General features: G+C 51.2%; 3 protein-coding genes across 5 annotated transcripts; 1 reads left to right on the forward strand and 2 right to left on the reverse strand.

The window, feature by feature from the left end:
- Positions 1-18,043: 18,043 nt before the first annotated feature.
- Positions 18,044-95,943, reverse strand: LOC125711867 (cytoplasmic dynein 2 heavy chain 1). Its single transcript, XM_048981273.1, is given in 95 exon segments — positions 18,044-18,450; positions 19,644-19,760; positions 20,945-21,026; positions 21,136-21,245; positions 24,292-24,381; positions 25,804-26,013; positions 26,737-26,853; positions 33,565-33,591; positions 33,593-33,648; positions 33,651-33,669; positions 33,890-34,008; positions 34,011-34,059; positions 34,061-34,083; positions 34,667-34,742; positions 36,147-36,302; positions 36,387-36,497; positions 38,649-38,774; positions 39,398-39,558; positions 48,366-48,438; positions 48,680-48,811; positions 49,661-49,738; positions 49,859-49,909; positions 50,235-50,300; positions 56,382-56,471; positions 57,352-57,495; positions 59,187-59,321; positions 59,399-59,518; positions 60,039-60,202; positions 61,514-61,637; positions 61,757-61,855; positions 62,327-62,347; positions 63,025-63,134; positions 63,349-63,490; positions 65,420-65,546; positions 65,925-66,011; positions 66,482-66,603; positions 66,716-66,839; positions 67,134-67,294; positions 67,390-67,503; positions 68,680-68,817; positions 69,101-69,255; positions 69,625-69,703; positions 70,350-70,492; positions 70,684-70,797; positions 70,888-70,996; positions 71,092-71,340; positions 71,430-71,560; positions 71,686-71,853; positions 71,954-72,056; positions 72,702-72,846; positions 73,013-73,164; positions 73,315-73,561; positions 74,341-74,600; positions 74,689-74,844; positions 74,983-75,112; positions 75,194-75,401; positions 76,173-76,437; positions 76,764-76,963; positions 77,265-77,380; positions 77,811-78,034; positions 78,121-78,303; positions 78,568-78,750; positions 79,081-79,286; positions 79,550-79,679; positions 80,550-80,663; positions 80,754-80,866; positions 81,517-81,634; positions 82,616-82,748; positions 82,841-83,223; positions 85,606-85,776; positions 85,918-86,032; positions 86,107-86,262; positions 86,370-86,575; positions 86,878-87,027; positions 87,285-87,412; positions 87,750-87,865; positions 88,529-88,656; positions 89,264-89,492; positions 89,764-89,903; positions 90,157-90,255; positions 90,365-90,529; positions 90,696-90,791; positions 90,878-91,073; positions 91,754-91,929; positions 92,046-92,170; positions 92,259-92,370; positions 92,581-92,694; positions 92,838-92,972; positions 93,109-93,341; positions 93,562-93,706; positions 93,786-93,904; positions 94,412-94,550; positions 94,653-94,823; positions 94,972-95,195; positions 95,777-95,943. Coding segments are annotated over 94 exon segments (12,909 nt in total). The 5' UTR covers positions 95,170-95,195; positions 95,777-95,943; the 3' UTR covers positions 18,044-18,291.
- Positions 95,944-98,513: 2,570 nt separating this feature from the next.
- Positions 98,514-104,710, forward strand: LOC125712113 (T-lymphocyte activation antigen CD80). 3 transcript variants are annotated; one of them, XM_048981774.1, is made up of 8 exons: positions 98,514-98,857; positions 99,750-99,781; positions 100,904-100,950; positions 101,491-101,808; positions 101,919-102,179; positions 102,841-102,972; positions 103,070-103,133; positions 103,597-104,710. In XM_048981774.1, coding segments are annotated over exons 2-8 (849 nt in total). In that variant the 5' UTR covers positions 98,514-98,857; positions 99,750-99,755; the 3' UTR covers positions 103,598-104,710. The 3 variants fall into 3 exon arrangements, with proteins under 3 accessions (XP_048837731.1, XP_048837734.1, XP_048837733.1); XM_048981777.1 differs by having other exon boundaries at positions 98,517-98,857; positions 103,070-103,096; XM_048981776.1 differs by lacking the exon at positions 98,514-98,857 and having other exon boundaries at positions 98,864-99,781.
- Positions 104,711-105,850: 1,140 nt separating this feature from the next.
- On the reverse strand, positions 105,851-108,847 carry fzd4 (frizzled class receptor 4). Its single transcript, XM_048981990.1, has 2 exons — positions 108,265-108,847; positions 105,851-107,613 (listed from the first exon to the last, which is right to left on the reverse strand). The coding sequence occupies exons 1-2, from the start codon at positions 108,517-108,519 to the stop codon at positions 106,282-106,284; spliced, it is 1,587 nt and encodes a 528-aa protein (XP_048837947.1). The 5' UTR covers positions 108,520-108,847; the 3' UTR covers positions 105,851-106,281.
- Positions 108,848-142,839: the final 33,992 nt, after the last annotated feature.

A 142,839-nucleotide genomic window follows, 5' to 3' on the forward strand; every position in this document is an offset into this window, starting at 1 on the left:
AATTTTGAAGCGTGAGGCTGTGGGTTAATTTCATGGCATCTAATAGCCCAAAGATGACGTAGGGAGGGATTCACATGGGGTGGGGGGGGGAGATCATTTACTTACCCTCCCCTCACTGACCCAGAGATTAACGGGCCAGTTTAATCAATATCTTTAATTGATTAAACTGATTGACGAATAAACATCAACAATAAAAACAAAAAGAAAGAAGCTGAAGAATCGGCTGCATATTTACAAACATCCGATACACTGGCAGTGACTCAAAATACAAATAAGACAGATACTGCATGCAGATGATAGACACTGCATGCAGATGATAGACACTGCATGCAGATGATAGACACTGCATGCAGATGATAGACACTGCATGGAGATGATAGACACTGCATGGAGATGATAGACACTGCATGCAGATGGCTGCAGAAGCTCCATTCAGGTAAATACTGACATGGAAGGTGCAGAGAGACTCAGACAGACAGGTGCCTCCCAGCACACGTGCCGCCTCAATGCAGGACGAGCAGAAAGTCCACCGATTCACATGAAACGGCTGATTCAGTGCCGTGGGAACCAGATGGAAAGAGGATTGTGTCCCAAACAGAATGCGCCCCTTCAAAGGGCACCATGCGCATGTGTGTCCACACACAGTCAACAGCCAGAAATCAAACTTTCCAGTAACAATTCAAATTCAGGTTGTCTAAAACCCCTCTCACACTACAAACACATAATAATTACAATATAAAAGAAATACATATATTGTGAGGTATTCATAGTATTAAGCAATTTAAAATTCCATTACAAGACATCTGACGTTGCCTAGGAAACCTGATGATTCATATCGACATTCTGCAGTTAAAAGTGTAAAGGTACAGGGTCCGGCTCAGTGGGTTCGGACGCTGTGCCTGTGATTGGAAGCTCTCTGGCTTAAGCTCCCAGGCCTGGCAGAGTGATGTCACCCTGCAGAGTGATGTCACCACTGGGCCCCTGAGCGAAGCCCTTAACCCCCAATTGCTCCCAGGACCACCTGACCCTGCTTCCTCACCCTGTCACTTTGGATAAATGTATCTGCTCAGTGCTGTTGCTAAGCCTTATCCACAAACCGACTGGATCCACACGCCGCATTTATGCCCCCCATGCAGAGAGACATTTGGTCCTGGCATCAAGCTGATCGATCACTTCCCACACCCCCTGAACAACCTATTACACAGACATATAGTCACCCTGGGGACTCAGCTCACACCTGACCAAAATACGCCCCCATTTATCTACTAACGCCCTTCTGTTTTTAGGGGGGAGGGGTGTCCTTTAATGTTTCCCTTTAATGAGCATGCTCCTGGACACACTCATGTCTGAGACTGGGGGGGGGGAGGGGGGGGGACATCAGTCACGCTGTCACCCAACATGCCACAGTTCGTCTATGGGACGAAGTCATCACCACATGCATATGGAATTAGTCTGTCAATGTGGCTCTGTGCAGCTATTCTCTGCCGTACACAGTGTGTACAAACAATTAGTCAAAAAGACGTCAGGCGTCGGCAAACAATAACACGTGTCACGCACAGCGAATATTCCCGGCCTGTGTGAACGGAACAGGAAACATCAACACTGCGTCACGCGCTTTAAAAGAAGAGCCAACAGTTAAAGCGAGGGCCCGACATGGTGTCTGCCTGCCTCTGGGGGGCCTCGCGCCAGCCAGGAGAGGTGGGGGCCATCTCTCTGGGAGTCTCTCACCAGATAATCGCAGGGGATCAAAGCTGTGCTTCTGCCGGGAGTGTTAAAAGCGAACGTTTTAAAAACACCCAGGAGACAAGCATGCAGAAGCGCAGTGGGTCAAAAAACGCTTTGCTGTCAGACGAGAGGTAACTGCCGTGGTGTACGGCTCCGCATTTCGGCTGTCAAATATTCAGCAATCCCAGCCTCCCCTGGGATTTTACAGGCAAGCTTCAGAATTACATGACTTGCCTTTTCACAATGAACATCAGGTTCTAAAAGGATACAGGAGCAGACCATAGTGAGTGTGGATGAGATGAGGTTGTCCCACTGGAGAATGAGAGACATGCGGCTCACCATGGGTTGCCGGCGGTTTGGACGTTGCTCAAGGGCCCAAAAGTGAAATCATGCCAAGGGAATTTGAACCGGGCAACTTTCTGATCACAGTCATAGCATCCGAGCCCAGCGATGCTCATGTTTACCCGGAGGTGGGCAGTAAGGAAGGGTGGACTCAGCCCCATTGCATCCTGGGATGGGAGGTGTGTCCTGAAATGACAGCAACATGCAAACGGGTCGCAGCTCGACTCCTTTGAGGGCCATCTGGACCCTGCACTCTGAGGTTTGAGACCACAGCCAAGTAAAGGGTGCATCATCATATTATTAAAGTCATTAAACTGTTGACAAAGATAGGGTGGGGAGAAAAAAACTATATGTTATTACACCCAGACTGTTTCTGTTTCTCTTCAACCAGCTATAAGGGGGGGGGGGTTGAGAAGTTCAGGCAGGAAATAAAGAATTACACCATAATGAGTGAGGGGGGGACTCTGCAGTCAGCCCCTGCCCATCACCTACGCATGGAATCTCTCCTTGTCGGCTCCACCCATTGATTGTGTATGTAGTCTCCCCCCATCAGCCCCGCCCATCATCTGTGTGTGTAGTCTCTGCCCATCGGCCCCACGCATTGCTTGTGTATGGAGTCTCTCTTTGTCTGTCCTGCAGATCACCTGTGTATGTAGTTTCTCCCTATCAGCCCTGTGCATTGCTTGTGTGTGGAGTCTCTCCCCATTGGCCCCGCCTAATACCTGTGTGTGGGGTCTCTTCCCGTCTACCCCGCCTAATACCTGTGTGTGGGGTCGCTTCCCGTCTACCCCGCCTAATACCTGTGTGTGGGGTCGCTTCCCGTCTACCCCACCTAATACCTGTGTGTGGGGTCGCTTCCCGTCTACCCCGCCTAATACCTGTGTGTGGGGTCGCTTCCCGTCTACCCCGCCTAATACCTGTGTGTGGGGTCGCTTCCCGTCTACCCCACCTAATACCTGTGTGTGAGGTCTCTTCCCGTCTACCCCGCCTAATACCTGTGTGTGGGGTCTCTTCCCGTCTACCCCGCCTAATACCTGTGTGTGGGGTCTCTTCCCGTCTACCCCGCCTAATACCTGTGTGTGGGGTCTCTTCCCGTCTACCCCGCCTAATACCTGTGTGTGGGGTCGCTTCCCGTCTACCCCGCCTAATACCTGTGTGTGGGGTCTCTTCCCGTCTACCCCGCCTAATACCTGTGTGTGGGGTCTCTTCCCGTCTACCCCGCCTAATACCTGTGTGTGGGGTCTCTTCCCGTCTACCCCGCCTAATACCTGTGTGTGGGGTCGCTTCCCGTCTACCCCACCTAATACCTGTGTGTGGGGTCTCTTCCCGTCTACCCCGCCTAATACCTGTGTGTGGGGTCGCTTCCCGTCTACCCCACCTAATACCTGTGTGTGGGGTCGCTTCCCGTCTACCCCACCTAATACCTGTGTGTGGGGTCGCTTCCCGTCTACCCCACCTAATACCTGTGTGTGGGGTCTCTTCCCGTCTACCCCGCCTAATACCTGTGTGTGGGGTCGCTTCCCGTCTACCCCGCCTAATACCTGTGTGTGGGGTCTCTTCCCGTCTACCCCGCCTAATACCTGTGTGTGGGGTCTCTTCCCGTCTACCCCGCCTAATACCTGTGTGTGGGGTCTCTTCCCATCAGCTCCGATTAATAGCAGGTGATGAATCCTTGGGAAAAATAAAGGGGGTGGAAACTGATCTTCCTATTGGAATGGAGAGAAAGCAGCCCTTACAGCTGGTACACTAATATGTGGGGGGAGGTGGACATTTTTAAAAATACATCTGTATTTATTCTCACTTGGTTTGTGAGATTTTCACAGAAACTATCATGTTACGATGAGTAATCAGTGATCAGTCCGATTCACCAAAGATCTGGCAGAGTAATCAGTGATCTGTCGGATTTATCAGTGATCTGGTAGAGTAATCAGCGATGGGCTGGCCCCCCATCCTGGGTTGTTCCCTGCCTTGTGCCCACTGCTTCCGGGATAGGCTCCGGACCCCCCGCGACCCAGTAGGATAAGTGGTTTGTAAAATGGATGGATGGATGGATGAATGAATAACTATGTATGAAAATGTGACAAAAATGTCAGGAAGAGAGGAATTTGAAACAGCTCCAATCAGCAGTGTTAAATGCAGTTATGCATGATTGCATAATGTTGATTTAACCATCTTCAAACACATAAACCATGCGGTTGTTTCTGAAATCCATCTGTAAACACTCTGCCTCTGCTAGGCCTGGGCAAATATTATCTGGTGGCCCCTCCCTTAGGATGGATGTAAATGTACAGGAATATAATATGTTTTTGAAAATAAGGTCAGAGTACCGTACACTGCTGTGTGATCCCTGGACAGTATGATGGTACGAAAAACCAGAACCAACCAAGCCTGGTCTGCGCCAGTCAGCTTTAGCCATATAGATAAACTGTGGATAAATTTCACATTTGATGAAATAGTGCAAGGGGTGTGGAGCTACGATGACGGGACCAACACCGACAACCTGAAAGGCAATGAAATGAGCAGAAAAAAAAATTGAGTTTTCATTTAATGTGCTTGAAAAGTTCACTGTTCTGTACTGAACTAGGTGTGGAAATGAGCACAACCCAGTTGAATTTCACTAGTCCAACACTTGTTAACGTCTTTGAAATAGGACACGTGAGTTTGATTTAAGTTCTATGTACTGGTGTTTCCTCTTGTAATATGAAGGAAGATGTGTTGTATGTAACTATTTTGCTTGAGACAAAATGTTAGTTTCATTTATATTTTATTTCGAGATAAAGTTCAGAAAGCCATTTTACAATTAGTGGAATGTTTCATATTACAACAGTTAAATCTGTGTCCTTAAGGCTGCATATATCCAAACCTGAATTGTCAGGCCATAATAAAAGCTTTACATGCGCTGCCTTCGGCAGTCTGGTGCAGACAGAGACAGACCAGTCTGTGTGTGAATCTGCACAGAAATTTAACCGAAATCTCCAAAGAAAAGTGAAAATGATGCATTAAACTGTTACTAAACCTGTTAGTTTAATAGACTGGTACAATAAATATCCTGTAAAATTAGTCAACTAAAACAAGATGAAAACAAAACCAAAAAAATGACTAAAATTAAATTGCATTTTCATCATAAGACTGAAACTAAATGAAAATATGCTATCAAAATTAACAGTGGTAGGGGTCCGCTCCCCGTCGGCCCTGCCCATCTCCTGCATGTTGGGTCAGGACGGGAAGGAGCAGGTGATGAATCCTTGGGAAAAATAAAGGGGGTGGAAACTGATCTTCCTATTGGAATGGAGAGAAAGCAGCCCTTACAGCTGGTACACTAATATGTGGGGGGAGGTGGAAATTTTTATTCTCACCTGGTTTGTGAGATTTTCACAGAAACCATCATGTTACGATGAGTAATCAGTGATCTGTCCGATTAATCAGTGATCTGGCAGAGTAATCAGTGATCTGTCCGATTCACCAATGATCTGGCAGAGTAATCAGCGATCTGTCTGATTAATCAGTGATCTGGCAGAGTAATCAGTGATCTGTCGGATTTATCAGTGATCTGGTAGAGTAATCAGCGATCTGAGATCAGACTGTGATTAGGCCCACAAAGGGTGATTTCTCTACCTGCAACCCCTGGCCCACCATCACAGGGGGGAAGCAGAATGTCTCAGAAGGACAAGTGGCAGCTCAGGATGAGGCGCCATCCAACACGCAGGGGCGGACGCTGGTGCCCAGAGGAGTAAGGGGAGATGGGAGGGGCCAGTGGGGCGCAGTGAGCCTGACTCCACTGCAGTCTGGTAGAGGCAGACAAGGCAAAGAAAGAGAGGATTCGCAGAGTGACTTAGATATGAGCTGATCACAGGTGGCTGTCTGTGCTGGTTGCTGGGTGGCGGCACGAGGTGTCACAGGGAATTTTCACAGGGAATTTTCACAGGGGGTTTTCACAGGGGATTTTCACAGGGAATTTTCACAGGGAATTTTCACAGGGAATTTTCACAGGGAATTTTCATAGGGGGTTTTCACAGGGAATTTTCACAGGGAATTTTCACAGGGGGTTTTCACAGGGGATTTTCACAGGGGATTTTCACAGGGGATTTTCACAGGGAATTTTCATAGGGGGTTTTCACAGGGGATTTTCACAGGGGATTTTCACAGGGGGTTTTCACAGGGGATTTTCACAGGGGGTTTTCACAGGGGGTTTTCACAGGGAATTTTCACAGGGGATTTTCACAGGGGATTTTCACAGGGGGTTTTCACAGGGGATTTTCACAGGGGGTTTTCACAGGGAATTTTCACAGGGGATTTTCACAGGGGATTTTCACAGGGAATTTTCACAGGGGATTTTCACAGGGGGTTTTCACAGGGGATTTTCACAGGGGATTTTCACAGGGGATTTTCACAGGGGGTTTTCACAGGGGGTTTTCACAGTGTCTGACACAGCTCTCATATTTATTCACCGCGCCACCTTTCTACACAGACCCTCCTCAGCATTGTCCGCTTTCTTCCCGTTTTATGATTCTGTGTCTTGCTGATTTACGATAATACAAACTTTTATTTGTCTGCTGATGCTATTAAATGGCAATTTAAATGGAAAAAGGAAAGTAAAGATTCTATTTCCTGGCGATTATGATCATGGCCTTTACATGCCCTGGAGACACCCCCCCCCCCCCCCACACACACACACACACACACACACACACACACACACACACACACACACACACACACACACACACACATACACACGCCCTACCAAGTTCAGTACGGTCCTACCCAGTCTGGCAACACCCATCCAGCAAACTCAGACCTCCTTAGCCCCACCCACCTCAACCACCTTACATGACCCTGCCTCTGCTGCCTCACAGTCACATGTACTTGCCGTTACCATTGCAGAGTAACAGTAACTGGCTCAGGGAGGCTCAGGAACATACTGCGGCCTCTGCGCCCCCCCCCCAGACAGCTTGGGGGGAGCTGGGCCTTGCCCACGCCTTGCTGCCTCTCTTACCCCCAGGGTACGAGTGAGCTTTGTGTCAGCTTTCATTACCCACACATTTTCCATCTGCTCTTCACCCTCCACGGCCTATAATTCCCAGGACTCTGCTGCCCTGTAGCGAAGCCTTTTTCCGCTGGGCTGAGTCCTGCCCCTACGGGTCTGTTCTTGGCCTGGGGGGAGTGTGGACCAGGTGAGCTGCCTGATTAAATATAGGTAGTTTTTTAAATGATTACTTACCCTGACTAATAAATCAACACCATATATATGTGCATAACCCATTCTTTCTCATGATCAAGTGTGCTGATGTTAGGGGCTCAATGGCAGAGGGAAAGCCATGTGCCTAAGAAGGCCTGCAGGGGGCATAGCGGTAATGGACACAGACTCGTACTCAGATTCCAATAAAAGTGCTGGTTATTGCTAATGCAGGGCTTTCTCTCCCTCCTCCCTCCAGGGCTTTCTCATCCTCTCTCCCACTTTTTCTCTTGCTCCCTCAGTCTCTCTTGCTTTCTCTCACACTCCCTCATTCTTTCTCCCGCTCCCTCGCTCTCTCGCTCTGTCTGTTTCTCACCCTCTCTTTTGCATTCTCTCACACTCCCTTGTTCTCTCTCTCTCCCTCTTTCTCTCCCATTCCCTGGCTCTCTCTTTCTCACTCTCTCTATTGTTTTCTCTGTCACACTCCCTCATTCTTTCCCTTCCCCTTTCCCTGCCTCTCTGCGTGCAGGAGGGCAACTTGTCCTATTCCTCCTTCCTGTTTTTCTGCCCTGTGTGTCCCGCCTCCAACTCCAGTCAGTGGGTTCCTGGGCCACAACGTTCCTCTGGGGTAAGAATTCCTGGCATGTGGCTGTAAGCGCTGGGCTGTGTTGTAGATCGTCCTTACAGATGCCTCAGCTGACATTGCAAGCATCCGCAGAGCAGGACAGTAAGCTCACTCACGCAGCATAGCATGGCGGGGGGGGGGGGGGGGGGGGGGGGGACAGGCTCTGCAGGAGGGTATCTCTGCTGGCCGGAGAGGGGTAGAGTGGCTCACACTAAGATGGGGTAGCTTCCAACCAGTCACACAAAATGAACTGTGCTTGCCACTTCAGTGTGGCTTTATTTACCTTCATTAAGATTCAGGTCTCTTCACAGCCCAGCCACAGCCACCCCCCCCCCCCCAGCTTAAACCATTAACTCGAGAACTAATTAGTCACACAGCCACGGCTGAGAAGACACTCCTGACCCTCGCTGTCTTCCTGTACCTGGCCTGGTGGGTTTTATACATCATGCAGTCAGTCTTATAATATATTTACATGGTTAAACACCATCTCTGAAATGTCAGAAGAGTAAATCTCCACTGTGAAAATTTCATCGGTGAGCATATATGACGGCTAATGCTAAACAAACAGTCTGCTAATGTCAACAGGTCCTGGACGTTTGTAAAACAAGGCAAACACACACACACACACACACACATTCTGGCAGACAGGGAGGTAAGCTAGCGTCACCTTTCAGCACGTCCGTGAGCTCAAAGGGTGTTCAATGCTGAGGTTGGTCCCCCCCCCCCCCCCCCCCCCGAATCCGAGGGATGCCCGACCAGGGGCCATAACACATCACAGCACATTAGACAGACAAGCTGGGAATTCCATTATTGTGTCAGTATATCTGAGTGGCGAGACCCCACCCCCACCAACAGCCACAGACACCCAGGACATTTTTCCATGGCTCCAGCTCAAAGACCCTCAGTATTTATCTACAGGCTCAGGATCCCAGGGCTGAACTGATAGGTTGATACAAACCTCTGGATGTCAATTAGCTGAGGGGATCTGACAGCAGACGGCCTGCAAGGTGAAGAACGGGAGCCGCCGGCTGATAATCGAATGGTAGAAAATTGTTAGCTTTTTTCTTTTATTCTTGGTGACTTCATCAAAAGCAAAATAATTGAAAGCGATGAAGAACATTCAATCCATCCATCTTCAATGACAGCTTATTTAATTATGGCTTGTGTGATGCATACACTGTGTGGGAATCAGGAGGGGAACCCCCAGCACAGGATGGGCACATCTCACCTCACTTCCTCACACCTTCTATCATACCTCCCCCCACTTCCTTACAAACCATCCCTTACACCTCCTCACACACCACACAAACTCCACACCTCCTCACAAACCATCCCTCACACTTCCCACACCATCTGACACACTATATACCTCACACCTGCCCACACCTCCTCACAGACCTTTGCTCAGCCCCTCCCCACACCTCCTGAGACACCTTCTATCACACCTCCCCACATCTCCTGGAACCCAATGGCCAGTCTGCATCCTTAGACCCAACATTCCGTGAGGAGCTCACAGACAACCTCAGCTCAGAGAACAACACGTAACAAGTGACGGCACATCATGAGACACGTTTCATATGTTAACTGTGAAATGATCAGAGACACAGCCCGAGATGGACCTACGCTAGGCAGGGAGCTCACTCAACATTGGCATTGTTATTTTTTATATTAGCGATAATTATAACGCTCCATTGAGGTGCAGAAAGGAGTTATATTTAAAACTGGGAGGGGGACACAGTGTGCAGATGAAGGCGATGATACGTGTTTGGCATGATAATGTAGAACTATACAAGTTATTTCTTCTAGAAATTCCTCACATAGCTAATGATCTTCTCTTGTTGGAGGACAGAAGTGGATCGTCTGAGGCGGCCGGACTGTTTCTACATTCTGCTGTTTTTTTCTGCCTCTATAGACACTAAAGAATCGTTTAGCACTAGAGCCTTTGCCTGTGGCCTCACCTCCTGCGTGAAATCTCAGTCCATCATGACTGTACAGCCGGTGACGCGCCGATCTCCAAATGCATCCTGGCAGCACGGGCGCTGCACTGCCGCAGCTGGAGGAGAGCGAATAACACACGGGGAATTAAAAGGGCCGAGCGCTCGGACTACCGGGAGACCACGGCATGCCTCACGAGCTGCGATGCGCTGCGGAACACTACCACTGAAAAAGAGAAATACCTTGTGAATAAAAAATGCAGCCACAAGCAAGGATGAAAGTACAAGAGAATGAAATCAGACCAGGATGCAGCTTAAAGTAACAGAGACAGTGGCATTGCTCCCTCAGTGCAGAGGCCTGGCTCATCAGTATCCCAGTCCAGTGCCACAAGACCCACATGGCTCTGATGTTTGGCTTGTAAGACAAGGCCTACATGGATCTAAAGCAGGGTTCAGTGGGTCTGCACCGGTAAACCGTGAGCATCAATGTGAATAATTAGTCCTCTGTCAACAGACCCTGCTCCATAATTGCAAATTTACACACAATCTGGTGTCCTTTGAATTACGGCATTAATTAGCGAATAGTATGCAAAGGGTACTGCGTGTGACTCACGGCAGTAAAAACACATGCGTCCAGAGGCACTCATCGCATTAAACCGAGGCTGACCTTTCGCTGAGGGAGGTGTGTGGTTTGACTTCAGGCCAGCCAAAACCTCCGCATGCACCGCATGGGTCTGAAAAGGCACCTCGCTGTACAACACATGCACTCCATAGAAACTGCAACTTTCTCTTCCGACGACAAGCTCGTTGAAAAAAAGGGGGGAGGTAAATGAAATCAGCTGTTTCCCACTCCTCCACACTGCGGCCCTTCTGTTGCTAAGAGACCCGGCGATAATCTTACAGAACATGGAGGGTCCAACAGGGCAGTTTCCCGAACTGAAATGCGTCACTCACACCTACGGGAGGAATGACATCGCCGACTTGCAGGCTCATTCCCTTAAATGCTACACCCCCGCATTTTGAGGAGGTGCATTTTCATGTTTTCTTGAAAACAAACATTGAAGCGCAAGCAGATCCAAGCCGAACCCTGGCCATCTCCGTGGCGAAACATCCAGATATCAGCTGGTCTGGACTGGTACAAACTGCATGAATCACAGGTGCATTTACCAGCAGAGCTTTCCAAGAATGTGAAATCCTGCAAGGAATTTCCGCCCGGCTGCCTGGACGGCGTGGGGTTGCAGGGAGGGGTCGCGGGGTGAGGTCAGGGCCGGCCCACCCAGAGCAGCAGGCAGGACGCTGCACAGGCTTCCTGTTTTCACCTCGTTCACATGAACTGGGGGACGCTCCTCAGAGGAGGTCTTTCACCTCCTCCTGAAAAATATTTTGTTGAGCCAGAGTTTTTTTGGTGAGCAGGTGACTCTCACGTTCTTGCTGTTGGCTCAGCTGCCGGGAAAAGGCAGAGAGGCTGGAGGGGAAGACCCACGTCTGTCTGCCGTCGTGGCGGTGGGATTAAGGAGGCGCCTTCAGTGGGATAAAGACCCAGGGAGCAGAGTCGGAGCAAGGGGTCGGGGGAATGTCAAATAATTAAACAGATCAGGCTGAACGAGATGAAGTTCACGGAGTGGAGGCCGCAGAAGATTGGGAGCCTGAGGCGGCGGCCGACGCCATGACAGCACTGGTGCTGCGGGGATGCTGTCATCCATTCTGCGGAACGTTCTGAGGAGAGCACAGTGGGCGACACGGTTGCTCCTCACAGGAGAACCGATAATGTCACACAAATTACATCCGTTTTACATTTTCACCTCAATGAATAAGTCAGTCCTTTTTCAAAGGCCGTAATTTCGCAATTTATAATCTTCTTTTTTCTTATAGAACCACACATGGAACATTAATGTGGCGGACTCACCAGGCAAGTGACGCGGTGACGCTGGCAGGAGCGCTCGGGCCCTCCCACGTGTGGCGCCAGTGTGGCGTGCCCGCTGTTTGCCAGGCCGGCGTGGCATTTGGCATCCTTGGCATGCTGTCCCGATGGGGTAGCACCGTCCCTGCGGCTCGAATCCTACCTGGTGGCAAAATGTTAATCTCTTAAAAGGCATCACATGAAGCAATTAAATAATCTGCTTTGCACAAAGCCATTCAATTAGTCTCCATGACAACGGGGGAGGGGGGGGGGGGTGCTCATCATCCAAACGCCAACCGCCGCGTCTCAAGCTCCTTTCAGACACGACACCGAGTGCTGCACCATTTCATGGTCACAAACGTTTTAAATTAAAACTTCCACGTCAATTGGCTCCAGGCTTTGCACTGTTCCAGCTTCCGTCTTCTTTATCCACCATACGATTCGCTTTAATATACATTATGGACAAGCTAATAGAATTCAGAGGGTCTATTTAATTCATTTTGGGAGCTTCCATTATGAAGCAGATAATTTAATATCCATTTGAGGGTGACAGGCGCCCTCGGACTGAGCAGGACGAGCTCAGGAAGGTGTGATGTCTGTGAGGCTCCGAGTCGTCTGTCTGATGTGCTGAGAGCTCCACAGATTGATCCAGATCCTTCTTCCCGCCAACAAGGACATGGAGCTACACGCCGAGAAGAATTGACCTACACACTTGAGTTAGTGGCCTTCTCTTGAGGAAGATGTGCTGGAGATTGAGGTTGGGTTAGCCGTTAGTTACGTTAGCTGTTACTTGGATTCAGACTTAGTTTATCAAGCATAGTGCCATCAACTTAGGAAATTGGAGAAAATGTGAAGGAACTGCATACTCACTCACTCACTCACTCACTCACTCACTCACTCACTCACTCACTCACTCACTCACTCACTCACTCACTCACTCACTCACTCACTCACTCACTCACTCACTCACTCACTCACTCACTCACTCACTCACTCACTCACTCACTAAAAAGTGGCGCCATGAGAGATCAGCCGACACAGTGTCAGCCAGAATCCAATTCTACTCCACTCCATGAGGTTTTCGCCATACTCTGTTCAGGGTCTCCATGACAACAGCACAAGACAAGCCCTCCTGATAAGTGGACTGAAGTTGCCACAGTGATCAGAGGAGCAACGGGACTGCGATGGTCATGGTGGGAAAGGCAGGAGGGCCTGACGTGGCTCCACTGCACCGCGAAGACGACTGCTAAGACTGCAGAAAAAATCAGCATCACGGACTGACCTGTATAGTGGAGCACTGCTGCGGCCCTCACTGAGCTTTCAGCTAGGCCCTTAAAACTCTCCAGTGAAAATTCCTGCTGACTACCCTGCGCAGTGGAGCACTACTGCGGCCCTGACTGAGCTTTCAGCTAGGCCCTTAAAACTCTCCAGTGAAAATGCCTGCTGACTACCCTGCGCAGTGGAGAACTACTGCGGCCCTGACTGAGCTTTCAGCTAGGCCCTTAAAACTCTCCAGTGAAAATGCCTGCTGACTACCCTGCGCAGTGGAGAACTACTGCGGCCCTGACTGAGCTTTCAGCTAGGCCCTTAAAATTCTCCAGTGAAAATGCCTGCTGACTAGCCTGTGCAGTGGAGAACTACTGCGGCCCTGACTGAGCTTTCAGCTAGGCCCTTAAAACTCTCCAGTGAAAATGCCTGCTGACTACCCTGCGCAGTGGAGAACTACTGCGGCCCTGACTGAGCTTTCAGCTAGGCCCTTAAAATTCTCCAGTGAAAATGCCTGCTGACTAGCCTGTGCAGTGGAGCACTGCTGCGGCCCTCACTGAGCTTTTAGTTTGGCCCTTAAAATTCTCCGGTGAAAATGCCTGCTGACTGATGTGAAGGCTTGGGGGTGGGGGGCTTCTAGAAAAAGGAATAAATGAAATGCTCCCCCCCCGTGTCCCTGTGAGAGATAAAAATCAGAAACCAGAGGCAAGAAAAAAAACCACCGACATCAGCAATGCTAAACAAAGTGTTGGCGGGTTACAAAATACACTGTCAACAGGAGAGAAGGCTCTGAGGAGAGAGGGCTGAGGAGGAGGAGGAGGAGCGCCACAGCTGGAGACGAACAGGAAGGAGGCGCTTGAAACGCCGCAGACGCGCAGGCCTGGCTGCTGACAGCCGCTCTTTAAAGCGAGACAGTGGTGTGATTCCCAAGCCTTCCCAGTCATTCCATGGATGCTTTATTCCACCACAGCTCATCTGCCAACGCACGCTCAGCTGAATCCGGCCGGCTGTGAGGAACATAAACACGAGCCGTGTTTTCAGAGGCGCTACGTTCCCGGCTTGTGTGGGACTCCCGTTATTTCCATCTCCACTGAAGGACACTTTTTCAGCATGAACATTAATGAAAATCTCTCAGCTTGTTGTAGCTTTCAGGTGGGGCTCCCTGCTCTGTTCTGCTGGCCCCGTCCAGTCATACATAGCAGTCTCCTTTATTCGCCTTTCGTACTTCACACGCCGCGAAGGGCCCCAGTAATTGGCAAAGCCAGGAAAGATTGACACTGACCTCCTTGGTCTCCTGCACTCTCGGGCTGAATCCTCACTTGCTCCACAAACTGCTCCTGACAGCCTGAAATTACCTGCCAGCCATCTCCTGTATTTGAGTGCTTCTGTCTCTGCAGTTATCACCGGGCACAGGCCAGCACCCTGGCGATCTTCCGTGCAGGTCCGACGTCCCAATTCGGGAGAGCGAGAAACTGACACTCTTCAAATAACTTACAGGTTGAACCTCCTGTTAAGGCAAACTAGGCTGAACTGGGCAAATAACCGGTCCAGTCATGTGCTTAGGCAACACTGTGCAATTAGAATCTTCCAGGATCCTTCTGCGGTCAACCTTCTGCTCCGTCCAATCACCTCTTATCTTCACCAAGATTCAGCAATGGACACGCACTATCAGTGCTTATAACGCTCCCGGTAATTTCACAGCAGGCAACCAAATTCTGTCATGCCATCTGGATTCGTCCTAGGAGGAAAGACGTTACTTGTTGATCTACTGGTACACAGACCGAGTAGGTATGCTCTGAAGAGATGACAAGGCCGGCCCTGATGAAAGAAGCAAGCTGAAGCCCAGCATCTCCAGGCCTTGCTGTCAGCTGGAGATGCTGTTGATGTGTCTATTATGGCTGACAGCTGCCCTTTTCCTTTGAGTGTATCATCCTAAGTGGCCTGACAGGAGAGACGGACCGTAACCAACAGTGACTTCAAAACAAATGTTTGTGTGAGAGCAGCCCATCATAGGGTCTAGAGAGCAATTAAGGTGCAGTAACACAACACCAAGCACTTTGTTACCTGCATCCGACAGAAGAGTCCAAAGGTCTCTCATCAATGGCCATACAGTAGGCAAGACCCTAACACACTTCATCAGCTGCCTTGAGACCATAACAAACCTTATCGGAGATCGTGAGCAGTCAACAGTAAAGCGAACGGTATCTTAATCTCTAAAGGGAATAAAACAAAACAGGAATTAAAGAGAAACACAAAAGCTCTCCCGCTAGACATGAGGATGTCTCTCGTAGCCCAGGTTCTGGGCTTTATTCTTCATTTGATAGAGGATAATCTCAAATCCTGTTGGCGAGGTGAGATAAAAGGCAAAAGCATGACATGTATGCAAAAGCCCCTGCTGTCTGGGGCAGACTGCAGAACATCGCTGAATTATTCAGCGCTCAGAGCACGACGACTGAGACCACGGCTCTGAAAGCGAGGCACCGGTGCATTTAAAAAAACGTAATAAACCAGAGTGGCAAACAAGTTTGCCCGTATCCTTGCTTATTTAATACAGTACAAGTATACATTTCTACGGTTTCCAATTCTAGTAACCACTGAGTCCAAAATAGGCCACTGATGCACAGGGATGAAAGTCATCTCCTTACTGGGTGGAGGACACTGGTGTGACTATAATTCAGTCTGGCACACTGTGATTTGAGGTTTCTTGGAAACCATAAAGTACAACGCAGTGTGACGCGTCAGCTTCCCTCCAAAACAAATTAGGAGGCAAATGTTTAGGCTGCAGCTCCCCAGGGTAGGAGTGCGCGCTGTAAAATGAGAAGACAGGTGTCGATAGCAGCACTCCTGCTTCCCAGACAGTGCTTTATGCATCTTGCAGCACTTAGAAATTGAGGTTTGTGAGCTACTGTGCCTTCTCAAGCCTTCAGCATGTTCACTGGAGCTCACTGAACGTGTGCAAGTCCTCTGGGGTGACGATGCGACTGGCAAAGGAGCTAGTTAGCTTAACTAGCCTGCTAGTCGCAATCCTCACTGGAGGGAGGTTAGTGGCTGCGGATGTGGGCTCCAGATGAAACCAAATCCACAAAGCAAACACTCTAAGAGTCATAATCGCCTCCACCAGGAATCACCAGGCTTTCTTAACGTAAACAATCTCCTGGCCAAGCTACTCTCAAAGAAAGCAGCTGCAACGTCAGAAAGGAGGCCAGGATATTATGGAGTCGTTCGCATTGGCAGCACTGCAGTAACCCCGTTACTCCTTGATGTACTTTCCAGCAACTTTGCCCCGTTACAGCCTAATTTAAACCCTGAGATTGCATTACCTCATTAAACCCTAACCCGCATCCCGGTTTTCTATTTCGGTACGGTAGGGCTTATGTTGCTTGACATGTATAATGCATTTAGAGCCAGATCAATAACCCCAATGGATACCCTTGACTGGCAACATGTTTTTCATGCTAATTTCCAGCACTTGACTTTGGTGTCACATAATGCAGAGTGTGTTACAAGCACAATCCATTACTCATCAGAACTCCTCCCGCAAAGCCAATGGGATGATTACCACACTTGGCAGCGGCTTGTCACACGGAAATTATGTGACCCACTGAAAAATCCATTACTAGATGTCTAATAACAGATAGGATGGGTGGGCCCTTGTATGTTTCTGGCCGATATGAAGAGCATGATGCATTTGCCTGAAAGATGCCCATTTGTCAGGCTGCTCCCACTGTCTTTGCAGCTGCGGTCGTCTCCTCCCATCTGTACTGAATTTGTTCACACCCTTGCAAAGCCTCAGACTTCATCCAGAACATGGTAGCCCAGATCCGTGACGCTGCATGCAGAATATACCTAAACTACATGTTAGCCTGAGTCCACAGCACCACCTCCAGAGCATACTAGCCCGTGCCTATGAAACCGCATCAAGTCCAGGTTAGCCCAGGCCCAAGGAACCACATCCAGAACACCCCAGCCTGGGCCTGTGATACCACATCCAGAGCACGCTAGACCAGGCCCATGATATCACACCCTGTGCATATGAGCTTGGCCATATAATGGTCCCATACTTACCGAGTTAAGCCCACCATCACATGGCTGAAGCACAAAGCAGGCAGAGACGCTAAAGAGTGCAGCCACAGTGCCCAGAGGGGATGAGCCCCCAGCCTGGTGATGCTCTGCCCCGCTTTCCCAAGGAATGATTATTGCCCCGGTCGCTGACAGGCACTATCAGATGCTAGACGTCGGTGCAGGAAGCTCGTATCCGGCTGTCAGGATGTCATTCAGCTCTGCGGCAGTGCATTTCCTTCTATAAATATAATGCTAAAGTGGATAATCTTCTCTCAGTTATAAGTAAGAATGTGCATTAAGATGCAAGGCGTGAGGCACGGCTGACCACACCCTGGAGCACAGGGATGCTCTCCACAGGAGGGCGCTGTGTGAACTGTAGGCCCCCACCTGGCCCCCGGGACGATGTCACAGTGTTCATGCAGTAGACTGGTCACTTAGGAGAATAACAGCGGGAATGCCTTCCTGCATCACAGCGCGACACTGTGTGTTCTGGGAACACACAGCGCCCCCCACAGGAGGCAAAATGAAATTAGATAAGATATAGACAGACAGAGAGAAACTTTATTGTCCCCATAGGGAAATTTGACTTGGACTCAATCAGCAGGCAAGTCAGCACCCCCTCAAAAGTTGGCACACTAGCAGGCCGCCTATATCGCCTATAGGATCGAGTAGCTCTGAAGGAATCGTACTGCACCAGCATGGGGTTTTCTGCTGAGGGACAGGATGAAGCTGCAGGCTTTCAAACTGCGCCCCCTTGGTGCCACACCCAGAAACCTCCAGGACAGACGCTGCTGCTGCTGCTGCCGGCAAGGAACACAGTAAGAGACCCTCTGGTACCTTCTGGGACACAGATCTGATGAAAGCTGACATTAATGCTTATTCATTCAGCAGACGCTTCGTATGAAGCGAGGTAGCAGCGTGGTGAGTTTGGGGTCCGTATGCAGCCAACCCACACAGCTACACACGCAAACCTCTTCGGCATTAGGGACTGACCCAGGAAATCAAACTGCTGCTTCTTGCTTTTGGAAATATTTATTGGAAACTTAATTAAAATGAAAAGAATCACAAAATACATTGAAAACTCTTCATATTTATAGTGTTAGATCAGTAACATTCAGGAGCTGCATTATAAATATTTGCACTGACAGATGAGTATGTGGTCCTGATGCACTCACTGCATACTCACACAGCCTGCCTGCCTGCCTGCCACTGGTCTAGCGGGAGTTTGGGCGCTCCCATTGGCTGCCTGGAAGCCCCGCCCTCACTGCTGCGTGAGGAAGAGGGCGGCCCCCGTCTGGATCCAGCGGTCAGGGCTGCCTGCGCAGGGCAGCTGGATGCTGGTGACGACACGCGTACGCTCAGCGCTGGCATACAGGGGCAGAGAGATGCTCTCCTCCGGGCTGAAGCAGGCGCTGGCACTCTGTGGGACAGGAACAAAGGTCAGGGTGGGGGTGCCCAAAACTGGAGGCCCTTGTTGGACCCTCAAGGGGGGGCTGCTTATCCAGATGGCTGAACAAACAAATTGGTTAATAAGCAAAGTAAAAGAGATGCATGATAAACCCTCTGTGAAAGCGTGAGAGTAAATAACGAGTAAATAAATAGCTGTTACAGCATCATCATCACGTTATTAATCTTAATTGCACTGGCTGTTCTAATAGCAGTAGCTGAATCAGCCATGCTGGCTCGCCTTTCTTCTCCCGGGCCGTGCTGCGACCGTCCCCATCTCCGCTCCATCTGCCTTCGCTTTCCCAGGGACCATCATCGAGGAGCCTCATTATCCTGAGCTGATGGCTACATCAAATGCAAGACGGCACCCCGCACAACAGCGCCGCTCTGCTGGAAGTCAGCGGTAAAGCGGTTTAGGAGTTAAAGGAGCGGCAGGTGCGGCGGGGCGGGGCGAGCTGGCGGTCCCAGGGAGCGTGCATTCACAAGCATTCCGTGAAAAAGTGTGAAAGCGAGAGCAAGGCGTGGCCTTGGGGGGAAACACGGCAGCGTGACAATGGAGAGGAGCTGTGTCCTGTAGCTCTTCTCCGGATTTGCCCCTGGGTATCAGGATTCTCCTCATCCGCCTAAAACACCTGCTTTTCTCTCAAACAAAAGGCAAACGGCGCCCTTCTCCCCCAGAGGCTCCGTTATTGTTTCCTCCTGTGATCCGGGGGAGGGGGGTCTTTCACCCTGGTCGTCCCCAAACGGCTTTAAGCCTTTACTTCCAGCATGAAATGAATCGGAGAAGAGCTCCGGATGAAGCATTCCAGGACAGAGGGAGTGAGAGGCCGGGTCTGGCATTCCGCAGCAAAGCCGCCATTCCAGACGGGCGAGTCGACATTTCCAGATTGCGTTATCCACAGAGTCCTTCACAGTTCGGAGGATCCAAATAACGTAGTGCCTTCCTTCCACACTCCTAATGGAGCTGAGCTGGCAGCTGGCATTATCGTAGTCGCCACGGTGATTCAAATGCCCCCCCCCCCACCCACTAACCCTGACCCGGAGTCAACCGGCACCCGGCACGGTGCGGAGGTAGAATGCTGGGATGTTCGGGGAAGATAAGGCCCTGTGTGTGTGTGTGTGTGTGTGTGTGTGTGTGTGTGTTTGGGGGGGGGGGGGGGGGCGTACCTGCGGAATCCAGGCCATGCAGCAGGATGGCACTGCCGACTCGCTGGGGGAGTCATGCTGGTTCTCGCTCAGCTGCGTCCCGTCGAAACTGCAGCCCTCCAGCTTCAATCCATCCACCTGTGGGGTGGGGGGGCGGATTGCTTAAAAAAACTTGCTAAAATGACTGTGGGGGGGGGGGGGGTGCAATGAGATGCTCTAGACCACATGTGTCAGAAGTTTACGGCGAAAGCTGCCCCAGTTTTAGCCCAGACTTTACTGCCCACCATGACTGATCATTTTGATACTTCAGTCACAGTACTTGCTGTTTCTGATGCAATCAGGGTCTACTGAGGACACACCGTCTCAAACATGCGGATCATGGCCCTCAGGGGGCTCAGCTGGATGAGGTCAGGCAAAGACGCCCACAGGCGAGGGACCGAGGGACCGACAGTGCGTCTCTACGACAGTCCCGGGACGGGAACAGTGTGTAACCATGGAAACGCAGCCCTTACTCCCTTCCTGTCCGGGTGTGGGGGGGTCAGGGCAGGGGAAGACCTACCCCTCAACGAGAAGCTTCTGTGACAGAGACGGAGGAAAAGCCCAGCATGCCGGCCTCTCCGAGTGCGTTTGCACGACCATTTGTGTGCGTGCTGCTTTGTGAAGGCAATTGGGGGGGGGGGGGGGGGGGGGGTCAAGGAAGGAAGGAAAAGTGTCAAGCGAACGACGTGCCTGAGAGTGCAGGCTGCGGTGTTCTAAGGTCCCCATCTCATGAATGGCTACATTCACGCTCATACGCCTGGGGGGTCGTATCAGTATCACTTCACACGCCTCCCGTCAATGCGACACAAATGAAGGATTGACGACGTGTAGTAATAAAACCAGCAGACAGATGAAATATGACCTTCCTGCTCTGTGAAACACTGCCGACACCGTTGAAGTTCTGAAAAAGATGGATAAACATGCCTCCCGTCTTGGAGGATGTATATAGCGTGCGAGATCATCCAGGATGGTGCCGTGGGGAGCGAGGGAACGTGCTGGAATGATGTCGCTGGAGGGCTTTGCTCCCGACACTACTGAAAACTACCCCACCAATGACACCACTGCAGTCCTGGCTTCCCTTGGTGGGCCCTCGCCACACCGAGGAGGAAGGGTGCCCTAAAATGGCCCAGCCCCCCACCGGCGGTCAACAAGACCCTCTTAGCTGCCCGTGGACAGTGTGAGGGGGAAGAGAGTCTAGGCACAGAACCGCGGTGCATGGAGTGAGCTCCTGATTAACCACGTCAGGCCCACAGGGGACAGTGTGCATCGGGATTCGGCGATACCTTCACTTGCAGGTTAGCCCCTGGAATCCGGCTCTTCCATGATGTTACGAACTTCAGGCTGTCCATAGAGCAGCCCAGGGCCCTGCGTGCGGAGACGGCAGTGTTTACGCGTGGAGGAACATGCACACGTGTCTGTCACGGTTACACATGCTATGGCAGAATAAGGTGTGGGTGGAGGGGGGGGGCGGTACCTAGCGGTCTCCTGCCGCAGCGCGTTTAGGAAGGTGTCGGGGTGGAGGAGCTCCGAAAGGTCCAGGGTATCCATCGTGAGGGTCTGTCTCTCCGCCCTCTGCACCCAGGCCTGTGTTGCGTGACGTGGCAGAGACCCAATCAGACCAGTGAGGCACGCATACGCACACAGGCGCACACAGGCACACGTACGCACACAGGCACACATACGCACACAGGCACATGTATGTACTCACGCAAACATACACACACACACATGCAGGCACGACGCTGGCTTATCTCCCTCAAAGTCACCCCACACTGCCGATGCGCTTGCAGGGCTGGAGGGCTGCAAACACGCTGTCAGGACAGAGATGACAGGGCTGCACGTGCCCCCCGCCGCTCTGCATCGCTGGCCACGCGCCGACGCCAAATGAGTGATGTGAAGGTGCATTCCCAGCAGCTCCACGAGATCCCAGTATGGACAGGCTTTTGATTTCCAGTACATACTGGGCCTCTTCCAGCCATGTCCAACCCAAACATGTGCATATCTGTCTTAAATTCCAGTGCTAAAAAAAATTTCTTCATATAAAATCTCAACAGATTTATGCTATAAATTGTACGGAAGAGGGTTGGGACCACCAAGAAAATATTAATTGACTTTTTTCTCAGAATTCTGACTTTAGAAAAAAAAGAATTCTGAGATCAAAATCAGAATTCTGAGAAAAAAAAAGTCAGAATTCAAATAATATTTTCGTGGCCGTAATCCTCTTCCGTACAATTGTCACCTTCTCAATTTTCCTGATTTTTGTGTTCTGATTAGTTGAACAGTATGTGTGGTGTTTGCACATGTATACAGCTCTGGAAAAAGAAATAGACCATTCTATATTTTTAAAAGATCAGCATTTTCAAATCCCGAATTAATTGTGGTTCTGCTGGCAGAAGGCTGCTTCCAGGCTCAAAATTTCTAAGAACAACGTGAAGCAGGAGACATTAACTAAAAATTCCCTCAAATTTACTGATCCCAGATCAGCCCATGGTGTAGTACGGCCAGACGAGGCGTTTCCATCCCAGCAGCAGATAAGGCAGCTAAACCCAGCCTGAGGACCAAACGGACTGGCGCAGGAGATGGAGCAGGCGGCTCGGACATCGGTAAGCGGTTTCAGTCCAGCGGTGGGGGGGGGGGGGGGCGTCATCGGAGAGAGAATGAGGGGTCAGACAGCACCGACCCGTCAGAAAAATCACTCCGACATACGGAGGAACAAACCTACCCTGGTGGCCCAATTAGAGAGGGACCAGCCGCTCTCACAAGCAGGACCAGCGGCTGCAGGACCAGAGGCTGCAGAACCTCCAGCTCCCCCCACTGGAGGGAAACTTCTTTTTCAGTCCGAAAAGCAAAATCATGGACTCTACTAAACAAGTGGCTAAATTAAGAATGATGATGAAGTGCCTGGTCAGCATCTAGGGGCTCTTAAAGGACCGAGATGAGCTCTGGTGCAGCGCGTGGTCAAACCTTAATCTGCGTAATGCTGAGGAAAGGCGGAGATTAGGGGACGTGGAACCGGCCCCATAAAGGCTTCCGCCGCCTGGTTATGGTAGAGATGTTTCTGCAAACTGACAGCAGCCTGTTGTACCTGGTGATGCTGAAAGAGACCCCCAGGTCAGATACTACAAAAAAAGATCCAGCCTTGTGCTTTTACAACATGCCCTGCTGCTACTGTTAAAAAAAAAAAAAAGGATGGATTGTTTTGGTTATGTAGATGTTTCTATCTCCACTTTAACCAGATCTCTTCAACTATCATGAAGCTTCCAAAAGATGGTGTGTATATTGCTGGGGCAAGAAGGCCAGCGCTCAGTGGCAGAACTGGGGGGGCAGAACTGGGGGGGCAGAACTGGGGGGGCAGCCATGGCAGAGCTACACAGACAGGACAGTGACAGAGCCGATACACTGAACCTGAGCTACTGGCAGTGTGGACTCTGGCGTTTATAGAGGGCCCTCTTCTCTGAGACAGGCAAACAGGAAGGAGCGCATTCCCTGCTGCGGCCCCGGCGAGACAGTAAATGCGGCAAATGCACCTGCTGCTCCCACCAGCACCAGGACAAGGACACGTCAGAACGGAGAGGGGCGGCGCTCATCCTTCCTTTACGCCGCACCCGGGTTTGCTGTGGACTCGGGAGACGGTGACACACCTCAGGAAGTGACTTGAGTGGGGACGAGTAAAAGGGTGCGGATTCACACGGATGCAGCCGGCACTGCGCCACTGCAAAGTGGTGCCAGCTACAGAAGGGGGGGCTGCTGTTGTTCCATCAGCTTCCCCTGGGTTTCTACCGAAACCTTTTTAGCAGGATGGAAAAACGGCGCGCGGCACGGCGCAACACAGCGTGTGACACAGCGTAACACAGCGCACGGTAGGGCGTAACACAGCGCACGGTAGGGCGTAACACAGCGCACGGTAGGGCGTAACACAGCGCACGGTAGAGCGTAACACAGCGCACGGTAGGGCGTAACACAGCGCACGGTAGGGCGTAACACAGCGCACGGTAGGGCGTAACACAGCGCACGGTAGGGCGTAACACAGCGCACGGTAGGGCGTAACACAGCGCACGGTAGGGCGTAACACAGCGCACGGTAGGGCGTAACACAGCGGGCTTGCCTGACAGCAAGGACTCCTGAAAAGCGCTTTTAATGTAGTGTCACACATACAACCCAGTAATGTGCTTCCTTCTTCGAAATCCTGAAGCTGCATGCCTCCTTCACTAATAAGTATAACACTGCATTTCCTGCGACATGCTCATGGAAAGCGCATATTTCGGTAAGTGTTTATTTTCCAGGGAATGCAAAGCAGTAATTCCCCTTATGAACAATCGCCAAGAATGAGTCATGCACGGCACACAGAGACACTCCAGGTCAGCACTCCTAATGCTATAATCCCTTTTAAGGCTGTTGCATTGATTTCTTATTAGCATGTCTTACCAGGCCTGTGGCGTGGCATAAAACGCTAACAAAAGGTGGTAAGAACAATATTTCAGAAACGTTCCGTAAAAAGCTCACAGGTGGTTTAGTTTAACAATAAAGGTGTCGAGGGTGGAGCCCCACATCGGATCTTACAGCATGCCCCACTGAGTTGGTGTAGCTGACTCCTCCCCATGAAAGGTGCAGGTCGCATGGGTGCATTTACCTGTATGGCCAGTGCACGGCTCACCACGGCCCTCAGGTACTGCATGGGGTCCTCCGGCCCCTCCCATTTGCTCTGCCAGCTCTGGGGGCACTGTGGGGGGTGTAGAGGGGTGCAGAGGCAAGGTCAGGGAGCTCAGTTGACACACAAGGATCCAGAGTGGTGCCCACCTCCGGTATTCAGAGTCAGGAGACACAAGCACAGAAACAACTCAAACTGCAGAGGATTGTGGGAATTTTGTTCTTTGTTCGTTATTAAAGAAATCTTCTGCAGTCACTGAAACGAACTGTTAAGAAAGCAGTCTTTCAGGACATCGTTCTCTACCAAGTCCACAGCATTGGGTGGGGACCAGGATGCTGCCACCTTCAGGTGGCAACCCTGAACTGCAAGCATGCAGGGAGTGGGAGGGGCCTGACTGTTACCCCCTGTAGCTCTCTCCTTGGTCCCTCCTCTCAGGATCAGGGTGTTCTGTTCCGCCTGATCAAAACGCTGTCTGACATTAAGAAACTAATTTCTCCTGACTTAGCTTGAAGCGTTTAAAAGCCACATCCATTCAGTCTTTGTGTCACTTGGCAGGAAATGAAACCAAGGACAAGTCAGAGACAGCCCCACCCCCCCACCCCCTCACCCCCTGTCTGGCGTCACAGAAAAAATAAAGCCATGAAGGGTGATTATGTGGCCATGACGGCCCAGGCTGGCACGATGCCACATCAGCAGTGCTGACAGCCCAGAGACGAGGCCGCACTGCCGTCCACACTCTCATTTACGAGCCGCCTGCATTAACGAGTAACTAATTGGTGCTTTGTGTGAAGGAGAGCCGGGCGCCAGGCGGGATGGGACTGCGGTAGGAGTCGGGGCCGGAACGCGTGTGCAGTTAATCGGCACCTCAGCCATGCCGCGCAGGACAGTGGGGACCCATTTGGGCACGTCATGGTCTCCACCAGGCTCTGCGATCAGAGAAATTAGTCAAATATTGCAGACTAGACGGAGCAGATGGACTGATAAAGGGCACAGCCTGACTAGGGCCAAGATTACACGTCAATCGCTGTGCTGACTTCCTGTTACCACGCTGTGACTGAAACCGTGATTATATGCCCATCAGGCACAGACACAAACATAAATAGGCCGACAGACAGATAAAAGCACAGACAGGCACAGATGCAGAAAAATAGACAGGCCCAGAGATTAACAGCGACAGACAGACAACAGACAGAGACATAGAGACAGACACAAAGACAGACAGACAGAGAGGCACAGACAGAGAGAGAAACTCAGAAACAGAGAGATACACAGACACAGCATGAGACAGGCACAGACTGACAGACAGAGACAGACGCAGAGACAAACAATGGGCACAGACAGACACAAAAGGAGAGAGAGGGACAGAGAGATAGACAGACACAGACACAGGTAAGCAAAAAGGAGAGACAGAGATACACAGAGACAGCGAGAGACAGACACACACAGAGACAGGCACAGACAAAGAGAGGCACAGACGGAGAGAGAGGGCGGCACCTCCTGGTTGAGTAGCGCCGTTGCCAGCTTCTGCACATGGGCCGTCAGCAGGGAGGTGCCGCGGATCACCCTGCTGAGTGCTGCCAGCGACTGATGGATGCTCTGGACCAGGCGGATGGCATTGAACTGCTCGAGGACAATGAAGGACAGCACTGGGGACCCCTGGCTCTCACTCGGTGGCGCTACCTTCTGGTGGATGAGGGACGAGCCCTAGAAAAACAGGGGAAATTTCATTTTGTCACTCACAGCAAAAACAAAATGTTCAGAAGGCTGCAGAAATGATGAAATTGCCAAGAATGCCAGTCCAGCAGCACTTAAAGGAGAATGGAGAGCCAAAAGCAGAGACCCGCAGGCGTGCCTGGCAGATGGTTCCATGGCGTGGTCTCAGAACCCTCAGGGGAAAGGACTAGAAACAGAGGCACAGAGGAAATGGCCGGAACCAGGCCCACTAAGAGAGGAACCGGGTCCATCACGTCTCACCTGTGAGGCAAGCCTACCAAACATCACTTCAACCAACATAAACACAAAGCCATCGAATACATAGTTTTTACAACTACTTTCACAGTGTGGTCAAGTCACTCAGTGATGTCATGACATCATCAAGCCATGTGACGTTAATCTGGCCTCCTCATTGGATGCTAGATGTAAGCACTGTTCCAGCCCAGCAAGCCCCACTTCCCTTCCTGTCCCTTCACAGATGTATGCTACCTAAGTGAGGTCTCCCTGTCAGAGCAGTCCACCTTCCTGACTGGGATCTCATGTTACTAAGAGCACCAGTGGCTGAAAGCCGGAGGCTGGGAGATTGCTGCCGCACTGTCGATTTCAGCAGCGTGACCGTGACCTACCACCCGGGGGAAGTCAGGCAGCGAGCACAGAGTGAGGAGAAGAGTGACATGGCGTGGAGGGAGCACCCGGCACACAGCGCAGGCTCACCTGGTTCAGCTTCTTCCACAGGTTCAGCACAGGGGACAGGCTGTTGGACCACAGCTCCCGATCGAACTTGGAGCCAGCCGTTACGGAGCGGCTGAGAACTCGGAGCTGGGAAATGACCTGCGGGAAGAGGAGAGCGACGTGTGGATCACAGGGGCGATTAAGGCCCTAAGGTCAAAGAGCTGGCCGTCAGTCGTAGCATTCACGGTGAAGGACGGATGCAGCGGCACTGAAATCCCCAAATCACACTGCACAGACCATATCACACACCGGCGCACCCGGCCTGCTGCTGTCACACTCCATGGGCGGAGCCTCCCACTCTCTTCAGTTTAGTTTTGATTGATTGTCTTTCTCTCGTGTGCAAACGCAGAGGTTCATTTCCTACCTTCCTCTGACAAATCGCTCTCCTTTTCTGTGGCCCAACCTTCCAACAACACGATTTTTCAGCCTTGGATGGTGGGGGGTGGAACTGACGTGATTCTGATTTAAGGCCCCCCTTTAGTGTGGAGTGTGGGTAAAGAGGTGGCCTTATACAAAAGGATGCCTTAACCGAATGGGGGGAGGGGGAGCAGACGGTTGTTTAGTCATGTAAAAAGTTGAGGAGTAACTGTGAGATGAACAGGCTTCCAAGGAATTGAATGGAAATTAATTTTCATGCAGCAAATAAGGTGCAGTAGGGCAGGCAGTATGGGGGGGGGGGGGGGGCAAACCGAACTGCATTCTCTTCATACCCAATCAGACGGGCTGTCGGGCACCTGCAGCTGGGGGGGAGGGGAAAGCCGAACTACATTCTGTGTATACCCAATCATGCTGTCTGCAATTAAAAAATAAAAACATCAAACCCCAAGGAAGCAGAGCATGATGGGATGTGTGCCCTGCCTTCCCTTGCGGAGCCTCCAGCTGCTAGCATGGTGTGCTTGGATGGAGTCCTGGCCCGAATACTGAACTGATGTCCCCGCACGGCATCCCGCATTAAGGCGGCGGCGTAATAAATCACCCCTAAAGGCCGAAGGCATTCTTCTGTCACCTGGATGACACAGCTGCCATCGCGTCCTGCATCCGCCGCTTCCAAGGCATCCAAACAGACCCCTGACGCACAAAATGACTTGGGGGGGGAGGGGGGTGAAATTAAGCCTGGCCGTATCAGCGCTAGGAGCCCGGGTGTCTTTACTTCAGCCTGACAAGTGAGTCTGCGGAGAGCGTAAGTGATGTAGAGAGATTATTCACGAAATTAATTCACGGCTGGAGGCGAAGGGGCAGACCTGCTGGGGGTGGGGGGAGGGTAGGCGCTTTGTCAGGCCTAGAGAGAGCTCTGGGGGGGGGGGGGGGGGGGGCTGCAGCACAGGCGATGTATCATCCCACACAACCAAATTCTAATTACGTTCCAGACCACCAATCCGGCCCTGGCTCCCCCCTGACCAGCAGCGTTTCATGTCTGCCCGGTAAATCAGAAGCGGGCTGAGGATTTATGAGCAAACGTTCCTGCTGCTCACGGTACTGGTTCAACGGGTCACTGCGTCAGTCCGTGAAGGGAGCCTGGCTCCATGTCCCACTGCGCGTTTTCGTAACTTGAAGGGTGCCCCCTGCAGGTCGATCCATGAAAGGCTGAATATCACAGCGTCGCAGTAACACACAGTTATAACCACTACTGCATTACAATACATGATTATCATCATCCCAAGCACCTGCAATAAAGTGATGACAGCTATCTCACTGCAGCCATCCAGGGTACAACAGCACTGCCCTTTCACTTGAGGGCTTAACTTAGCCCCGTATGTAACCAACTTGGAACTGCTGCCTTACTTCCTGAGACTGTTATTTAAAGTGTCACTGGGCCCAGAGAACATCTTTCAGGCCTGGCTCCTGTTTCAGCATGATCAGGAGTAGTGAGCGAGCGAAGCCTCTTCATAGAGGAATCCCAAGGCTTCGCATGTTCCCGCAAAGATCACAGACGCACATCAGTGATGACATGCCCATAGTCGCTACTGCAGCCCTGGTAATACGGCCAATAAATCATTCTCACGGAAACAGATCTGATTCATAGGATAATTAAAGTATAGGATGTGATTCGAGCTGTGAGCAATTCGGAACTCTGAATGTGTCTCCCGAGGGACGGGTTCAGGCAGACCTGTGAGGGCGGAGTCACAGACCATGGGGGCGGAGTCACAGACCATGGGGGCGGAGTCACAGACCATGGGGGCGGAGTCACACCAAAAAGCACTGGGCTCTGAAAAGCAGTGTACACCTCGAAGGCTGACGGTGAATGATGTGCACACATGGCAATGAAACTCAAACCTGTCTTAAACCACTATGCCCCCGTGTGACCAAAAGAGGTACAACAAGCTGTCTGCTTGTGGAAATGCTCTACAGTATATAAAATAAGAGAGAAGCCTAAGAGGGGGCGCTGCATTTCACGGAGACTGGGAAGCTCTAAGGATTCCAGTTAATAAGCCCCTGGCTGCCTCAGGGGGCTGTGAAGGTGGCGGAGGAGCAGTAATCAGCCAGTTTCAGACCGTGTCCCATAGATCTTGTAAAAAGGGCTGGTGAATGGAGGTGCCCAGTGAGAGCGGCAGCGGGCCGACGGGCTGCGGCATTGATCCAGGTGACTTCCACAGCCTCAGAGAGCCCCACACTCCCCGTCTGACACAAACACCCGAGTAAAACCACTTTCTCGTTCATTACAGTAAACACATATATTTTCTATAGCTCAACCTGTCCACCAGGCGGCACTCTCCTGGTGTCCTGCACACACACGGGGGGGGGGGCGGGGGCATGGAATCTCTGTCACATCATACTTCTTAGTAATTCACCCAGCATTCAGGGTGATTATGTATCTTAGATGGGATAGTTAAAAGGCAAGGGAAGAAACATTTGTTTGAAAAATTCAGATTCCTTGATCATCTGAACAGCGACTGACACCAGCTGCCCTGGATGTCGGCTTCCGCCCAGTCGAGTGGTTATTAAGTGCTGACCCCCCTGCTCCCCAGTATTAAGGGAGGACCCCCGCCATCCGTCTCTCTCGCATTTCCTGAGTCATTGCGGTAATGCAGAGTGACCCCTTTTAGATCCTCTCCCATGTCCCTAAGCCCTCGTCTCACTGATAGGTGTCACCTGCTAATGTCTGCATCACGGCCACAGGTAGGCGTGTGGAAGTTGCGACATGCATGCAAAGCGGAGGACCAGAGTGACGTGTTTTTCTGATTGGACGCACTGAAATGCTGCCGGGCCGCGAGCCCCCCGGGATCCACGCGTAATGCGAGAGCAGTGATCTGCAGGCACACAGCTTTCTGCCGCACTCAGGGAGCTGTTTGGGGGCAGAGGGGCAACATGCCTGGGGTATGACTTTGCCTTGAGAGGGCCGGACAGAACAAGCCGGATGCAAATGGGTATCGTCAGCATACATGCAGCATGTACTCCTCCACAATCCGGTCGACATGGTAACCAAGCCAGCCATCCAACGCTGAGAATCCTGTTTCATCCCGTGTGCCGATAGGGCCACCTCATGGAACAGCAAGATGGGAGGATGACAAAGAAAAAGAAGCTCAGCTATCGCGTTGTCAAGCCCCACGTCCTTTGACCCGCAGAGGGACACACTGTTGAGTGACTGGAGGTACCACGGCCGCTCTGGTGAAACTGGGGGCTGTGAAAAGCGTGAAATGTGCCACTTTCAGTGTAAGTGGCCTCAGCATGGGCGGCAGGGGACCTGGCCCAGCCTGAAGCACAGGTCAAGTGCAAATTCTAATGCGACGTGAGATGGGCCATTTGTCAAGGGGAAATTTTCACATTGGAGGAGTGATGTTAAGTGAAGCCCCCCCCCCCCCCCAGCTGAATACTCATGAGGATGCGCTGCAGTGTGTGCTTACAGCGCTTAACAGTGCAAGCCTCTCACTTCTTACAAAGTGATATTTAAGTAAAAGGTCTGGAATGAAAATCTTTCATTCTGAAACTGTTAACCTTCAACATCTGACTGCAAATTCCGGAAATGATTCCCAGACAGTGTACAAGGGTATCGACGTGCGCCGATCTGAGAGCAGTCCTCCTGGGTGAGGCTGGGGACACTGCGAGAGTGTCACTGGGTCATGCTGAGATTCGTCTATGAACCAGTAAGGCACAACAAAGGAACTGTGGCCAGTGACATGTCTGACTCTGGTGCCGAAACAATCGTCCCCACGGTCGTGTTCGGGTCGCTGGCTGAAATGGAGGACACTGGAAGGTCACATGTGATCACAGCAGTTTCCTCAGGCAAGGTGGCTACATGTGCACAAAGAGCACAGGGCGGTGTTTGTCTACTGCAGAGCTCCGACTAGCTCTCCCTTCCCCCCCCCCCCCCACCAACCCCCAGGTACAGGTCTGCCTGTCTAAGAAGCACAGCATCCTAATTGGTCCCCCGTGGCATCATCACAGGAGGGCTCCGATTCCCAACTCTGCATAAATTGACCGGACCGCATCCTTGCTAAATAAGCGCCTTTGACGGTCCCCTGGGGGGAATGCAAGGTGGGAGACAAGGCGGGAGACAAGGCGGGAGACAAGGCGGGACGCAAGGCGGGAGACAAGGCGGGAGACAAGGCGGGAGACAAGGCGGGACGCAAGGCGGGAGACAAGGCGGGACGCAAGGCGGGACGCAAGGCGGGAGACAAGGCGGGACGCAAGGCGGGAGACAAGGCGGGACGCAAGGCGGGACGCAAGGCGGGAGACAAGGCGGGACGCAAGGCGGGACGCAAGGCGGGAGACAAGGCGGGACGCAAGGCGGGACGCAAGGCGGGAGACAAGGCGGGACGCAAGGCGGGAGACAAGGTTGGACGCAAGGCGGGAGACAAGGCGGGACGCAAGGCGGGAGACAAGGCTGGGAGACAAGGCGGGAGACAAGGCGGGAGGCAAGGCTGGGAGACAAGGCGGGACGCAAGGCGGGAGACAAGGCTGGGAGACAAGGCGGGACGCAAGGCGGGAGACAAGGCGGGAGACAAGGCGGGACGCAAGGCGGGAGACAAGGCGGGACGCAAGGCGGGAGACAAGGTTGGACGCAAGGCGGGACGCAAGGCGGGAGACAAGGCGGGACGCAAGGCGGGACGCAAGGCGGGACGCAAGGCGGGAGACAAGGCGGGAGAGACAAGGCGGGACGCAAGGCGGGACGCAAGGCGGGACGCAAGGCGGGACGCAAGGCGGGAGACAAGGCGGGACGCAAGGCGGGACGCAAGGCGGGAGACAAGGCGGGACGCAAGGCGGGACGCAAGGCGGGAGACAAGGCGGGACGCAAGGCGGGAGACAAGGTTGGACGCAAGGCGGGAGACAAGGCGGGACGCAAGGCGGGGAGACAAGGCTGGGAGACAAGGCGGGACGCAAGGCGGGAGACAAGGCTGGGAGACAAGGCGGGACGCAAGGCGGGGAGACAAGGCGGGAGACAAGGCGGGACGCAAGGCGGGACGCAAGGCGGGACGCAAGGCGGGAGACAAGGCGGGAGACCAAGGCGGGAGACAAGGCGGGACGCAAGGCGGGAGACAAGGCGGGACGCAAGGCGGGACGCAAGGCGGGAGACAAGGCGGGAGACAAGGCGGGACGCAAGGCGGGAGACAAGGTTGGACGCAAGGCGGGACGCAAGGCGGGAGACAAGGCTGGGAGACAAGGCTGGGAGACAAGGCGGGACGCAAGGCTGGGAGACAAGGCGGGACGCAAGGCGGGACGCTAGCCAATACAAACGTCTCCTCACAGGTCAGTAATTAGCAAAGCGCGTGGCTCCCCACTCCCAGGCCCACGTTGGACCCGAGGCTTTGCCATGCCTTATTTCCCATTGCAGTTCACCATGCCGCCGGGGGACACTCTGGATAAAGGGCGGGGGGTGTTTTCTTCCTCTGTTCCTCTGGGATAGATGGAAAAGACAAACTGACTTAATACTGCAGCTCTTATATAAACCATAGCACACTGGGGGCCGGTCCGGCTGTGCCAGCCCCTCCCTAAAGTGGTTGCACACCTTTCTGCTCCTTCCGGAAAAGATGAATCACTACAGCACACAAAATAATGACCCAAATGTAGGCAGGGGAACCTTCTAGTACTGACAATACGATGATAGCATCTGCCGACGTTACAGGAAACAAGGCAGTTTGAAAACTGGAAACAGATCTTTCCACAATGTGAAAAGGAGTTACTTTTATCCGCCGGTCTAATTTTAAACATACATTTAGTAATTAATTAGTGCTGATAAAGTCTAATTGGGATGCTTGTAGTTCTCTGCCCCCTAGAGTAAAACAACACCCTTGGTCTTTGGTGCATGGGACACGATGAGCGGAACGCTGCCTATGCTGCATGCTGCATGCTGCACGGTCATGCGCCGAGCTCTGCAGGTGCTGCACACAGCCTGCTAAACGTAAAACCCCAGCCCACACGGGGGCTTTAAAATAAGGCGATGTTGTGCGAGGGAAACGTTCAATGAAAGCAAGTCCTACTGAAAATGTCACCACTGTTATTTTAGCATTAAAAATGTCTGGCTGCGTATAACAGAGGACTTGTGTGGCCGGTGAGATGAGTGAGAGATGGCGCTCCCACAGCTGCCTGAGCGACTTGCACGGCTTTGAAGGGAGTGGGACAAACATGCCTCAGGTCACGACCTACAGGAAACAGCTGTGTCCCCCCCCCACCCCGGTCAGCACTGCCTTCCCGCTCCAAATGCAGTGTTATGGCAGCTCAGCGATCGCATGGAATGCAGGACTCAGCTCCTTACATCCTGCTACCTCTCCAATCCGTGAGCTGCTCGAGAGATTTAACCTGGGCCAAGTGAATGCCAGCGGGGCGGGCAGGGGGACCGCGGGCGAGGCGATCACATGATCGCACTCCACCTACCTGGGAGCTGCAGATGCGCTGAGCCGATGCGCTCAATGTTGGCCGGCAGGCCGAAGAACGCAGGCCGGTCGTCCTCGGGGAGGTCTTGATGGCACCTCGGTAATCCTGAAATTGGGCACCGGGTCACATGAGGCTCATTCCGCTTGGCCAAAGACCCACGGAGGAGTCACACCCGTGTACGAAGAAGCTGACATGCTGATATGTTTTTAGTCATAAAGTCATTTTTATTAACTGAATGCAAATCCTAGCCCTCCTGGGTCAAAGTGACTTGAGTGGTTGGCTTTCTGGAGAAGGATTCTTCAAACTGCTAACCAGGCCGACCCACCTGGACACTGCAGGTGCTGGGCAGGCTGATCTGCGCTGGGAAGGCTGCTGCTGCCTTAGAGCCGAGGCGGGCGCTGAAGAACTGCTCCAGGTAAGAGCGTAGGACACGCTGGTCGTACGGTTGTCGACGAGGCCGCCGTAGACGGCGTTCTCCAGAATCCCTCGTACAAAACTCCCACTGGACGTCTTTGGCTCCTGCAGTCAGGGATCACAGGGGTTGCAGTTCCACACAACTCACCACTAGGAGCGTACTTAGAAATTATAAGCCAACAGGGTCCATCATCCATCCATCTAATCACACAGCAAGATGAGCCGGATATTTAGGAGGAAAAGGCCTGAATGGAGGCTTCACTGCCCGCCTGCTTTCATTCAGCTCAATAACAAAAGGGGGCAATGCGGAACTGTCCGGAAGCTAAACTGAGAAAGTGGTTTAAAACGCCTGGGAATTCATCCAGGCCACAGCATGAAAACAAGAAAGCCACAGTGGACATCTGTGTTCTACGGGTGCAAATTCCAGGCCACTTGGAGGAAAGGAAAGGGAAGCAGGCTGGGGAGCTGGGTGCCACAGCTGGCTGACATGATGCCCCCCCACCAGCAGGGGACGCCGGTCTGTGACTCCGGAGGACCAGAGTGAAACAAACCCAGGTCCCACCACCACTGCTGACCATTTCTGTAGGGATGTGAGCCACTGGACAGCTTCACAGAGACTGCAGCAAATGTTAATGTTAAACTAAGCAGGTTTAATGTTAAATAAGCTCGGCTTAGCCCCTGCCATTACCTTCGAAAAGCCTGTCGATGATCTCGAACCCGGCGCGTAGATCAGACAAAGAGAATTCGTAGAATTTTGTCCAGCCCTAGAAGGAGAGGAATTTCTTTGTTTACGCAGGTTTACCAAATATACAGGCTGGGCTCAGAACACACAGTGACAGGCTGTCCAGCCTGACAGACACACCCCCTTGGAAGCGTAAACGCAGAGCGCAATCACAGCACGGCACCAGCAGCCGCGGATGTGGAATATGATGCGACAGAGTTACAGCCTGGCACAGCACCTCCACATCCCCTAAGAACAGGATGAAGAGCGGCCATATTCCCCCACCAAGCCCTGCCTCCCCGCTCCGGGCGGCAATGCACTCACCATGCAAATCCTCAGACAAATGAGTTTCTAAATTATTACAATAAGAAATTCCAAGTGAATCCCCCCCCCCACCCTTTACTTAGCGCCTGACACCTGGCTATCAGTCAGGTGCTAACCCGCTACGGTGGCATAACGGCAGCAAGTGGGAGGTGCATTAACATCAGGCCAGGAAGGATGAGACCCCTGCAAACAGCAACCCGTAAATGAAACATTTAGACCAAGCGCTTATGTTGCTCCTGGATCCCTCCTGAGCTCATAGTGATGGATTGGGGGGTAAATATTACCCAGGAACTGGCTGCATTCTCAGTCTGATGGTTAGGGGGGTGGAATCCCACTGTGGGGGCGGTATTAAGGAGTCAGGTTTTAATGGATGAATGTGTGATGATACCTAGAAGGAAATTATCTACATTCTGTACCTTACAAACCTAGTAATAATAATCATAATAATAATAATATGTGAGAAAGAGCCAGCTGGTTCCTGTTTAGAGAGCCTGGTATCTAGTGGGAGATCATCGATAAGATGCTCAGTAATTAAGGTCTGACTGCACTCCTGTAAAAATACACTCCTAACCTTCACCAAGCGAATGCTGCCAACATCAATTTAACAAAAGAGATAACTGCTAATTAATTAAGCGGGCTCACTCAGAGCCTGGCAATTTAATTAAGTGTTATATCTGAAACACATCTAAATAATGGCTGGGTATAACTGCTGCACGGGTGGCCCGGTAGACGTGGTCTCACGCCTCCCCTCTTACAGAGGCCACATCATAAGCACAGTAGAATCCAAGCGACACTATTGGCCAGTGCGGCTGGTATTAATATGACTCTGACCATGTGACCTGCCCATGAAGTACCAGTCAATAAAGCTTTGTTTCTCTTGGAGACTTGCAGGCACAGCCACCTTTCAGCGGATCTCCCTGGCTCCACCCACCTCAGACCCTCCCCCTACCTCATCCACCAGCTATTACAGCCTGTTTAATTGGCCATGAAAGGACAGGGATGGAGCTTCGCTGCAGACGGCTTCCTCTCTAATGTGCTCTAATGAAACCTGCACCTCTGATGAACATAAATGATTACAGCAATGGCGGCCACACACAGGTAGGCAGCAGATAACGGGTGGTACCTGGGGGATGTAGTTTCGGCGCTCCTGGCACACGGCGTGGAACCAGGCGAGGCCGAAGAGAGTCTGAGCTCGCACCACCGAGCCCCCCTTACTGATCTGCTCTGGGCTCCACGACTCGTAAGTCCTCATGAGGTTCTTCTTCAAGCCGGGGGGGGCCTGGGGGGGGGAAGCCAACATCGTGGAGAAGGCAGCCACAGTTCATGGTAGCGAGCCCCTCTTAGCCAGACCGCCGGTCCGTACCTCGTACGTGACCTTCAGGCTGCTCTGCAGCAGGATGGGGGAGAACCTGGCGTGCACTTCAGCTGTGAGCCACAGGCGGAACCCGGCTTTGGGTCGAAGAACGTTGAGCTCCTGAGGAACCAACACAAAAGTTGTGTATAAGCATCCAGACGTGGGGTGGTGGGGGGGCATTTCACCCCTACACATTCTGCATATTCCTCACCACATCCCAGAACATCAACCCAAAAACTCAAGAGTTGAGAGAAAGGAAGAGAGACCACCTGCCTGAATCTTCCTAACGTGGGACTAAGTGGCCATTTTCCCATGATCCTCTAGAGCAGGACAGCTTTGATATTCATGAGCGCCATCACTGTAGGTGTGCTGAAGTCAGTGCAGGCCCCACGTGTGAAGAACTCAAACCAACTACTGAGCGTGTCAGCACATTTTTAATTAGCTTCCATTTGGAATAAAAAAATATACACCAATCATCAAGGGCGGGAAGTATAAAGATGCCCGTAGGCCCCAGGAAACCATCATCACCCACACGCAGGAACCGTGACACCTCTCCAACCTGCCCCACACCCAGCTCAGGTCTTTAAAGACCACCTCGTCCGAGAGACCCCCCCCGCCCCCCCTGAAGCTGCCGATCATTGCTAAGCATTTGTGCCTGATAATGACATCGTTCTGAATTCTCTGGAGAGAGATGCAGATTGAGAGAGCGGTCGAAGAGAAAGAGTCACCAAGAGGAGGGGAATCCCAGACAGAGGATCTCTCTCACACACACACAGACACACACAGACACACACACACAGGGTTGTATGTATATCTTTTGGGGGGGACTGTTCATTTATTTCTATGGGAAAACTCACAGATTTTTATACAACAGAGTTTCCCTTTGAGGGGACTGAAAAATGTCCCCACAAGGTCAGAGGGCTCTTTTCCACTGCACCAGGTACCGTACTTTCGGTACTTCCATAAAGTACCAAAAGTACGGTACTTTTGTTTCGGTTTTCCACTGGCGCAAAAACTGGTACCAGTGCCAAATGACATCATCAGTGACTGACCCTGACTGACATCATCACAAAGCGCGGTGCGGTATTTCTTTAACTGAATTCAAACACGGAAGACGTGCTGGGACTGGTGTTGTTGATTCTTATAATTAGAAGCTCAGTCAACCAGCTTTTTGCGATTGTTCGGTGTTTCGCTTGAGCCCCATTTCTTCCAAGCCGCTTGCTATTACGGCAAATACTTTTTTATCCATCCAAATCCCGCTGGATCTGTTCATCCGACCATATGGCGATTAAAGCCTGTGTTTGTCCATCCTTCCATTTTACTTTATTTATATTTTTGTTTCTACTGCTTTTTATCTCATTTCTCGCTGTTCACTGTGTTTCAAAAGATGCCGGTTTTTGGCCTTTCAGCAGCACCAAAGCACCACAGTAGCAGCCCAGCTGGTTTTGTACTTTCGGTACTGGAACTTTCGAGCGGAAGTCAATGGAAAAGTGAAAATGCCGAAAGTACCGTACTTTGTGCGGTGGAAAAGCTGCCAGAATGACAGGTCTTATCACATTGTGGGGACCATCTAATACTGCACACACGGGCCAGAGTGTCCTGAGTTTGGGTGCATGGTGAAGATTCCGATCACAGGGAGAAAGACACTGAGGCCGGGCTGAAATTAACAAGGTTCTGTGGCATAAACATAGGAACCAACATGAGGCTGCTCGTCAAAGGCAATAAAGCTTAGTGGAACTGGGAGTACAGCCAGGGGTTGGAGCCACAAAAGGGGGGGGGGGGGGGGGGGGGGGGGCGCTCAAAAAAAAAAAAATAATCACTTTCTGGGTAAAAGTGGCCTGAACCAGCTGATTCTTGTCATGTGGCCTGCAGCCGGGCTCTGGTGGAGGATGTCATGCCAGTCAGAGGCGCATTGATCGGACTGGCGTTAGCAAGCCTCTGCCTGGACATTCGCCGCAAATAACGCGGATGAGGTTTGTGGGTACAGAGGCTCTGTGAGGAAGCGCAAGGAGGAAACCTGGAATAAATTTCCATCTACTGCCTGGTTGACAGTGGATGCAATTAAAGCTAAATAGGGAATGAAATCAGTGGCTCGAGACGGCAGATTTCCGCAGGCAGACCTGCCTATCCCCTCTGTGGAGGAGGAGAAAGCGGAAAGCAGGCTTCCCACAGACACAGCTACCCCACGGCCTCAAAGCCGCTAAACCTTGGGCAGGTAGGAATATCAGGTCACCCATCAACACAGGTGCTACACCAAGCCAAAATGCCCACCTTCTCCAGTAGGGGGAGCCAGGCGGTGACGAGGTGCAAGTTCTTGAGACACAACCACTCTCCATTACGAGCGCACTCCTTGAGGGTCTGGACAGCGACGTCGGCCTGGCCCTGACCCATAGCCAGCTGGAGGAAGGGAGGGCGGGGGGGGGAACACAGCGAGAGGGTTACAGATGCGCACAGTAAAAAGGAGGACAGGCAGATAATGAGATGCAGAGAGGTCAAATTTCAACTTCCATCCTGCCGTGCTGCGAGGAGAGCACATCTGGATGTGAGCCTCCAGTTTACACAGGAGGAGCCTCACTGTCAGCATGTGAGACATCGAGGCCCCATGCACTCATGTGGGCAGGCGTTAGATCCGGAATCATCGTGCCGCTTAACAGCCAATGACACGCTGATTAAAAGCCAGGGTGTCTGGCAGGACTTATCGCTGTCATCTCTGCTTAATATGCTCCTGTCACTGTCTGACCTCAGCTCTCTGATACGCCGTCTGGATGTCTGCATGGAGGTCAGATTAAGAGCACCTTCTAAAGCCATTATCACTGCGCCTTCATTAAGCTTGGAGCCAACGTCCTATTGGGCTGCCTCAAGCCAGCTGTTACTAGGGCTCTGCTTGTACCTGTATCTTACCTTATTTGTTCAAAGAAAACACACATGCGGGGAAATGAGCTGTTCTGGGTACAGATTTAATAATAAGGAAATAAATGCAGAAATGTGCCACTGCGCGAAGGGCCAGTGGCAGGCCACACCTCATGGTAGCTGTCGCGGCCCACCGTCTCCCCAGCCAGCTCCAGCAGTTCCTGGGATGGGTCAGCTCCCGGCGAGATAATTATGAGGACGGGCTCCATCTCCAGGGTCTCCTGATACAGACGCTTCAGATTCAGCGGTGGCAGGGAGAGTTCCGTCATGCCTGTGCAGCAGAGGGCGTCACTGAGGTCGAGAGCCAAAGAGAGGGACAGCAGGCAGCACCAAACAACGCAGGAAGCAGTGGAAAGGCAGGAGTCCTGCACAAAGCAGGCTTTAATCGTAACCCCGCTGATGGAGACCCTCACAGACAGAACACATCCACTAGGGGTGAAGCAACTCTCCAAATCCACAGTTCACAGCAGTCCTCCATTTTTTCACAGTTTTCTTATATCTGGGTTTTTTGTCATCTTTTGGGAGGGAGAGTGGAGGTGGAGGTTTCAGGTCCAGAGAGTACAAAATCCAGACCAAGATTTAGTTTCAACCAACTAGTTGAGTATAAAGAGTCAGTCGCAAAGTACTCAACTGGTTGGCTGAAACGAAATCTTGGTCTCGATTTGTACTCTCTGGACCCGAAAGCTCCTCCCCTTGTTATCCGTACATGCCCTGCTGACCTCAGTGGTGGGATGTCTTCTGATATGGGCTGCGTGCCTGCAGCCTCACCTCCCGGCTACACAGACTTTTTAAAAAAAAAAACCTTGGAGAAGTTGTGTGAATTTTGTCTATGACACAAGTGCCATCCCATTACTCCACTAGAAAAATGTCCCCACACTGCACACATGGATGCGTCCCGGGGGCCTGCAGTCTCAGGGATATTATCCATCTTGAGCTAATGAAACCATCATAGCTTTTACCGCAGGAGTGAATGTCACGTGACAAAACACAATAGGTATAATGTACAATATTGACAAAATATAAAGAATCTTGCCCTTACTTTACACAGAATACAAGTTTTAGGATTTACATGTGATACAGTACTAATTGTAAAAAATGAGTTTTGAAACATTAATAAAATGATGGAATGATGTGTGAGTGTGCCCTTTGATGGGCTAGCCCCCCGTCCTGGGTTGTTCCCTGCCTCATGCCCATTGCTTCCGGGATAGGCTCCGGACCCCCCGCGATAAGCGGTTTGGACAATGGATGGATGGATGGATGGATGGTGAAGCAATGAGAACCCAACAGGCTCTGGAACAGACACGAGAACGTTTGTATAGCAATATTGGTCTCGGTTTCAGAAGTTAAACCATTTTCATCTACTGTGAGCTTTGAATAATGATGTTCATAAACCCTGACCAGAAGCTCTGGAGAGACACATACCTACAATCCTGTTTTAACAAAAACTGGTTGGCTGTGTAAAATGTAAATAAAAACCAAATGCAGTGATCTACAAATCACATAAACCCATTTTAATTGACAATAGAACAAAGACAGCATATAATATGCTGAAACTGAGAAATTCTATTGTTTTATGAGAAATATATACTCAAATTGAATTTGATGCCAGCAATATATGTTTCAATAATGTTGGGACAGGGGCAACAAAAGACTGGATAAGTTGTCCAAGGCTAAAACAAAACACTTACCTGAATCTCTCACAACTAATTAGGTTAATTAGCAACAGGTCAGTCAGATGATTGGGTATAAAAAGAGCCTCCCAGAGAGGCAGAGTCTCTGTGCAGTGAAGATGGGGAGAGGTTCACCACTCTATGCAGTGAAGATGGGGAGAGGTTCACCACTCTATGCAGTGACGATGGGGAGAGGTTCACCACTCTATGCAGTGACGATGGGGAGAGGTTCACCACTCTATGCAGTGACGATGGGGAGAGGTTCACCACTCTGTGCAGTGACGATGGGGAGAGGTTCACCACTCTGTGCAGTGACGATGGGGAGAGGTTCACCACTCTGTGCAGTGACGATGGGGAGAGGTTCACCACTCTGTGCAGTGAAGATGGGGAGAGGTTCACCACTCTGTGCAGTGAAGATGGGGAGAGGTTCACCACTCTATGCAGTGAAGATGGGGAGAGGTTCACCACTCTGTACAGTGAAGATGGGGAGAGGTTCACCACTCTGTGAAAGACTGTGTGGGCAAATAGTGCAACAATTTAAGAATAATGTTCCTCAATGTAATATTGCCAAGAATTTGGAAATTCCATCATCTTTGGGCCATAATTTCATTAAAAGATTCAGAGAACCTGGGGAAGTCACTGTGGACAAGGGACAAGGCCAGCTAGCCATGATGTTCAGGTCCTCAAGTGGCACTGCATTAAAAACAGACGTGGTTCTATAGTGAAAATCACTGTGGGCAAGGGACAAGGCTGGCTAGCCGTGATGTTCAGGTCCTCAGGTGGCACTGCATTAAAAACAGACGCGGTTCTATAGTGAAAATCACTGTGGGCAAAGGACAAGGCTGGCTAGCCGTGATGTTCAGGTCCTCGAGTGGCACTGCATTAAAAACAGACATGATTCTATAGTGAAAATCACTGTGGACAAGGGACACGGCCAGCTAGCCGTGATGTTCAGGTCCTCAAGTGGCACTGCATTAAAAACAGACGCGGTTCTATAGTGAAAATCACTGTGGACAAGGGACAAGGCTGGCTAGCCGTGATGTTCAGGTCCTCGAGTGGCACTGCATTAAAAACAGACGCGGTTCTATAGTGAAACTCACTGCACAGGATCAGGAACACTTGTGAAAAACATTGTCTATGAACACAGTTTGTTGCTGCATCCACAAATACAGGATGAAACTATCATGCAAAGAAGAAACCAGAAACCCTGCCAACTTCTCTGGGCATGAGCTCATTTAAGACTGAGGCACAATGGAAAACTGTCCTGCGGTCTGACCAATCAATATTTCAAATTCATTTCGGACATCATGGACACCGCATCCTCTGGTCTAAATAGGAGAGGGACCTTCCAGCTTGTTAGCAGCGGACAGTTCCAAAGCCAGCATCCGTGATGGTGTGGGGGTGCATTAGTGCCCATGGCTGGGGCAGCTTGCACTTCTGGGAAGGCACCATTAACGCTGAAGGAAATATACAGGTTTTGGAACAACATACGCTGCCATCCAGACAACATCTTTTTCAGAGAAGGCCGTGTCTCTTTCAGCAGAGCCACAGCCCATTCTACACATTACAATATGGCTCAGCAGTAGGACAGCGCCTGCCTTCCAGACCCGCGGGCCGAGAAACACGAGAAAGGAGACTGAAAGCTGCAGGGCGGCTGAAATCCTGCATCAGGCAAGAATGGGACAACACTTCACTTTCAAAACTCCAGCAACTGGTATCCTCAGTTTCCAAATGTTTACATATTGTTGTAGAGGTAATGCAACACAGCGGTAAACACGCAGCACAGGGGTAAACATGCAATGCAGCGGTAAACACGCCTCTGCACCAACTTTTTTTATGTTGCTGGTATCAAATACAAATTGTGCACATATTTGTAATAAAATAATAAAAATTCTAAAAGTTAACATTGGATATGTTGTCTTTGTTGTATTTTCAATTAAATATGGGTTTATATCATTTGTAAACAATGGATGCGGCTTTTATTTACATTTTACACAACGTCCCAACTTTTGTTGTACAAAGGGGTTGCTGGACCTTGAAATGCGTGAAGCACAGAGTTCTGAGACTCCTGAGAGGCTGATTTATGCACCCGTCAAATTTCAAGAGAACTGTAAGCAATGTTAAGTATAAATATTGATATCTCTACCGGCATTGGAGATATCACTCCCTAATCCTTTTATAATGTATTGACACACAGATAAGAGATTTAATTACAGCATCGACACACCTATTAATGTTAGAATAAGACAATTAACCAATAAAACCCTTAATCTTATTCATCTGATGCCAGCTTCATATTATCGCAGCACACAACTTTTGATTTGCAAACAAAGTTGCAGGAAATGCATCTCCAGCCATGTGGAGATTAATCGCTTGCCAAGCAGAAAGGGCCTTACAAAGTTTGCACGTACATCCTGCAGAAAACGGGATCGTTACGGACCTGGGAACGTGGCCCTAGGAAGGGAGTGTCCAGGCTGGTTAAGGAGACAGGTTCCGGAGAAGCCTCAAGAGTGGTCGACTGTCTCTCATTAACACATGCGTATGACGCACGCATCCAAAGTGACACACAAGCCGAAACACACACGCGCAATGCAGAACTAATAAGTGCAATTCCACTTGCAGGGTGAGGGGCCGTCAGTCATCCTTATCGGGGATTTCCATAGCAACGCTAAAGCCATCCGAGGGCATTGCTGGGATCTTACAAAGGCTCTTCACATCAAAGTCACCTACTAAAACAGGCACTTTGCCTTGTTAGGTTCTTTTGTGGTGGGGGGGGGGGGGGAGAGTGCACAGCGATGAGCGTGACGGGAAGTCAGACTGAGGTCTGGAGTATAAAGTGCGGCACAGAACGCTTACGGCAGACGCCAGTCCACAGGCACCGTCACTATGCACAAACTGCACAGGGCGTCAGAGCGCATTGCACCTCAGACACTCCGGGAGCTGCTTCAGGTATCATTAAACCGGCACTCTCCTTCCCATCAGACTCACTCTATACCCATTAGCGCCGATCCACATCAGTCACAGCTGAGAATTACATCCTGACCAGGTTCTCAGGGTTTCCTTCCCAGGGGTAGCGACCTCCACTGTCAGACACGAGAAGAGCATGCAGAGAGCCTGTCAAAACAGACTCAGGAGATGGACACCCTTCTGGGGGATGACTAGGTGGTTGGACCTCTCTGAATTGGCACTGCCTGGCTTCCGGGGGGACGGTGGGGGCGGGTACAGTTTCTTTGAAAGGTTGGCTGTCCTGGCACTGTCTCTAAGGTGTACAGCGTTCACTTTTTTGGGTGTGTTACCCAACTGTCTACCTACATGCCATAGACGGAGAACCCAAAATAAGGGTATTATAACAATCCCTACAGTCAAAAGGCTTGGAGAACTGATTCGTATGCCAAACCTTGTGCAGTTTGCAGGCGGGTAATGAACAGCCACCGGGGGCTTGTCCTACTTGTTTGGAGGAGGGAAGAGCACCGGATGGAGATTACCACCTCAGTGTGATGGTTAGACATGGCTGAAGGTCTACAAAAACACACAGCAAGACCTGAGGCACATCTGTCTGTGTGACTGCTAAAAACAAACCTGTCTGCAAAGGTCAAGAAAGAGAGAGAGAATAAGAGAGTGAGAAAATGAGAGGGGGAGAAAGACGAAATGGAAGAAAGACAGAGAGAGACATACAGACAGAGACACATACAGACAGAGAGACATACACACAGAGAGCGCGACAAACAGTTGCATTTTAATTCAGCACACAGAAGCCGAACAATCACCCAGAGAAACCCAGATGGACCCCTGAGACGGGACACCCACACAGAACTGCACGGAGCTCCGAGCAGACAGGCCCTCTAATGGAGCCGGTCAGGTGTCGCATCCATTAAGCAGAAAGCTTTAGAGGTACAAAGTGGCCGGGAATCGCGTGACTCATTAGATAGATGACAATCCCGCTGACAGTGAGATCCATTTCATTAAGACCAATAAATATCACACATCCAGACACCTACTGAACTTGCTGCTTGCTTCACATAATACATGCGGGTATTAATAACATTATGGCTGATTTATGGGGCACTGCTAGTGTGTGTCCAAACTATCATGTCACACTCTCAATTACCCTGATTATCAGCACCAGCAGTCATGCTGGATGGGATAAGCGTGTAGAGCCAAGAAGGGGCAAGAGGGGTGTGGCAGCCTGGAGAAGCGCCCACAGGCAGCGGGCTGACAGACGCCCCGCCACACGCCGACTCGGCTTTGGGATGCGTGCCGAGTCTGCCGTAAGCACAGGAAGCTTACTCCTCTCCAACCAATTCCTACCACGTTCGTCTTGCTTTTCTCTGAGTAACACCCTCACTCTGCCGTTTGCGGAAATCACACGGCTGCATTTGAGAGGTCGACCTGATGGCCACAGGCAGGCCCGGGGGACAAGGCGTGTTTCCTAAACACATATGTACCGTCACCAAGAAACACGCACGCCACATGAAAGAGAACCGCAAGAACATCCGGCAGCTTCCAGGAGAAATTACACTTCATGAATCAATCGGCAGGCTGAATATCCCAGCAGCCACAGCCAGTCCTGAGAGATCAATAGCCAATTACAGAGCGAGCGGCCAGCTGCGGCTGGCGTGATTAAACCGCTCTCTAGGTACATGCATACGGGCAGCGCCGTTTGCAACTGCATGGAGAAGCCATTCAATTATTCCTCGTTGGAAGCCATTTTCCATTAGATCGTTGTGTTTGCAATTCAGGGGCCATTGAGACCATCATGTTACATTTGTCCAATGTCTTAGGACATTAAGCACAGAGGCCCACGACTTTGTTTATGAACAGGGTGCATTCTGGGGCTCCATCACTCACACCTCTGGAAAGAGACTCGAATCACCCAAATTTTCCCCAGTTAACATCCCATTTTCTAAAGCCCCACATCAACTGTGATGTTAACATCACGTATGTTTTTATTCTCTAAGCAAACAAGTAATTAACGTAATTTCGGTGCTGATTGCACTACCTGGACTTGTTGGAATAACTGGGAAGGTCAGGTGGCACTCATCACCCTGACAACGCATCTGCCATGGCAGGCCGGGCGACCTTGCACGAGACCGGCAGGGGCGTCTGCCCAGCCTCGCAGCGCGGGCAAGGGAGCGGTTTCCATGGCGACTGCATTCCACTGGAAGCAATTCAGACAGCGGTCGTCATGAGTTACCCACTTAACGAATCGCTTCGGCTGAGAATTTCAACATGGAGAGTCGTCGGCCAAAGGCAGCCAACTGATGAAGGGCAAACACGCATGTTACTGATACGCCGTGGTATCCCCCACACTGCAGGTCAGGGAGGGCCTGATCCAGTGAGAAGACAATCAGGATGAGCTCCCTAGCGGGGCCTTGTAGGGCACTGCATTACAGGCCACTAGATCATGGCTGAATGGGTGAGGGGGAGGGGGCTGTTACTGATCTCCTGTGAACACCCAAACAAGTAGCTTTACAACCCAATTAAAAACTTTTATGTGGACTAATACCATATATTTCATTCCCATGCAAGACACTGAGCTAATTCTTCTCTAATTAGGAGGTGTCAGTCTTGAATATCAATTCACGGCCTGAAATTCCCTCTACGGGGAAAAAGAAAATATATATATATTTTTTTAAAGTTTCAATGAAATAGAGAGAGAGAGAAGTTTAAAATACTCTTTCATTCATCAGGCCACAGATGCTAGACTTCTCTGCAATGCAGATGACCACCTTGTGGGACATTAAATACAAGGGAGAACCTTTTAATCAGTATCAGTCCAAATGGCCAATCACAGCCGGTGACCCGAAGGCCAATCACAGCCGGTGACCCGAAGGCCAATCACAGACGGTGACCCGATGGCCAATCACAGACGGTGACCCGATGACCAATCACAGACGGTGACCCGATGACCAATCACAGACGATGACCCAAAGGCCAATCACAGACGATGACCCAAAGGCCAATCACAGACAGTGACCCAATGACCAGTTACATAATGAACTTACGTAGTGATAAAGAGTCACAGCTGGTCTCCCATTGTCCATTTACAGCTTACCAAGCGAGGGCAGGCTGGAGAGCTGCTGGCCAGCCAAGGTTCACAGTCTCCCAGAGCACAGCTTTGCAAACACATTTTCTACGCGGCTCTGCTTCGGTCAGACATACTTACACTCTAAGCTCAAATATTTACTACAGCACATAGTCCCGAGTCCAGCTTCAAAGCCATCTGCTGAACACGTCCCTTAACACCGGAAGCGGATGTCGCCATGATGACGAAAGACAGAGGAGTCAGAATCAGGGAGATCGTCATGCTTGGGATGAGATTCTTAGACGCCCTGGAGGAGAGACCTGCTGTTTCCATGACACCCCCCCTGCCAATACGGTACAGACAGCGACCGGCCCGACGCAAACCCCGACCACATGGAGGCCCTCAGAGTTGCGTTGAGCTGGGCACTGTGACGCTAAATGAACACCCGGGTGCCCCAACCGCATTGTTCAAAGCTGACAGGGGCTCCTCTGCTACGCTAATAGTCCAATTAAGAGTAATGAGCAGCGATTCATCATGGCTACATACTTTGGATGCTATTTCTGTCGCTACATTAATCATAATGCTGTATTTGCGCGGCACTCTGCTCGGACTTGAGAGTGGGCGGCAGCATGTGGATCCGGCACTGATAAAAAACACTGCTGAACAGCTGCCGATCGAACAGGGAACCGGACCGGTGCTGCCATTTAATCTCTGCAATAATGGGCTGTGAATGATGTAAGCAATGCCGTCAAATTAAGGATGTAATGTTGATTTCTGTCATTGCACACAGCTATAATAAGCCTGTTACCCCGCAAGATAAGAGTCTACATGGAGCACACAGACCCGTACAATCCACAGTAGGGAAGCATTCAAACCTCATATCAAAATGACCCTGTGCCCCATCAAATCACGGTATTCTCTCACCTGATGGGGGCATGACAGGAACACACCACACACACAGGGACACACACAGAGGGACTCGATCTCAGAGCCGAGCCTCGGGGTGGGGATCTGATCAATAACGTGCCGTGTGAATGGGGTGGATCGGCACACGTGACAGCCATCAAAAAAATGCTGCGATTGTCCAAATGCTCTGGTCATCTTGCTCAGTAACGGTTGGTCACTAACAGCTGGTCACTAACAGCTGGTCAGTAATGCTACCTGGACTGATGGCAATTATAACTGTTAAGGTCACTAAAGGTCGCATATAAAACCCGTGGAACATGGCAAGCAACGACTAATCGCCCTTACATGGGATTAACCCGAGTGCCGGGTGGGCGCTGGAACTGGCACATCGAAGGGCAGCAAGACAGGAAGGGGCGGGGCTCACGGGGCAGAGGTCATGGCTGCCAGACCTCGTCCCTCTCAGGTCCAATAACTCACCCAGAGCCTGCGATGCAAACAGACTCATCGCGCTCTGTAGCCGGTCCGGCCGGAGGGCCTGCACCACCAGGAGCTGTAGACGGCAGGAAGTGAGGTAAGACAGGAAAGCAAAGAACAATGGTGGGCAAAGCATTGCTAAATACCAGGCACCCCATACTGATACACTGCCTCTGATTGGCTGCCTGACAAAAAGAGGGAGAGCAGAAGCCCCGCCCTCCTCTGTGACACGTTAAAATAAATTCACACGTCAGCTTTGTACTTTCATGCAGTGATTCAGTGTGTGTGTCTGTGTGTGTGTTGGGGGGGCATCTCACCTGCTGGAAAGGAGTGATCTTCTTGCCAATGGAAGGAGGAAAATCCTGCTCACAGCAAGAGCTGCGGGAGAAGGTGAGCCAGAGGTCCACGTTGCTCAGGCACAGCATCTGGTAGAGGCCCAGGAACGTGCCCTGGGTGGGGGGGGGGCAACAGCCACCACTAAGTACCAGAAGACAGCATTATCATCACAGATCAGAGATGGGGGGGCGAGAGCTATGAGGCACGTGCGGGGGGGGGGGGGGGGCATCTCCACTGCTCTATGTTGCTTTACTCCTCTAATTTGGGGGTGTTACCCCTGAATGTTAGTTAACGTGCTCTTCCCCACTGAGGACCCTTCTGAGTGGGGTAGTGAGCCAGTCAAGTGGTCACGCAGTGAGGCAGTAAGCAAGTGAGGCAGTGAGGCAGTCAGACAGTGAGGCAGTCAGACAGTGAGGCAGTCAGACAGTGAGGCAGTAAGCAGCTGTGGCAGTTAGGTGGCTAGGCAGTGAGTCGGTCAGACAGTGAGGCAGTAAGCAGCTGTGGCAGTGAGTCAGTCAGACAGTGAGGCAGTAAGCAGCTGTGGCAGTTAGGTGGCGAGGCAGTGAGTCAGTCGGACAGTGAGGCAGTAAGCAGCTGTGGCAGTGAGTCAGTCAGACAGTGAGGCAGTAAGCAGCTGTGGCAGTCAGGTGGCGAGGCAGTGAGGCAGTCAGACAGTGAGTCAGTCGGACAGTGAGGCAGTAAGCAGCTGTGGCAGTGAGGGCACTCCCTTTTCTCAGAGACTCTGCAGGATAGCCAGGGGGAAGAAGCTGCGAATTTCATCCAGGCACAATGGAAAAAAAGTCAATCGTGGGAGCTGAAGCGGAGCCGTGCTTATGGGAAACCCCCCGCGGAGCTGAATAAACCCTACATGGAACACAGACCCTGCTGCTCCCCCGCCATGCCGCCAGGGAGCGCAGTCCAAACAGGAGGTGGGAGAGCATACCAGCAGCAGCGGGACCTACCCTGAGCAGCGTGGCGGCGGCCTGCCGCTCCTGATCAATCCAGGATGGGACATGCTCTCTCGCGGACGCCTGCAAGTCCTGTGGGATGGTCATGGAAACGTGATAACGGCGAGCACGTCTCTGTCCCACATGCTACACGCTAAAAATGAATCACCATGGCCCAGCACACTACCCAGAATGCCCTGGGGGAGCACGTACCCCCTTCCTGAGTGTGTCTCCAACGATCAACCCCGTGAAGGTGTCCCATTCCTGTGGCAGACAGACAGAAGCATCAGAGTGAGCTAGCAGCTGTGGGACCACTATGGGGTGGGCAGCAACGTGCAGTGTGAGGTTTCGGAGGGCAGTAACCATGTGTAATGCTGCCAGGCATGCTGACGGACACCCCTGTTAACACGGTGCGGAGGAACACCTCAGTGATCCCAACACACCCTCTGAATCTCCAGGAGGGAAATGTACACGGCCAATTATCCTCCTGGACTGTGAGAAAGGCTTCAGCGGACAGAGACGGCAGCTGAGCACAGGACAGCGGAGAAACGGATCCGTGTCAGTCAGATGGCCATGCCTGCTTACTCACGTTCTCCTGGAAGAGCTCTGGATGCAGCCCTCGGATGAAGTGCAGAGCGAACACGAGCCGGTCCGCCTGTGGGGAGAGGGGACAGGGATTCAGGTAGGAGGGCCCTATACCATCCAGCCTGATGGGCATCAGGGGTCAACTAGTGAGCGACTGTCTTGACGAGGGGCCTCACCCCCAGGGTGCACCTGTCTGTCCAGCCACAGGTGTAAGTTATGTCTTAATCCCAGTAAACCACCCACCCCGTGACCCAGAACCGCAATCACAAGAACCTCTTTCATTGGCACATCTCTGCCTAATCAGACCCTCTGTCTGGACAGGACACAAATGTGGGGCAGGTGAGAAGTGAACGTAGTGTGCAGTACAGCACCACCAGCGCCTGCCTTTTGTGGGAGAGGCAGCTCCCCCCCCCACCACCCACCACAAACCCCCACTGGCACTCAGAGAGGAAACAGACGGGAGATTTGGCCTTGGGAGATAAGACACAATAGCAACTAATCAAGATCCGTATCTGTCCGCCCAGAGGCCTTATCTGCTCTGCTTGACTGTAAATGCAGGAGCGGGACACAGCAGGCTGAGAGTTCCTTTCGCTTCCTGCAGAAAACACTGATGGGGGGGGGGTGGGGGGGGGGGTTCATTGGGCCGACTGCCCTCATTTTCCTGAGGGCGTCCCACCTGCGTGATACACATTCCTCTGTCCCAAACAGCCAAAACATGCAGGGAATGAAAATGAAAACAACCACAAACCAAACCCAGAAACACTGTTTTTCTGCAACGTTCTTCTAACAAACTGCAGCCAGCCCAGCTTTCCCTCGCACAAATCAAACAAAATTCCTAAAATCTAACACTCGCCGAAATAATTCAGCACAGGCTTAAAGGACTTTCACACAAACCCCCAACAACTGAGGTGCTGCAGGGTAGGGTGTAGGCAAGACCCCAGACCGGGCTCGACAGTGACTGGTAGAATTCAGGTACGCAGCCCAGACCGGCACCTTTTTGACCACAGGGCGACACTGACACCGATTACCTGCAGGGGGCGTCACTGAGCAAGAAAGGCAAGGTTAGAGCAGATCACACACACCAATAGCCAGTTGAACCTTTACTACTGTACAGCAAAGGAATTCTCCTGGCTCTTCAATAAAGCAAATGCAATGCACCTGAATTAACTGCCAGTCTCAGGCAGGAAGACCACAGGAGAATCGAGGTGCTATGGCAGCAGAGAGCTCGGGAATAGGGAGAGTCCCATTGATGGGTTCAGTCCTGCCATGAGATGTTCACATCCCAAACACATTTCACCGATTGCCTGACATTGTGCCTCGTTCCTAATTATCTCTGCAGGTTGCCAACAGCAACTCGATCTAATTCATAATGGTCTGTCCCTCAAACCCTCAGACAATGAGGCACTTGACGGACAGACCAAAGAAAATCAGCCCTCCTTTGATGAGGGCTGGGAGTCTTGGGTTAAGGAATTTAAAACACCATGTATCACTGCCACTAGGGGGAGCCACTCTGTGGTAGGAAGCCATCGTCACACACATAGCTGGCTGGTACCATCACTGATGCATATTTCCCAAGACTTGGAGAAGCACCTTTATCTAAAGCCAACAGAGTTCTGACCTGGTAACCCACTGCAAAACAGCAGAGTCCCTGGGGTAGACATGCAAAAAGACAAGAATAATCTGTATGATGCAGGATGCAAGGAAGTTACACCCCCCGCCAATACCCCAAAACGCAGGAAAGCCCGGCAGCATCCTGCACAAGTCCCAGGCCTAATTATTCACAACAGGTTGGGCCACAATTAGGTCGCGTACTGTCTCTGCCTGTGGAGAATCCACCCGGGATCAAGCTGAAAATGGGTCCTAGCCTTTGTTTCGGTTTGACAAATTCCTGGGCACAGGTTATAAAAGCACTGTTTATGTCGAACATACAGGGCGAGGAAGAGGAGCGTATCCAGGTGAAAAAAGCTGGGATGTGATTTAGGATTCCGCTGCCATACGAGGGAGACACCGGAGAACAGGAAAGTGGAGTGAAAGCGGATTCAGTGGGACGGGTGGCCCAGCAGACAGGAACAGGCATATAAATCAGGCAGCAAGGCGCACGGCGCAGGACAGCAGTCAGAGTGACAAGGGCATCGTCAAACGGAAGCCAGAAAAGCTGAAAGGGATGACATGTCCTGATAGAGAGCATTAGAGGACAGGTCAGATCAGGGAGGGGGTCACAGGTACACCAACAGAGAGCGGGCAGGCCTGAAGCTCCCTCCAGGAAGAACAGCTTCAATCCAGATAGGAAATAAAAACGACAGCAGCAAAAGTGGCCATCATCTCCATCAGCGGGTCGGAGCAGCTCTTAGCGAGAGAGTAGCGTCACGCTCTGGGGGGAGATGGGCGGGTAAAAGCAGCCGCGGGACAAGGGACCACCCAGGGACCACCCAGGGACCACCCAGGGACCACCCAGCGTCGCAGCTCTCAAGGTTCATGGTCTATCTCTCGCTCCTTCCCTCCTCTGACAGCAGCCTGACGGCATGATCATTTGCATCCTCGGAGGAGAGTGAAAGCATCTGGCCGCCTTTCACACGGAGAGCGGTTAGGCGAGGCCCGAGGAGGCCAGCACGCCACCCATGAATCATTCATGGCACGGACGCCAGCAGAATCGCCTCCCGCCCTCCCTCCTGCCTGCCGCTAGCCGCTCACGGGGACAAAGGGACACTCCTGAATGGCACTTTTCAGAGAGTGACCTTTTTTGAAAGCCCTCTGCCCCACCATCCCCGCCAACCTCCAGCAAGCCACTTCACCACAAAAGAAGGACACACTTTCTTAGAATGACATTTTATAAACACTGCCCTTTATCCCCATTTAGATTATTGGAGGGAAATGTTTCTACGCAACAGAACCAGTAAGCGCAAGCCCAACAGCATCATTTACACACCCACTTGTGTTCTGGAATGTTCCGGCCCGGCCTGATAAAAGGTACTATACGATGAGTAATGCTGATGTCATGACAGTTAGCTTATGCCTTCGGTCTGGCCCAGAGTTCAGCAGAACCCAGTGCAGAACCCAGTGCAGAACCCAGTGCAGAACCCAGTGCAGAACCCAGTGCAGAACCCAGTGCAGAACCCAGTGCCTCCTTGGCACTGGCTGCACAGCTGAAAGCATTTTAGCATGAGGGCATCGCGGGCTGCACGGGTGCGTAGACGTGCATTACGGGCGCATTAAAGCAGAATTTACGATGATCTGCCGTAGGGATACAGAAGCTGCCCGCACCTTCTACTGGCTGCTGGGGGCGGGGCAGTCCCAGGGACTGCTGGGTAATGACATGGTGCAACAGGTGGAGAACTCACCAACACAAACTAAACAAGGCTGGTTAACATCCTCCATAGAGGCCAGTATGCTGGTGCTCGGGGAGAACGGAGGCAAAATTTCTTGCAGGCCTTCGATCCAATAACCTAGTCCAGCAGCATGCTACAACCTCCAGAGGCCAACATTTAACAGGGACAGCAGTGGGAGAGGGGGAGAGCCACAGTCAATGATTGGCTGCGGACAACAAATCCCACCCAACGTAGGGCCATTGGCAGATGAGAAAGCACCATTTCTGAAGTGGAGGTCGACTTCCACCCAAAACGTGTCAAGAGAAGTCCCGGGGTCTGAGCCAGTGCCGCCAACTTATTCATAGCGCCCCCTATGAGCTCATTTCATTGTGAGCTTCATTTTTAAAATAAAACCAGGTCTCTGTGTGAAGGGCGAGCATGTCTGTCAGTAAGCAGCTCGCCCAGAGCCGGGACCTGCCTCCATCAGGACTCAGAGGTCAGATATTTTAAGCCGTTACTAATTTGAAAGACAAAAACCCACTCATTTGAATGAATGAAAACCCCCAAAACGCAAGAAAGCATCCATACTGAGTCACAGGGCCCACCAGCGGGGCTGCAAATCCCAGCACAGCTTCAGCACCCGCCATCCGGTGAGCACCCCCCCAGGCCTTCAGTGTCACCGGAACAGCAGAATCACCCTGAGCAGTGTCTCCATCCTGCCCCTCCCCTACACCCCTTAACGTCAGCCAGATACCATCTCCATCAGCGAGGTGGAACCGTAGCAGATGTCCTCCGCGTGACGCTGAGGGGACACGGGGTGGAGTGGGGGTCTGTGGTCCTGTTTATCCCAGTATACCAGAGAATGTGGGCACTGCGCAAACACAATGACTGTCTCTATCCTGCCTACCATATCACACCATCTAACTTGCTGTATCATTGCAGCATTATACTTCATACACACAAGCGCGCGCGCACACTAGCACACGCGCGGTAAACTAACACACTAATAAAATTAATTAAAATACTTACACTGAGCATCCATGCCCCAATAACCGTAGCTACAGAACTTCTGCCAGAAGTTATATAAGAGAGCTCAAGGAAACCGGGAGCGACCGTTGCCATGGCAGCGGCCCAGTGGCTCCACACGGCACACCCCAACTCCCTGTGCCGGGACATCTTAGAGTCGGTGGGGGCAGGGGTCAGTCCAAACTACCTCTCAACTAAAGGGAGCTTTGCCACCGCAGCAAGTATCGATGCTTTTGGTACTTCAAGAAGGTACCAAAAGTACAGAACTTCAACGTGATGGTTTTCCACTGGCGTAAAAACTGATACATCACAATGCGATATATGACATCACAATGCGATATATGACATCACAATGACATCAAAGAAAAGAAACAGACGTTTCAATTCAACGTGGAGCAGGAACATCACAATGCGAGGCGGGCATTTTGTACTGAATTCTAAAAAAGGGTGCAGCATATTATAGGGCTGGAGAATGTGTGATATTGATACCAACATCACATGTTATGCACATCCAATTCTTATAATCGCTAGTCAGATTAAGATCAGGCTTTTTCTTACCGTCAATTTAATACAGATATTATAGCGCAGGGAGTTTAGGTCATAGGAAAAAAAAACCTTAAACTTAATGATTATTCCATCTGAAGATTATCTAGTATATGTTTAAAAATCAGTGTAAAGTTTACCTCCACTGCTTTGCATGAGCGCTGAATGCGTTCATTTTTATCCGTAATTGCCGTTTAAATTACTCCTAGACTGGTTCCTGAGAAATTTATGTTAAATTCCTTTTTTGTTTCATAAAAATACCACAATATTTATTGCGACAAAATCACATTGTAATATTTGAAAATTTTCCAATAGCATGCTGCCATAGTATATTACACTAAATACGTTATTTCCTGTTATGCCGTCCTGATGTTGCGTCTGTTCTTCCGACCAGATCGCAATTAAAGCTCGAGTCACTTCATTTGTCCACGGTGGTCCATCATTATGCGAAGAGTCTATGAAAGCCGATTGTGTAACACAAACCGCACAAAACAATAAGTGTCCCAGTGCAATTTACTGATGCCCCTGCTGGGAAAATGAAACCGAGGTCAGCATGTCAGGACGTTGCTGGTCTTTTCTCTCCCTGTCGTCCGGGTTTCAGGACAAACCAATTGGCAGGCGAAAAATTCAAGACAATTTCAAAAATGACGGGGGGGGGGGCTCATTTGTAGACTTTTCAGTCATGCAAAATCCCCTGTAACAGAATGCCTGACCCACCCACCAACATAATTAATTCAACAGCCAGCACCACAAAGCAGGGACTCATAAACCCAAAAAGGACAGGCAATAAAAACGCTAAAGGCTAAGCTAAGAGGAGTTCAACTGAGCCAGAACACGGGACTCTGCAAACGAAGCTGTCAGGTGGTATAACGAGGCCATCAAAGAATCGCCGAGGATCCATTCTGTTCAGAGGCAGCAAAAACAATCCGGGGTCCCTCTTTCAGTCACCATGACATACGTACGTCTATTAAATTAAAGTTATTAGACTTAAAAGCAAAACTGCAGCCCCAGCGCCTGTCCTAATTGCAATTAGTGCATAATAAAATGCCTAAAACAGCAGGTAAGGGGAATTACTATTGAATTACTTCACTGAAGCAATTACGAGTAGGCGGCAGGGAGAACAGCTCAGCCGAGTGGGCGGATATCATTATTGGCTGTCATGTGTGAGGTAAGCCCTGGGCAGGAGCTGGGAGAGGGGCTACTGACCAACCATCCTGCCATATAAATCAGTACTGGAGGCAGTGTGTGTGTACTGTATGTGTGTGGGATGCGTTTACCTTGAAGAGGGAGCGGCAGACATACTCGTACACCATGCTCTTCAAGCGTACGACCAGGGAAGAGATGCGGCCCTCCGTGCTTTCTGACTCCTGTGGGGGGGGGGGGGGGGAGGGCAATATGTCAGCCCAATCTGAACATCGCCCCCATTACTCTGCCAGCCGCTCTGACTCGCTGTGCTGTCCACTGCCAGTGATGGATTGCTGTGCCAGTGGCGCGGGAACCTGACTCCGCTGCACTCGTACGCTGTACTTAATGCCTGTAAACTAAACCATGTGCTGAAGGCCGACCTCACTTAAAGCGCGGCTAATTACAGCCAGCAATTACAAAGAGGCAGAGCTCAGACACAGCATCTCAACAGGGCAATCAGCTTTGCTACTCACCTTTTTATTAGTCACTGCTTTAAGGGACGAGCTTGGGGGAGGGGGGGGGGGTAAGCCAGTGGAAGAGTGATAAACCAAAGAGAAAAAGAGCTGGACCGACCCCCCCCCCCCCAAGTCTGGCACTGCGCCAAACAGTGATATGGGACAAAGATGGCTCACTTCATCATATGCCTGCATAAAGGGGTTCGAGTGAGGGGGGCGGGGGGCTGGGGGGGACGCAGGATCTGCAGGGGAGGTGAGTCACTGTCCCAGCAACCCCAAGGACAGGGGCCATGCACTGCTGGCATGCAGCAGGCAGGGGGCGTGTGCAGAGTAAGCCGTAGCACAGGTGGAGAAATGAGGGCAGGGGGGGTGATAGGTATAGGGGAGGTTACTTTGCAATGAAGAGCACTAAAACAAAATGGTCTGTAGGAAGCAAACCCCCCCCCAAATAAAGAAGATTGGGGGAAGCCATGATGAGGAGGCTGGCAGCTAAAGGAACCTGGAGCCATTTCCCTTTGCCACAGTCACTCTCCAGCTGACCCCCAAAACAAGAGAGAGGCGACAGATTGCAGGGAGTCAGGGGGCCCTGAGGAGCCCGGGGCTTTACCTTCTTGCTCTGCAAGGCCCGCTGGAAGATCCTGAGAAAGGCGGCCAGGCTGAAGCGGTACATGTTATTAATTTTGGAGAGGTCGGTTATGACGAAGTACATCGTGCTGGCGAGCTCCGCTAATGGGAGATAGGCATCTCGTTCCTACGAGGGGGGAAGGAGATGGGATGGGTGGGGTGGGGGGGGGGAGAGAAAGCAGAGCGTGGGCCAATCAGGACTGATGTCACAGTGCCCCCTTGAGGACAAAAATTGTCACTGCTATCCTGAAGATGAAGAAATGACTGACGACATTGAATCAAGCAGGCAATCTATTTCCTGACCTTAAATTAATTGCCATTGCAGAGCAATTGAATATTTGATAATATCCAAAAAACACAAGGCTGTTACTGCTGCTTGCACATTCAGAAACTATTTAGGCAGCTGTGAAATGCGGGAGATGGGGTGACTGCGCCACAGGCTCCGCCCCAGGCTCCGCCCCAACCTGCCCGGCCTGCGGTCAAGCAGCCATTAGGACGGGCCCTCAGTGTACACAGGCACGCTCTGCATCCAAAATGGTGCGACTCAAATAGCGAGACAGAGCTCACAGGACCACAACCCCTCACATATACATTACCAGGCACCTTGTTCCTGCCTCACGTTGAACTGAAACGTCTGTTTCTTTTCTTTTATTGAATTCTTTTTACTTAACGAATCACGTTTGTGAACTTGAGCAGTTTTTCAAACCCCAGCAGCATAGCGTATAAGGCGGGGCGCTGGCACACCAGGGCAGAGCACAGCCAGAGCGGCCGATTGGCCACTGCAGGTTTCCCAGGGTGCACTGCAGCTCAGAGCAGAGTCCGGGGTCTGGAAACAGCACCCATTTATACAGAAGCTTGCTGGACAACCGCAGAGCTAAAGCACGGTCCTGATGGCATTTCAGCGAACTCTCTCCAAAAGTAAAACTCTCTAAAGTGGCATAAAAATGTGCAGCTAGAAGTTTGAAACTCACGAATAGTTTCTTCAGTTATTTAATGACGGCGTGACTGACTGCTCACTCTGAGAAGTGCGACACTCGAAGATTAACTGCCACTTATTTCTGCAGAGGTTCCTCAAGAGCGAGGAGCCCGGTCTGAAACTGAGGGGGCAGAGGAGAGGGCCGTCACCCCACCAGGGGAGCCCCAGCTGCAGACACGGCTGAGAAGCTCGGTCCCTTTCATGTGGCTTGGCGCGGGTGCACTGCAGCGGGCTTGGTGAGCGCCGCATCGAGCGCAGACATGAAAGAGAGGAGGTGACACTGAGGGGAAGAGCGACCGCAAGACGCTCGCAGGCACTCGGCAGGAAACGAGGGCCGGGGACCGAGCCGTTTATCACCCTTCAACAAGAATACACCCAGGCTTCTCAACACGGCAGTCTAGGGAATGGATTTACCATGCGACACACTGACTCATTAAGTGTGTGGCGTGTCTCGAACCCGAGAAGCAGGACGGGCCTCATCACCACACTCGCACTGCCAGTCACCCCCCCTCCAGGGCTGGGGGCCTGCGTCACATCACGGCCTCCCCGCTTTAATCGGCAGGTCATGACATTCAACTTTAGTTATGTTTTATTAAATGACAACTTATTCAATTTTTACCCAACGCTTTGGACTAGAGGCTTTTAAATGAGTTTCAGCACCTCTTAGGACCTGATCTTAACTAACACTCTACCCTCCTAAGCATGAGGAGTCTGTCGCCAAAACCCCCCAAATAAATTCAGATGCTCCCCAAGCTACAAAACCTGCATTAGATTGGGTATCTTAGGAACCGGTGGTGGGGTCGCTGTGGCGGCGATGATGGTGACCCCCCCCCCACCCTCACCTGATCGAGTGAGACCTGCAGTCGGTGGGACTCGGCCAGGGCCTCCTGGATCAGGGCGCTGCTGGACTTGGTCTGGTTCAGAGACTCGATGAGCTCCTTGTTTTCCAAGATGTTGCCCTGCGCTGTGGCCAGAGTCTGGGGGGGGACAGGGAGATGGGAGGGAAGTCCTTTATGTAGCACCACGCCGCACAGAGACCACGGCAGGTCCGTACCTCCAGCAGGGACTCCTCCAGCATGGCCAGCTGGATCTTCTTGTCCTCCTCCTGCTGCAGGAGCCTGGTTTTCTCTGTCTCTAAGTCTGGCTTCTCCTGCTGAATGGTCAGTGCCAGCAGCTGGGGGGGGCGACCCAATGATGATGTCAGACACACGGGAGGCTGCCATTGGCTACCATATCTTATCAGATATACATGTACAGTAGTGGTGCGTGGTTCATTGGGTTAGAATGCTGTAAATCTTGCGATCAGAAGGTTGTTGGTTTAAATCCCAGGGTTGGTAGAGTCATTTTGCCCCTGATCAAGGTCTTCAACCCCTCCCTTGTCCCTGCTACACTGCTTTGGATAAAAGTGTGTGTTAAATGCATACAATGTAAAAACACACATAAAAATGCCTTTTAGAAAAGACTTTTAGAAAGTTCCTTGAGGGACAAAGTGACCCAGCAAACCCAGCGCCCCGCTGTGCCATTCACACATGGAGAGCGCCCCCTGGGGGTGCATGTCAGCATTTCCCTCAGTCCCTAAAGCTGCAGCTTTGTGGCTCTATCTTCATACCGATAAAATATGTTTTGTTTTGATAATTCTTTGTTGATGTAACCCCCCCTCCCCCCTCCCTCACGTGGGCCCCTTGGGCCCCTACCTGTCCCCGGAGGCCAGCGCGGGTGCTTGTGAAGTTGACTTCGGTCACCACAGAGGCGGCGTCCGGGGGAATGAGGGGACTAGGATTGCGAGTGGCCAGAAACAGGCGGAATTCCTCGTTGTAATCGACGACTTTGTCCCCAATCTGGACCACATAGCGAGGACCTGGATGGGTTGACATGGCAACGGGTCAGGATCACGGCACCACACCACAGCAGAAGCACCCCCCACCCTTTTCATGGTGACTGGGATCATTCTCCATTAGTACCATGCCTATTCGCGGAAGAGACCAATCACAGGGAGCTCCCTCTTCCGGAACGATCTCACCGAGTCTGCCCCAAAGGCTGATGGGAACTGCGCTTCACAGAGCAAGCTGGGCACGAACAGTGTGTTGAGTTCAGGAGTCCTGGGGGGGGGGGGGGCACAGGTAGCGCTTGGCCCCTGACGCTGCCCATTTTACTTGTTAATGCGCTGGTGCTGCGTGGGTAGAACATGCTGACCAAGGGAGCAGGCAGCACAGATGCTGATGTCTGACCGCCATCTAGGGAAGGGTTGGGGGTGCTGCAATGCAGCAAGCACTAAGCCCCGCCTCCTCCATCTCCCACTTCTCCTCCCCCCCTCCATTTTCCCCTTTTCTTTTCACTCCACGTTCTGGGTATGAGCCCACTTGCTTCCTCCACTGATGCAATAACAGTGTGTGCAGAAGCGTGCAGGCCTCACTGTCACACACATGCAGTGCCTTCATTAATGGCGTGTGGGAGTATGCAGGCTTTACCGTGACACATGCGTTGTGGGTCCAATAGCGGTGTGTGTCGGAGCATGCAGGTCTCACCGTGACACACGTGTGGTACATCCATCAAGTGTGTGTGGGAGTGTGCAGGCCTCTCCAAGACACGCGTGGCGTGTTGATTAGCAGCGTTTGTGGGAGCATGCGGCCCTCACCATGACACACGGGAGGTTTATTCATCAGCGGCCTGAGTTTAAGCATGCAGATACTGACGTGACACATGGGCAAAGGTGTCGCCATGACAGACGCGTGGTGTGTTCATTAGCGGAGTGTGCGGGGACATGCAGGCATTGGTGTGACACACGCGTGCCGTGTTCATTAAGAAAACACAATGAAAGTTGGCGTCATTTGCATAATGGAGAAGGCCTTCCTGACAGACTTCCTGTGGCGGTTATCAGCTGACACGTACAGCTGCAGACGGAGATAAACCCTCAGGCCAGAGAGAGCGAGCAAGCGAGAGAGACGGAATGAGAGACGGAGAGAGAAAGGAACAACAGCAAGTCAAAATAAAAGTCAGTGCAGTGTCCATGCAATCAGGTGCGCTGGCCTGCAGCTGATATAGTGCCCCAGCGTCACACGCCATCCAGCGTGTGTCATACTAACGATTCCTCGAGGCCCAAAGCTCACAGCACATCTAGGGGGCCCTGGCTGGAGAGGGGGAGGGGGCAGGAGGAAAAGGGGGGGCCCACCCTGAGCGATGAGGTCGCGTCTCAGAAGCGGGTACAGCACTGGCTCCACCCCGTCCATCTCCTGGATGATCAGCGTCTTCCCGAAACGCACTGCTAGTTCCAGGGACGTCATGAAGTTGGAGTCCTGGCACGGGGGAGGAATGCGGAGAGGGGGGTGTGTGCGCCGGAACATAACCGAGCTCCAGGAGCGTGGCTTGACAGCGGGGGGAGGAGGGGCTGGGGGTTGGAGGGTGGAGCTCCTACCTGCTGGCTGATCACCTCCAAGCGGGACTCCCTCAGGTGAGCTTGCAGCCACTCGGTGGCCCGGGATGATGGGTCGACAAGGAAGGGACAGGCACAGCTCTGAGGGTAGGAGGACTTACAGTCAGTCACCCACGTGCGGCCGCTAAGCTGCTGAGGTGGGGCCAGGGAGCATCAAAGATCCACACGCATCCCATACATGTGAGGTGCTGCAAAAGCAGGCTGAAAGGTGCCTGACTGACCAGGGACTCCCCAGGCAACTGCCTTAGTGCGGCTTGTACAGACCGCCAGTCTGCTGACCATGAAAAGACATGAAAACTAAGAGCTCACCAGTAAAGCCAATAGGAATTTCATAAGAGATGAGTGGTTCTCTGGCCAGTAATGACACAAACGTGCATTTCAAACATGGCTGTCACCCACATGTATGGGACATTTGTCTTGAGCACTCTGCTCAGCTTTTAGGCACTGAAAGATCGATTCAGAGTACGAGGCAGAAAGAAAGAGGGCATGTGAGGTGAGGGCTTCACATTGCAGGGTGAGCTGGGCCTGTGCGGGGGGAGGGGAATCTCTTACCCTTAACTTCAGGTCATTGATCTAGTGCAGCAGTGTCATGATGCGGGAAGCAGAAATGGAGAGACGAAAGGTGATTAATGGAGACACTGACATGGAAGAGACACTGACATCACAACGTTAGGAGGAAGGGAAGCCTGCAGTCAGGCCTAACCCCAACCCTGCAGTCAGGCCTAACCCCAACCCTGCAGTCAGGCCTAACCCCAACCCTGCAGTCAGGCCTAACCCCAACCCTGCAGTCAGGCCTAACCCCAACCCTGCAGTCAGGCCTAACCCCAACCCTGCAGTCAGGCCTAACCCCAACCCTCCATTCACACCTAAGCACACATTCAGCCAGCGGAACAGCAACAACATTCTTCTGCACCTTGGGCCTTCAGATTTAATTCACGAATCTGAAACTCACAGAAATGGGGATTTAAAAAAATAAATAAAAAATCATCATTCTAAAATCAGCCACAAATGTGAACGTACACATTGGCCAGCCACTGCTTCACCTCACCGCCAAGCCAGGCACAAAAGCACATGCGTAAGTGAGCAGGACAATGAGCGATATGAAAACAAAAACGGCCAATGGGAGCACAGTGGGCGTGGCCAACAGCCGGACAACCATACCTCACAGAGTATCTGCTGCCCTAAACGTCCCAATGACGGAGACCCATCTGCCTGCCTCACTAATCACGCAGTGCCCAGGCTCAACCCACCTGCAGGATGACCAGTGCGTTCTCCATGGACAGGTCATCTGAGGGCAGACCCTCACTCTTCCAGATCAGCTGCTCGCTCTCCGAACACAGGAAGTGCCTCAGGTCAAACCCTAAAAGGGGGGGAGGGGCACTTCATGACAACGGTGAGAGATTATGAGGAAAACACCTTAAGTGAGTCGCACCCACCGAGCTGTGGAAAAGGTCACCTTCCAGAAGAAAAGCCTGACACAGCAATACCGCCCTCGCTCGCGAGCACCACCACCCCCCCACTGGCAGCTCGTTAAGGATAATTAACTTGCAGTGCAGGCAGATCTGGCACATTACTTTGAAGGCCTGATGCCTCGATCCACTCGTCCAGGCTGGCCTTGCGGCGGTCCTCGGGAGCAGCGGGAAGGTAGGTGATGAACGCCGCGGACAGCTGGGCTCTCCGCGGCAGGCTGCCCAGCTCGTCCGTTATCTCCGCCACCTGGCAGGACGCGAGAGCGCGCTCACGCTCACACGTTTACAGAAGCACACCGGCACAGCTCACTCGCCAGAAGCTCACACATAAACACCCAGAATTTTTACTCACACGCTCGTCATGCTTCATTGCTGTAGCACACTTTTAATACTGCGCAACATTAATTGCTTTTAAGTCTCTGCAAACACACACAGACACACACACACACACCATGCTGCTCTCTCTGGGCCATCCTTGTACCCACTGGGAGTCCAGCGGCAGACGAGCAGCTGGATTAGAGTGCTAAGAATTAACTGACACTTTAAATGAAGATGTAGTATAATATTCAGCATAAAGAATGTATCTGCCTGTGGCCTGGACCTTAGGTTAAACCATTTAAAAGGCGATACCTTGAACAGCCTCCACCCTGGCCAGCATAAGTGGTGTGAAGATGAATGGATGGAGGCATTAATGGATGGATGGACGGATGGATGGACGGACGGACGGACGGACACTCTGCACATCCTTCAGTCAGAAAGGCACTACATTTATCACGTAGGATGGGTGACCCGAAGTGATGACATATTACAATTATCCCACAAAAGTGCCGCGCTTTGGGTGATGCATTAAGCTTCACCTGCACCACCTGAAGCTCATTATTCCTGACGAGTGTGTGATCCAGCAGCACAAGCCACAGGCTGATATATCGCTCAGCCGGGCCTGAAGCGGCCTCCTGGATTTGGCACCGGCTGGCACCTGCTGGCATGGCGCCAGGCCAACGGCATCTGCACCATTGGGAACAAAACAGCCAGCGCCTGCCCCATCAGTCTGCCATCTGCGACGGGGGCCATCATACAAACACTTAACACCAGCCTGGGCCAGCCAGTGGTGCGGCGTGACGTTTCAATACTCAGGCTTAGGAACCTGAAGGACGGAAGGCCGGGCTCTTAGACCTCTGAGTAAAGAAGCCTGAACTGTGAATTACGGTCATAATTACATATGGGGACTCTTCATTCATTTGTATGTGAAAAACGCTAATCCCAACATGACGACCTCAGCCCCCACCCAGCCGTAACCTTAACCGTAAGTAAGCAAACAGAAACGCAAGACCTTTGGTATTGTTAGTTTTTTTGACTGCAGTCACAGATTTTTATAACGCACAAAAAAAAAATGTCCCTACAAGGTAAAAAAGTTACAGGTTTATCACATTGTGGAGAAATCTGAGGAAGTCTCCACAATCACTAGCATATCTTTAAAAATCAAATAAAGTTTACTTCCGCTGCTTTGCATTAACACTGCATACGTTCCCAGAGACAGTCATAATCATTCTCACCCCTGCTATTTAAATCACTCCTAGACGGGTTTAGGTTGAACTTCTTTTTGGTTTTATAAATAGCCCAATATTTATCACAACAAAATCATACGGCAATACTTGAAAAATGTCCATAGTTCCATAATTTATCAAAGTATATCATTCAAAATACTTTATTTCCTGTTATCCTGATCTTGTTGTGTCTGTTCTTCCAACCGGATTGCAATTATAGCTTGTGTCACTTCATTTGTCTACAAACCCATTATTATTAATCTTATTATTGTACGTCTGTGGCATAATAGGTCAACTGGGATAAGCCCGATGCTAACAGGCTGAAAGGAGCCACATCGCCCCCTATTGTAGCGGATTCATACTTTGCTCAATAAATCTATTCCCCTCTCATGCATATATACTGGGACAAGGAAATTAGTCCGATTAAATGGCGTAGTTGAGCTATAACTGTAGCAGGACTTAGCTGTGCATGTAAACGTATTGACTGTAATAACACGCGCACACGCACACACGCACGCACACACGCACACACACATACACACGCACGCACACACACACGCACACACACACACACACACGCACACACACACACACACACACACGCACACACACACACACGCACACACACACACCTGGGCGTTCCAGCGAGTGTTCTCACTGTCCAGCTGGTGGACGAGCTTCTCTGCAGCCCGGATGGTGTCCTGGGCCAGGCTCACCTCTGCCTCCAGTTTGGCCGCCTCAGCCGTGCGAGCCTGGAACCTGGGGGAGACAGGGAGGGTCAAACACTCAAGCAGGCAGCCATACACCCAACCCCCCCCGGGATTCGCTGGGCTCCTGGACGGATTCCCCCACAGCACTACCCTCCCTGAGAGGAGGCAAGATGTAAATTCTAGAAACATCCACGAATAGCAAAGTTTTTATTTTAAGGGCTTTCTTTGTTTTTACTAATATCATGGGCTACCCTCTCTCACACCTGACAGTCGGTGAGACAAATGGCAAACACGTCACTAACGGGAGGGCTGCCGACCACTGGAAGGCTCTCGGTACTGCAGCAGCAGCAGCAGGCTGTGTGTGTGTGTGTGTGTGTGTGTGTGTGTGTGTGTGTGTGCGTGTGTGTGCACATCTCAAAACACGAACCTCTCCTTCAGCTCATTGACTTTCTTGCCCACAGAACTCAGCTGATCCTCCAGTTTGTTCTTCCTGCCCTCAGTTTTCCTCAGGTTTCTGGAAAAGATTAAATGCGGGGCGACATGAGCCTAGCATGAAAATTTCAGCATTCCATCGCAGCAGCATGCAGGAAAGGAGTAACCGCAGAACCATGGACAATCAGGCTTGGATGAACACATGGCACACCATAAGAAAGAGGCATAGATTCATGGCTAGATGACGGATGGATAGATGGACAGGCTGAGGGACAAAAATGCACAGATGCATCATGTGAGCAGATGGAAAGATATTTGGATACATATACTAATCCTGGTCAAATGAAGCCTCATGAACCATTTGCTGCATTTCCTGACCCCACTAGATGGTGCTAGATGGTTTACTGGAGTATGCCTTTTATGAACAGAGAGTACCATCTAGTGGGGTCAGCAAATACAGCAAATGGTTCATAAAGCTTCATTTGGTCGTAACTAGTATCTACAGAAGAATGATGATTCTGGGTGGACAGAATCGCCAAGGAGGACACTTACTCCATGAGACCGGCCTGCTCCTTCTCCAGGGGCTGGATGCGCTCTAGGACACGGGAGTACTGTACGTTGGCCTTTACCCAGGCGGCGAGAGGTGCAGCTGCCGCACTGGCGCGTTTTGCATTCTGCCAACAGCGTATAAGCAGTTAGCGTGTCCGCCGTTAGCATGCATGGCATGGTGAGCCCAGTAGGGGGCGATACAAGGCAAAAACAGGACGAGTGGGTTCTCTGCTTTACCTTGGGGTCGAATGAGGCTCTGTTGCGGTGCAGCAGCTCCTCGACGCTTTCGCGGATCTCGTATGTTATGTTCCGAGCATCGAACGTGGCGATATCCTCCCTCACGCCCCTCTTAGCCAGGAAACTGTGCGAGAAAATGCGCTTTTAGCAACAGATGAATGCCCAAAGTTATTGGAATAAAAATCACTGCCGATGATCGCAAGCAAACAGTAACAAATGGTTCTGTTTATTAAACATTGCAGCCAAAGACTGCTGAATTTGCTTAATGTGAAACTGTTTATAAACAGGGACACAGCAAAGCACTCCTGGTACCAACACCGCACTAAGGCTTCTGGGTAAGAACCTAAGTACAGTGAAGTGTGGCTCCCGGTTCATGCTGCGTAACAGAACTTATTCCGATTGGCTGCCTGTGCCTTACCTCTTCATGCTCACCCACGAGGTGTCAAAAATACCCATGAGCCTCAGCACTCCCTCGAGGATGTCGCGGATGATGTCAGGGGGCATGCGCAGCGACCGAATCTCCGACAGCGCCTCAGGCTTGATGTTGCCTACGGCTTGCTTGGCCTCGTCCACCAGGGGCTGGAATTGGGGCGACGCGGGGAGCAGCAGCCCTGTCAGCAGGGGCACCCACTGCACGCAGCCCAGGGTTGCAAGCTACAGCAGGCTGGCCCTACCTGCACCTCCTTCAACTCGTCGTCAATCTTCCTCTTCCTCTCCTCGATCTTCGCTGCTTCATCGGCTATCCTCACTTTGATCTTCTCCATCTCGTTCTTCTGGTCGCTGGCGTTCTGTCACAAACGGCCCCAAACGCACACGCTTACTAAATTCCTGCGCCGGGTGCTACATGCTCCCACCTCCATGTGCTGGCAGACGTCCGTCGGCCCACGGAGGGCCTGGCCTCACGGCCTCCCTGGCAGCCCTTAATTAAACCGGGAGAGCACATTTAAACGGCCAAGCTGCTGTGTCTCCTTATGCTGCCTTTACTGGGCACACCCAGAATGCCACACCCTGCCACCTCTCCGTCCCGGAATCTCTTTACTGGGCCTCGCTTAAACGCTGTCCCTGTGCCACTGCAGTTTTTGGCAATGTGGGGAGCAGCCGATCAGCAGCCGCCATCAGGCTCAGTGTCTGAGTATTGGGGGGAGGGGGGCAGCATGCCACAATCATTGGGAGGAAGGATAGGGGGCTGTCATAAATTAAACCCCATCTCTGCCAGCGCTACCCGTCAGGGGATGGTCCCGCGCTGACAGACGCGACTCGAAGCAGCCTGGCTTGGTCGGCACAAAGCCCACGTCCGTCACCCACTAATAGGAACATTTATCTTTCAGGTGTACAAAGAAACTCGCACAATAAGCTAAAACTAATGTGAGACTTAAAGCCGAGAGCAGGATGGCCTGAACACATGGGAACAAGTACACACTATTACGACTTTCTTGGTAAGGTTTGGCCTTCATGGGGCTGAGAGTTTGGGGGCTAGTGCCTCTGATCAGAAGGGCACTAGTTCAAATCCCATGAGTAATTTCACCATTGGGTACCTGAGCGAGGCCCTTAACCGAATTGTTCCACAACCGTCTAAAATCTACTTCGCTTTGGATAAAAGCATCTGCTCTATAAATAAAAATGTAAACGGGAGGAAGGGCTCCTTACAGCACCGTAATGAGGTAAGATACACGAGGCAGGATTCAGTGGGCTGTTACATGGGCTCCAAGGGCCTGACAGAGGGCGGTGGGACTGGATCACTCAGGGGTCACACAGGCCAAATGTCACATTTGGACGACGTTCTATAGTGACGAAATTAATCGAGCTTACCTGTCAGTTTTGTTAGTTATCTGTTGCTAATTGGTTTTAAACACTTAAAGTAATTGGATTCCCTGGTTAAGTGTGTGTCTGTGTCACATGGCTACTCTTATGCGAGTCCCCCCCACAGTAACCCCTGGTTGCCCCCTGGTGGCCCGGCTGAGCACCTGCATGGAGGCGGTGATCTCGTGCAGTGCAGCGTCCGCCTCGGCCTGCTTGGTCCTCAGGAGCGAGCTCTGTTCGGCTGCCTTCCCCTTAAGCTCGTCCACAAGGGTCTTTGCCTCGTTCAACTTTGACACGCCGGCCTGTATATAAAAGAGGGGGAGTCACGGGGGCAGAGGGGAAGGAGGTCCACTAGATTTCATTTGCACTCAGTCCCATCTTAATCGGTTAACTGGCCCAATTCCCAGTGAACTACGTCTCATTTACCCATTTTCCACGACAGAATTAAAAACTATTAAAAATGTAATCTAAACATATAGAAGATTATGGAGCAAAATAATCAAGGAGAGAACTAAGAAATCCAATGGCAGCACTTGCGTGCTCTGCAATGTGTAACACATCATTGCTGACCGGTCCATTATGCACCTGTAGGTGGCGCTGCCTCTCTGTGAGCGCCGCCTGCTTTCTGCTGTAGATGGCGCTGCAGGCATGCAGGAAGGCCAGGTAGTGGCTGGGTGTGGCTCCGTACTGCTTACAGGATGCATGGATGGCCAGGAAGGAGGAGAAGAGGCCAGCGTGTGCTGTGCATGAACAAAGAGAGAAAAACACAGGGGTTGATATCATCTACAGTGTCAGCAAAGGGTAACCCCCATGTCTGTAGTGACTCATGCAGGACAGCAGGGGGAGCAGAGGCGAAGGACATTAGATGACCTGAAGGGCCCCCAACAGGAAGATTAACCTGAATCTGCACAGAATATATAGCCATATGAGCCGAGGAAGGCAGAATGCGAGGAGGAGTCAAGACAGACCATGTGAACACACACACACACACACACACACGCACACACACGCACACACACGCACACACGCACACCTCCTGTCAGATGCACAGATTTAATGCACAGAGACTCATGGCCATGTGCACATACTGGGGGGCCGGGGATGTGTACCTGTGAGCTTTCTCCTGCTCTCCTTCTCACTGCACTCCTGTTCATCCCCGAAGGCCTTATGCAGAAACATCTCAGGGATCTATGGGAAGGCAGCACTGCTGAAGCCATCGCCCGTCCTGACGTGCACACTAACACAGACCTACTCACTGCAGAACCTGAGACAGACGCCCACACACATTCTCACACTCTGCAGGGACTCTTCCCTTTGACTCGCTTTAATGCACTTAATGATTCCTAACCACAAAACAGAAAAAAAACATATATTACAACATAAAGCAAAACAATAAATCTTTCAATAAGGATCTTTCAGCTGCTATGAGACAAAGAGATGAAGCTGTAGGCAGAGGGCGTCCACTTCGTGATGTCTTGTCGTCACGTTCTAAATGAGGCTGAGTCTCTGCCATGCTAATAGCAAGCAGCCTGACATTAGGAATTAAACTGCAGGGCTGCCGGAGCTACCTGTGAGAGGACAGTCCCACGCCGACTAGGACGCGACTCGATGCAGCCTGGCATGGCCGGCACAAAGCTGCCGTCCGTCAGCCACTAATAGGAATGTTTATCTCTCAGCCGCACAAAGAAACTCTCAAACAAATATCAGAGTTAAACCCTGAATGTGTACAGAAACACAGGCACACACACATCCTGGTGCAATGCACACAGAGCACCCTCTGCTGGACGAAGCAGGAACCACAAATAAAGTTTAAGATGCCCATGCACCCCCTCACCTTCTTCATGGAGCTCTCAGACCAGCCCTCCAGCCACTGCACACAGCACTTGCGGTACAGGGCCGGGTTGCTCTCGCAGTTGATGGTGAAGCTTGGGCTGCTGCAGTCCATGATCAGCACCACATGCAGGTTCTGCTGAACTCCTGCACGGGGAGAGGCGTGCAAGGCCGAGGACGAGATCAGCGTGAGAAGCAGCACGGGACAGAGGGAGTGTCCGCTTTGCCTCATCTGACTGACCCCAGACCAGTGACAGTACAGACCAACACCAGCAACCCAGGCATAGAATCTGATCAGAGAAGGAGGAAGTGACATAGGAGACTCCACCAACACTGACTATGTGAGAAGTAGCTGAATATGGGGCCGGTGAAGCCGTCTTGGGAGGCCTGGTCCTTCAGGGGGGACATGAGAGGCTCCAGCTCTTCAGTGGTGTACAGCCCGGGGACCTCACCTGCCGGGAAGCAGAGCAGCAGCTTGAGGGACAGGTGGGATCCACGGCCATATGCTGCCCAGGTCACGTGTGCGGAGGGCCAGCACTCACCAGATGACAGTAAGCTGTTCACCATCTCCAGGAACGAGGGGTGCACAAACTGGTAATCTTCCAGAAGCAGGACCACTTGATGGCCCTCGACGCCGGCCTGCTGCATCACCTGCAGGGGGCGCAGTCGCACAGTGGGACTCCGTCACATGGGGCCTCTTGGCAGAGAAGGCAGAGCACTGCTGGGTGCATGGAAGCCTCCCTTACGCTTTTCAGGTCAGCCTTGAACTGCTTGAGGCCATATCCCCGGGCGATCTTGGGGGTCAGGAGGGCGGCACCATGCATGTGGCTGATGACGGAGGCGGCGGTACGGCGCCCCACCCCGCAGCGGCCCGCCAGCAGCAGGGACCCCCCAGGCCGGCTGAGAACCCGGTCCACACGGGACATGAGCTCCAGGACCTCATGGAAGAGAAGCAGGTGCAGCTCACGATTGTCCCTGCTATACTGGACCACACCCTGTGGGGGGCGATAATGGGGTTTTACTCATGAGCAGTAATGCTTTCACACTCCCAGTAGCAGACACCCCCCAGGTGCCCCCCGCCCACCTTATGAATGACCTCCTTCAGGTCTGCCGAGTTCAGCCGGCCCAGCGGCCTGCCATGTGGCGGGAGGGGCTGACCAGGTGCTGTAACAGATCTGGCCTCATGCGCAGCCCCCCACGTCACGTAGAAGGTGTCTGTGCCAGGAGGGGGGGTAGGGGCATGCAAGATACAAAGAGCAAACTCACAAACATGAGGTAAGCCTGCCAGAGTCTGAGGGGTAGTGACATTCCCATAGGAACAGAAGTGTCACATGCCTTACCGGCCATGTTGTCGAGGGCGTCGGTGCCCCAGTCACCCCGAACAACAGCCTGCAGGATGTTATCGAAGGCGGAGAGGTCCTTGGGGGCCACGATGCGATCCCTGAACAGGCGGCGCGCCTCATAGGCGACGACCTCCAGCAGCGCGTCTGCGGGTTCATGTGACCCACCTACACAACACAGGACAGAAGACAGGGCAGCAGAAGCATGGCAGACTGGGGGAGATGCAACAGGGTCTGACGGCCAGCAGTTAGCGAGATGGGGTGTCACCTGTGCTCAGGTCGTATCTCAGCAGGCTAAGTACCCACTGGGTAAGATCACACGGCGTGAAGAGGTAGTGGCTGTGATCATCCACCGTAAACCTGGATTTAACCTGTATGGGAAGCCAGTGTCAGCACTGAGGATGTGCACCGAAGACACACACACACACACACACACACACACACACACACACACACACACACACACACTGACCAGTGCTGGCCCTGAGTCTAGCCACTTCTCATCTGTAATGCCTCTCCTGTCTCCAGCAGCTGCAGGAGGGTCTCTCCTCAGGATGCAGGCCTGTATCAGCGACTGATAAGGCCTGGATTCCAGACTAATCTCAACTCGGCCGCTTTTTTATTTTTTGAAAAATATCAGCGCTTTAGGAAAAAGCTCTCTCTGATACACCATCTAAACAAACCTGAGCTGTGCAATTACTCAGCCAGGGCTCAGAGATAAGGACGGACCAATTGGGGCAGAGCACGAGGCCCAGCGACAGAAGCGAAAACCAATCAAAACAGGGCTGAGAACGAATACATTCATATCACACACAAGTCTGAGCATGACTCCACATGCTTTGAAAATCATAATGAATAAGGCAGGATTATCATGACATACCGGATATTAATAAACACGGATCTTACTTTCCAGTTCACTCCACCGCACACGGATGTGATTTCTTAAGCCTTCCCTAAAGGCAGATTCCCTTATCAGCAGTTCAGTCCTGCCACAGCGCCGCCCTGCTGGCACGCACCTGCTCGTACACTTGCACCAGAGAGCCAGCCAGCTGGTGAGCTTTGCCCGGTGAGCCCCAGGCCGAGAGCTCCCCTAAGCTCTTCTGCAGCACGGGCAGGAGGTAGGCACTGTAGATGGTCTGCAGCTGCTCCCTGTCCGGGTAACTGAGGAGGAGGAGGAAGGGATGGAGAAAAGATGGGGCTCGCATCTGTGGTGACATCCGAGTTGTGTGAGGATTGTTGGGCATCCACAACAGATTTTATACTTCATACGTTGGGGGATCATATTCAACCAAGAAATGGGTCAAAATCCCAAGAAAATTAAACTCACTCGATGGTACAGATGCGCACTATTGATGTGAATCTAGATGAGAGAACATGTCTACCAACAGTGCCCCCTGGTGACATGGAGGCCACAATCTGGATGTTCTCCAGACCCACCCACTCCAGGTTCTCATCGTAGAACCCATGGTATGTCAGTACCTGCACACCAGAGACATGGGCCAATAAGAGGGCAGGGTGGTGTTGGGAGAAAGAAAAGCCTGCATGCTTGACGCTTGTGGGACTTCCACTCTGCGTCTCACACACACACACACACACACACACACACACACACACAGCATCTGCACCGACCTGCTGCAGAAATGCGATGAGGTTGCTGGTGCCCCATTTGTCAGGCTTGGGCAGGTTGACGTCTTTGAGGTAGAGGACGAGCCGCTCGCAGTCGCGGGGCCGGTACACGCGGCCCGTGTTGGAGCTGATGGCCAGGCAGGTATGGGAGAGCGTCTGCAGCACGTGGGCGGATGTCGTCTGGGCGCTGCAGTGCACCGTGGCCACCTGGGTGGAGCGCAACTGGCAGAAGGCTTGGCGCAGCAGCATGCTGAGGGAGCAGAGGGTGACCCACGCGTGAGCAGTCCAGCAGGAACTCCCCACCCCACAATAGAGTCAGGGTAACTCACACACAGGGGAATCCCCTAGACGCCCACTGAAACTATGGGGTCATGGCGTTACACGTGACGTCAATGACAGGTACCATCCTGACTGAACAAACGGCTTTACCCAGAGTCGGCCAGGCCCGATTCAGCAGGAATCCGGTTTAGTGAGCTCAGCCAGACAGTCAGGCTAAACCCTGAGCAGAAGAGCGATTTATCAACAGATTATGGGGTTAACCTTTTTAGTGAGGGGGAACAAAGATAGAGAAATTCATCAAATACGCGGCAGCCTGAGAGAAAGGCCTGGTGTTATTTATAAAGCGCTTGCTAAGGTCAACAGCATAATGTTTCTACTACATCAGAACCCGTTTCATCCCTGCTGGCCACAATGGCACCTTCATGCTGGCTGTTCTGCAAAGCCCCCCCCCCCCCCCCCCCAGCTCCATTTTAGGAGATGCTGGGCCAGAAGTACCCTTAACAATCATGGTAAGTCAGCCTTGAAAAGACACATGGTCTCAGATGGTGCAAATCGTTGGCTCTGAAAGTGCAGAGCTGGCAGGTGGAACTGACAGCTACATCAGCTACACCCATAGACCACATGTGAGCCGGGCGGCAGATGTGTAACACAGACCTGTTAAAAACGCGCCGCCGAATATAAAGTGCAGATGAGGCGGGCACTGCCAGCAGCTGGCCCAAAGCACGGCCTGGCGCCCCGCCACACCCCTACCTCTTTCCACAGCCCTCCGGCCCCACCAGCAGGAAGGGCTGCCGGCTGCTGCTCTGGAGCCACGGCCAGAAACCGTCGTGTCCCCTCTGTGTGTCCGGGGTCTGGATCAGCGGCGGTGCTTGAGGGTCGCTCAGGTCCTCCACAGACAGGCCATCGGGACGCAGCAGCTCATACGCAGCCAGCCTGCCCGAAGACGTGTCGAAGAACGTGTCCAGGGGTCTCCGAGGGTCCGGCGGGCTCTCCCTGGCCCAGGCCAGCACCTAGGAAGAGCCCGGAAAACGCAGTCAGCCAAAGGGGTCCGCGGCAGGACCCAGAGCGCCCCGCCCGCTGCCAGCATGTGCTGCCCACCTCCTTGGCAAACTCCTGCCTGGACTTGAGGTTGAGGTTCCCCCCCAGCCCATGGATGAGGCTGACCACGAATTGCCCGCGCTCTCGGATGGCGTTCAAATGGGACAGGCCACTGAGCACCGTGCCCACCAGGCTGGTCTCCACCACAAAGTCGTTCTGCGTGCCAGGAAGTGTTGAGACAAAAGGTCAGTAGCAGGGAGTGTGACACCCCAAACACTCTGAACGCACATTCCCACGATTTCCAACAAGGAAATGACATCACATGTGGCAGAAAGGTCCGATTGGACCCCGAACCTGCTTTAACACCCAGTCCAGGCTCTTCTCAAAATAGTCTCCGATCCAGTTTTCTAGCTGATTCCGGCAGTCGTCAGGCTGAGTCCGCAGCCAGGACTTCACCAGGGCTCTCACATCGGTGTCCTCATCACTGGCACAACAAAAGAAAAACAAGCAATCAAATAGCATGACAAGGACCCCTAGATGCTTTTTTGGGGGACGAGGTGCCCACCTGAGGAAGATCACGCCCATGCGGGACACGGTGGCTGGTGAGGCACAGCTCAGGTCGTGGGTCTCGAACAGGAAGTTGACGTTGGGTCCAAACTGGATGCGCTCGCCGCTGGGCATGGTGAGGAGTCGATTGTCGTCCAGCACCGAGTTGAGAGACTCGATCCACTCAGGGTCGATGTCTCCGTCACAGATAATCCATGAGCTGACCTCTGATAGGGAACAGAGCAGAGCTGCAGAGAGGCGCTCTGGACAGTCCTGCTGGGGGGCTCCCCTATACACTGCACGCAGATCACATCAGCTATGCTACAGACCAAGCTCTCGTCCCGTTTCACCAAGGACGTGAAGGAGCTTTACTCTGCACCTCCGTCCATTTAGGCTGACGGTGAAACGCGTCACGCTGCCACACGGTAACACTTCTCAGGAGTGTCACACAGACGCAGAGATACAGAGGAGGGACAAGCAGCTACACCGAGACAGAGCTGTGATGCAGCAGTTTGAGAAATATGCCTCAAGAATGTGGGTCAGTGGGGGTTCTGGGTGTTCGAGCACTATGACGCAGTCAGTCACATGTCCGACTCGTGCTCACTGCAGCTGTATCTGAACTCCAGCCCCCCTGAAGTGGGAACGCTGCTTTAATAATAATAATAATAATAATAACATTATTTTAAATTATTATTATTATTAATAATAATAATAATAATAATAATAATAATAATAATAATAATAATAATAATAATAATAATAAGATACTTTATTGATCCCTGTGGGCCCACAGACATGCTGAGGCTGGGTTTGAACCTGCGACCTTCTGATTACAGGCACACAGGCTTAGCCCACAGAGCCACACGATGCCCCCAAATTTTTTATTTGTTATTAGTTGAATGGGGCACTGTCTGAGAAACAGCCCATCCAACCTGTCTAGGCTGCCGTGCCAACGCCCTGCCAGTAGGGGACAGTGTGCGGGCAGGTGCAACTCTTACCTGGGGGCTCGCGGACCACCTGCCGGGCGCTGTGAGTGAGGACCCCGTCTGACCACTCGCGCGTGTCCATGTCGATGTGGCCCAGCAGCTGTCGCCGTGGCATGGCCTTGGGGTTGACGGTGTACTGCCTGACGGGAAGGCCCAGGCGCATCAGCGCAGCTCGCAGCATGCGCCACAGCGTGGACTTCCCGGCACCGCTGGGGCCGACCACGACCACACCCATGCGCTGGCGCAGCTGCTCGTACAGCTCCTGGGCCTTCTTCACCTGGGGGAGGGCGAGGCAAGTGAACCCCGTCTGATACTGGAAGATCCCATCAAAGGGGGCCAGTCCGCATTCGCCATAGGAGGGGGGGCAGCGTGGTCCTTGTATCGAGTCTGGCCTTGGCACAGACTGGAACCTGAGCATCAGCCAACCCAACTGGAGACAGTGACCCAGATAGAGGCCAGAGTGTGCCTAAATCCGAGAGGTTCAACTCTGGCAGTGTAGAAAGTTGAATGGGATGCCTCTTGCTTGGAACCAATCTTAAAAAAACGTTTACTAGACCCAAAAGTAAGTCTCCTCAGAAGAGGACAGGAATCGGCAAGCCGCACCTGGCTAGGAATGGTCTCCAGCCCGGCCTCCTCCAACACGGCCACCAGGGCGGCGCCGAGCGCCTCGTACTCCACGTCCCTGAAGTCAACGCCAGGGAAGACGTCACGCACCAGGGCGTCGAAGCGCACGCTGTCCGCGAACGTCAGCTTGGACATGGTGTTCAGTCTCAGAGCCTGAACCACGATGTGACTCTCCGTCACTGTGGGGGGCGGAGTGGGACAAACCTTAGCACAGGACTGATAAAGCACAGGATGATGGCCGTGCACTTTAACACTTTAACCTTCTTCAGTCTTTTATGTTTTCAAGCAGCTGTTATCAGTAAGAAAGAATATCCTCATTTTTAAGCAGTGAAGGAGAAACACACACACTATGCAAAAGGGCTCCGTCATAACAGAGGGGGGGTGACTCACTTGTTTGATATAGCTTTCGGCTTTTTGGATATTGGCAGTGAGGTATACAGAAAACCCCAGAGACGCCGGGGGGGGGGGGGGGGTGCTCACCCTGCTCGCCAGGCCGGCTCCTGCGGTACTGCTGCAGCAGGTTGCCGCTCCCACGCAGCACGGTCTTCAGCGCTCGCAGCCCCCAGTCATAGTGCTGCTGGGGGGTCAGCAGCTCCCTGCGGGTGACACACACTCACAGGGAAACCCGGGCAGGACGGCAGACAAAGAAAAGAATGATGCACAGGACTTCAAGGCGATGCGAGGAGGAAGCAGATGGTCAGAGAGTGGGAGGGGTGGGCAGAGACAGCAGCGCTCTTCACCACCACTCAAACCACACATTTGCATAGGGCCACCAAGGTTTGAGCGCCCCCTGCTGGCCACAATCAGTCACCACACTAAATATTAAACAAACACCTTCCTTAGATGCTAACCAATCAGCAAGCTACAATCTTCTGACTCCACTTGCTGTTTAGTTTATGAAACATCTGAGGGCGGCACTTATTTTGGGAATCACATTTTCCATGCGCTGGCAGGATCAAGCCTGCTTTGGATTCCCTGACTCCCGCGGGACCCAGTCCAGGCTGGGACTTCACCACGGATCCTCACCTGCACAGCGTGAAGATGGCCGCCAGCTTGCGACCCAGCGTCCGGCCGTCGCGGAAGCCTTCAGAGTGCAGGATCACCTCGGCAATGAGCTCGTTGTCTGGCCGAGTCATGGCCACGGGCCGGAACAGCTGCTTCAGGTTATCGGGCAGCTTCTGCCGTCCACCGTAGCCCTTGCCTGCCGGGTTCAGTGTGATGAAGACGCCCGAGTTGGGATCCAGATCCACCTGCAGGGAAGGGCGTTAGGCACGTCAGTGACTGTCCTCCTTTCTGCTGGGACGGCCAGCACCGGGCGCCCAAGCCCCGCCCTCACCTCCCTGCCGAGGAGCTCGCAGGTGCTGCGCTGGTTCTTCAGCGAGTCCTGGATGGCCTGCACCTGCATGGACACTGCCGACAGCACGGCCTCCTCCAGCCGGTTGAACTCGTCGAAGCAGCCCCACGCTCCACACTTGACGAGCCCCACGAAGATTCGGCCCATCGACCGGACGTCAATGCCCTGCGACGGACACAGCCACAGCACATACCCGACCAATGGCAGTCCGGCAACGCTGCCCTGGCATCCTGCACTTTCCAAGATCGTGCCCCTTGATCCTTATTGAGTTAATATGTTATATAACTAGCTGCAGGTGCAGGTTTTACCAAAACTCAACTACCAGGACCCCAAGGAGCCCTAAATGGAAAGTGCTTTGGTCACGATCGGTGACAGACGTGAGCAGCACACAGATCACATGAAGTAAGCACAGGTGGCTCTCTGCTTTACCTCGTCACAGTTAAACACCAGGACCTGTCTGCCGAACAGCCCACCGAGCGCCTTGACCGACTCCGTCTTGCCGGTACCAGCCGGCCCATAGGGGTTACCCCCCAGACCCGTCTTCATGGCTTGGGTGAGGGTGAGGTAGCACTTATCAGTGAGTGGTGTGTGCACCAGCTTGGCCGCGTTGCCCTGGGGGAGTAAGACCAGGACAGTGTTACACAATGGTGGGGAGGGTTCTGCGTTCAGCTGCTCAAAACCGGCTGCTGTGGGGATGGGCCACGCAGAACACCAGACAGGAGGGAAAACACAGCCTTATACTTTTTTGGACATATACTGCCATCTTGTGGTCAGTGCACTTGAAATGTCCATGTTAGAAATATCAGCACTTTCTCAGTGCTGTTGGAACAAAAAACCCATCATCTGCAGAGACTGTAATTCCTTTGAGCTTAGAGCTCTTTAGAGATTAATGCTAAACCTCCTGAGGCTTGTCCCAGTAATCCCCTGCAGGCTGGCTTGTACCTGGTACTCATAGGTGTAGAGGAACTCGGCGTCCACCATGCGGATGTGGCAGACGCCGTCCGGACGCAGGTAGAAGCGGAGCTGCTTCTGCCAGGCCCAGGCCTCAGGGCTATGAACCTGCTGCTCCATGAGCTGCTTCACCACCTCAAGGTTGTGGATCACGTCCAGAATGAGTGCCTTCAGCGTCAGCTGCAGCACGCTGGCCTCTGAAATCATGAACAGGAAACGCGCTTAATCGAAAGGAGGTAGGTTCAATTCCCACTATGTGTCCCTTGTACAAAGAGTGCAGCTGCCCCGGGGGAACCACTACTAAGAAAACCACCACCAGTGGAGGAACTGGACAAAGAACCAGACAGGCCTGCAAATTCACTCAGCTTTCACACTGCAGTGACCTTTCCCAGGTGAATCCCAGGCATTTCCACCGCCCGCTGTCCGCAGGAGTGATGCCTGCATTTGGATGCACGCTGACCTGCGCTCTCCGCACTGGTGTAGTGTGCCAGTTTGGCCATCAGCTCCACCTCCAGCTGCTGCAGGCCCTGTCTGCGGATGGCGCTCTCCACCTCCTCCGTGAACTGGATCTGCTCGGCCAGGCACAGGATCTGAAAGCAGACTCAGTCCCATCACCCTACACGCACGGGAGCCGTCATGAAAGCGGAGCTCAAGAGTCGAGCACCAGAGTGTGTCCACACAGCGCTACTGTGCGAATCTGAGCCGTACGCAAATCTGGCCGGGTGTGAACGACACGCACCGCGCTCCCCGCTATCTTAAATCTGTCAGTGCTGTGACTGAATCCAAACAGACACCTTCAGGCCCACCTAAAATTAATCAAACCGTAGGAGGATAAATGAGTCAGAGTGTCATAAAAATTAACCCTGAATCATAAACAGCATCCTTCCCCATTCATAACAGACAGCATTTCTAGTAACGAGGTGACCCCCTCAATGGGACTGTACTGAGAGTTAAAAGCAGACCCTTCTAAACTAAACTTTTCAGAACTGTTTATCTGCAACTCAGCCCCACAGAGACCGAAACGTTAGGCAACAGGAGCCGATGACCCCACAGGAAGAGGAAGCCCATGTACCGGTCAAGGTGCCGAACCTCTTGGGGCTCTTCCGGTTCTCTCTATCAGGGTCGGAGCAGATTCTGAGAAAATGTCTCCATATAAATAGTACTGAATTACAGAAACGCTCATTTTAAGGGGACGTCCCAAAGCTTCTGCTTGGGATGGGGTTATAGACCATAATTTCAGTGAGAGTCAGTGGGAACTCCCCACCGCAACACCCCTGCTAACCTGCTTGTGTGTTGGCTTGGCCATATGTACATGTATACGAATTTGAATTGACAGTAGCACCGGAGAACAGCAATGCGGTTTGAGACTCGTCACTTAGGTCAGCGTTAAAATGAGCGGCAGCTGGAAGTTTCCACTGCGACAAAAACGTGATCAAGTATTTGAAGATGCAGAGCGTTACCTGGGTTGGGTAGCGCGCTGGATCCAGCTCGCCTCTTTTGCCCGCAGTGACGCACTCGCAGAGAAGATGCTTCAGGGTCACCTTCATCTCAGTGGAGAGATTGTTTAACCAGACCTGGCCGACAGACAGACACGTGTTGCTTACACATGCTGGAAAAAGGTGGCGCCCAGAAACCAGCGCGGGTTTGTAAGACAAGAGCCTGACCTCCACAGCGTCAGAGATGCGGACTGTGCTCCTCAGGGAGACCACCTCACCCTCCAGGGACCTCATGGCTGTAATGTTCTCAAAGCTCTTGTCAAACTCCACACTGTTGATTCCTGAACATGAGCAATGGGACTTTAGGAAGATCCAACCGCAGAAAAAGTGCCCTTCATATGACAGCACCTCAGACAGCGATAACAGCAGCAAACAGGAAAAAACATCAAAATCCTGGATATTTTGGCCAACACTGAGGTCACGAATATTTAACACGATTACCCACCGACTTCGGAAATATCATGCATTTACTGATTTTGTCTTTAATGGATTTCCTCGAACCCTAAATATAGTTCAACTGAGAAACAATAAAAAGCGGCTGGACAGTGGAGCAATGGCAAAACAAAACAGGAAGATTATCGAGAAATGAAATGTGGCACATCATCGAAACGAAATAACTCGGAGAAAATCATTGGAAGCCAAAAACCTAACCGAAATTAAAATGCATTTAGTGCTGAGTGCAGACTATTCGCCAAAAGAGGCCATTTAAAAGTTCCCACTTTTCAGAACAGAACTTGTGTCAAGAATGACACACACGGGAAGATATGTTTGGGATGTGCTGGGCCCAGGCAGAAAAATTTAAATGGGAAAAAAGGGGGTTAAAAATGATTTCTATCCATCCATACACCCACCCACCCAGCCAGGTAGGAAGGGGGGCCATTTTCCTGGGCATGGCAGGACAGTGTCCTACAGGGGGAAAACGGAAACCCACCAGCAAACAGCTTTTTGAGATGTGACTGGATAACCGAGGGGTTGGTGGCCTGTCCCAGGATCTCCAGCAGGTCGTCATCGCCGATGAAGTAGAATCGGGGGAAGACCATGCGCTTATCCTGGACGGACGACAGACACCATCAGCTGCATTCTCGCTTTTCAGCTTCCATTTTCACCAGAATGACTCAGGTCTGGTACGTCTGAAGGCGACGGGAACATGCTGTCCTAAAACGTGGACCTTTACGTCACACGTCTACGCTCCTTGGCCTCTTGCCATTTCCAGCACTGCACGTCACTCGAGCTGACAGAGGTGCTACGCCTCATAAGGAAGCGTGACAATTGCAGGATGTTCTACACTAGCCCATTACATCACCCCCTGATCCTGCTGTAGCCAGTCTCCAATCATATCAGTAGGGGAGAATAGGTAGGGGGGGCTCCAACTGTGAGGAGAATTTAGCATATTTATTCAAACAAGCACAAACTTCTGAGTATCGGGGAACTTCCTACAATGGACAGGGCTTTCACTGCGCATTTGAGGGCAGTGTGCACATCTAAGCCTGCTCAATATGTCCTGAAACAGGAAATGAAATCTTTACTCACTCACTCTCAGTTTTTCCGCCCCCCCCCCCCCAACGACCGAGACGGAAAAAAAAGTCAAGAACAGCACTGCACTGTCTTTGCTATAACAAACTCATGTCGTCACCCACACGCAGGTGTAGATGTCATTTTCTAAAGTTACAAACTCACTCAGCGACTTCTGGTTTCAAGTCATACACTGCAGGGGCAATTCATCTCAGGACAGCATCCAACTATTCTAGCACAAGTGATAGAGCACAGAAATAGAATTGTACTTTTCATTACAAGAATGCTTTAAAATAGCTATTAAACGGGAGAGTACAATATAGGGATGGCGATTCTGAGTAGACGGACTCCCAAAAAAAAAGCATCAATCACACCTAGGCACATACCGGCAGCCCATGTCAGTTCCTGCTTATCACTCATACATACAGTGAACTTACTGTAAGAAATGTGGAGACTATGCCAGTTCGAGTAGGAGGGGAGAACGATCGAAAGCTGTTCACAATTCAGCCCTGAAATACCTCTAGGAATTCATTGAGGGACTTTTGGAACCTCTGCAGCTGGTCGAGGATGGTTATGAGAGAGTTTCGAACCCCAACGCGAGCTGCCAGAGACGTCACTCTGCAGTCTCTCTCAGTGTCCGCCATGATGGATCTGCAGGCGATGCAGAGGGCCAGGGGTCACCGTCTTGGCTATGAACTAACTGTTGATGCATCTCTGCCCGTTATAAAAACAAAAACACCCACCGGAAGTCTTCGTCCACCCTCATGAAGCGAGCCTGCTCTCTGGGGAGCGAGCCGCGGCCAAAGATGGGCTCCAGGTAGACCCACTTCCTCTGGATGGCGTTGAGGTTGTGCAGGCACTCGTCCAGGTCAGCTAGCCGGATCTCCCACAGCGTCACCTTGTCTGCGAAGCCCTTGTAGTACGGCGAGTCCTTCAGGGACTGCAGCAGGCAGCGGTTGTCGCCCACCTGGTTCACGGTGTCCTTCCAGTCCTTGATGAGCTTGGTGGTCCTGCCCTGGCTGTCTACGTAGTCAGTCAGGGTGAAGGAGGCCCCAGCTCCCCACAGATCCAGCTCCCGCAGGGCTTCTCGGATGCTCACCTCAGCCTGCGCGCGGTTGTTCAGATCCTGGTAGAGAAAGACCATGCTGAGGGCCTCTTGTATTGGCCAGCTGCCTGCACTGAAGTTATCAGAACCTGCACTTCACACATGAGATACACACATACCATTATAGGCAACTATTACAGGCAAATTATAGACATACAGAATGAACGAGTATGTTCAGCAAATATATTTCTTCTTGTGTTGATAAAAATGCTAGGTTCAGGTCAGGTCAGGGAACATACGTTGATGCAGCACGTTGCCACACCCACCACATGACGAAACTCCACGGAATCCCGGCTGGCGACCCCCCAGGCAGACATACGGTCCAGTCCCACACACCGTAAATGGCCATCCATCTGCCGCAGCCAGGTGCAGACAGACACACTACTGATGGCTGTGCCTAAGCAGTCATTAAAGGCCTGGATCTTGGTCTTTATCCAGGACATTCACGATCCCAGACACTCAGACTCCTCACTCAGACCCTCGAAAGCCCTGATCAGAGCCTCCATTGACTCTGCCAAGATCACAGTATCCAGTATCGTCGGCAAAGTCCGGATCAGCAAATCTTTCTTCACCAACGGAAGTCCCACAGCTGCCGGACCCCACGACCCTGCCCAACACCCAGAAGCATACAAGCACTGAACAGAGTAGGACCAAGAACACACTCCAGGTGAACCCCAGTGTCAACTGGGAAGAACGCGGAGGGTCTCCCTCCACTCTATACAGCACTCATAGTACCAGTGTACAGGCCGGCCATGATGTCCAGCAACTTCAGGGGGATCCCGCGAAGTCTCAGGATGTCCCACAGGGGAACCCGATCAACTGAGTCAAACGCTTTACGAAAATCAAGAAGCTGCGAAAAACTTGTAGATATTCGCACTTGTGCTCTATGAGAAACCTCAGTGCAAGGATATAGTTGACGGTAGACTTATTAGGCGTAAAACCAGACTGGTCCGGTCACTGACAGGCAAGCCAATGATCACGGATCCTGTTGAGGACGACCCTAGCAAGGACCTTTCCCGGCACTGAGAGAAGGGTTATTTCCCTGTAGGCGATCACCCTTCCCTTTACAGATAGGGACATAAAGTCCCATTTTCCAGTCAGTTAGGATGACAACTGACTCCCAAATGGAAGCAAAGATTACCTGCAATCCCAGGAGGACAGCCTCGATAATAACCAGGGTGCCCCGCAAGATGAAACGCTTCCTTCTGGGAACACTGGTAACAGCAACACAGTCCTTGGCAACCTTCAGGGTCTTATCATGGAAGGTCTCCCACATCACATTAGACTCAGCAGTCACACCCAAGTCTGTAAGTTCCTCACACAAACTGTGTGCAAACTCATCAGAAACAGCTTGATCTTGGAGTCTGACCAAGTCCAGTCTTATTCCCCTAGTAGGTGGTAGCCGACTGGATCTAAGCTCAATCTTCAAAGTAACAAGTCTGTGGTCAGAATTCATAAACTAGGAACTACTGTAGACCCTGCGGTTCTGTATGGGGGCCTCCAGCATCTGCCCATGAGGATGTGACCGATCTCCTTCGCTGCACTACCAGTATCGGAATACCAAGTCCAACGATGCGACTCAGGGCATTGGAACCAGGATCCAGCGACCTGCAGTTCCTGACCTTTCGCAAAGTGAAGGGACATGGAGCCACTGTCACCCTGGTCTCCAGACCCATGGGGGCCGACACAATCCTCACAGGCAGCCCTGTCTGTGCCAGTGGTCGCACTGAAGTCACCCATGACCAGAGGAGTGTCACCTCATGGACACCCATCAACCACCGAGCGAAGTTGCAAGCAAAATGTCTCAGCTACTCCCCGAGTACGGTAGCCATCAGACGGACCAGACCAAAAGTAGGTATACCCACCTACAGAGATCAGGCCACTCCCTGGTCTGAAAAACAAGAGACAAGACATTCCACGTGCCTGCCCAGATGGACTGCCTCGATCTGGGACCTGCTGCCATACAGCAGGCGATGCCACAGCACCTGACCCTATTAGCTCTCCAACGGTTTCAAGTCTTCCGGGGATAAAGCTCCTAAAGATCTCCCCCATCCCCTTCATGACGCATGCAGCCTTCCTGCGGGCGGCTGCAGCGGTGCTACTCCCACGGAAAGCAGAAGGGTATCACGCCTGTTTATCCCGAGCTAATGCGACTTGTTTTACGGTGGCCAGAGTACCAATCCCACAACCACCCTATACCAACATTTTTTCCCTGCAACTTGGAGAACCTCTTGCAGGGCCAGATGCAGTTTACCCTCATACCCAGGACAGTGCAAAGATAAAAATGCAAGAATCATTCAAATAAAAAAAAAAAAAAAACAAAACAAAAGACAAATATCTATTTCTAGTTTATCACTTTATCAACATTGAGGAAACTTGGCTTTAAATGTACTTCGAACCCACCTTCAGATCAAGAGCTTTCTCCACTATAGCATGTGTGACCTTCAGAAGGTCAGCAAAGAGCAGCCGCTCTAGCATGGTACCCCGTGGAAGCCCTAGCAGGCGGAACAGGTCTAGCCAATGATCCTGTGAGAGCTGCTCACCCCGCACGTACTTCAGAACCGGACCCAGCATCTACAATAAAGACATTTGATGGAATTCAGGCTTTCGTCACCCACCTCTAAAAAAAAATTGGCATGGTCTTTAAAGAAACAGGTACTGTGAGGAGCACCAGAGGACAGCTTCTCGGGCCATGATCAGGAAAGCAGGACCTACCTTGTATTTGTCAACCTCCTGCTGGAGTTTAACTGTCATACTGGTGTGATCGCTGAGCTTCCGCAGCCTGTCGTGCCATGTAAACAGGAACTCCTCAAAGACGTATGTTTTACTCCTAAAGTAAAATAACAAATCGATAGTAAGTGACCGCAGATGCTTTCAAGCAAATTCGTCCTTTCATCTTCTCACCTGAATGTGATCCAGTCTTCCTTGGCCATCTCCCAAAGGCCACTCTGAAATTCCTCATAAAGTGACCACATTTCTGACAAATCTTCCATGTCCTTCATAGTTTCAAGTGCCAGTGAGAAGTCAGGTGGGTCCAAGTTAAAACTGCAACAGTCCTCACTAGAAGAGCAAGACACCGTGTCAAGTTAACACTCCAACTCTACCTGCCAGCCCAACACATCAGTGTCTCAGGAAATTTTAGAACAGAGGAGTCATGTGGTCCTTACGTGAGCTTTTTCCGAGTGGTCTCCAGCTCATCAAATTCAGCCTTCTTGTCCTTGATGGTCTGGACACACTTCTCAAGGGCCTCCAGATCACCTGACTCAATGACATCATCAGTGGGCTTTAGCTGATCCCAGCGAGCACGGAACTTCTCCAGGTCTTGCTGGTAGGCCTGGATTCGAGTCTGCACGTTGGACTTCATGACCTCCACCTAGGGCGAAGTTGAGGAAGTAATGATCTTGTCTGAAGAGTTTCCACCATCTATTCATAAACAGTTTCAGGATCTGAATCATTATATACTCCATAAAATACAGGGTCACACTGTCAAGGATGTATCTGCAGAGCATAGCTTGGGATGGTAACGAGTGGACCGTAGCAGTGAGGTACCACAGACGGCCAAACATAAGCCTTTCCCTGTATGTATTCCCCGCACAGTTTACATGCTGCAATGGCAGATGAGTGGTGCAGAAGGTCAGGCCAGCCTGATGGTGGCGAGAGCTGCAGGCCTGTCACCTGCTCTCCTATCATCAGCTGGTGACTCTCCATCATGAGCTCGAATTTGTCCCATTTAGCCCTCAGGGCCCCGATGGAGTCGAGGCCCCCGCCCGCCACCGTGCGCAGCAATCTGTTCTTGTCCTCCACCTCCTGGAACTGCGGCAGTATCTGCAACCCAGCAAAGTGTTACAGATAAACATGCGGGTATGTTTGACCCAAAACGCGTCACGAGAATCTGTGCAGATACAAGACTTTAAATGATATCTTTAGGGTCATCGTGACAATCATTGATATTTAGAGACTAAGAATATCTATATGCTCTTTTCCAGCTGCACTGTTTATTGCAGAGGTGAACATGAGGCTGCCTCCCTCCATTTAATTGGCAACATAAATGACTCCCCAGAGCACAGCACCACAACGTTTACTTCTGGTTTCCCGCCGAGAAGTTGTCCATGCTTAAGGTTGGCCTCCGCTATCTCGTCGATGCTTTCCGGCCGGACGGACAGCGTCTCCATGGCTTGCGTGATGAAGCTGTCGATGTCCTGCATGTGACCTGCAATGAGAGAATGAGAGTCAATTAGGCACAGATGATCATCGTGGACAATGACAGCCACCCCCTGTACAGCAGTCTCCTGGCAGAGGAGTCCGTTTAGTGGCAGAATGTTGTCACTGTCCTGCTCATCGGACATACTGAGGAAATCTTTTGTACCCCAGGCCATAGACGTACTATCTACATCTGCAGGCTTTGTGTCTTATTCTATTACTGTGTATATTATTACGTCTATTATTGTGTGTTTTGAGCTACTGGATGCCTAAATTTCCTTCGGGATTAATAAAGTATCTATCTATGAAAGCGAGAGAATAAGAAACAGAGGTAGAGAGTATCTTACCCTGCACAGATTTCCTCAGAGACATAAGAAGAGCGTCAAACAGCCTCTGGATCAAATCGTCAATAGCAGCCTTCACAGGCTCGCAATTGATGGTTAAACAGTCCACTCGTTCAGTGCTAAGGAGATAAATTCCAGTTAGAGCAGGTAAAGTTTGGGTAATTACAGCACTTTCAATGCATTAATTAAAAAATAATAATAATAAAAAAACATCTATTATTTATTTATCATATATATATATATACACGTGTGTGTGTGTGTGTGTGTGTGTGTGTGTGTGTGTGTGTGTGTGAGAGAGAGAGAGAGAGAGAGAGAGCTGTGAATTCTCATGAGCAACCTTACAGCATAGGAGATAAAATGATTTAATTCACACCTCATGGTGGCTGGACGAGTGCAGTGATATTCCCTAGTCTGAGACGTGCTAGCTGGTCCCATGCCAAACTGGGCTTTGAAATATCCAACTCCTGCATGTCTGACCCCAGCCAGATGAGGCATGATGCTCAAAGGGAAAGTTAATGTGTTTTCATGCTTGTTCTGAGAGATCAGCCCAAGTGCGTGCCTTTGTGTCTGTTTATGTCTAAACGGGAAAGTTTTTCAGTTCCTCCATTCAGAATACAGGCTAGAATTATGGGAAACACCCCCTTCAAAGTTGGGACCTTTGAGAAACGGAAGGACACACCGATTTCTCTGGTTATGTTTCCTGGGGCTAATTTTGAGTTAAATTTGGCTCGCGGAACCCGGCACCCCTTAAAGTCAGGCGGGTTCCCTTTTCAGGGGGATACCTAGGCAGTCGCTCAGACTCCTTTCCTCTCGTCTTCAAGGCCCTGAAGTTACTCTCCCAGTCGTGCACGGTGTGGAGGTGTTTCTGCACCAGGCCATCGACATCCACCTGGCCCAGCACCACCCACTCCTGCAGAAAGCATCAGGACATTGCCACAGCTCCCAGTTTGCTCCCTTACGGTGTTTCAGTGTGACTGGGGCCGCCCACTGTGACTTTAGCTCACAAAAAGCTGATGGCGCGTATGAGCGGCTAACGGGAAGCGAAACTCAAAAACTGCGGAACATGACGGCGTCGCTCCAGACTGACATACACTGGCCTTCTAAACGGGTCCCCAAAAGAGCCGACCACGGACCACGGCTGACGACACTGCTGCACCAACCAGTGTCAGAATGATACCAGTTCACATGAGCAGCCCCAACTCATGTTCCTCCTAGCAAAACAATGCAACCATATACAGGAAAAAATAAGCAGAGAGGGGCAAAGCCAACAGCTTTCCGCTACACCGTGGACCAGGGTTGGGAAGCCCTACCCAAAGCAACAAGCTCCGTTGACTGTGGAGAATCCCCTGCCGTGTTGTCAAATCACTGAAGAAGCAAAAAAAATTAAAAAAGAAAACTATTCTTGGCATGGCAGTGAAATCCCTCCATGCTGACAAGACCCCGGGAATTCTCCACATATACCAAAAGGGAAGCCAGGCCTTTTCCATTCCCTCCTACCAGCAGCAGGCCCAACGCACCTTGAACTTGTCCTGCACTTGTGTGAGCCTGGCGAAGAGGTCCTCCGCCTTGCTGAAGATGGTGACGAAGCCGCTGGCATTCCGGTCAATCATTATGGAAAAAATAGGCTCCTCCCCTACTTCAGTGATGCCCTTAAACTGGTTGGGGATGGAAATAAACCTTTTAACCTCCCTGAGGTACTTGGCTCTCACTTCCTCAAATGGTGGTCTGAATTGCAGCCTCCCCTGTCTTGGAAAGGCAAAAGGGAAACGCCACAGTTTTAGGGAACACACAAAATACATAAAAATGTGCTAGAGACATCCGGATTCCCCACAGAAAAGAGCCACAAAAAAAATCCTACTTATCTCAGCAAGGTTCGCAGACGCCTGTGTCATATCTCCGTTAACCAGTAGTTTACTCTGCCTGCCCACCTACATTGTTTTCTATGCTTAATTTTCCATGTTTGCTGTACCACAGGGTCAGGCCTGTGGATTTGGATTCGCACGTTCTGAAAACTCACTTGAAGGTGAGGTCCATGTGGATCTCGGGTAGGTTCCTGCTGAGGGCCTCCAGGCCAGCCTGGTACTGGTGCTCCAGGGCCTTGTACAGCTGGTGGTTCCAGTGCTGTCTCCAGGCTCGCATGTCTCCCGGACGGAAGCCCTGAAGTTAATATCAGGATGCTGTTCACTCAGCAAAAAAAAAAATAATACACAACAAATACAAACCCTAACCCAACAGGCCTGAGAACTGGAGTTCCCTCTCAGGGCAAAATTCAAACACATACGGAATGTTGTTCTGTCAACTCAGAAGAATATTTCAGGGATTCTCCTTCAACATTGGCTTTGGTTATGGAGGAAGTTATGAATGGAAATGTTGCTTTAAGCCATCGCTCTTCCAGTTCAGCCAAGCCTACCTGGGCCTCCAGAGTGGCAAACCCAGTGCGTAGGTCCTGCAGGCCGTCCTTCCACTGCTGCTGGTGCCGTAACAGGTCAATGTTCATCAGCGTCATCACCTGCGAAGGCCAGAGAGTCAACCGTCATCGGTTGATTTGCCCTAGAAAGAATGGAGCATTTCATCCAGCAACACCAACCAGGACCGGCAGCCTTCCGAAAGCACCAAACCTTCTCTGTGAAGTCCGTGTGCCACCTCCTCAGTTTCCGATTCTCCATGGAGAGGCGCTCGGCCGCAGTTTGTAGCTTGTTGATGTACAGCTCCAGTTCCTTGGGGTTGTCCCAGGTGATCTGAAGCCTGCCCCCCGATTCCCGTGAGTGGGACTTTGGATTCTGCTTTACAGCGGGAAAACAATCCAAACAAGCAAAGCCCACAGCTAAACACCAGTGTGCAATAAGGCAAAGAGTTTTGAGAGTGGTCTCGTATTTGACTTCTAATTCTCTTGTTTCCCCTTCAGAGAATCTACAGCATGCATTAAGTTACCAACAAAGTCAACGTCACCTTGATCACTTGTTCGAAAGCGAGAGCATAGTTCAACATCATTGGCCTTTGGGACGGAATCATCTGTTGGTCTATTGTGTTGTAAAAATGAGCCACCTGCAATAAATCGAAAAGACATTAAGGCGAGGCCACCACCCCTGTGGATGTCAGAAGGCCCTGCTGAAGAAGCGGAGCAGCACTACCTGCTTGAGGACGAGGGCCTGTCTGTAGAACCTATCGGCAGTGTTGGCGACCTGCTGGATCTTGGCAGGGATGGTGAAGCCCAGAGCCGAGAGCTGGCGGACCTCTTTGAGAAGGGTCACCAGCCGGTCCGAGTACTGAATCTTCAGCTTGCCGTCGGCGTGGTCCAGCTCCATTACGCGGTTACTGGCCTGCAGGCTGCATTGAGGAGGGAAGGTGCCAGGTTTACCAAACCGCCGCAGTAAGGTGACCTGCCACTCCCACACCGTAGCACGTGAATGATGGCAGGTCTTCGCCTTGCACATTCATTCAGAACCAGATCCTCCAAACTCCACTCAGACGTGTGTTTTTTTTTATACAGGAAACAGAGATGAGCTTGCTTTAACGGGAGACACTTCGGACAAAATGATTGCTTGCAACATACTATCATCTGATTACAGCATTTAAAGGTGAAAAGGAGAGATTCACAATCAAACTGACACTCTGGCTGCTCTAGGCAAAACACTCACTTTCCAGTTGTAATCATGAAGGAAAGTCACTTGTCAACACGCAAGTAGCTGACATGTATGGCGAGGCAATACAGGTTAAGTAAAGGATAAATAATACCATTAGCACTTAATAACATCTAATTATAGACTGGTTTGGTCTGATCTGATGCCCATACTATAACATATATTCGGCTGACACTGCTAAATTGCAATTTCTGCAAAATGCAGTTTTTGCTTTATTACGCATCTGTTGCTGCAATGAATATTCGGGTTAAAACCACACATTTTGGTGGCTGACTCAGCTTGACGCAATCAAGTGCAATATGATTGGAGGGGACACCATTTCGTCATGGTTCATTCTGAGTCAGTAGGGGCAGAAAGCGCGGTCACCTGATGCCAGACTTGGGGTCAGAGAGGCCGGTCTGGATCTCCCGTGACCAGGAGGTGAACTGCTCCTGTTCGTAGACGCGCAGCTGTTCCTGAAGGTCGCTGGAAAGCCTCACCAAGGAGGGGTAGCCAGACAGGTCAGAGAGTAGGGCCTCCGCTATGCGAACGGAGTCGTCCACCTACAACATGAATCGATGCATTTTAAACCAGTGTCTCTGAAGACTGAATTAACCAGAGAACTCAAAAAACTTGCAGTTTCTAAGCCCCACTCCGACCTGAGACAGGGAAGGAGTACCTTAAGGAGCAACTGTCGAACCCACACGATGCTGTTCACCACCTCTGGCAGATTCTTCCCTGCCAGGGGGCCAGTCTTCTCCCCAGGAGCGCCATGGCAACGTGCCTCAAAATCAGTGCGCAGTCCTGTACCCACAAAAGCACGATTACATTTTACTCTAGCGTACGATCTCACGACTGCGTTCATTATAATTCTCTATGCGGAGTTACTCACCCTTAACATAGTCAAGCAGTTTGGCAAGTAAGGTCTCCCTCTCAGACAGGAGGTCCTTCCTGATGTTAGGCCTCTTTATAAGCTCCTGGTATTTCTGAAAAGCTTGGAGGAGCTGGAAGAAAACAAGGTCATTAGAGAAAATTCAGCTACAGCACGTTTACCAAGGCTGGGATGTTCACATATTACTAAGAGGTACCAGTTTAACACTAATCGCAGAGAGAACTAAAACTCCCACAGTAGCAATGAATAAACATTCCTGCATGTGTGCTCTGGCTCCTAAAAGGAAGTACAGGTAAAGGTGAGAGTGCATGGTCGATGGCACCTGCTGAGGGTTGTCTTGGACATCTCCAATCCAGGCCTTCAATCTGGAGGCCACCTCCTGCTCAGCTGCTGCGATGGAACGGTCAAATTGTAAGACGGCTGCTTTCCACAGAGGCTGAAACGGCCGGTTGGCAAAAACATAAAAACCCAATTAAGCTCGGCAGGGAAATACCGGCTGCAGGGGAGGGCTGCAGGGGAGGGCTGCCAAGGAGCGCTGTAAGAGGGATCTCCACTAACAGCAGAAGCACGATCCCTCACCTCAGTGTAGGAGTTGTACAGCAGCGGCCTGAGGCCAGAGAACGGTTGGAACGCGTGGCCCGGGGAGAGCAGTGGCTGTCTGCTGGGGGGCAGCAGCCGGTGCAGTTTCTCACGGACCGTGCGGATCGTCAAAATCTAAATCAAAGGAATTACATGCACAAGTCTGAGTGACAGGTAGAGCCTGGTAACCTGACGCCAATGAACTCATGGGGTATTCAGTGTGCAAGCCTCAGGTGCAGTAAGAGGCAGACAGATAGATAGTCAGTCTAACCTCTTTGAGCCGGTTTGCCAGGCTCAGAAGCAGCTGGGGGTGATGCTTCTCACCCCTCCACTCATGAGGCGTGTACCGCTTCCATTGTTGGCCCGTCGTTTGCTCACAGACCCCCACCCAGTGATCACAGGTGGCAACGCCTGCCTGCAGACAATCCTTCACGTTGAGGAAAGGATCCTCCCACAACTTCAGCATGCTCAGCTTCTTCTGAACATAACTGCACAGAGCCCGGCCTATTGATCACAAGGTGAAAAGCAGAACTTCAGAATAGTCTCCTACACCAAAACAAGAGCAGCAGGTGACACACTGACTACAATAAAATTATATGAAGGTCTTACCTAATAAATGTTTGTAAAGAACTAATACTTTCATAAACAAAATCGGCCCGTCAGCATGACGTAAATTTTACGGAGCAGAGGAATAGTGAGAGACCATCTCCATCTCCTCGTTTACCGATCACATCCAGTAGATGCCGCATGCGAGCCTCAGGGTAAGGCTCATGATCAGTCTGCCTCCAGATATCATCCACCACCTCACGAGTGACCTCCACCAGCTCCAATGCATCATTTAGGGCTACACTCTCCAGACTGCTGTAGTCCTGTAACCCGACACAGAAGTCTTAGCGAGCCACGTTAAAATGAGGAGCTACCGCGTCACAGACGAGCCAGTGGTGGTACCTTAGCCAAGGGCTGAAGCAGCTCAGAGAAATGAGCCGCCCTGTCACTGACCGCCGTCTTCCGTCCTGCGGCTGAGACATCCGCCCAGTACTCATACTCATCAGCAGGGGTCAGGACACCTAGGAACAAGACAGCGAGAAAACAAACAACTACAAACAACTACAAACATACAAACAAAAAAATCTGCACTACTCAATGGAGTTCTCAGAGATAGTATTCATAGCTTGGGTCCTTATTGAGCTAGCATCGGAAATTCATTGCAGAGTCTCGAAGCACTTATGTAAGTCGCTCTGGCTAAGGGCGTCTGCCAAATCCTGTAAATGTAAATGTAAATGTAAATGTACAAACAGCGTCTGGGCGGGGAAAATATAAAGCACTTTGCGACAATGTAATGTTGTGAAAATGCGCTATACAAATAAAACTGAAAATTTAAATTGAAAACTGACAGAAGACCTCTAACAAACAGATACAGGATGACCATAGAGAACCACTTTGGAATTAGCATAAAGAATGAGGTCCATTGATCTAAGGATCTTATAATACACTGCTCTTCAAAAAAAGTACTAAGTTAAGTTAGTAACTATGAGGTCAGCGCCATGAGAGGGGTGGTTTTGGTCGGCCCTTACCCAGGAAGTAATCTTCTCTCAAACGCTTCTTTCCCACCTCCACTGAGTCTGATTGTCTAACTACTGCACCCAGACCCGCTTCTAAGTCATTCAACAGGTTCTGGAGCTTGGGATCAAAGGTCTTGCTCCACTTCTCATCCTTTCAAAGTACAAAACAGGTACTTTCAATAAAACTAATGCATTAGCTGTACAGACCTTGTCTGTACTGCAAGGTGCACCTGCTCCAGCCTTTCCCACATACCTTCAGAAGGACAGGCGCAAACACCTGCCGCAGGGTCTGATACAGTGTGGTGATGGGGGACTCCAGCATGGACGAGACCAGGATGCTGCAGTGAACGTTCTCCTCTGTGATCACAGTGGGCCTCAACTTGAAAAACACCAGAACTTTGTCTTCACTGCCACCGGAATCAATCTGTTTCAACACATGGAGCACATCAGGAGGAACCTCATGCACGATACGAGGCTGGCTGTGTCTGGGCTGTTCCATCTGCTAAGAGGAAAGCTTTCATGAAATGGAGACAACTGCACTTTAAAAGTGAAACGAAGCTGCAGATCCTTGCCTTGTTGGACACCTGCAGCTCTGCTCCAGACTTGTTCACAGACAGGACAAATTCACTGACATCATCCAGAAAGTTATCCATTTCCTGTGCCCCAGTGAGAGCCCCCACAGCTTGGGTCCACGATGACCCCAGGCCAAAGAAGTTCTCCACCGTGGCGAGGATGAACTTCTTGCGCACATCTTCAGCATTTGGAGGCATCTTCTCTCCCCACCCCACCTCTTCTTCTGGAGGCAATCGGAACAGTTATGGGAAAAGACAGGAATAACAGGACTGACAAGAAACCACAGTACTTACAGGAAAGTCAATTCCAAAAGTTTCACGATATACAGTACAGGTATTTCTACAAGGAAATCAGCTCAAACTACCGAAACTGTTCTACACAGAGCCAGAACTAGCGATTCTACTGCGTCGTTAACCTATAATCATTTAGATTTGCCGTTATACAGGCGTGAGCACGACAATCCAAAAGCCTGAGAGTCACGACAGATGTGTGAGAGCTGGCAACCCTGAGTTAATACACGTAGTAAAAAAATTTTAATAAAATAAAAAAATCAAACGTTACTACAGAGAGCAGAGTCGGTTATGCTAGCTGATTAGCTATAGCTACACCGCTCTCTGGTGCTAAAATTGTTGTACAATCACAATAAATCCGGAAATTAATTAATATCAACGTCTTTATCTAGAGCTTTATATGAGCAGCGCAGTGTGAAATAACTTAGACTGTAAATAGATGGCTAAACTATGTCTGGTTCGTTTAGCTGCAGCTAAAGGGGCTAGCTGTATTCCCGGACCCCTAATAACTTACCGTCTGGGCAGTTTACAGTCAGTATTAAAAGAAAATCTACTAACTGTTAATCGCAGAGAACTACTTTTGGGGTGGAAATGTCGTTGTTTAACACCAAGCGGCGCATATTAACAAAAACCAACACCTTGGAACTGGAGGAGGCTTGCAAAGCGTACGTTGTTGCCAAAGCTATAACGGCAGTATGTTATTCTCAGCGCTGTTTTACGGCGTCTCTCCACCGTAAAGCCACGCTAGCGTCCGCCCGACGGGGCAGCGACGCCGTAAAACAGCGCGTTCCTTCTGCTGGGCAATGACAGCTACCGCCGCATCTTTATACTTCAATTAATTGATCAAACATTTTTTCAAATACTGCGTAATCTTAGATACAAAATAAAATAACTAAAACAAAAGTGTAGTGTACTACAAATTATTTATCCTTAGATTCATGAACTCGCCTTTGAAAATAATACTAGAAAACAATCCTTGAAAGATCCATTTTACGATACCATTTGTTCTTATCGCCATTAAGTTCATTAATGCTAAGAGAAAACTACGCCAGTGTCCTGAATATCCTATATATCGCATTAATATTGGACCTTGTAGATAAGTTAATGGGGGATTAATTTAGTCTGCATTTCCTCTTTCTGTCTTTGTTATTGTGGCTTTAAAGAGGTCAATTCTTCCAAATAGAGAAGTTGCTTGTGTCATAGTACTAACAAAGTCTTCATTCATTGGTGGTATGGTAACCTTTGACTTTTACCTGGCCTCAGTTGTTGCTACAAATGATGTCACTTATAAAGAAGTAAAACTTCTTTATGGTGGAAATCCATGAATTCCCAGAACACAGAGCATGTTGGCGTGCGTATTATATTTTTAACATTAACCTTTAGTGAACCTCGGAAGGGGACAGAACCTGACTATAATAGAAGCTATCTGGTTTAACAGTTTAAATATTCTTATCTCAATTAAATTCTTAATTCAATTAAATTCAGTTTATTTTTATATACATTTACATTTCACAACAGAGTCACCCCAAAGCACTTTACATGGATGTGTTGTGATACATTACATCATTAACCCCTGCAGATGAAGTGAAAACTATATATGTTTTGTATGATCCAAATAAAATATTTAACTTCTCAGACAAGAAGCATCTTTTTCCAAACCCGGTCGAATTCCATCATGTCAGCATTGCTACAAATGTTTTGTATATTTAACATTGAAGATAGCCAAAAAAAACATTATTAGAAAACAACAATTCATGACTGAAGTCATGATTGAAGACCTAACAGGGATTTCCCCAGTTCAGCCACAAGCTGTATTTTTCAAATTTATGTTATTCGACTAACTGCTGTGTGCTCATTCTCAGCCCTTCACACCCTTCACAGTCAATACTGTCACAGGAAGCTAGCGTGTGACCATGGTGTTATTCTGCTCTCTGCAGTGAAGGTAAACTTTATAACAGGTAGCATTTGTCTTACCAGACTTTCTTACAGATGTTAGTATTACTTTACTGTTGGCAGAGGGAAGTACTTCGTTTTCCCAGTCTTGCGGCAATGCGGCAGGTGTGATGTGTGAGGTTTTATCTGCTCTGTGTGCGCAGCCCTGCTTAGCCTTCTCATGCCAAAGGTGCCGTTACAGCTGACTGTGAGGGAAGGTTTTTCTTGTTCAGTCTCCCTGCATAGCTGCTCTGGATAGTCCTGCACTGTCAGGAAAATGGAAGCAGCTCTGGCATAATTTTGTTCCCCAAGATTCAAACACCAACAATGTGCTCCAAAGGTACAACGACGTTCCTCAAAGTTAATTTCTGTACCTTTATCTACAGCTATGGCACAACTGGCAGGCCCTTGAGGGTACAACCCCAGTGACAAGTAATTGTACTCTCGAAGGTACAAATTGGTACTTTTTTTCTGACACTGTGGGCTCACAGGCTGTGTGCGGAGTGTAGATGTGATTTAGGATGAGTGGTGATGTAACAGAAAACCCCTGAGCGCCGATCTGTGCAGCACTAAGACTCCGCTGTTTATCATAACCCTCAGGCTTCTTGTAAGAACTTCGGTGTCACCCACTCGAACACATGGCTCACTTCCTGCTACGGCATTGAGGGTCGTAGACCAAACAAAATTGAGGTGAATGATGATGTAGCATGTGGGAAATGATATGCAGGGGCTTTCTGGCAGCCAATAGAGAGCGGCAGGGTTTTGGGAGCCTGGTGTGTGGTGTCACCCTGGCAGTCTGCCAGCCCTGTAAAGGTAGGAAACCCCAGAAGGTCCCGACGTCCCGTCCCACGGAGCTCCTGCTGCCTGCGACGGCCAGTTACTCATCCGAACATAAAGGTCAGCCCTCAGAGCACACTGAAATACTCAGACTTTACACGTGAACAGCGAGAGCATTAATGTGTCCATAATTCAGAGCAAAATGACACTCCGAAACATTCCCCTGTATTTTTTCATCTTGTCATTTACTGAGAATCACAGATTCAGAGGCATGTTTGGGCTCCATTCTCTGAATCGCCCTTATTTGAACCTTTAGGTGTGCCACTCTAGATAATGAGATCCTGGAAGTAATACTAGAATTAATAATTAATATCAACCAAGAGTAATAAATCATTAAAATATAATAACTATAAGGACTTCAGACGTCACAGGGGCTTGGATTCAGTATTAGTGCGGGCAGATTGAAAAGGAGAGAAACGTAAACACCGAGTTGCACTTTGCACTTGGAGGATTTGTGAAACATGCGAAGACTGATTTTTCACAAAACCAGAACATTGCAAAAAAAAATCTTTTTCCTTCCCTAACGACAACGCCATCTGAAAAGGAGGTGCCCCGCTTTCACCAGCCCTGTTGTCACTACGAAATAAGGCATGATGCTTCCATGGCAGTAACTCGGGCACAATGCCGTTCGTAAGCTTTCGCCAAAGCCGAAGAATCTCTACGCTGTACGAACACGAATGCCAACCGCAGTTATCTACGTTTTTTAAGAGGTATAAAAAGCGAAACTAAATGTGCCGAACTTCCGGAAAAAAAGCCCCGCCTTTACGAAAAAAAGATCCGTGTATTGTAATTTTTACATTATAGAGCACAGCGGCAACAGGATAAGGTAAGGACAGCTGGCGATTTTAGTCTTTATTGTTTTGTCATCGACTTACAATCATGTGGCTATATTGCCTTATTAGATCTTCCTAACCTGTAGGTGTTATTATTATTATATGTTTTGTATGAAACATGTTGTGCCTTTAACCAGCAGACGACAAATGTAGGATCCGTTTAGGGACAGAAACACAAATTCAGGAGTTGATAATAAAGAATCGTTTCACCGTCCATAAAGATGGATATGACAGTGATATATAAGGACAGATCAGGCACCACAAAACGACAGACTCGACTTCGTTTCTGGAGGCATGAAGTCATACCTGGACACGGAACATTATAACGCTTTAAAGCCCTACTTTTTTTCCCGGGGGACGGACGCCCTAGGTGCTTTGGGCAGGGGTGACGTGAAGCGCTTTCAGATAATATAATGTTAAAATGCGCTACACAAATACAATTGAATGCGCATAATACGGCAATCTCGTCATTCAGGGGAATTTCGCGCTGAAAACGGAAGGTTTTATGGAAGATGGTTAAATCAGGAATCGGAACTTTGGGTCCATAACGCAACACTTAAGCTTAAATCGCGTAGCTGAATAAATTCTAGAAAAATAATAGCGTGTAAAATGCACACGGAAATGACCGCTAAAATCAAGTAGCCCGTGTGAATCAGTGTTATTGTGTTTTATTTGTGACTATTGGCTGGGTGCCACCCCATTGACTCCTCGATCAAAGGCGTTTTACTATCTGCGCACCGTGCCCGGGTACTGTACCCGTTTCACGGGTCTCTTGCAAACTGGTTTCGGTGCCGCTGGGACTTTCCCTCGACTCCTAGGGCAGTGAGATAGCCTTTAAATTGTGAACGTTTTTCATCTTATTTGACTTCTGTCATTTTCTTATAGGAAGTCATGGCACCGCGAAATTTATACTATACGTAAGTATTTAAAAGCGACATCTACGTTTCAAGAGACATTGTTTATTGGTTTACATTGATTATTAATGTTATTATGCTACACCTTTAATGATGTGTGTATACTATATGTTGCACCATTATATACCATTATACTTTAAATTAACCACGAACTAAGTCATACTTAGTGTATGAATTACCCACAAACTATTTGTTCGTGATTTGTATTTGAGAAGTAACCGAGTTACTACTAAGTTACTAAGGAGGTATGTCATGATTATTTAAGTGTGTAGTAGTATATTATTTGTACCCCCTCAAATAAAGTGTTTATTTGTCTGTCTCTCTGTCTGTCTGTCTGTCTTTGTCATTTTCACAATGTCCCCCTATGATACCAGGCTATTGTTCTTTTTCAGTGTATTTATATAAGTGTGTTTTTGGAGTGATGTTAATAGGAGACCCTTTGTTGTAACATTTACTAACTGTGCACTACAGATGCCATAGAAAAGATCAGAGGCACATGGTCAGGGACCATGCGGGGGGGGGGGGGGGGGGTGTAAAATTCTATCGAAGAATGATAGTTGAGGCCCCATTTTATGTACAACAGCCCAGTCAGCCCTACGGAAAAACCCTAAGGGTGAAATCAAGCTCAATACTCGGTGGTTTTTGTACAAACTCTGGCTTCACTGATCCCAATAGTACTCCTGCAATATCTGTACTCTTTATTTATACAACAGGAACAAAATAAGATTTTTCCTATATACCTTTTGGCAACAGTTACTTCTAACTGTCTAACAGGGAAGGTCCCTTTGGAGAGACGCCCAAAACGTGCCGCCTGACAGCCTAGCTAATTCATAATTAAAACTATGGTAACGACCTACTGATACGAGGACTTGAGATTTGCTTTAAAGTTTAATGACTTTATTGACCGGTGTCTTGAGGAGATCTCGCAGGTCGGCCTCGGGAGGCGTCTTCAGCATGCCTCCTGCCAGGCCAATCTGCATGACATCTATTGTTTATTATTGTATAACTGTCAGTGTTTCTCCTGCTGAAGATCAGCCACTGGGGGTCCCTTTCTGATAATGAACCTGTGTCGACCCCAGAGACAGCAGCCTTCACTCGCTCTGAACCTCTGTTCCTCGTTTCTAGATGCCAGATGATGCTCATCGTCTTCGTGCCGCTAGCGGCGAATACTGGTACGTGTCACATGACCCGCTCGTGATATGGTTCGGGAACATGACAGTCTCCACCTCGGCGGGTCACCGTGTATCCGTGCCCACTTCTGGCCACAGGAGCACATGCACAGTCAGGGGAAAGAATAAGAGCCTTAAGACACTCCCCAAGAAGAATTCCTACACACGTGTTGGGTTCGCGCTGAACACGAGCCCCTAACCCTCATCACCTGTTACGTTACAGGCATAGCTGTTTTATTCCATACCCTAACGAACTTTTTCACTTCAGCTGATCCATACTGTTCCTTTAAGAGAACAGGGACCAAAAAATCGACTCAGATCTTGCCGTAACGACCCATAGCACAGAAATGCCCGGTCTTCTTATTGACGGTCGCAAAGCTGCCACAAAACCCTTCTTACATTCAGGAGGGAGAAATTTCAGCAATGAGTAAGATTGGCAGTGAGTGGAGTGGATTGTATGAAGTCAAAGGGAAACTGACGCGGGCATGACATCAGCACTGGGGTGCATGCTGACCCCCCCTCGTGTCTCTGCATGCTCCACAGGATCGTCAGACCCAGTTGTGGAGATCCACGTGGAAGTGGGTGGTACAGCCAAGTTCACGTGCCCCAACAATAGGAGGAGTGACCTTGAGTTCATGTACTTGCAGAAGGATGTCGGCACAACTTCTATCTTTGTGAACGGTTTCCACGCTCAGAAACCGGTTGAAACCGCATATAAGAACCGTTCGGATGTGTCAAGCGAAAACAGGCATGTGATTCTGCGGGACCTGAGTCCAGCCGACGAGGGTGTGTATGACTGTATAGTCAGGACCAAGATTGACAGCCTTACAAGCAGGATAAAGTACCGACTGACAATAACAGGTAACTGCTGGCTTGTCTACTTCTGTGTTTGCCTCCCACTTTCTGATTGGTGGACGAGTGACTGTGCCCACCTCAGTGTGCTCAAGCTCGCCACTTGTCTCCACCCACAGCCAACTACAGCCAACCCCAGGTGATGGAGATCCACAATGACAGCAGATGCATCATTACATGCTCCAGCTCTGGCGGCTACCCACTGGCCAAAATGGTGATGGTCCTCGTGCCCGATCTATACCAGCCCGTGATGGACAAGCACATTAGGGACCCAGACACCGAGCTCTTCAGCGTCTTCGGCTCCATCACGCTGAACATCTCCCAGCCGCTGAGTGTCACCTGCACCATGGGAAACCGCAGTTCAGCGCCGCAGGATGTCTGTGAGTGCTGGTGGTGGTGGGGGGGGGGGGGGCTTAGCTCCCATATCCTGCGTTTTCATACTTTGCTTCAACCACGGGGACACAGCTGAGCTCAACCCACTAGAAATGAATGAAACAAGAGGGTGTGAGCCGAATCGCAGTGGCGGGTGACGCGTTGCGGCCCTGGCACAGGACAGTCCTGGGGTAGTGCCTCATCTCACCAGCCCCCCCCCCCCCCCACTAGACACCACTGCACAGCAGCACTGAGTAATAAACTGACTCCACGGTTCCCGTGTCCGTTGTAAATAATGCACAAGAAAAGCCCTGAACGGCGCAGGCTGCACAGATATGCACCCCGACCACAAGGGGGCGCTGCAGTGGGCGCGGCTCAGCCGAGGGTCGGTCCGCATTTCCCGCCATGCGTCTGCCCTTTGACCCGGGGTCCGCACACGCTTCCCCAGTCCTGCTCCTGGTGACACACCAGCTCTTTGTCTAAAGCCACCACCAGAGCCCAGCTGTATAACATCAATTCCTTTCGTCAGAGAAATCCCTCATTTCCTGTTCCTCTAACTGAATTCTGATTGGATAGAGGGAACCCCACATCCTGTAATTTAGTTATTTTGAATTAAGAGACCGCATTTGTTACACTCCTGTTGGAACTCGCTGATTATTTCCTGCACAGGTCAGAGAATCCCCCCGTCGCAGCCGGACAGCATCATCATCGTCATCGCATGTGTGCTGGTTACCGTGCTTTTCATCGTCGCCCTGGCAGTGGTGCTCCAGAGGAGGAGATGTTCTTGCAGCAGGAGCCAAGGTTTGTCAGCCCTCCCCGCTTTCTGAATGAACATCAGCATTGACCTTCAATAACAAAATCCCGCCCTGATCTCAACGTTCTCACACTTTCGTTTCAGCTGCGACGTATTCAGCAGCCCAAAGGAGTGAGTATCAGAGCCCTGGTTCTCTACAGATGAGCTGGTGAATCCTCTTCCTCTTCACTGGGGGTTACACATACATAGAGGGAGGGGGCAGAGCCTGCTAAAGGCGGGGGGGGGGGTAGTTCTTTCTTGCAAGGCAAAATGCCCAGTAAAGTTCGCTTTGGATAAAGATGTGAGCTGAAGTGACTCAGCGAGGGAATATCAGGCCACCTTGGCGTTCTCAGGAATGTTTTTAGCTGTGAATTACAGTATAGCTGAATAAGACACAAAACCTCAGGTCCTAGGAGCAGGTGACAATGGGTGACAAACCCAAACCAATTACGCCCAACAGATTCTGTTGGGAAAAAGCAGATAATCCTGTCAGGATATGGCAGTGGGAACGCTGGGGTGACAGCATTGTGATTGGTGGGGTCGGACCGCTGCCTCTACGGGTATCCGAGAGTCGTGGACGGAGCATTCCGGATTCACTTATGTTGTTTCTCTCTGCTCATCTTGCTCACCAGAATGATGCGGCCATCCTGATGCGGACTAGCACCTCGGCCGTCTTGCGAGGGGGGGGGGGACGGGTCCTTGCACAGAAGACATGTGGATGCGTCCTGGTCTAATGATTCGGGGTCGTCGCTGACCCCGGCATCTCGGCACCTGCTCCTGGTTCTTCTCAGGCAGCCAAAGCAGGACCTGCTGATTCCATCTCACACTGTTTCTGTATGAATATGTATATGTCTGTATATTTTGATATACATATATGTTTACTTGTGAGCAACTTGCCCATGGGTGGACGTCCTGACATGTGCCATTCCATAGCACTTTGTATGGAAATTCTGTTACCTCAGGCCAGATGCTATGTTATTTTTTGTGTTAAATTAACAGGGGGGTTGGGGAGGGCTGGTCTGAGGTGGTTGGCACTCTAAACGTCTTTCCAAAGCACCTCAGGGTAATATGTGTACGTTCATATGTATCTGCCCATCTTCCCACCCAGCACAGGCTTGGGAGTGGGGGGGGGGGGGGGGGGGGGCGCTTGCTATCACAGGCATGCAGTTATGCATGTATATGTGTATTGAAATGACCTTCAGAAGGTTGTTATAAAGGGGTGCTGTGTGAGTGGGGGGGGTGGAGGTTTGTTCTCTCTGTACACGTGCAATGGCTGCGTAGGTTACCAGTGTCTCCCGAATGAGCCTTCTCTGATTATCCAGATTAAGCCATTCTGTTGATCGTGCAGCGCCGCCTGCAGGGCGCTGTGACCCGCCGGGTCTCTGGGGAGACAGCAGCGCCACCTGCAGGGTCTCTGGGGAGACAGCAGCGCCGCGCTACGGTGAGCGCATGCTGGCCTCAGTTCTCAAAGGTTTAGCTGAATCAGCCGAGCCGGCCCTCTCAGCTTCCTACAAAGCAGGGCTTTAACCTTTGAATGTACGTCAAAGAAGCATTTTCCCATATATGTCTGCTTCATGAAGTTAAGTTGAACTCTATGTTTTAAATACTATGATTCATCATATTTTTCTAACAAAAAAAAGAAAAAAAAAAGTTAAATATTTATGCTGTTGTCCTGAGATCTACAGTACAACTTTCCATATGAAAACCGTGTTTTTTCGCTATTAAAGTTTATATTTAATTTTAAAATGAATCGAGTGGGTTTCATGCAGTCGTTTTACGAGGCGCGTTTCTCCAGCATAGACTGCTTTGATGTGGTGCCGAGTCCTACCCTAGGCATCTGTAGTACTTACATTTGGACACGAGAGGGCAGCCGCAGTACACAGAATCAAAAAGAACGGTAAATGGATGCTAAGGAGATTTTTAAATAATTTAATCTCACTTGGCTGCAATTGACAATTATGATAGTAGCAGAAACATCAGAAGTTCGCCAAACGCATCTGTGGGAATTATAATAATCAAATTACAGTATCTATATTTTATGAGCAAAAACAAAAGGCTTTAACTTCTACGCACACCTTTGCCATATCGCTACTCCATCATACCTATTAACATGAAAACTCAACACAGAGCAATTTAAAAACAAAAAGTTTAATTTCTTCTGATACAAAAGTGTTCTTAAATAAGGCGGAACTAAGAAGTTTTTTTCTTAGTTTGTACAAAGATAAATTAGCATTTTATAATACAGTAATAACAAAACGCCTGTTTTAAAAAAATATTTTAAAGTACTTCACTGTGTCCCAGCCTAGGTATTGCTACTCCCTAAAATGTACTTGTCCCTGGACCCTTAAAAATGATTTCTTCTGAGTTACATACATTCAAAGGGCTAACAGAAAAGCCCTTTCAGGGATTGCAGAGCTACTCAGTGCCCTTGAGTTCATCACCAACGTAACTGCGGCATGCGTTGGACCTTCGCTCCTCACTGCCGTCAGCTTCTTGCGACGTGTAGCATGTGCTACGATTCCGTGTTCGAGCTCACTGGGCAGCTAAGGATGACGTCTCAATTTGTGATCAAGATAATGGTTCGATTCTCCCGTCTCTGAGTCTCTAACCTCAAAAACACAGTAAAAGAAGGGCTAGTGCAGTGAGAAAAATAAGACTGAAGCAGGATTCATGGAGGATGAATGGAAACACTTTAAAAATGCATTTTCTCACCTTTGTGAGAAAAGTAACCTGTCTGAATAGCTGAGGACCAAAATTTAAAGTGAGACTATTCTCCAAGCACCACTGTAGTTCAACTCCTGCGTCTGAGCTTGGAATCAGCGCGGCTTAAAAATGAGGGGGATCGTCCCCCCCCAGCCACACCCCCCCTCCCCAGCCACACCCCCCCCCAGCCACACCCCCCTCCCCAGGCCCGATGCGAGCACTCTGACGCCATCTTTCCACACTGCACTTCTCTTTCATAAGACATCTGCGCTACCACTGTCCAGTGTAAGGTTCATTTAAAGACACGAGAACAGAAACTAAGAACAAAGTCCTAAAAATGCATAAGAAGGGACAGAGGCGGCCACACAACCGCCCCCACATGACTGCTGTCCCGCTCCGCTGTCACAGGGTGGCTGGGGGACAGCACCCCCCAAGTGGACCCCGTCAAACCTGCACAGGGGGCCTCGTGTGTCACCTGGACTGCCCGTGACCCGCTGTCAGCATGTGGGGGGCCCTGTGCTCACGTCCCAGCTCCTCCTGTAGTCCCTTGCCTTGGGGAGGGCCCTGAGAACCGCACCCCCCCCCACCCTTAGCTCCAGGCCATTTCTGCATCCTCACACCACCGTCTCACTGCCCTTGACTGGTTTGACCCAGCCACCGGGTCTGCCCCCCCTCTTGGTCCTGCCTGAGCCCACCAGCCGGCTGGAACACTTCTGCCAGGTGTGCAGCGTCTTGGCTGACCAGACCCACATGCCCGACGTGATGCCCACCAGCAGTGACATGAAGATCTTCAGCATCTCCACCGCCAGGTACGAGTCATGCGCCGAGCGCCGGAAGTCGCCCCAGTTGGAGATCTCATAGAAGTAGCAGGCGACCACGCAGCTCGCTGGCACCATGTAGAGCACGGAGAAAACGCCGATCTTCACCATCAGTCGCTCTAGTTTGTCCGTCTTGGTGCCGTCCTTCTGCAGGTTGGAGCGGATCTTGAAGAGCGCCATCAGGCCGGCACCAATAAAGAGCGTGCCAACCACCAGGTAGGTGAAGAGTGGTGCCACCACAAAGCCCGTCAGGGCGTCCACGTGCTGGTTGCCCACGTAGCAGAGCCCCGTGAGATCGTCGGCGTCCACCAGCCGCATGATCAACACCACGATGGTCTTGACGGCCGGGATGGCCCAGGCGGCGATGTGGAAGTAGGAGCTGTGCATCTCGATGGCCTCGTGGCCCCACTTCAGGCCGGCCGCCAGGAACCAGGTAAGCGTCAGCACCACCCACCAGATGGAGCTGGCCATGCCGAAGAAGTACATGAGGAGGAAGACGATGGCGCAGCCTGTGTTCTTCAGGCCCTCCTGGATGAGGACGGGCACGGCGGCCTCATCCAGGTCGCAGGAGGTGCGCTCGCGGCCCAGCGTCAGGCGCACGATGAAGGCCACGCTGTAGATGTTGTAGCACATGCTGAGGAAGATGATGGGCCGCTCGGGGTAGGAGAAGCGCGAAGAGTCGATGAGGAAGGTAAGCACAGTGAAGGCGGTGGACAGGAAGCAGAGGACGGCCCAGACAGCCATCCAGACGTCAGCGAAGAGCTTGGCCTGCCGTGGGTAGAGACCGGCGTCGTAGCCGCACTGCAGCACGCAGCTCATACTGCGCTTGGCCCAGGTGTACTGCTCCGGGCCGGAGCCCAGGGCGTGGCACTCCTCCTCCATGGGCTGCAGGGTGCGGATGGTGTGGTACGGGGGGTCTTCGTCCCCTGGCCCCTCCATGCACATGTGGTTCTGGTCGTTCTGCGGCGGGAAGAGGCTGCAGTTGAGGAGCTCCGGCCACGCGAAGCCGAACTCCGTCAGCACGGGGAGGCACTTGCGCTTCACGGACTGGCACATGCTGCTGCAGGGCCCGATGGGGATGGGAACCTTGTCGGTGCACATGGGCACGTAAACCGCGCACAGGAAGAACTGTGGAAGAACGTGAGAGGAGACGGAGCGTCAGAAGCCGCTCGATCCCAGGAGGCACAAACCCAGCAAATTATACCTACGAAAAAGAGAATAAGACTAAAACTAAAATTTACTACAAATAAATCTCTGTTAATTAATTACCCTATCATCACGCAAATTTATATATCCAGACTTAAGACGCTTGTGTGCAAAATTCCGGCATATACGTAAAAAAAGTGCCTTTTTATATCCGCTGTTTAAGGAAACAAGGTAAATTGTTAAGGTAAAAACAGTGATAAGAGCGAAATAGCCAAACGTACAACGAAGGGACAGGTTCAGGAATAAGGTGCCGAATAAATTCTAGTGTGCGCTGGGTTTCGCGCTGGAAATAGGAAACGTCGGATTTGCACAGCGGTCGCACTGGGTTTACATCCATGACCACCGCAGGGAATCGCTACAAGAAACTGCAGATTTAAAGGCTCCCTTAAATAAGAGCAAATATATAACTACAGAACCAGAAACTGTGCTGATACCGCGGTCTACCTTTCCTCTTAAAAACACTAAAGCGTGCATAACTGCCATAATCACATTACATTTTATTGCATGACCAGGGATACATGAACAGCCAAAAAAAAATTACAATTTCGGGAAAGCAAATTTAGACGAACAGACCCTGAGCTGGCTGGAGCAGCCGTACTGGATGAGGGGGGTGAAAGTTGTCAGCTGTAACTCTGCGTCCGACTGCAACACGTTTCCCACCAGGTTGGGCATCTTTGTCACGTTGTATCCCAGATCCTGACACATAGATATCCGGATAGGATCGCAGGTCATCTCGTCCTCGTCCCCGAACGCGTCCGCAAGCACCGACTGATCGCACAGGAGCGTCAGCAAAAGCACCACGATATCCAGACCCCAAATCCCATGCATTTTTACCGGCTGTAAATCCCAGTGTCTTAAAAATTACTGGCGGACGGTCTTGTGTCCAGGAAACAAACTTTTGTCCCTGCAGTGTAAACCAAAGCAGGACTATGCGGAACAAAAATAAAATGCAGAAAAAAAAAACTTTGGGGATCGGCGTATCCTACAGCAGCACAGTGTACTTGTATTTTGAGGGGGAAACGGAAGGCTTCTGCATAGCGAGTCCCTCCAGCGCTCGGGCGATCGCCGCGGTTTCTGGGTCACCCTCCCCAGCCTAGTTTGGTAAAGAAGCGACTTGGAGCGACTCTCCCACCGCGGAGTCCAGCCAATGAGGCTCAGCTGGTCCCGGGCGGGGGCGGGACTCCGGCCGCCCCTAGTCGCGCTCCCACCCCGGAGATTTGTGTGTTTACACGTTCACGGACATTTGCACGACAAATATCACATGCATGGGTTATAAAATGCGTTCATCATATAAACATCACTGTGCCGGCGGGGGGCATAATTAATTTTATGCCACTATCCCAGTTCCAAATGGGCCCGTATCACACTGCAGCCGCTCACGAAGCAAGCATAATCGAATATTTATTATTTTTAACAATGTAGTTATAATTGATCGTTATAAGTGCGACAATTCACTTCATGTGTCACGAGCAATTGAGTCTTTCAGCACTCTATCAGAAACTTTTTTAAAAAGTGAAACGGTGAGATCTGGCTCACGTTGGGGCGAAAGGAGACCCTTTAATGTAGCCGTGATTTTATTTACTCTTCCGCCCTGACCCGAGTATTCCCGAGTTCAGATAAACTACAGAGCAGGTATACAAAACAGACAAGGGCCTTTACATTTGCCTGAGATAAATCACTGTCGGACACGCCGTACGCCTCCTTCTTTTAATTCACATCAACATGTTGAAAAGACGGCGCCCCCCCCCCACCCAAAGGACGTAGAAGGTCTGCTTTGCCCTAAAATAAGCACACCGATGTATTTTAGTGCAGATGCGACCCCTGCCTCCCTCTCGGTGACACTTGATTGAATTCTCCTGCTATCAGCGCACGCAAAGGTCAATGAAGATAAATTAGCAAAAGCCTGGAAACAATGATCTGATGTTTCTCTGATTTGACCTCAGTCGTGACCCTCCTCTGCAGCAAGGGTCTGGAAAGCACGAGAAGTAACTGTTACTGATAGTCCGAAGAGGCAGATCGTTACATATCGATAGACGAAGCGCTATTCCAGCAACAGAGCGTCATGGAAAAGTGTGAGCAACATGCATTTTTCTCAAATTAACCTGCGCTTTTTATTAAGTTTCATATTTACATGGAGAAATTCTCCATAGAAATGTGATAACTCTCAGGTTGTCCAACCCATATTTCTCGGCAGCCCGTCATTACTGTCGGTCCAAGAACAATACCCGCCGGATCGTTTGGCCGGAGAGTGATAACGCCTCCAGGAACCAACACCCTGTCCGCCACTTTGCGTGCGCCGTTCTGCCTTTCAGCTGCGAACATATTCTGTCAGTGGATCTCTTCATTGTAATTCTTAATTCCTAATTCCTTGATTTTAACATTAATATCTTAAATGCACCATTTTGAGGCATCAGAACAACAATGACAACAACACTAATCCATTATCATCGGAGAGACAATGCAGTTACAACGTGGTGATGGGGGATTTATTTATTTACTCATGTCAGATACGAAGTCCCGAATGGGAATCGTTTATTCCTGTAAGTCTCCCTCTCGCTCCTATCGCACATGCGTAAGTACTTTTTAGCCAGTGAACAAAGATAATGTCGGTGGTCTGCAGATCAAACAGGCTGTAGAGCTGTCGAGCCCTTAATGAAAACGGTATAATCAACAGGCTGTCTTCCGTGTTAACCGCGGGGGGAGGCCGCAACCAACCTCTCAGGAGCCCCTGCGCAAATTTACTCTGGAGATGGTGATCGAATAACGTAGGGGGTCTGGCGGCTGATGTTTTCTACAAAGGCAGCTCTCATTCAGGCTGCTCGGTTACCAGTGGGAGGAACAGATTACCCGATTGACCAGGCTCTGAAGTCGCGTCCACCTTGCCCATGTGAAGACCGAGGTGGCCGGAATGGGATTCAAGTATCCGGATTCCCCTGGATCCCTGTGTGTTTGTGTCCGCGAGAGAAGAGTAGATACGCGTCCGGGCCGGGGTTCAGCCGGGATAAACTTTGGAACGTAGTCTATATTAAAGAAGAAAATGAAAACTACAGCGCACTTTCAAACACAGGAAGGATTTAAAAGTTATTTTATTTAACTTCCATGTAGGACAGATGTTACCAAATGTCCGCCAGAATTGTCTTTACCGCTCTTTTTTAAAATAAACGTAATTGATAGTTACAATGCAATATACAGAGAAATACTCATTAATTCGATAACACTTTACTTGATGGGGCACAAATACTTAGTAATAACTCGGTAACTACTTAAGTACAATATAGTTGCTACTTGAGATAAAAGATGCGTCACGATTCATCAGATGACTGTGTAATTAAGAATTAGTTACATATATAGACAATAGTATAACTAGGCGTATATTCTTTGTGCGCCGTCGAGTAAAGTGTTACCATTAACCCTTTACGCCCTACTGAAAGGTTAAGATTTATATAGGATATGCACCCTCCCTATTTTACGTCAGAAATGATTCCCAAAATATCAAGTGCGGCAGATGAAGCGCACAGCAGCCGTGAGCTGTAAAACCAGGTTTATGTGATTGTTTTAAGAAGTCGGGGAAGGCATGGCGTGTCTGTGTGTGAGCATGATACAGGGATCCGATAGCCTCGGAATGAGCTGCGGCAGCGCTTCCTCGGGGCTTTGGTAGCCTCTGTTAATCTTTAAATGACAGCGCGCCCTGTGATGGCTCCCTCTCACCGCCCTCATTCTCGGAAATAAATTTGGCCGTGTTGAAGTCTTAACTGCATCTGACTTACGTAGTACATCCATATTTTTGCGCTAACAGACACATGACATTTTATCCGGCCCTTTAGTCAGTAGAAAGTTACGCCGTTAATACCGCGGTTTTCGGTTGAAATCGGAGTAGGTCACTTGTAATTTATCTTCGATTTACTTATGATTCAATTAAGAAATAAACAAGATCATCGTTCAAGCAAAAGCCTCAGTCAAATATTAAATCTGAACCATGATTGAACACATACAGGCTTACTTTTCAATGTAGCCTATAAAAACATAAGGATATTCATCCGATCCTGTCCTTTCTTCGTAACATAAGAAATGAATGTGACAGTTTAAAAGTGTAAAACTTATTTACACCCGACCCCCACACGTTCATGCGGGACTGGCTGCATGCATGGGGCGCAGGTCAGGGCTGCACACTGCAACCCAGCCGCAGAATACAAACCATGCGCGATTTGGAGACGCTGATAAGACAAAAATGGAAACGAAATATCCAGATGAAACTAGCGCATCATAAGAAGAAAATGCAAACATGACAACACTCACATAAAGGTGGGCCGGGACACAGCGAACACAAGCAAATCCCTAGCATGGTGTTTATTCCGCATGCTCGGTGTATAATTAGTGTTGGGGTTTGATTTATTCTTATATCAAACGGTTAAAATTGGACTTCGCTTATATAATGTGGGCTTCCAAACATGTGTTTACTTGATCATCGGATTAAATGTCAAAGGCCGCTGTGTCCTGCAGTAACCCCGTCTGCGACACTTTCTTCGACGTTGCGCGGTGCTACTGTACAGCTTTAAACCCGTTCAACCAGCTTCCAACCGGAGTGTCCTTTTGATTTTTCCACCTCTATATTATATCGTAGTATAAATGTAAAGTAGTATTTTTAAAGCTGACTTTTGGTCTTCATGCTGCATTCATATACAGAACAATAGGTCATTCTTGTTTCCCAGTACGGGACCTTGTGGAACACTTACTGCGCACTAGATGGTGTCGATCAGGGGACGGTATTGCGGCGTTAATACGATGCTTAACTGTCGTAAATTAGTCTGTTTTACAGTGTAACGCTCATTCTCGGCCACCTGATTTGAGAAGCATTATGTTGAGATCATTATGTTAAAACTGCGGGAAGATGTAATAGTTTACATGCAGCCTTCCTCGTCGGGACTACTTCTAAGCGTGAACGATGCATTTGATGCAACGAACAATTTAATTAATTTAATTTAAGTTGGGTATGCGATTCAAATACCACTCCGGGTTGGGGACGTACATCGATGTGTGTTTTCACGTAAAATATTTTCTTAAAAGTGATGGGAGCACGTGCCCCTTCCTGACCAGTTGGCATTTTTATGCACCTGCAGATATTTTCGCCGTTTGCGCGGTTCTGCTGCCTGGCAGCTGCCCTTGGAGGGGACGCGCAGCTGGGCTGCCAGTGACCACAGGGACAATGCTCCCCCCCCCCACCACTCGTCCATTAGCTATTCTGGCCCTACCACTCACAGCTTGACCCACTTACAGCAAGTGAGAATGTGCTGCTGATCAGATAGCTGGAGTAGAGGGGAGTTGTGGGGGGGGGGGGGGCATGGCAATGGTCTGTTAGCTGTGGGCTGATGGTTTTGAGTAATTTTGTCAATTGGGAAAAACAACTGTCGTTTCTGCAGGCACATTCATTGAAGTGAAATGAATTTTATAAACATTTTTAAAATATCTATAGCATGTCTAGCAGAAAAATATGCAAGTTTCTTTTAAAAAAATGCCCTATTGACCTGTTAGGGAACTGGAGCCAAACAAGCCCTGTTTTTGGTAATGCAGCCTTTGGGTTTGCAGAATGTGACCATTCTCCGGAGACAGAGAGCGCATCGCCGATTTCAAATACCATCTTCCTGTTTTTTTTTTCAAATGCTAAGAATGGAGGGTGCCCCCTAGGGGTGGGGTACCTCTGGTCTCCCACATTAAAATCAGCAGTCCAGAGCTAATCCCACTTACAGTTGGTGAATATGCATTCAGTTCTGGTTCTGGTTGCAGGCCGTACAATGGTGCCGAAGTTGAAGTCGATTCCAAGCCCCTGCAGGCTGCCAGGGTCACATATTAACAGGCACCGCTTTTATGTGGAGAATTTGAACAAAAGGCATTTAAAGCAAAACCAACCTTTGAAAGTGTGAGTTTAATGGTTGGCACTGAGTGCGACTCTAAATGATACACAGCCTGGACCAGAGCCTCCCCATGTGGAGTAGGATCAGGTGACCGGCACCCCGGCGCATTGTATCCTACCTGCCCCCCACTCCCCCGTGTACGTAATTATCACCTGTTACAGGAGCGGCCGACCCACACTCACAGCAAATCACAGCCCTCACATCGGGGGAAGATTTTTCTCCTGTTTGTCTCGCAGCTGTTTATGCCAACAAACATCTGTCTGACGGAGACAAAAAGCAGAAACCAGGCTGGCCCACAGAGGCGCGTGAAGACAGCCTGACGAGCCGCGATCGGCAGCCAAAGTCAACCGTCTGATGGGGGCGCGAGATCCGGCGGGGCGGGGCCGGGGGGGGGCGGGGCGCCACCCGACTCCACAGCTAATTCCTGGAGTGTAATTACACCACATTGATGTGTGTCTTTGTTAAGAGTCCCGGTAATATCTGACTGACCTGCAGCCAGCTCTCAGGGAGGTCAGCGCCGATTCACGTCCCCCTGCAGGCTCCGAGCGCTGCTGTGGACAGAGAGCCCTCAGACGAGCTGTAGTTTCTTATTAGGCTAAATCATAATAATGTGCCCATTTGCTGCGGTTTTGCTTTAAAAGACGGACAGTTAATCCGCAACACGACACTCCGAATGCTACAATAATGCGGAAAAGCCCGTAAATGCATTCAGCATGTCAGACAGCCCTGAGCTACGCTGTCTCTGCAGTCGGCCGTAATTTAATGGAGAAACAGCACCTCTGAATCCACAGCACAGTGGCAGACATTCTACAGCACGTCTGGGAACGTACTGCTGTTTATTCTCAGGGAAATGCTCAGTCTTTACACTTGTCTTTATGTTTTTAGCAGACACATAACAAACTGTTACATCACAGCTTTTATCTCAAGGCCAGGGCTGAGCTCTGTGATTCCAGCTGAAGGTGTCTTTAAACCAAAAGTAATGGCCGTCTTTGGGGTAGTGGGTTAAACTGGCTGGGGGAGGGGCTTCTCACAGCCAGGACAGGTGACTGCAAGTCACTAATCCCCAGGCCTGAATAGCCAGTGCATTCTGCTTACACACCTGACCACTTGGTTGTAAGAACCATTATGATTGGTGGATCGATTTGGCTAAATAACCAGCATCTCTATTAGCTGATCGGGAGACATGGTGCCTTTAGAAACCATGTTATCAGGCTGACACCAGCACTCTGTGTCCTCATTCCCAAAAGTAAGACAAACCGCTTTCAGTTGCACGCAGAGTTACTCTCCGCGGAGAGCCGGCCGGCCTTGCTGCCATCCGCTTACAGTTTGTATTTTCACATCTTATTACAAGGATGTGGTTTAGAGTTTTCGTTGGCATTGATGCGAGCCGTTGGATGTCACGTCGGTCCGGCGGCAGAGTGAGAGAGCTAGTTGTTATTGCATGATTATGGCTGAGGAGCTTCAGGGCTTTAGAACATTCCATCGCACTGGAGGTCCTGGACATACACGGGACTCTAACTGCGCTGTAAAACAGTTAATTCTGTTCCAGTAGTAGCTACCACCCACATATTTCAAGTTTACAAAATAATAATTGCAGGATTTCTCCTAGAACCGGGATGAACGATTCAGGCACAACTCAAGCAAACCCTTCACTGTACATGAAATAAGGGTCTTGTTCTGTAAATAATCAATGTGAGTAAGATTGAGGGCAGCACTGGGTACCGGGATGGTGGAGTCTCTCCTGTATGTCTGTCTGTCTGTCTGTCTGTCTGTCTGTATGTCTGTCTGTCTGTCTGTCTGTATGTCTGTCTGTCTGTCTGTATGTCTGTCTGTATGTCTGTCTGTCTGTCTGTCTGTATGTCTGTCTGTCTGTATGTCTGTCTGTCTGTCTGTCTGTGTATCTGTGTTTGTGTTTCTGTGTCTGTCTGTCTGTGTTTGTGTGTTTGTGTGTGTTTGTGTCTGTCTGTGTTTGTGTGTCTGTCTGTGTCTGTCTGTCTGTGTTTGTGTGTCTGTGTTTGTGTCTGTCTGTGTTTGTGTGTCTGTGTGTGTGTTTGTGTGTGTATATGTGTGTGTGCCTGTATGTCTGTGTGTGTATGTGTGTGTTTGTGTGTGTTTGTGTGTGTTTGTGTGCAGTTTTCTTCCTGCTCTTGCGAAGGTTTCTTGATTCCTGCCTTTGGGCTCAGGGATCTGCCTGTGCACGCCCCCCTTTTTATGAATTGCCATTCTGATTACAGGAGATTCATGCCTCTCTCCATCTCACAGAGACATCTGGGGCTAAGGAATTAAATAGTCTGCTATTATACATGAAATATGTCACTACTGCGAGTGGCTCTGGAGGTGGGCTTCCACCAAGTGGCTGATTTATGGGTAGAAATGTTCTCCGATCCTTGGGTGCTGAAGCTGCCCAGATGGTCTCGTATCTCACCGTCCTGTTGGAGCAGAAGAGCAGGAGAGTTCAGGTTGCTCCTGAGCTGTTTAAAGAGGGGCAAATCGCTTTTAAGGAGACATAAGACTGGGGGTGGTTCCACCATATGGACAGGTAGGATTGAGGGGATGGCTGTTGTCCTGGTAACAGGAAGAGAAGGTTCAGCCTAAAATTTTATCCACTCAGTTCTGGTTGAAAGTTGTTGTTTTACTTGACCCGAAAGGGTGACCACAAATCCACCATCTACACCACAAAGGATACGTCCTTTCCAAAGTGTGGCCCTTGTCCCGGGTTTTTCTTTGGTCTTGATACCAAAGCATTCTTGCAGCTATTCTTTCATTTGTGACACTCGCTGGCACGCATGCTGGCCGGAATGTCCATCTTACTGAAAACTCTGCCCCAAAAGGGGACTCCAATAAATGCTGAAAGTAAAAGTGAAAGTCAGGGTCCCCCGCAGGGTCCGACACGGGCATGCGGTCAGCGGCGCGCCGGCCTCTTCCTGAGTCAGGGGGTGGGGACTGAGGACCATCGGAGGTCAGGGTTGTTTATATAGGAAGTGAGCAAGGAAACCTGGTGGAGTCTGAGATTCTATCAGCAGGAAGGGCTCAGTCAGACGGGACTGGGGGGGCGGTCCGTGCTGAGCGTGTATTCGATGGCCGAGGCACCGGTCTCTTCAGCATCACACTGTATGTGGAGAGGATGTATGACCACTGCTGAGTGGCCCATTCAGGTCTGGCAACCATAGTCAAACATCTCACTCATACCCTCCCACACTCAATCCACGGGGAATGGTGAATTTACGTTTTTTTCTCCAAAACTTCGATGCTCCATTATAGATAAAGCAGCGCGAGACCTCCTTTAGCTGCTTAACCCCGAGTAACACCCATCCGTCTGTTGTCCCATTCTGGGTCCAGAGCCCATCCTGGAAGCAACCGACACAAGACAGTGAATAACACAGGACAGAATGCCAACTAATCGCTGGGCACATGCACACCCACACCTTTCATAGGCTGGTAGTGCTACTTTATCTGTTGAGGGAAACTAGAGGAAACCCCACAACAAAATGGGGAGAACATGCAAACTCCACACACAGAGGGTCAGGGCAGAGACTCGAACCCGAGTCCCAGAGGTTTGAGCTGACAGTGCTAACCACTGCGCCACCTCACCACTGGCAGCAATATGTCCTCCTTTATAAACAGATAATATCCAGTGACACTGTGACTATTCTCACTGTTTGTTTAACATGTGAAGGACAGACCTCTCTCCCACGAAGAGACCATAAGTCAGTGGTCAGATGATCTGTCCTCTTTGGTCCACTAATCTCAGCCACACTGAACGCCTTTCTGAGGTAACACAGGCTCTCTTCCCCTCATTCCTCGGGGCTATGTTGGGCGGACACCCGATATGACGTCCTGCTCTACGCGCCCGTTCCCGCTCCACTCCGAGTTCCCCTGGGTCCCCCCCCCCGTTCTCAGCAGCCAGGCCCCTGCCAGACTGCTGTGCATTAGCCTGACTGTCAGTGAGAGGCGCCCAGGCCCGGATTGGGTTTCCGTTCCCTAGCAGAGCCCTTGTTGCCCTAACAGTAACTCTTGGCTCGTTCTGCTTCACTCAGACTCGGCGGAGAAGCTCCGGTCATTCAGCGGTGCCCCTGTATCAGATCTCCAGCAGATAAATGGCAATTTTCTTGCTGTTCTTACAATCTCTTTGAAGCCGCTGCCATCCTTACCCTGCAGTGCTGGATATCTGATCGTCAGAATGAAGTGACTCGTAACCATTTGAACCAGCAGGTTCCACGTCTGAGTGTTTGCTTAACACCTGCCATGGTTCCTGCACAATAATAACGCGGCTGTTTAAGCACCCACCCCCCCACGAATGGTTGGTGGTCTGCTCTGGGGCTAAATATGCATTTTTCAAGTCAGATTGGCCAAAGCTGTAGGACAATGCGTCTAGCTTCCCCCCAACACAGAGCCTTAGTACGCCTGCCGAGTCCCTCACACACACGTGTGCGGGTACGAATGCACATGCATGAAGATCCTGAGAGGTATAAGCCTGCACACACACAGACAGAGCGAGGCTGCCCCCTCTCTGACCCTTTGCCGGTCTGCTGGACTCCTGACGCTCGCAGTTTAATGGATTCGCTGCTGGTCTGTGGAAGCCGCCGGTTTCCTGTGTTTGTCGTTCCCCAGTCCCTCCCGGGGTTCCGCTTTTTCCATCCCGTCATTATGGCCACACGGTCCCAGGCGGAGCCATGCGAGGCCGGGCTGTCGCGCCCTCTCCGGCTCCTAGTGATACGCTCGGAAAAACGAGCGGCTGCGGCTGTGCCGGGGGCGGGAGTCACGTCAAACGAGTCTCGGTTGGAGCGAATGTGCGTCCACCACAGATGGGCCGGGGGGCTGATGGAGCGCATGTGTGTGCTCAGTGGGGATGACAGCTGAAAATGCACATCCCCGGGAAAATGTCAGCAGCATTTAAGGCACTCGGAAAGCTTTTTTGTTTATTATGAGTTTTCATCTGTTCCTGGGTTCCGCTGCTCCGCACAGTTTGGCCTGATGGTTGATGGAGGCTCCTGCCAACACAGCTATTTACACACAGACGCACTGGGCCGCGTCTCTGTGTCCGTGTTGCGGGCGGGGGGGGGGGGGGGGGGGGGGGTTAGCCACACACTAAGACCGTCATCTCCGAGGGCTCGCCCCCACCCCCCACATCCTCGGCGTGCCAGCGGACTCGTTTCCTGCTTTTGTGTGAGCGAGCCACAGCAGGCTGGGGTGGCAGAGAGGGGTCGAGCTGGGCATTGCACATGGCCTCCCTCAGCTGGGTCCTCGTGTCAGCGGGCTCTTGCTCTGTGCCGTGCTGGTAGCTGTGCTGAGCACGCGTGTGGCCGGTTCCATGTCCTGCATGGTGGCATTTTTGCATGCGTGCATCCCGTTGCAGAAATACGATGTTGTTGCCACTCACGATAACACCTTAGCGTAACCGCCTACGGGTGCAGCTGCAGACAGACTGAACCCAGACCCCCTTTACACGCCCCCCCCCACCATCCTGCTGCAGCTGGAAATCAAATTCCCCTCCTCAGCCCCCTGCCCCCCCTACTTCCTGCCCTGTTTCCATGGCGATGGCGCGTGGGAATAGGCAGGAAGGACGAGGCTTGGAGTGAGTTTGGACAAGGTGGTGGCGTTGGCAGGCCTGTGACCGGGGCGGGGGTGGAGGAGGGGTGTACATGTGGGTGTGGCACCACAACACTAATCCCAAGGGGTGTGTTGACTTTAGACCGTCATCACCAGCGAGGCGCCCCCCGGTGGTCCGCTTATGTGCAGATGCACATGTTCAGTCCCTTCTTGAATTAAAATATCCAGCAGGTTTGAGTTGCTCGCGAAATGGCAGGGTGCCCCTATTCTCCGGCACTGCGGCCCGCTGGACAGGTTCCTGGCGCCCCCCCCCCCCCCCCCGAGCGGCACCCTGGCTGGTGCCACCTCGCCCCGTGCCCTCGCTGCCCTGGAGCTTGGCGATGGCACTTTTGATTTATCTCTTTCCACTTCCCTTCTGTTCCCTTCGGAGCCTGAACTGTCTACCGATGCATATAGGAAACAGAGAGGAAGTTAAATAAACGTCTGCAGATGGCCGCCGAGGTCTCGGGAGCCCAGCGGCCCTGGCTGCACATTTAAGGCTCCTCGGCTGAGTAGTGGGGGCCCAGTCTCCTTGGGAAATGTTCATTCGCTCCCCCCACCCCCATGTTCCGTACCTGGAACTCAGCTTTATTGCTTTGTTGGGGGTGTGCTAGTTTTTAGCCGAAAAGCCCTCATTTTAAAAAAAAGAAAAGAAAACGGATTTGTGCAGATTTATTGGGCTTGTTATTTCACATTTTCTGCCCCCTGGCAATAAAATGAGGTTCTGTTTCGTACAAGCTGGTAGATTAATATTAGCCTTGTATTTTCGTAATTGTGCCCATATACTGCAAAGAATATGCACGTCACCTTGAGGAAAAAACAGAGCTCCTTACAGCCTGGCCTGTAGCCCCCAGCTCAAATGTGGACATGTTGTACTAATAACACATGCAATTAATCTTAAAGCACATACTGTCAGCTCAATTAGCTTTCAGCTCTATTAGCTTTCAGCTCTGTTAGCTCTATTGGCTATTAGCTGTATTAGCTTCATTAGCTATCAGCTGTATTAGCACTATTGGCTATCAGCTCTGTTAGCTTTATTAGCTATCACCTCAATTGGTAAGCTCTATTAGTTCTATTAGCTATCAACTCAATTAGCACTACTGGCTATCAGCTCTGTTAGCTCTATTGGCTGTCTGCTCTATTAGCTATATTAGTTATTAGTTCTATTGGCTATCAGCTCTATTAGCTGTGTTAGCTATCAGCTCTATTAGCTCTATTGGCTATCCGCTCTATAAGCTGTTAGCTTTATTGGCTATCAGCTCTATTAGCTGTGTTAGCTATCAGCTCTATTTGCTCTATTGGTTATCAGCTCTATTAGCTATTAGCTTTATTGGCTGTCAGCTCTATTAGCTGTGTTAGCTATCAGCTCTATTAGCTCTATTGGCTATCCGCTCTATTAGCTATTAGCTTTATTGGCTGTCAGCTCTATTAGCTGTGTTAGCTATCAGCTCTATTTGCTCTATTGGTTATCAGCTCTATTAGCTATTAGCTTTGTTGGCTATCAGGTCTATTAGCTGTGTTAGCTATTAGCTGGCACCCATTAGCTCTGCCCCTGGGCTTACTGCCCTCCAAGTGATGGACATAGCAGAGAGTTTTTCTTTGTGGGACTGCAGAGCGACACCTTTGTTCGCCTGTTTCATTTGCTCAGAGGGCACTTCTGTCCACTTTTAGCACATAAGTAGCTTGTGGTTTGTGCTGAATGCGTTTGGGTCGCTTGAATGGTCGGTTTGTTATTAACTGAAGGGACCTGAGCTCCGTCCCTCCGCCATCCACTGGGCTGTGCGCCCTGCCAATTTAGCCCGTGAAGGAGGTGTGGCATCACTGCACGTTACATAACCAGGTTAGCTACAGACGAATGTCAGCAGTCCGATGGTTTTGGATTGATGTTACCTTCGGCTACTAACCCTTCATTCAATGGTTTCACTCGGCTGTTTAGGCCTTCAGGGGCCTTCGGGGGCCCCATGCTGTGGGATCATGTTGTTGACATCATCAGTGGCCTCAGCATGATGCCGTTATCATTAGAATTCGACACGAGGGCAGTGTGTGTGAACATTTTTGAATTAGCCGGTTTCCGTGTACAAAAAAGGATCCTCACATATCCAATAAAGGTGGCGAGCTGCTGATGAAGGGCGGCTTTGTGCTGGTCCCTAGTGCTGCCAATGAGGAGCAGCTCGGCCTTCCAGAGCCATGATGCGTGGAGGCCTCACGGCCCTGTGGAGAAACACTGCATGTGCAGGCAAAGTCCTCCCACTGCACCTTTTTTTTCCATAGTGGAGAACCATGGGTAACCAAATCAAAGTATATTTGTGTGAGTCTTTGTGAGGCCAAGACCAGAGGCTTCGCACCTCGTCCCACCCTGGGCAGTGGATGGGAAACTCATTAAGTATATTAACTCATTAACTGTAGCGGTTAAGCGGAGCCCACCCGGGGTAAACGCGTGACGTCTGGCTGCCACGGCACTCACACTGCAGCGATTACATTACAGCCCTGACCTTATCTGCTTACTCCCAACAGCCATGTGCTGCAGTTGCTGGAATATTCTGCTCCTTTTTTTTTGTAGCTTTAAGCATTTCATTTCAAAGGGATATTTGGGGGCTATTTTTAATCATTATGTGCAATTAGGCCTGTTACCAATGGGACCCCCATCCATTAGGCTGTGAGAGGCTCCATATTGATTTACCGTCTTTTCCATACGTCCCCCCACCAGTGTCTGGGAGGACGGCGTCCGCCCGATTTCATCCTTCCTTGCCATTTTTTGAGGGAACCCCTAGCAGACATGCACTTTTTCTTGGGATATTTATCACAAATTTTTCCAGCTGAAATATCCTGCTATATAAATCAGTAACAACGGCAAATTGCTCCAGATATAATCGTCAGCTAAGCACCTAAACTAAACATAAAAGACTTATTATGGACAGAATTACTGGAACAAAAACTGTGAAAGAAGTAGTTCTTTGTGTCCAGCCCGGTGCTGGGAGGGCCCGAGTAGGGAGAGTTCGTCCCCTAAATGCAGGCGGGAAGTTTGGGGCCCCCCGTGGCGATGTACAGGGCTGGCGCCCACGCGACACACCGGCTCGGCTGCGGCACTGCGAACGCTGCCAAACTCAGACCTGTTTATTGGAATCTGTCAGGGTTTAATTGTGGACGGAGATGTGAGGGGAGCTCGCTGAGGTTTTACTGACCGGCGCTGGAGTCTCTGCGGGGGGGCTAACCGGGGCTTGGAGCCCCTTAGCTCTCATTGTTTTCAGCTTAGCTCACTGCAGTAAATTTCGTTCCTGGAAATGACTCCCCCGTTGCCCAGTTTGCTAGGACGTTCCTATTTATTCCACTAAAGGTGGTGTTCTCTGTTATGTGCCCCCCCCCCACCCCCCCGCCATTGGAGTAAGGCCAGTGAGGATGACAACCGTCCCAAAACAGACTCGCACACACTCGCAGAATCCCACATGGACCCCCACCCCTAACCCTAACCCTGCCGGAGCCGTACGTGGAGGGATGGTTCCGGAGTTTTTTTCTTTTTTCATCTGTATCCCCCAAAGCTTTTACATGAGCTGTAGTGGCGAGGTTACAATCCCCCCCCCCCCCCCCAGCATAAACCCAGGTGCCTCTCTTTCTCTCTTTCACTCCCTCCACTTCAGCTGCCTTTTCTCTCTGGCTGTATTTTCCCTGCCTGCTTTCTGCACCCAAACAGACGTTGGATGGTGCAACACCATGCTCGCGTAAGAAAGATTCAGTGCATATATTTGTTTGTGTGTGTCTGCTGGGCGTATGCCACTTTTCCATCGCTGCTCTCATGTGGCCCCCCTGTTGCCTGTCCAGTGCCCCCTACAAACAAGCGCTTGTGTCTGGGACTGGTCGTCAGCACAGACGTTACAGATGTCTTAGATCCTTGACATGAGCAGGTGTGTCGTCTGGGCGGAACAGGCAGCGGCGTTGGGAAGCTGGCGCAAGCAGCCACGCCCTTCAAGGATTTATGGCAGCGTTCTTAGCTCTCGCTGAAAAACCGCTAATGACAAGGCACATATGAAGACCCGGTAAAACAGAAGAGGTAGATAAGGGCCCGACAAATGAGCTGAGGCAATATTTGAGTGGCGGCCAAGTCGGCCTATCAGCTTGGATCGTCCGCCATTGAACTGTGACACCATGTAAATAACGTAACTACAGGGCCCCCGTGCCAAGCTTCCTGGGCAGGAAAGTCTGCCCCCCCCCCCCCCCCCCGAAAGCCTCGTTTTTGTTTTGATCCAGCGGAGTGGAAAACAGAGCAATTTGGGCAAATTGATTCACACGGAGAGGCATAATGTACTGCTTTTAATGCTCCCCAGTCAATTCGTGAGTCGAGCTGTTTCTGCACTAAGTATCTGATCGAGATAATGTTGTGTTAATGTTGCATTAATATTGCCCCATTAGTGACCAGCTAATCATGGGCAAGGAGGCAGGGCTGTTATGCTTAGGCGATTAACAGCTTACTGATAAGCAGCGCAGCATATCACCAGCAGGCACAGCACTGTGGCGAGAGCAGACCTAGTGATAAGTTATAATGAGTCAGCAGTGGACGGGGTGGAAGAGGTGGGCGATTTTGGCTGTCATGTGACTTAAAAGTCAGCCCTGGAGAATGGGGGGCTGGGTGTGTCCAGGGGGCATCCAGGGTGTGTGTCACAGGGCCTGGGAATGGGGTGGCAGGTGACGGTCAGCAAGGAGGGTAAGACACGGCGCAGGCAAATTATGGGCTGCCTGACAGCAAACGCCATTCACCAATACAATCAGTCTAATGGTCTAATGGATCTTCTGGAATTTGGTCTAAATTGTTAGTTGAATGCCTGCATTACTGATAGCTGAAATATATCCCCAGTGCCAGAGGGGTTGCACCTTTCACTGTTGCTTGTATATATTCCTTCCCAACACTGTGCATGAAAATTATTGCAACGCTTAATGTCATGCAACTCCAAGAGATTACAGTTGATATGGAACAGACACCCCTGTGGTCGTTACGGAGAGAACCCCCCCACCCCCCTACGGGGGCTGTCACAGCGAGAGAATGTCCGAGTGTCTGTTGGTCAGGTGATGAAAACGCGCAGCCACACGGTGTAGGGATTCCCAGGGAAAGCTGCTGCTGTTGGGCTGCGTGTTTTCTCAGCATCATGTTCCAGTGCGATGCCTGCATTGGCGGTAGCGAATTGCGGTGCGCATGTTTGCCAGGAGTGCAGTACGTGCTTTGGTGGCAGTGCGTTGCGATGCACGTGTTTGGCAGGGGTGCACTGCGTACATGTGGCGGTGTTGCAGTGTGCGTGTTTGGCGGAGGTGCAGTGTGTGCGTTTGCCGGCAGTGTGTTGCTATGTGCATGTTTGGCAGGGGTGCAGTGCATGCGTTTGGCGGCAGCGCATTGCGGTGTGCGTGTTTGGCAGGGGAGCAGTGCGTGTGTTTGCCGGTGGCACATTGCAGTGCTTGTGTTTGCCGGGGGGGTGCAGTGCGTGCATTTGGCCCGGCAGTTCGGCTCTCGCGTGTCCCCATCTGCTCCTCATTTCCCGCAGAAATGTTTTGGCTCCTGCGGCCTGTCCATCACTGCGGTGTTTGTCCCGGTGTCAAGCAAGCGCTCTCTCCGGACTTATGGCTCAGCCTCCCAAACGTCCATGTTTGTCTGGCATGTTTATCTTCACTTTCTAAATTTGCATGTTTTGGTCTCGCTCAGATTGTTTGTCTCTCCTTTTCCATGTCTCTCTCTCTCTCTCTCTCTGTCAGCTCACAGCTAGGGCTGCTATCTGTAATGTCCCCCTCCACTGTATCCATCCCATGTCATGTTACCTGGGGAACCACCCCCCCCAGCCATGAGCGAGATGGTAGGGGCCACTGCCACTTGCAGGTGGACCATATTAGCCCTGCTGCGGAAATATCTGGAAAAGCACAGTCTGAGCCGTTGTGGGAACTGTCCTCCGACTTAATTGGCAGCAAATTACAGTGTTCCATGTGGATGTCTGTGTGGATGTGTGTGTGTGTGACTGTTTGTATCGTAATGTAATGTATATCCAGGCAGGGCAGGGGTGCCCTAGAGCTTGGCCCTGCAGTCAAATTCCTGCCCCACTCGGAGCCCACAAATTTGTATCTTGCTTCCCCCCCCCCCCCCCCGGGGCGGCTTCCCAAACACCGAGCCATCAGCACGCGCTCAGTATAAACACAACACATGATTTATGTTTAATCTGTCCTCCTGGAACCAGCAACTGCCCGTATGAAACACAGCCGCTTACTGGGAAAAGCCCGACTCGCTACTGCTGACTGCCTGTGGAGGTTTGACTCGCTGTGTTTTCAGTCGAGCTTCTTGCTGTAATGACACAGAGACACAGACACACCCAGAGCAGAAATCCATGAGGTCACCTCGGCCCGACGGCTGACCTGTACCCCTCCCCCCCCCTTCCCCCCTGCTCCAGTAATTAATATATATTTATTTTTTCAGCACTTGCCACTTTCTGCAGCTGAGCAGATGGTTTCTGTCCACAGAGACTCGCTAAACGGACTCTGTTTGTGTGCCGGTCCCCTCGCACCCGAGGCACGCTTTGCTAACTTACAGTAGCCATCTTGCTCACCACAGGCTTCTGCTCAGCTGTGCTGTAACTCCGTGAGCCTGGGAAGGGGGTTCGGCCTGGGGGGGCAGGGGGTGGTCTGGGGGGGGGGGGGGTGGTGGTGTTCTCACCCCCGCTGTTATTTGAGAAAACGCTGAAATCCTGCACTCGGGCCTTGCTGGTTCTCAGGGCCCTGTTCTAATTTACAGGGTCAGGAGGCCCAGGGGCTCGTCAATCACCGGGTCATTAGTGTTCTTTAATGACCCCCCCCCGCCCCCACAAGCAGAAGTGGGGGCTCTGCCGGGGTGAAGTCAAACAGCCTGGGGCAGGCCGTCCTCCCTGAGCTGCCCCCACCCCCCTCTTAGGGTCTGCTTTTCCGGCAGTGGATTCTCACATTGTTGGAGCAGAGAAGCAGCATCTGGAGTGGCAGGAACGCGACGTCCAGCCCGGCACACCGGCACCGTTCTTCATCCTCAGCCTTTATCCTCGTCCTCGCGCCACAGCTGTCCTGCCCTGACTGTCCACCTTATTTTAAACACGCACCGTGACGCACTGAGCCTCAAACACAGCATAAATTTGCACTGACATCTCCAGGTAGTGTGCATATATAAGTCTGCGTACATCACCGGCAGGATCAGCGACACATGCCCACAATGGCTATCCCAGAATTCATTGCCAGTAGGTGCAGCTACTGCATGGACAGAGGGGTGCAGGTCATCACTGGATGTTCAGCCCGGTACAGGGGTGCTACATGTTACACTTTTTCTCCCCAGGAGGGTTACGCTTGAAAACAGTGGCTTTTTTCAGGAATTTCCTCTGTCAGGGAGGAGCTTTACAGCCAAAGCCACCCACAGCAAGTCTGTAAGCTCCACGCTGCCTCATCACATGATGTTTATCCAGCCCTGTCACATGACCCACCGATGACTGTTTTATTGGCCGAGATAATTCGTGTATTGTCCCAGGCTTAGGAACACAGGTGAGGAGGTAAGTGGTCGGCACACGTCCCACCGCCCAGCACGTTATTCTCAAGGTTAACGTCTGCAGTTAAGTGCAAAGCGGACAGGGTGACGATCACGGGAGTGATGGATGCTGTGACTTGACAAACGTTATTTTCTTAGGTGTTTTTTATTTTTTTTAACCATGTCGTTTCCCTGGAAAGTTACACCGCGCCGCCTTAACAGGATCGTGCGGCTCTCGGCTGCCCGTAGCTGCCATGAGGGGCGTATTTAAGGGGCTGCTTAATACCGGATCTTAAGTACAGCCATTATCATGTTGGAAGGCGTACAAGGCAGCAAGCCGCCAATCAGCTCCGGGCGGCACAAAGGCCCCTCTCATCCGCCGCCACAGCCACATGTGCCTCTAATATACATTTTCTCCGAAATGTGGAATTAATTAACGAGCCCATCTGCGCAACGGCAGCCAGCGCAAGGCACTAACATGATTAAGACGGTCTGGACAAATTAGTCTGTTTTCCCCGGGTGACTGCTGTACATGAAGGTCTGGTTCCGCTGAGAGCCGTGCCTGTGTATGGAAATCCCATCGGATAGACCAGGTCTCTGCTTCTCGCATAAATGTCCCTGCCGAGACGGGTGACTCAGTCAGGCAGGAACGAGGACTGTCCCCTCCGGAGTGCAGGGCGCCTACGAGGCTGGGGGGGTCCGGGGGCTTTGGCCCGTCTGCGTTGTAGATCCTGCTGTAAGTTCGCCCGAATCATTAGAAGCGACTTCAGAAGTCTGGAAGCTGAATCGCCCATGATTCTGCGACGTGTCTGAATACTTCGCTAAAGAAGTGCGTCAGGTTAAAGTTTATCCAAGCATTGGCCAGATTGGTTTGTGTGTGTGTGTGTATTTAAATATAAGGAACCCTTCCAGCCACATGTTGTCCGGAACACACACACACACACACACACACACACACACTATTTACCATGTTTTACTGTGAAGGTGAGCAAACATTAGCAATGAGTTTAAATGAGCAATGAGTCTAGCTAACAGAGTTCTGGGAAGTCAAGCCAAATCTACGGGGTGGGGTGGGGGGGGTGTTATATATCTGTTACTAAACAAGAGGCTGTTAATTGTGGCAAACCCCCGACATAACCAGGCTTGTTTTATTTGCGTTCCGTCTCCTGGCTGCTGCTTTTGCTCGGAGCGTGTGTGTGGTCGGCCACGCTCTCCCCAGTGCTACGGAGATAACGACCTGGCGCTAAGCACCTGCAATTAGGCTTCAGAAAACAAATTGGCGTCTGATACCTTCTCCACCGGACCAGACTGCTGGGCTCCAGGCCTTTCTGGGCCCTGAGAGCATGACTCGTAAGGCCTCTGTTGTGTTTATCCCATTAAACCAGCGTTATCCCAACGTTATTGTGACGTAGTAGCTGTGCCTGAAGATGGACCGTCCCGTGTGCCTGAAGATGGACCGTCCCGTGTGCCTGAAGATGGACCGTCCCGTGTGCCTGAAGATGGACCGTCCCGTGTGCCTGAAGATGGACCGCCCCGTGTGCCTGCAGATGGACCGCCCCGTGTGCCTGAAGATGGACTGTCCCGAGTCTCCTAAGATGGACCGTCCCATGTGCCTGAAGATGGACCATCCCGTGTGCCTGAAGATGGACCGCCCCGTGTGCCTGAAGATGGACCGTCCCGAGTCTCCTAAGATGGACCGTCCCGTGTGCCTGAAGATGGACCGTCCCGTGTGCCTGAAGATGGACCGCCCCATGTGCCTGAAGATGGACCGTCCCGTGTGCCTGAAGATGGACCGTCCCGTGTGCCTGAAGATGGACCGCCCCGTGTGCCTGCAGATGGACCGTCCCGAGTCTCCTAAGATGGATGGTCCCCGCGAGTCTGAAAATAGACTTGAGCCACTCAAGTGTGTGACATGTCTTTAAAACAGCCCGACTCGAATCTTTTCCATGAAGGAGGCTGGGGTGGGGGGGGGGCTGCTTCCTATCCAGCACGGCGGGTATTAGGGGCACAGGATGGGTGTGGCCGGGTCTGGCGTGGATCCTGTGTTACGCTGGGAGGACCTCCTTACCCATTACCAGCCCAGTCCCATACTACACTCTCCAGCTCACTCTTCTCACATTAGCTTCTGTGAAAACGCACAGTTACGTTGTTCTGTGAGCTGCCATGGCGGAGGTGAGGGGGACACTCGGACACTCGCCACCAGCTCCTTCGAACTGACGCAGGCTGTGCTTCTCTCTCTCCCTTTTTAAGTGGACACCCCCCATTCTGTGGTGCTTTACCATCCTCTCTTAAACCATGGAGGGATTACATGAAGGAGGAAGGTCGGCTGGGGGGTTATCTCGTGTTTTTCTTGGCTTTGCGTACCCAGAAAAACCACCCTTAGCATCCCTCCTAAACACACACATATTTTCCATTCCATCCAGTGTGAAAAACATGACCCTATATTATACAGTGACGCGCCCCGAAGATCCAAGGGGAGGAATTCTCAGGGACTAGTTTTGGGAAGAGCTATGGAAGTTTCCATCATTCATAGCTGCAGCTGAGAAATTCATCCCGACTCATTACCGATCCCGCATCTGCACGGAGCCCTCGCTGTGATCTCTACCTATTAATAAAGTGGGCACCCAAAACCCTTATTTAGCAGAAACCAGCAGCCTCCGGGGGATTAGGCTTAGGGGTATGAGTCGCATTCACTATTTTTACAACGCGATTCTCACTTTGTGAAAATGAAACTTCATCTCCCTCCCTTCAGTCATGGCGAGCCTGTAAAGTAGCTTGTGGTGAAACAGGACCGAAGCATCCGGCGTCTCCTGCAGCAGGGAGCCCTTTGCAGGCCGTACGGCAAACCACCGAAACTGTACGCAACCCATCCTGCATCCCTGTGGCACATCGGCTGCTCAGATTTGCACCCCGTCTCCGAGAGCCTTGTAGACGTGTCTGCTTTAATGAGCAGTTTGTTCTGGCCGGAGACGCAGTTCGGTCGTAAAAAGTGCCGAACCGCGGTCACATGGCCTACGGGGCCCTTCCAGAGGCTCTGCACTTCCCAGCCGTGCAGGAATGGCATCCGGCTTTTTTAAGGTGGAGTAAGCAGAGTTTGTGTCGAGTTCTGGAAGCAGCCCACAAAAGTGACATCTGCGGGTGGGGGGGGGTCGCGGAGCTAATGTCGGGCTGCAGCGATGCCTTCTGGGACATTCCAGGGCACTTGGCTATTATTGCTTAATTGAAAAAGTCTGATCCAACTTGACAAATCTAATAAGAATACGTGTACGCACCGTGGGAGTGTCTAAATTGTGTACACTCTCACTCAAGCCGTCGGCACATGTAATCTGGCTGGGCTGAATTTAATAACGCTGCCAATTAGAAAAAAAAGCTCTTTAAACAAACGTTCGGCAGAAGGCTCTCCCTCCCCACTCAGGAGCCTGGTTCTCCTCTCGCTCTCCCGGGCCCTCCTGCATATGCCTGGCTCTCCTCTCGCTCTCCCGGGCCTTCCAGCATATGCCTGGTGCTCCTCTCACTCTCCCGGGCCCTCCTTTATATGCTTGGTTCTCTTTTCACTCTCCTGGGTCCTCCTGCATATGCCTGGTTCTCCTTTCGCTCTCCTGGGTCCTCCTGCATATGCCTGGTTCTACTCTCGCTGTCCCGGGGTCCTCCTGCATATGCATGGCTCTCCACTCGCTCTCCCGGGCCCTCCTGCATATGCCTGGCTCTCCTCTCGCTCTCCCGGGTCCTCCTGTATATGCCTGGCTCTCCTCTCGCTCTCCCGGGCCCTCCTGCATATGCCTGGCTCTCCTCTCGCTCTCCCCGGGCCCTCCTGCATATGCCTGGCTCTCCTCTCGCTCTCCCGGGTCCTCCTGCATATGCCTGGATCTCCTCTCACTCTCCCGGGTCCTCCTGCATATGCCTGGCTCTCCTCTCGCTCTCCCGGGTCCTCCTGCATATGCCTGGCTCTCCTCTCGCTCTCCCCGGGTCCTCCTGCATTTGCTTGGCTCTCCCCTCGCTCTTCCAGGCCCTCCTGTATATGCCTGGCTCTTCTCTCGCTCTCCCGGGACCTGCATATGCCTGGCTGTTCTCTCGCTCTCCCGGGCCCTCCTTTATATGCTTGGCTCTCCCCTCGCTCTTCCAGGCCCTCCTGTATATGCCTGGCTCTTCTCTCGCTCTCCCCGGGACCTGCATATGCCTGGCTGTTCTCTCGCTCTCCCGGGCCCTCCTTTATATGCCTGGCTCTCCCCTCGCTCTCCCTGGCCCTCCTTTATATGTCTGGCTCTACTCTCGCTCTCCCGGGCCCTCCTGCATATGCCTGGCCCTCCTTTATATGCCTGCCTCTCCTCTCGCTCTCCTGGGCCCTCCTGCATATGCCTGGCTCTCCCCTCGCTCTCCCTGGCCATCCTTTATATGCCTGGTTCTCCTCTCGCTCTCCTGGGTCCTCCTGGATATGCCTGGCTCTCCTCTCACTCTCCTGCGTCCTCCTTTATATGCCTGCCTCTCCCCTCGCTCTCCTGGGCCCTGCTGGATATGCCTGGCTCTCCTCTCACTCTCCTGGGTCCTCCTTTATATGCCTGCCTCTCCCCTCGCTCTCCTGGGCCCTGCTGGATATGCTTGGCTCTCCCCTCACTCTCCTGGGTCCTCCTTTATATGCCTGCCTCTCCTCTCGCTCTCCTGGGCCCTCCTGCATATGCCTGGCTCTCCCCTCGGTCTCCCCTGGCCGTCCTTTATATGCCTGGTTCTCCTCTCGCTCTCCTGGGTCCTCCTGGATATGCCTGGCTCTCCTCTCACTCTCCTGGGTCCTCCTTTATATGCCTGCCTCTCCCCTCGCTCTCCTGGGCCCTGCTGTATATGCCTGGCTCTTCTCTCGCTCTCCCTGGCATTCCTTTATATGCTTGGCTCTCCCCTCACTCTCCTGGGCCCTCCTGTATATGCCTGGCTCTCCTCTCGCTCTCCCTTGCTCTCCTTTATATACCTGGCTCTCCTCTTGGTCTTCCAGGCCCTCCAGCATATGCCTGGTTCTCCTGTATCTCTCTCACGTCCTATAGGTGCCCAGTTCTCTGCAAGCACACTGAAAGCAGACAGCAGCCGTGTCCCGGTGAAACAGTGACTTTGTTGTGTGGCTTAGCCATCTTGCCATGACTCTGTGTTGCTTTTATTCTCGGCTGAAGCTCACCAAGCCACTTGCCTTTAGCATCACGTCCAGTTTAGGCCCTGGAATCCGAGAGAGAAGGTGCAGGCTTTGGCTTAAAGGAACACTGCTCCCCGTTCTGTTAGCAAGAAACCTGCGGGCCAGCCCGACCCAGACAGGAGAGGGTTAACCTCACTGGCTGCCAGAGGAGGGAGGCCTGACATTTTACCCAGAAGTCTGTTCACTGACTGCCGTATGACCGCCTTCTGCTGCCTAATCACTTTTGGGAGGGGGACCCGGGTATGCTGCCTTTCTGAGGGGAGGCTGCCACTGTGGGTGTCTGTGCTTGGTCTGATTCCTGTGATGCTGTGTGACCCGGCTCTGGCCAATGGAAACGAGCGGCGCTGCCCGTGCCAGTCGGACAGGATCACACCGTGCACGGGTTGCGGCTTTGGCCTGGCCTGGTCCGCTGGGGCCTCTTCCAAGCTGGGCTGTGTCATGCCTGCTAATGGGAGGGTGGCTGAGATCCACGATGACGCCCTCAGCTCATTGCACCCGGAGCAAAGACAGCAGGCTTATTAGGCGAGGGATCTCTTGTCAGACTGGCCGCTCGTAATCGCCACGAGGGTATTTTAATCACGGTTAACGAACTAATCAGGGTGGGGGAGGTCACATCATGGGTCAGAGACGTAATCGGCCCTAAACACTGGAGCACATTGGGGCCTTTGCCTCATTAGCCCACCTTCCCCCCACCACCAATCAGGCTGTTAATAACTCTGCAGAATTAGGGGGCATTGTGGATGCTGCTTAGGTCTGGGTGCTGCTTAAGTCTGGGTGCTGCTTAGGTCTGGGTGCTGCTTAGGTCTCCTCTTCTGCCCCCCCCCGCGGTCGCAGTGTGGAGAGGCGATGAACCTGTATGTGTGTACGGCCTGATTGCGCAGCGACGCTGAGCCCCCCCCCTTTCCCACGCCAGCACCCTTGAATGGGGGGCCCTGAAGGAAACCAGTCCAGACGAAGGTCTCCGTTTTGGGCCAAAACATCCCAGCCTGTGACGGGAGGAGCCCTGAAAGGCTCCATTATCCAGGGAACAAAAGGCCGTAGCCAGCGTTCGTAGCCTGTGCCTCTGTGGCCCCACCCGGCCAGCGCATCCGCGTTGCCATGGACGCTTCCTGGTTTCCCCCGTCCCCGTGACCCTGGTGCTGTCGCTGAGGCCATCTCCTACGGAAATGTAAACTCGTGGCTCGCTCGGATGCAGCGGAGCTAGCCTTCCTCCTGGGAGCGAGGTCGGGGGGGGGACGGTTGAGGTATTCAGATTAACTGTTTATCGACTCCCCTCTTGGCAAAGTGTGACCTGCACTGGCCTCCAGGGGGCGATATGAAAACGAAGCCGAGGAGAGGCCTTAGATCTGTGCATGACTTACTGCCGAGTGCAAATGAAAGGCATTAAGAGGGAAGAGCGCTGGTGGGGGCCTGACAGGACCCCTGCTGCCTTATTGTGTCCCCACCCCCCCAACATACCTCCGAGGCTTAAACGACTGCAGTAAATTGTCTGCAAGCCAATGATTCAACTTATAACCTACAAGAAAGAGGCTGTAGGGAACGACCTGCTACATATTCTGAGATGTCAGGTGTAGGTGTGACTGGCTTTGGGTTCCCTGACTCTTAGTGGGAGGATGAGTCAGATCTCAGAAAGGTTTGTTTTAGAAAGATGCCAGTAAGATGCCTTGAATGCGTCCACTGAGGAAAAGGAACTGGGCTGAGATGGGAAAATGTCCAATCTGCTGCTGAACGAGCCAGGAGATCCAACCAGGAGCTTAAAGAGGAACCATTAACCCAGAGCAGGATCCACTTTCGGTTTTCTCCCCCAATTATGGAGAACCCCGCCATTGGGGGGGGGGGTGGGGGGGCGGTGGGAGACAGGAGGGCGGGGTGCCCTCACATCACGCCTCACTGCACCCCGCAGTGACAAACACCCCCGACAAAGAGACCAGTGGCTCTTTATTCACCACCGATTGGCAATTTGTCACAGGGGTGATTGAGATGATTCCTGCTGGAATGAGGGAAAGCAGGAACAAAGGGGAGGGGGGTGAAGACGTGTGACCCCCCCCCGACACGGCTGCCCGGTCCCTTTGTGCCCGATGCCGTTGAAAGGGGGGTCGCAGGAATAAAACAAATTGCTCCTCATTTTCTTATCTCTCAGGGAAACGCGCCTGTGCAGCTCCAGTCCGACATGCCGCTAGCAGAGCTGCACATATAAGGACCAGAAAGTACAAATCCAGACCATGATTTTATTTCAACCACACAGCTGAGTATCTGTGACTGTGACTCTTTATACTGAACAGGTTGGTAGATACTAAATCATGGTCTGGATTTTTGCTTTCTGGACCTGAAATTTCTACCTTTGCCATTGCCGGCGTCTCCGTTGACTGGTTGGTCACGGAAGCCTGCCCAGGATTACCGCCTTTCCCCGGATCCCGCATCAGCCTGCGCTTGGCGTCTCCCCCTCCGGCTCGGATTCAGCCAGAAGCCTCAGGCAGGTCTTTAAGCGACTCATGACTTATTGTCCCAGGAATTTCCCGTGACAGACACCATGGAAAACCGAAACTCCAATTAATTTGTTGCGAGAGTGAATTTACAGAAGGTACTGATCCCCAGATGAATAGCCTGGTTTCTTTGTAATTCCACTGTTTGACCGGCATTCCCGACTGATCCCTGACGCTAATCCCATTATGCGTGTCAGTCAGCCTGAGATCAAACGGGAAACGTCACTGGACATCATGTAGGACATCTCTGTTGGATCAGAGCACTTTCACTTGAGCTCTAGACTCTCGACCCATTGCACTATGTACACTAATGGCCAAAATTGTGGAAACACTTTCAATTTTTAGAGATTGCAGAACTTTATTCAGCTGTTCCTCCAGTTATTTATATTAGTAACAGCCTTTGATTGTTTATAAACACTAATGCCAAAAATTCTTTGCACAATTGTGGCCACTAGTGTATATAAACCCTTGTGTCCAGCCCTCCTGCTTCACGCTGTCCTGTCATTTGCACTGTAAGTCCAGTGAAAGCCATTCGCTGTCACTCACTGTCTGTACACTGCACCGTGGTCCTGGGGGAACGTTATTTCAGGTGACTGCGTACCTGTATATGGATGGTATGACAATTGACTGTTCCCACTGATTTATTCACCTGTGTGTGTGAATCACCTGTGAGGGCACAAGGCAGGCTGCACTCCTCTCGCATGTGGGCGGAGCCTGCCGCCTGCCCCACCCCTTCGTACCTTGTGTTTATTCCCAAAGTGGAAATCCCTGAATGATTGGCAGCTTGCCAGCATCTGCAGTCCCAGGAGGAGAGGCACCCAGATTAGATTAGGATTCCAGGTGGGGGGGGGGGGGGGCAGGCTTTTCCTGGCTCCTGACTCTCCTGGGTGTTTCTTTAAATGAAAATGAAATGATTTTTTTTTAATACTGCTGATATTTCTTAGTGCTGATCAAATGGCCTCCGGCTATAATCCCAAATTTGGCAGAGTGCAAGGCCCTTAACCCAAATTGCTTCAGGGACTGGCTATACCTGCTGGGGGGGGGGGGGGGGGGTGCTGGGGAGAAAAGTAACTGGGACATAAAATGTAAACATTATCAAACTTCAGATCTGGGGTCTGTATGGAAGCAACGTAACTGAAGCATCTTCTAGCTGCAAATTCAGTGACCGAAATTAAGCTTTTTAAAAGTTATTAATGTTTTAAAGTGGGCTTGTGAGGGTCCCGTAAAACAGCAGTTCAATGCAGAGCAGTTTGGGAAAGCGGGGGGTTCCCTTCTGTATCTCAGCCAAAGGGCCCGACGGGCTCATCGCGGGCCCCAGAGGCCCCCAGAGCAGAGAGCACCCCCCGCCCCGCCCCAGTCACACAGCTGTGATGCTGGTTTTCCTCTTTTAGCAAACGAACCCCTGGACCTCCACAGCCTCCCCGACATAATATTAATATGAGCACTACAGATACAGACCCTCCCTCCGCGCCATCTTTGCTGTTCTCTGGTCCGCTTGTCTCCCCTGAGCGACACTCAGGGACGGCTGGACTGCTGGCATCCTTCTTGAATGCCGCAGAACAGGGCTGATGATGCCTCTGCTTACTGGCTGTATTCAGGATGAGCCTGTGACATCAGGATGGGGTCTGTGGTGCTTCTGTTTGTGCTTCAGTGATGTCCATTAAAATCTGACAGGTGGGTCTGTAGAAAGGGAACATTTGGTCCCCGCAATGTAATATAAACATAATCCACACACATACACATACGGGCCCTGTCTGTCATGCTTTGGCCCGCTGTGTGAGAGCCCAGGCCTGTGACCCCGGTTCTGTACCGAGGCCCAGTGTGGTTTTTCTGGTCTCCAGCCTGCTTCTCGCCCAGAAAGCCCGAAAGAAAGGCCCATTATCTCCCCATAATGCCTGGGGTTTAATTCGGACAGCCCGTCTCTCCTGACGTGCCTGACGCCGCCGCAGAGCTGCATGCTTTGTGCAGCTGTTCCTCTCCTCCCCGCCGTGACCTTTGACCCACCCAGCACAGAGCGTGCTCTATGCATTAGCAGCCGGCGGGGGGGGGGGGGGGGGGGGTGTCTGTGCACTGGGTGGGGTATGAGAAAATGTCACCCACAACCCCAAAAAGTACAGTCGCGCTGGTTTAAATGCCTCCCACTCCTTCTCGTCGTGTTCTTTCTGTCATGACACAGGGTGAGCAGCAGTGGGCACAGGAGCTGGGGGGGCACAATCCAAGCCATGGCATAGGGACCGGCGGGGGGGGCCGGAAGTGTCTAACAGTGTCAAAAGTGGCTTTTAGGGAAGGAGGGGGCAGGTGGGGTCATGCTGAGGTAGCTCCCCTGTTTTGGATATTACCAAACATCACCCCCCAGAATGTGTTGTTTTTGCACCCCCACTAACTCGGCCCCCCAGTTCGAGTGCTAGCTCAGGCCTTGGTTCAGCCCTGCGCTGACCCCTGTGTGATTTGCAGGCACATTTACTTAATCGAGATCAGCCGGGCGGCTCAGGATGCCATTAAGTGGCTTTATTTTTAGCCCTCCTGGGCTTCCGGGTCGGGCAGATGTCGATTTCCAGAGATACGTAGGTATCGGTGGGGGCCCGGGGCAGGTTGGGGGCCCAGGAGGCAGGGTCCAGAGGGGTGGTGCATCTTTGGCATAGTGCGAGTTGAAGGATTCGGTATACCAAGGAGGCCGCGGAGACAGGTGGGGCTCTGAGGGGCCCGTCAGGGCCTAAATTTAGGGGCCCCTTATATAACATGCTGACGTTCAAATCATACGGCTATTTTATGGGTGTCCAGAAATGGCCAGAAATATGCGGGGCTGCTATAAAGGGCCCCTGTGCTTTTTTTAGTGGGTTTTCCCAGTCTGTGTGAATTTACTTGCATTTCCTGAAATGTTTTGAAGGGAATTCAGTGAATTTCTACAGCGCTCCATTTAAAAAAAAAAAAAAATCTGCAATTTTTCTTTCTCTAATTGTGGATTATGAAACTTTCCTTTGACTCTGGGGACTGTGCGCAGGAGCGAGTGTTTGCTGCATTTTGCCACGTATGACTGAGAGAGTAAACAGTACATTTTTCTGCTCTTAATCCTGTACAAATTGGCTCCAGATGGAGTTAATACCAGACTTGAATTACCAGATAAAATTATACCACGTCTGCTGCCATATGATTTTAATTAAGTAGTTCTGTTAAACAGCAAGTTTTCATATAAATCTATACATCTTTAGGCACTCTATCTTTTATTGCATTATTCTTTTTTTATTAGATTTTTCAGTTTAAAGAGATTAAACATTTTAAAACAGATGAAATAGCCAGAGTTTGTCGGGACGATGTGAGACACAAGCCAAGCCGCCCTCGTCATAGATCCTGTTGTTTCTGCCAGACGTTTACATTGATGAACAGCGTATTCAGACCAGCTATGATGATTAATCTTTCAAATTTACTTATTAAGGGAAATTCAAGTGTTTCTCTTCCAGTGCTGGCTACTGATTTAAAAATATAAAATTACGATTATAATCATCCGAAATAACTTTCCTTGGGGGTCTTTTTTTGGGGTGGGGGGGCTACAAATTGAAAGAGTTTGTCTTTAACCTTTTTCCCGTCTTATTTAGGGTGCCGAGGGAGGGGCAGGGTGACGCTGCAGTGACACGGCCCACTACCGGCCCAAGGGCACTGTGGGTAATTGCCCAACTCACTGCTGTCTTTCTCACGCTGACAAGGTCAAAGCCTCCATGACCCTGGGGGCGTGGGGGGGGGGGGGCTATGGAGGGAACATAGCTGTTACTGAGGGCCCCCGTGCTGCGTGAGCGGAATGCAGTCATTTATCCCCTTATTCTGTACAGACGACCCAACACTACAGACACCTCCCATGCCCATGCGAGGGCAATCCGGAATTCAAAGTGGTGGCCAGGGGTTAAGGAAACTTTATAAACATTGTAAAATTGCTGATGCGGGTTGGTTGCGAGGCGGCTGTTTAACACAGTAAACTTGTTGAAGGTGGCATTTCCAGCGGCAGAGGGAAGGTGGCAGTGAAAGGCGGAGGCTTGTAAACTGACAGTTACAAGGAACCAAAATACCCAGTAAAAGATACAGTTGTAGAGATCCACTGTGCTGAGGCCACTGCAGCAGCTAGCAGGCCTGGAGGGCGGCCATTTTGTAGTTGGCAGGAAGCAGGAGCAGGGTGAGGTGAGCCTGGAATCTACCTTGGGGGGAAGTACCTGGGGATAGGAGGGGGCGGGACGGCTGGGGACTAAGTTTGCTAAAGGGCTTGGGGCGTGCCCTGGCGGAGGCAGAGCGGGGTGGGGGGGTGACCTTTGTCTTGGCCTCATAGAGCTCTTACAGAAGCCCTCTGAGAGGTGATAGGGGGTGTTACGGGTCATGGGGATATGGGAGGATGTGGCTATTTTATGTGCAGTGGGGGGCTAAATTTATCACTGCTGTCAAAATGCAAAATGAGATGGGTGCAGGGGAGCGAGTGTCTACAAACCCCCCTGCAGGGCCCCCTGTCGTGCCGATCCGCAGCTTGAGGAAATGTTTTCCCATTTGAGCAATTTGTTTTGTTAGCATGCGGCACTTGGCAAACACAAGCCGTCCTCCCAGAAATGTGGCCCATTTTTAAGTCAATAACGGGGGCCAGTAAAAATAGCGGCTGAATTTTCCGACAGCGTTAGGGGCCGGGTTTATTGTCGAGGCACATCTTACCGCTGCTGAACATTTCCCTCTCCATTTTCTGCCCGTCCATCATGGACTTCCCGTGCTGAAATGGCAGTCCATCTGTACAGCTAGGCCAATACCCAGAATGCACTCACAGCAGCAACGCGTTCCAGAGATTTCTGGGAGGTCTCTGGAGAGGCCATGAGGAAGCAAGTCGTGAGTGCAGTGGTGAGGAAAATGGTGTGTTTTCTCTGTGGCCACAGGACCTGTTGACAGATGACAGACAGAGGGAGGGAGCAAAAGAGAAAGGGAGAGGAAAAGAGAGAGAGAGAAAGCCAGCTTGTCCCAAAGTTTGGTGATGAGTGCAAACCCAACTTTATGACCTTACTGTAAACATGGCTAATTATCCCTTAAGACTATCTGCGAAACGCATGCAGGCCTGATAACATCATAATGTGCTTAATGATGTAGGGAGAGCCAGATCCTTTGGTGTGTCTGTGTTTGTGTATGTCTGCCATTTCCCAGCATGCCCTTGAGGGCTGCTGCTGGCTGCCCAAGCTGAGCACCCAGGCCCCTGTGAGGCTGACCAACCCCCCCCAGAGCCAAAAGCTCGCTTGATGTCATATTTCCGAAACTTGAATAAAAGTGGCGGCAGCTGCCTCGTTTTGTTGCTTAATCGCAGCCCCCGCCCCCCCACCCTTATCCACCCCCGCTTCCACAGTCCCCACCCCCTGCTTTGTGGTTAATGCACTGGGCTTTATACCCCTGGCTGCTTGTCTGGCTGCTGCAAGGACCATCCATGCCTCGCCTCTTGTTACAGTCGGGTGGCCGTCGTCTTTCCTATGCTAATTCCTCGGAGGAACAGAGGCCTCAAAAGCCGAGCCTTGTCCTCTCAGCCGCCACTCTGGTACAGGTGTGTCATAATTACGCCCCCGCCCCCCCCCCCCCCCCCCCCGCCATCTTAAAAGCTGGAGAACACTCTCTTCAGCCTGTCTGACTTGGTAATGAAGGAATACAATGGCAGTCTGACCCGCCAAGGGCATCATGGGTAAAACTAAGCTATTATACTAAACCTTGTCATCTGCTTCATTCATATGGATACTTACAGTTTCACAGATTAAGGGCTTCAAGATAAGATGGTATTTTTTTGCTAATCGAACGGGAATAAACAGAGGCTTTAATATTTGTTTTATTTTTTTGCGGCCACTGCTCTACAGTGACACCTGGTGGCACACGTGAGGATCTTAAGCCGCGCACGGTACTGGCCGAAGGCTCCAGCATTACATTACTACCTCTAAACAAATGTAAGCAGTCATTAACATTGCAGGAATGTTAATCCACACGCAGCATCTCTGAGTCACTGTGAATTACGCCATTTTCCTTCCACAGAAAACCTCTGTTCTGTGGGGAGTGCAGGCGATGTTGAGCTCGTACCTTAATTCTACGGGGTGAAACCCGATATATGAAACAGAAGGGGGCAGGGTGCTCAGGGAGGGGGGGCTGCTACTAAATGGGTGATTAGGAGGACTGTAGGCTTGTTGGGGGGGTGGGGGAGGGAGGGAGGTGTATTAAATGAAAGCCTGGAGCAGAACTTCTTGTAATGCTGCCCAGTCCATCAGCAGTCCACGTTTGGGCCACAGCCCCTGAGTTCAGCTCAGCCCCGCGGGCCTGACAGTCTTCCATGTTCGCGGGTCGCAGCACGGGCCTAATGCCCCCTCTCTCCTCCTGCCTTTTCTGAGCCTGGCCTGGGTTCCGTGCAGAACCAGGTCCCATGAGATCCAGGCCACACCGCGGGACCGACGGGTTCCGTGGGTCTGTCATTCCTAGCAGATCGGAATGTTTTTCTGGAGCGGGGGGGTGGGGGGTGCTTAAAATTGAATTTCTCGGCCCGTTCTGTTCTGTTTATTTTCTTGTGTCGGTAGGGACGTCAGGATGTCAGAAATCACCCTCGTCAGCAAATCTGCGTGACAGCTGCCCCCCAGGTCCGATTTCACCGCGTGGGAGCACGTGCGTTTCATACGTGCGGCCTCTAATCCGGCGTGTCACCTAGGCGACCTGTGACCTCGCCCCGGCAGGCTGCTGTGTCTCCCTGTTTCCGTGGACTCCCCTTTCCCTTGGCACGTGTCGAGGTTTAAAGCCATTGGGTTTGGTCGGTATATCAACGCTGAGCCTCAGCAAAGTGGCTGGACGCACGAGGAACCCGGGTCATGACCTTCCTTTTTTCCCTCTGCATCCTTTTCCTATTCAGGACACGTTGGGCGGAGCCTGAGAGCGAGAGGGCGGAGCCTGAGAGCGAGAGGGAGTGGCTAAGGGAGCGTGACGGCCAGTACCTTCGACCCGGACATGCGCAGTGTGGTTACCGTGTTTTTGGCGCCATCCGAACGGCACCAAGCCCCCCCCATGTGGAGGTGGTGACAGAGGGGCCATTTCTGTGTGGTGCCCACCAACCCCCCCACACTGGCCATGATCACCTGAAACTAGACCTGAATCCCAGGTACAATGAGGGCTTTCAGCCCCTGCTTACTCCATCCGTCCCCTCGCCCCCCCTTTTCTCTCTGCCCCCCCCTCCCCTGTCCCTCGCTTTGTCCTGCGAAACAGAGGTGGACCTCTCTGATGTGTAACCCTACACGCTCTCACGGACTGGCCCCCCTCTCCGATTCCCCTTCTCTCCCCGCGTGTGGTGACCGCGTCCCCCACCTGCGTTGGGGTGTGAGTGCATCAGTGCCTCTAAGCTGCACCTTAATTACTTCATAATTACTGTCCTGGATAACTAGGGTACAGCTGAACTAATAATAATAAAATTATTGTGTTATTTTCAGAGTGTGGATCCCAGGCTCACCATGACCCAGTATGGATGGATGGATGGATGGATGGATGGATGGATGGATGACTTGATATGGATTGTATGCCCTCAGGTTCAGGAATTCTCGGACAGCCTGGGAATTTTCCAGGGAGCACTGAAACCTCGCAGCTGGTTTGCTGACTCCACTTCGGTTTCCAGTTATTCTCCTAGTGGGAGGTACAGCGGCCCCCCCAGGCAGGGGAGGGGGGGGCCCAGAAACATTCAGGGAAACCTTTGACACCATGCACGATGGATTCCCCGACCCCCTGCCCAGGCCTGGCTTGTTTGGTTTTGCTACACGAGGGTTTCCATGTCAGCACCCTGGCCCAGGAAAAGCCGCCTATCACCAGCGATGAGTCAGTGTGGGCGAGATGCAGAGATAAGCGGCAGATGGACGGAGATCTGGGCGTGTTTACAAGCTGGATGTGGGGTGCCTGGGTGCCATTCCAGACCGGTCACCACTTAAACTGAGCTGCTGAATTCTGCCAGATTCTAACGGCCTCACGGCAGCTGGAGGACTTATTGCGTGTTATATGGCAGCTGGAAATAGGAGGTGGGCTGAAGCTAGCAAGGCTAATGGGGCTAACAGGGCTAATGAATGTAATGGGGCTCACTGGGCTAACAGGGCTAGTGGGGCTAACAACAGGGCTTGCGGCACTAACAGGACTAGCAGGGCTGATGGGGCTAACATGGCTAACAGGGCTAATGAATGTAATGGGACTGACAGGGCTAACGGCTTGCGGCACTGTTGTCGGCATTTGGGAACTTAGCAGGAAAATATCGTTTAGCAGCCCCCCCCAGAAAGTTCCAGAAGAAGCAGCGCCCTTGGTTATGGGCGAGGGGGATGCTGGGGTTATGATACTTGTAGCATCACCATAAGTGGATGTTAGCACAGATGACCAGCCGGATGCAGGCCTCCAGTGTAGGAGTTTAAAGCTGAGCCCCACACACATTAACCACCCCCAGCCCCCCACCCCAGACTCTTGATTTTTTATTTGGAGGGGTGGGGT

Source organism: Brienomyrus brachyistius, chromosome 17 (assembly GCF_023856365.1).
Source record: "Brienomyrus brachyistius isolate T26 chromosome 17, BBRACH_0.4, whole genome shotgun sequence".
Taxonomy (NCBI): domain Eukaryota; kingdom Metazoa; phylum Chordata; class Actinopteri; order Osteoglossiformes; family Mormyridae; genus Brienomyrus; species Brienomyrus brachyistius.

What these genes read in the sequence shown, in the direction of transcription:
- LOC125712113 (XM_048981774.1), top strand. Translation starts at nt 99,756, where the DNA reads ATGGCACCGCGAAATTTATACTATAC. An exon ending in GCCGCTAGCGGCGAATACTG is followed by an intron (nt 100,951 to 101,490) that starts GTACGTGTCACA and finishes CATGCTCCACAG; the next exon opens with GATCGTCAGACCCAGTTGTG. An exon ending in TTCTTGCAGCAGGAGCCAAG is followed by an intron (nt 102,973 to 103,069) that starts GTTTGTCAGCCC and finishes CTTTCGTTTCAG; the next exon opens with CTGCGACGTATTCAGCAGCC.
- fzd4 (XM_048981990.1), bottom strand. Translation starts at nt 108,519, where the DNA reads ATGCATGGGATTTGGGGTCTGGATATCGTGGTGCTTTTGCTGACGCTC. An exon ending in GCTGCTCCAGCCAGCTCAGG is followed by an intron (nt 107,614 to 108,264) that starts GTCTGTTCGTCT and finishes GTTCTTCCACAG; the next exon opens with TTCTTCCTGTGCGCGGTTTA.